This window comes from Tursiops truncatus, chromosome X (genome assembly GCF_011762595.2).
Source record: "Tursiops truncatus isolate mTurTru1 chromosome X, mTurTru1.mat.Y, whole genome shotgun sequence".
Lineage (NCBI taxonomy): Eukaryota > Metazoa > Chordata > Mammalia > Artiodactyla > Delphinidae > Tursiops > Tursiops truncatus.
This window is the reverse complement of record NC_047055.1, coordinates 4,738,764-4,882,942: the sequence shown is the minus strand read 5'-3', so window position 1 is coordinate 4,882,942 and position 144,179 is coordinate 4,738,764. Positions and strand designations below refer to the sequence as shown.

Genomic DNA, 144,179 nt, shown 5'->3' with positions numbered 1-144,179 from the left:
CAGAGAGCATGGCTGACTGACAGCCCCAGCTGCCAACCTTCTGGATCTACCACCATGTTTGCCCCAAAGCCACACTTCCCCGGGGTTGCTCCCAGCCGATGACTGAGCACTGCAGGGGTACTAGCGGTGGACCATTCCTGTGGGATGCAGGACTCCTCTAACGGTGGAGTTTGGCACAGAAACACTTCATCAGCCTGTCTGAGATCCTTCTTAGTCAATTTTGCTTCCTTCTTTCTCTCCTTTCAGAGTCCAGACCAACACTGAGGTCTGAAGGCTCTCTCTGCCTACACCTCTCTGCTCTTTCCCATCTACCTTTCATGGGCATTCCCTCAGTAGATCCTTCACACACTTAGTTCCAGCTTGGTAATTCTGCTTCTTCATGGACCTAAGCTGACACAACCACATGGTAAAGTTGAACATGGCATAGTCTATGATCCCACAATTTTACTTTCAATGGTGTGCCCTAGAATGGGTAAATGAATTGTGGTTTGTTCATACAATGGTTACATTCCAGCCCGAGCTGCTGTGTATTGACTCGTAGGCTGCGTATAGCAGAACTCTGGAGAAGAGGGCAGTCACACAGACTAGGAACAAACTACAGTTAGATGCATTGACATGGAAAATCTTGAAAATGGCAGTGAGTAAAAGAAGCAGGCAACAGAAAATTCCCTAGAGTAGGATTTCATTTAAAGTTCAAAACCAGGGAAAACTGAGCAGTATACTGGTCAGGATTTGCGACAAAAGGGATGGGCTTCGAAGGTATTATGCTGAGTGAAGTAAGTCAGATGGAGAAAGACAAATACCACACGATCTCACTCATATGTGAAATATAAAAAACAAGCAAACAAAAATAAATGAACAAAGCAAACGAAAACAAACACGTAGATACAGAGAACAGAGAAGTGGTTACCAGAGGGGAAGAGGCGGGGGGAGGGTGAAATGGGTAAAGGGGATCAACTGTAGGGCAATGGATGGAAACTAAATGTTGGTTGATGAGCACACTGTAAGGTATATAGAAGCAGAAATATAATGTTGCACACATGAAACTTGTATAATGTTATAAACTAATGGCCTCAATTAAAAATACATCTAAAATTAAAAAATACACTGGTTAGAGATGTACGCATAAGCTCAAAAAGCAAAGGAATGATAGATACAAAATTTAGGAGAAAGGTTACCCCTGGCGTGGGGATGGAGGGGCAGAGAATACAGGGGGCTTCTAAGTTACAGGCAATGTTCCATTGCATAAGGCGGGTGGTGGCACTGGAAGCCCCAGGTCATAACAATTTAAAACAACCTATTTTCTAGTCCCTTTTAAAAACCAAATCCTTTCCTAGGTTGACGGGCTAGACCTGATTTGGGGAAAGGAAGCGATAAGCAGTCACTCATGCCAACTTCCACATTTCTCTTCACACACAGTGAACACATTCTCTGGGGAGCAGAGATCACCACAACAGATGAAACAGGTGTGCTGCCTGATACTTCCCTCAAGTCCCAGTTAATCATGCAGCAAAAGGAACTCAAAATAAAGCAGGCACATGCTTTGTTATTATTAAATAGCTCTAAAGGCATTTTTTAAAGTATCATGTGTAAATGTTTCCCTTTCAGAGTTAGAGAATTTGAGGAGGTGGGTTAGTTAGGGAGATCTCTCATAAGAAATCACTGGCAGAAATGACCCCTCCCTTCATTTCCACAGACAGAGTTGTTTGCAGGCTGAAGCCCTCCTTAACCAATGGCCCTCGCTCTGGGTATGGCCAGATGCTGGACTCCCCTCCCAAGACCATTAATATCCTCCATAGCCCTGGGGTGAAGATGCTCCAGGAAGGTCTCCCACAGGGATAGGAATAACCCCCACCATTGAGTGAGAACCTTCCAGAGTGATCCTGTGAAGATGGAAGATGTAGTTTCAAGCGGTCCAAGACCTGCAACTGCTGCAGTCATTGACTGCCACTAACTTCACTGTCCTGGTAATAATATCAACACATTTCTTACAAAATTATCACATCAAAAGTTAAGAAAACAGAATGGTGTTTCATCAAATCTAACTTTCACAGCAATCTTATGCAGTTACCTATTGTCCCCATTTTGCAGATATGAAAACTGAGGCACCAGAGGGGAAGTGACATGCCCAAGGGCACCCAGCTGACGAGAGGTATAGATCTTGTAGCATTGGATCCTAGAGCTGAATCCTAGGCTCAGGCCCTCCAGCATGATACTTAATATGTCCTGTGGATTCTGTAGCTCAAACCTCTCCTACCTATCATCTCCTTTCCATTCCTACCTGCACTCGCTTCCCTAAGTCTCTCAATACTTTTTGACTTGACTACTGCAAGAGCCTTCTCAAAGCCTCCTGCCCCCTCTTTCTGGCCTATTCTGTTCATCCACAAGCTTGTACAATGACCGCCCTCTCTATGTAGCCTCCATGAATTCCTGCACACCACGCTCCTTCCTTTGAGTTCCCATGGCACTATGCTTGAACAATTTTTGAGGACTTATTTCACCAGCTTTGTACATAGCTCTCTCTCCTAAATCCGATACTTCATATACCATTAATGCAAATTCACTTGTGGCTTTTTAGCATCAGTGTTAGTTTTAGTTCCAGTGCATCTGAATCAAGGGTCATTCTTATTGACAATAATTTTAAAAAAATAAAAGAAAGAAAAGAGGAAACCAGAGAAAGGGACAGGAAAAGGGAGGTAAAGAGAAAGTCAAAAGAATTGAGAGTCTCACAATGAAGCTTGGGAGAAAGAAAAGAAGCTAAGGAAGGGTTAAACAAGGCCAAGCCAGTCAAAGCTCTGTATTATGGAGGCATGGGCAACACCTCTATCACTGTGGAGATTAGGGCAAATAGAAGTTGTCTAATGGGGGAAAGGACCCACTGGTGGGAGTCTCTACAGCCTTAGATCAACCCGGAGAGGACCTGAACGTGATTCATGACCTCAGTCCCCTTAACCGGTTTTTTCCCCATGAGGTCTAAAATTCTTCAGGAATGAAGAATTTTGTGTAAGTAAACATAATAATGGAAGCTTCAATGCATTTAATAGTGTGCAGACACTAGATGAAATGCTTGTGAACATTATCTCACAAGTCAGGCACTATCATTTTCTTCACTTAATAACAGAAGGAGCTGAAGTTTGACAGATGCAGTGCCTTGCCCAAGGTCACACAGCGCATGAAGGGAAGTTCTGGAATTCAAACCCAGAGCACTGGGACTCTGACAACCATTAGGCTCCGGTGTCTCACAGAATATACTCCAGGGCGAATGAGACTAGAGTGATAATGGGGTACACTGCAGCAGTGCCATGGTAGGGCAGGGAGAGACTGTTTCCAACTGGGTAAATCCAGGAAGACTTTGAGGAGGTGGTGGGTTTCAATGACATACACTGTCGTTAGAGACACATCTGGACTGCTGCAGCTGGCAGGGTCAACCCTGTTCATTTCCTCTAGCAGAGACCATCAGGAGCACATCTACAGTTAAAGAAATCAGGGTTATTGACTCTTTGCAATGAGGTGATCACACACCATAGGGATCTGTGTGGTGTCACAGTAAAAGGAGGACAGACAGCACTCATTGTAAGATTTCAGATTGCATTAGGTGATTTGGGGAAGTGTTCCGGAAACGGGCTCTGCTACAGATTGGATGCTGTCAGGAAACTGGGATAATTTTATGACTAGGAATAATAATATTTATCTAGAAGGTGGGAAAAACAGAATGAGGCTAAGGCTGTAATTGTTCTGTTTTGTTTTGCTTTGTTTTGAAGAACCTAGTGTCAGGACAGGAATAAAGACGCAGACGTAGAGAATGGACTTGAGGACACGGGGAGGGCGAAGGGTAAACTGGGACGAAGTGAGAGAGTGGCATGGACATATATACACTACCAAATGTAAAATAGACAGCTAGTGGGAAGCAGCCACATAGCACAGGGAGATCAGCTCAGGGTTTTGTGACCACCTAGAGGGGTGAGAAGGAGAGGGGGAGGGAGACGCAAGAGGGAGGGGATATGGAGATATCTGTATACGTATAGCTGATTCACTTTGTTATAAAGCAGAAACTAACACACCATTGTAAAGCAATTATACTCCAATACAGATGTTAAAAAAAAAAGCAGCAGTTACTCATGTTCACCAGGATAATGAGATGTTCAGTCAGTTTAGTGGTTTGGACAATGTTCTTGCTTCTGCCTGTGCTCAGACTTGATTACAAGTAGTCTTGATCTTGTCTTGATCCATCAGAGTCACAGAATGGTCTTGTATGATGTTGATGCTCTGTGAAATTATTTCTGTTCACACCAAGGTCTAGATGAGCGTGGCAGGCTAAGCTTCTGGCTGTCAGGGGCTGCTTTATTCTTTCTCAACACTTAACTTCTGCTCAGACTAGTTGGGTCTGAGGGTTTTGGGTACTTAAAGGCAAACAGATGCATTTAATGAGACAATACATTCCAGAAGGATGCCTACCATTTGTGGAATACCAGGTACCATCATAAGAATTTTGCATGCAGTAATTTATTTAATCCTTACACAATCAAGTGATATAGTGTCAAATATCTTCTCCATACTTTAAAATATTGTTGTGGTAAAAAGTACATAGCATAAAATATACCATCTTAACCATTTTTAACTTTCTGCTCTTACAAAACTGAAACCATACCTGTTGAATCTCTTTTTCCCCTCCCCCCAGCCCCTGGCAACCACCATTATATTTTTTGCTTTTTAAAGTTTGACTTTTTGCTCTTAAGCATTTTGAGTACCTTAGATAGCTCATATAATTGGAATCATGCAGTATTTGTCATTCGGTGACAGGCTTATTCACTTAGCATAATGTCTTCAAGGTTCATCCATGTTGCAGCATGTGACAGGATTTCCTTTTTTAAGGCTGAATAATATTCCACTGCATGTATATATGACATTTTCTTTATCCATTGATCCAGCAATGAATACTTGGGTTGATTCCACCTCTTGGATATTGTGAATAATGTCACAATGAACATGGGTGTACAAATATCTCTTTGAGATCCTGATTTCAAATATTTTGGACAAACACTCAAAAGTAGGATTGCTGGATCATATGGTAGTTCTATTTTTCATTTGTTGAGTGATGTCCATGTTGTTTTTCCATAGCAGCTGCACCATTTTACATTCCAACCAACACTGTACAAGAATTCCAATTTCTCCACATCCTCCTCAACACTTATTATCTCTTGTTGTTGTTTTATTCTTGATGAAAAGCCATCCTAATGGGTGTAAAGGGATACCTCATTGTGGTTTGGATTTGCGTTTCCCTGGTGATTAGTGATGTTGAGCATTTTTTCATAAACCTGTTGTCCATTTGTATATCTTCTTTGGAGAAATGTTTATTTAAGTCCTTTGCCCATTTTTAATCAGATAATATGGGGTTTTTTTGTTGTTTATAGTTCTTTATATATTCTAGACATTAATCCCTTATCAGACATATGGTTTGCAAATAGCTTCTCCCATTTTATAGGCTGCTTTTTTGCTCTGTTTATTGATTCCATTGCTGTGCAGAGTTTTTAAGTTTGATATAGCCCCATTTGTTTAATTTTGCTTTTGTTACCTGTTTTCTCAATTTTCTTCTTTTGTTGCCTGTTTGTCCCCTATTATTTTCTTCTACTAGTTTTATAGCTTCAGGTTTTATGTTTAGGTCTTTGATTCATTTTGAGTTTATTTTTGTTTATGGTGTAAGATAAGGGTCCACCTTTATTCTTTTGCATGTGGATATCCAGTTTTCTCAACATCATTTGCTAAAGAGACTATTCTTTCTCTATCATGTAGACTTGGCACTCTTGTAGAAGATCATTTGACCTTATACATGGGGATTTACTTCTGGGCTCTCTATTCTGTTCCATTTGTCTATACGTCTGCTTTAAAACAGTACCACGCTGTTCTGATTACTATGGGTTTGTAATATGTTTTGAAATTGGGAAATTTGAGGTCTGCACCTTTGTCTGTATTTCTTAAGATTGTTTTGGTTACTCAGGGTCCTTTGAGATTCCATATGAATTTTAGGATTTTTTTCCATCTCTATAAATAATGACATTGGAATTTCGATAGGGATTGCCTTAAATGTGTAGATAGCTTTGGGTAATATCAACATTAACAGTATTAAATCTTCCAATCCACGAACATGGAAATCTTTCCATTTATTTCTGGCTTCTTTAATACCTTTTATCAATGTTTTATCGTTTTTGGTGTACAAGTCTTTCCCCTCCTTTGTTAAGCTCATTCCTAAATATTTTATTTTATTTTTAATTTATTTTTTTAATTTTTCTTTTTTTTGCCACACTGCATGGCTTGTGGGATCTTAGTTCCCCGACCAGATATTGAACCTGAGCCCCGACATTAAAAGTGCAGGGTCCTGACCACTGGACCACCAGGGAATTCCCTTAAATATTTTATTATTTTTGATGCTATTATAAATGGGATTGTTTTCTTAATTTCCTTTTTGTATTGCTCATTGTTAGTGTATAAAAACATAACTGATTTTTTGTGTTAATTTTGTATACTGTGAAATTATGGAATTCCTTTACTAGTTCTAATATTGTGTGTGTGGAATCTTAAGGCTTTTCTACATATAAAATCATGTCATCTGAAGACAGATGTTTTTAACTTATTCCTTTCTGACCTGGATGCCTTTTACTTATTTTTTCTTGCCTAACTGTTCTGTCTAGGACTTCCAGTATGGTGTTGGACAGAGATGGTGAGAGTGGGCAACCTTGCCTTTATCTTGATCTTAGAGGAAAAGCTTTCAGTTTTTCACCATTGAGTATGATGTTAGCTGTGGGCATTTCATATATGCTCATTATTATGTTGAAGTAATTTTTTTCTATTCCTAGTTTGTTGAAATAAAATTTTATCATGAAAAAGTATTGAATTTTTTTCAAATGATTTTTCTACATCAATGAGATTATCATGCAATTTTTGCCCTTCATTCTGTTAATGTGGTGTATTACATTAATTGATTTTCATATGTTGAAACATTCTTGCATTCCAGGAATAATTGCCATTTGGTCATGATGTATAATCCTTTTAATGTGTTGTTGAATTCAACTTACTAGTATTTTGTTGAGAATTTTTGCATCAATATTGGTCAGGGATACTGGTCTATGGTTTTCTTTTCTTGTAGTATTTTTGTTTGATTTTTGTATTGGGGTAATGCTGACCTCATAAAATGAATTTAGTACTGTTCCCTCCACTTCATTTATTCAGAAAACTTTGAGGAGGTTTTGCATTAATTCTTCTTTAAATGTTTGTTAGAATTCACCAGTGAAGCCATCTGGCCCTCGGCTTTTCTTTGTTGGGAGGTTTTTGATTATTGATTCAATCTTCTTACAAGTTATAGGTCAATTCAGATTTTTTATTTCTTCATGATTCAGTCTTGATAGGTTACATGTTTCTAGGAATTTTTTTCATCTAGGTTATCCAATTTGTTGGGGTATAATTGTTCATCATAGTCTCATGATTTTTTTTTTTTGTTTCTGTGGCAGTGGTTGTAATGTCTCTTTCACTTCTAATTTTAGTTATTTGAGTCTTCTCTCTTTCCTTCTTAATCTAGCTAAGGGTTTGTAAATTTTCTTAATATTTTCAAAAAAGCAACTCAGTTTTGTTGATTTTTTTCTATTGTTTTTCTCTTCTCTATTTTATTTATTTCTGTTCTAATTTTTATTCTTCCTTTCCTTCTGCTAACTTTGGGTTTTGTTTGTTCTTTTTCTATTTCCTTGAGGTATAAAGTTAGGTTGTTGATTTGAGATCTTTCTACTTTTTTAATGTAGGAATTCATTGCTATAAACATCCTTCTTAGTACTGCTTTTGCTGCATCCCATAACTTTTGGCATGTTTTATTTTTGTTTTCATTTGTCTAAAAATATTTTCTAATTTCCTTTGTGATTCCTTTTTTGACCCATTGGTTGTTCCAGATTGTGTTTAATTTCTATATATTTGTGAAATTCCCAGTTTTCCTTTTGCTATTGATTTCTAGCCTCATTCCATTATGGTACTGAAGTCTCCTACTATATGGTGTTGCTGTCTATTTTTCCCCTCAACTCTGTTTATGTTTGTTTAATATATTTGGGTGCTCGGCTGTTAGATGCACATTTATTTATAATTGTTATATCTTCTTGGTTACACTTTTATCTGTGTATGATATCTTTTTTTGTCTCTTGTGACAGTTTTTAACATAAAGTCTATTTTGTCTAAGTGTAGCCAGCCCTGCTCTCTTTTGGTTACCATTTGCATGGAATATCTTTTTCCATCCTTTCACTTTCAGCCTACATGTGTCCTCAAATCTAAAGTGAGTCTCTTGTAGACAACACATAGTTGGGTCTTCTTTTTCCATTTTTATCCATTCTGCCACTCTATGTCTTTTGATTGAGGAGTATATTAGTCTGCTCAAGCTGTCATAACAAAATACCACAAAGTATGTAGCTTAAAAAACAGACATTTATTTTCTCAAAGGAGAAAATATTTTCTCCAGTTCTGGAGCTAGAAGTCTATGGCCAAGGTGCCAGCAAATTTAGTTTCTGATGAGCACCCTCGTTCCTGGCTTGTAGATGACTGTCTTTTCTCCGTGTCTTCATAAAGCCTTTCCTCTTTGCTTATATGTCAAGAGAGAGAAAGACTTCTGGTGTCTCTTCCTCTTCTTATGAGGACATCAATCCTATTGGATTAAGGTCCCATTCTTATGACCTCATTTAATCTTAATTACTTCCCTGAAGGCCCTATCTCCACATACAGTCACAACTGGGGTTAGGATATCAACATGTGAATGTGGTCAGGGGCACAATTTAATCCATAACAGGGAGTTCAGTCCATTTACATTTAAAATAATCACTGATAGTGAAGGACTTATTTTTGCCATTTTGCTAATTCTTTTTTGTATGTTTTGCAGTTATTTTGACCCTCTTTTCCTCTCTTGCTGCCTTTCTTTGTGTTTTGTTGATTTTTTATAGTGACATGGTTTGATTCCTTTTTAAAAAATGTTTAATTTACTTTTGGTTCTACTCATACTTTTTTTTGTTTTTTTCTTTTAGTTGACGCACGATACTATATAAGTTTCAGGTGTACAACATAGAGATTCACAACTTTTAAAGGTTATATTCCATTTATAGCTATTATAAAATATTGGCTATATTCCCTGTGTTGTACAATATATCCCTGTAGTTTATTTTATTATTTTTTTAAAATTTATTTATTTTATTTATTTATTTTTGGCTGTGTTGGGTCTTCGTTGCTGTGTGCGGGCTTTCACTAGAGGCAGCGAGCAGGGGCTACTCTTTGTTGTGGTGCGCAGGCTTCTCATTACAGTGGCTTCTCTTGTTGTGGAGCACGGGCTCTAGGCACACGGACTTCAGTAGTTGTGGTGCATGGGCTCAGTAGTTGTGGCTTGCAGGCTCTAGAGTGCAAGCTCAGTAGTTGTGGCGCACGGGCTTAGTTGCTCCATGGCACGTGGGATCTTCCCAGACCAGGGCTTGAACCCATGTGCCGCCCTGCACTGTCAGGTGGATTCTTACCCACTGAGCCACCAGGGAAGCCCTAGTTTTTTTTCTACATACTAGTTTGTACCTCTCTCATTTCTTTCATGTATCTCCTATAGGTATTTTTCTTTGTGGTTACCATGGAGATTACATGACACCTTATATTTATAACAATCTATTCTAAACATGACAATTTAACTTCAATTGCATACAAAACCTCTACTTTTTTACATCTCCTCACTTTGTTATTGATGTCGCAAATTACATCTTTTTGTATTTTGTAGCCATTAACATGTGTTTATCCTTATAATTATTTTTATGCTTTTATAATTTAAAGTCTATACAAGGATCAAAGGGATTAAAAGTGATTTAGGCACCATTATTATACTATTACAGGTGTTTACTTGATCAGAATGAGCTGTGTCAGCTTGGGAAAGGACTACCATGGGGAAAATGCAGTGGATTTTCTCACCCATTTTAGTGTGGCTGTTCTTGGCTTTGTGCTTGCCTGAGGGTCCTGCAATTTCTTAACTGATTTCTGGAATACCCATAAAGGCTTTTTGGATCAGATATTGTTGTTAGGTTGGCATCTCTGTATGGGAACAAGGTCTGGGGCTTTCTATTCCATCATCTTCCTCTATCGTCATGCCTTTTAAGGAATGATAAATTCGAGGCTTAGAGAGAGATTAAATGAATTGTCCAAAAATACACGGTGAGAAAGTTGCAGAACTGGATTCTGAAAGAGGGATAGTCTGAGCACCAGTCTGTGCGCTTAGCATCTGTACCCCGTTCCGCAGCTGGCAGTCAAGGAAAAGAAGAAGAATCATGCAAGCTGAGGCCATTCCGTGCAGGGGCAACAAAGGGCTATGACGCTGAGTCAAATAGGAAAAGGTCTCCTTTCCTACTGGGCGTATTGTTTACATAGGCAAACTAACAAGGAGGGTTTTTGTTTTTCTTTAACGGAATTAAACAGGTCTCCAGTTGCGAATCTAGAAAGTCTTCTTTTCATTAAAGTATATTCAATTTTATTACATGTTATTAGGTATCAGGCTGCTAAAAGGATTTATAAATTGCTGACTCATGAACTTTTTTTTTCATTGAGGTATAATTGACATAAGATTACATTAGTTTCAGGCATAAAACATGATGATTCAATATCTGTATATATAGCAAAATGATCAACACGATAACTCTAGTTAGCATCTGTCACCATGCATAGTTACAATTTTTTTCTTGTGATGAGAACTTTGAAGATCTACTCTCTTAGCAAGTTTCAAATACGTAAGACGGTATTATTAACTCTAGTTGCCATGCTGTACATTACATCCCCATGATGATAGAGATCGTTTTTGAATGGTTTACAGTAACATATATTTTATATATAAAATAGTCTTTTTTAAAGTTTGAAAAAGGGTAGTCTTTAAGGTTCTTTTTCAGATCATTTACTTGAAAGGTGCTTTCTGGCCTAGTTCCATCACTACCTCCCCATATAACCTAGAGCAAGTCACATGGCCTTAGAAGAAACACTAAAGGGAGTCCTCCAAGTTGAAACAAAGGATGCTCGCTAGAGAGCAACACAAAAGCGTACAAAAATAGAAAGCTCTCTGGTAAAAGTAAATACATAGAAAAATACAGAGAAAGGAGTCAAACCGGATGCCATAACCAAAGGACAAACAGATTTTGAGTCTTGAACCTGCCGCTCCCTAGACAGAGCTGCAGAATGAGCAGAACAGGATGAACCTCCCAGGGTTGTGGGCATTAAATAAAGTAATGTGCGCAAAAGTACCTCCTAACTGTACTTCAGTGGGTACTTCGGTTATAATTATTTTTGCCTTTTATATTATCTTCCAGATCTTGTCCACAGGCACAGAACCTTTCCCAGCTATGATAGTTACACCCACAAGTTCATTGCTTGCCCCTTGATCTTGTCGTGGGCTTGCATGCCTGTTTCTATATCATCACTCTCATCATTGTTGAAGGTAGTGTGCTATCTTAAGTGGATATGCCAAAATGCATCAAGCCATTTCTCCACTCTTGGGTGGCGTATCTATTTCTGAAGCTTTGCTATATAGATAACAATGAGCATCTTTTAATGGTTTGTATTTTTTGAACATCAACAGGAAACGTTAAACTCTAGTTTAGAGGTCTGTAAGGGCGAACGAAGTTCTTCTTCTGAGAACATAATTGGTCAAAGTCAGGCTTGCTGCCAGTGAGGCTTTCATGAGCCAGAGCCTCAGGACCCATCAAAGGTGCTTTGTGCCCCCGCAAAGTCAGGAGACAAAGACAGTGAGGGGCCCGGGCAGCGATTTTTCAACGTAGCTGTGGGAATTGCGGTGCATGTGGCTTACAGCACTCATTTAGAGACTGGAATAGATGTAAACACAACTGGCAAGGACCAAAAGCCAAAGTCTTGGTCCGCAGAGGTTACAATTCAAAACAGTCTAATTGGATGTGGGAACAAAGAGCAAAATGGCCCAGGCTGACGAGTCACCAGGCATCTAAAGATGGGATTGGTGCTGTCAGAGGCTTGGCCAGGAGGCAGGTCTGAGACAGGCCAGACTCGGAGGGGCAGTCGGAAGGAAAGGAGGCCAGAGCTAAGCACCGTTCAAGGGCAGGCAAGGCTCAGGGAGCAGAGGCGGTGCAGCGCAGCAAGAGGAATCCAAACCCAACACAGAGTGTAAGGCCTTTTCTAAGCTGCCTCGTTAGGAAAGACCAGGGGGAGTGGAGGGAAGCGGCCTCTCCTGGGAACGGCAAGAAACTCAGATGGCGAGTGGTTTCAGGAACAGAAAGTGGGCCCAGAGGACAAGGTTTCGGACAATTGAATAAGCCCAGGGAGGGTCCATGCTCAGCCTGGCTCCCTCCACTCTGCCACCTGGAACAGATAACAGGGGCAGAAGCAATCACAGGTCAACCTGATGGTTTATCTCACTGCATAAAACTCTTCAAAGCATCCCCTTTGCTCTTACTATAGATAAAGTCTGACTCCACCCTGTGGCTTAAAATGCGCTGTCTTCCCCCCGCCCCCACCCCGGACCCAGTGTGCCGGTTCAGAGTCTTTGAACAAGTCATGCCCTCTCTCGCTTTCAAGCTTTCTTACATCTGCTCCTTCAGCCTCCAACACTCTCTCTTCCCACCTTCCTCACCTGGCTGATTCCTACTCATCATTCAGCTCGAACTGAAATGTCACTTTCTCCCGGCAGTGTAGACTTAGGCACTCCTCGGCATCTGCGCATATTCCACGGTGACGCTCGTCAAACTCTTTGGTAACTGGTACCTTCCTGTCTCTCCCATAATCCGTGAGCTCAAATGGGGCAGGCACTACGTCTGTCTTGCTCACCACTGACTGCTGGAACAGAATAGGTACTTGATAAATGTTTTGAAAAAAATAATAAATAAAGGAAAGCAAATTGATCGATTCCTTTTAGTCTAGTTACCGCTTACTGAGCTCGTGGTCTGTAGCAAGTTTTGTTCTAAGAGTGGTGAGCAATACGGGCATGGTCCCTGTCCCCATATGTGAGTCCATTACCTGTCTAGTGGGGAAACAGAGAATTCTGTTATAGGGACTTCCCTGGTGATCCAGTCGTTTGGACGTGGCGCTTTCACTGCCAAGGGCCCGGGCTCAATCCCTGGTCGGGGAACTAAGATCCTGCAAGCTGCGAGGGGAGGCCAAAAACAAAAGTTAAACAAATCAAAAAGAATTCTGGTATAAGTGCTCCAGAAGTGATGCAGAGTGCTTGGGGAAGCGAGGGTGCGAGTTGAAGAGAAAGACAGGAGAAGACTCCATGGAAAGGAAAGGACTGCAACTTAGCCTTGGAAGTCCAATAATCCTTTAGCAGACAAAAAGGGGGAGGAAGGATGTTTCTGGCAGACCGAGCAGCTAGAGCAAAGTCGTGGAACCGCAAGTAATGGAAGATGCTCAGGGGACAGCAAGCAGGCTGGGTGACCACTGTCAGAGATACCCATTTTGCTTTCAGGTGAGGATAGAAAGCAGGCAGCAGTCAGATCACAGAGGACCATCTTTTCCAAGCTAAAGAAAATGGACTTCATCTCCCAGTCAATGGGGAGATATAAGAAGAGCTATACTTTGGTTGATGGACAGATTGCCTTGGGACAATAGCCTGCATGGTTGGGAATCTTTGGTCTGTAGGCAGCAAGGATGGGAGAAAATGTTCTTAGGGAAACCTTATGGTTTGTAGTCTGAACTTGTGTAACTGTTTATGAAACTACAGAGGACGTAGAAAGGATGTTGGCTGCATCCTGGAATACTCACATGAGAGGGGCTGGTTTGGAGTCAAGTCTATGATCCACATTTCCCTGGTACAGGCCAACCACACAGAAGGGCTAGAGTACAGGCACAGGTGAGAGGTAGTGAATGGGTGCAGTGGAAAGGGCAGAGGGCAGGAAGACAGGTTAGGGTTCCAACTCCAGCTCTGCTGTGCAACAGTGGGCAACTCCCTTCTCCCCTCTAGGCTTCTGTTTTTCCTGCTAAGTCCTTTTCAATCTAATGTCATATGGTTTGATGGGCAGCTTGGATACACAGTTGAGTCATGGGGGATGACCCACTGCAAGGTAGCTGCTAGCCTTTGTGCAAATATGAAAAAAGTCATACCTTTCACTAGACATTTTACTTACATAAGTTGGAAAACTACTCTAAGAAATATATAATGCTCGCTACCTACTAAAGGAAGGGCATCCCCTAGGGTGGTGCAGTATAAAATCTACACAAATGTTCAGCAACCCGGGATCCACGTGGTGCTCATGTCAGAAATCAGGGGCTGGCTATGGAGAACAGTACGGAGGTTCCTTAAAAAACTACGAATAGACCTACCATATGATCCAGCAATCCCACTCCTGGGCATATATATATACCATAATTTGAAAAGATACATGCACCCTAATGTTCATAGCAGCACTATTTACAATAGCCAGGACATGGAAGCAACCTAAATGTCCATCGACAGATGAATAGATAAAGAAGATGTGGTATATATATATATATAATGGAATATTACTCAGCCATAAAAAAACAAAATAATGCCATTTGCAGCAACATGGATGGACCCAGAGATTCTCATACTAAGTGAAGTAAGTCAGAAAAAGAATGACAAATATTATATGATATCACTTATATGTAGAATCTAAAAAAAAAGATACAAAAGAACTTTAATACAAAACAGAAATAGACCCACAGATATAGAAAACAAACCTGTGGTCACCAAAGGGAAAGGGAGGGAGGGATAAATTAGGAGTTTGGGATTAACAGATACACACTACTATATGTAAAACAGATAACGAAAAAGGACCTACTGTATAGCACAGGGAACTCTACTCAATATATTGTAATAACCTACAAGGGAAAAGAGTCAACAAAGAATACACACACACACACACACACACACACATATATATATATATATATATATATATATAAAATATATTATATATAACTGAACCATTTGCTGTACACCTGAAGCTAACACAACATTGTAAATCAACTAGACTTCAATTTTAAAAAAAAGAATTTGGTTTAAAAAAAAAAAAGAAAAGAAATCAGGGGCTGGGAAGGCCATCAGTCTGGCCCAGTGAGGCATATCTTACTGGTCCAGGACCAATAAGGAAGAATGTGGCTTTTAGGATAAGCAAAGTAGATTAGAAGAGCCTACCATTAAGCCAGAACCCGAAGAAGTCCCATCAACAGAGTGAGGGTGGCAGTCCCACAGCTATCTCTTCTTCATGGGCCAAGCGAGACCCTCCAAAATGACACAGCCAGAGGCTACAGTTGGCTATGGGATTGGGCTGGGGAACGGAGGAATGTGGATTAGTTGAATGGCCCAATTGCTGTACGTGATAGAAAAGGGATACATTTCTGTCATTGGCCCTTTGTGGATGACAACAAATACTTGACCAGGTCCTCTCAGGCAAGACTTTCTCAAGTTCATTTCAAAGATGCCCTAGACACCTCAGATGCCCAGACAGAGCGAGAAACAGTGGACTTGGCCCAGAAGTCTCCTGAATATTTTAAAGAACTGGTGTTTCTTCCTCTACAAATGAAACCTCCACAGCACATGATGGGTACATTTATCTAGGACTGACTTATTTACCAGCAACTGAAAGTTGAAATTAGCTGGTCCCTAAAGGCAACTTTGTCCTTCCCTGCCTGATGCTTTAATAAATCATCCCAATCAAGGAGGTCGGGAGGCACTGGGGGAAGGTACCACATTTGCTTTCCATATTCTCACATTCTGCCTGAGCAAGCGTTTTCCATTTAGGGCCTGTGATGATCCCCTTGAGACCATCTGTGTGATCGTGTGATTTCTAGTTTCTGGGGGCCTGACCATGTGTTTGCCTTGGCCAACTACAACAGGAAACTTTCTTTCGCTTTTTGGGGTTTCAAAATTTAAAGTCCTGGGAATGTTTTAGAAGCAGGCCCCTGACCAGGACGATGTTTCTACTGCAGCAGAGCATAACAGGGATGATTCTCAAGAGCATAATCCTTCCCCTTCCCCAGACACACTTTTGAAGAGAGCAAAAGAGACCTGACTTGAATGTCCATATTTCTGTCCGTTCCCTGGCTGCTGTGAGAAATGTGAGTGTGCGCGAAACACTCTCCTCTGGTGTTGGCAATCCAGGAGCCCCAGAAGATGCCATTTTTTCTGCCAAATAAATAGTAAACCCAGGAGCTGCTAGGAGAAAGAAAGACTTAGCGTGGTCTGGCCCTGAGGATGAGCACAGCCACAGCTTGTGTTCCAGCGATGGTTCAGTGATGGTGATGGTGATGGTGGTGGAGATGGTGATAGAGGCGGGGATGGTGATAGAGGTGGGGATGGTGATAGAGGCGGGGATGGTGATGGTGATGAGGATGGTGATGGAGGTGGGGATGGTGATGGTGGTGGGGATGGTGATGGTGGTGGAGATGGTGATAGAGGCGGGGATGGTGATGGTGGTGGAGATGGTGATAGAGGCGGGGATGGTGATGGTGGTGGGGATGGTGATAGAGGCGGGGATGGTGATGGTGGTGGAGATGGTGATAGAGGCGGGGATGGTGATAGAGGTGGGGATGGTGATGGAGGTGGGGATGGTGATGGTGGTGAGGATGGTGATGGAGGTGGGGATGGTGATGGTGGTGGAGATGGTGATAGAGGCGGGGATGGTGATGGTGGCGGGGATGGTGATAGAGGTGGGGATGGTGACGGTGGTGGGGATGGTGACGGTGGTGGGGATGGTGACGGTGGTGGGGATGGCCATGCTAAGGCCAGAGGGGCCTTTCTCCTGGGCTGAGAAGGTGGGGGAGGACCTATAAACCGTGAGCCTTAGCGATCCATCTGGAAATATAGGCAATGTGTAATCTGGTCTGGGGCTCCCAAAGCCAGGAGTTCAAGACCTCTTGTAACTAGCTTGCTCGGCAATGGAAGAGAGCACTGGAAATCACAGGTACCTCCCGAGACTTTTAAAAGCCAACAAGACATGAAAGCAAAAGGTCCTTGGCCTTTCTTGGTTCCTCTTCTTAGGTCGGCATTGCAATAGCTGAATTGCAATTTCCTTATTAGGTATTTATATTTTCTTCTATTTGTATGTTTTGAATCTTTTTTTTCCTTAACAAATGAGTACCCCCATTGCCAGGATGTGGGAACGAGGCAGCTCATTAACTGTTATGATCTTAGAGGGCATTCTTCTAAATATTTCAAAACAAATCACTAAATCTTTTGTTATGCCTTCACTAAAAATTTCACAAATCAAATCACCACTCATGTCATTTGATAGCTATTTTCCCTCTTTACCCCAACCAGGAAGCCATAAGGAAGCTTGAAATTTCACTATTTGCTTCCAGGGTTGCAAGAAATTAAAAAGTGAGACTGTTATTCCACATTTTGTACTTTTTTCAAAAAAGATTAATTCTTCATGATGTTCTTGATGGAAATGAAGAGAATAAAATTAACGTTAGCATTTTGTCACGAAGTTAAGAAATTGAAGGAAAATGTCAGAGCGCCCATATTCTAGCTGGAGCCCAAAGGAGAGGAGACAGAGACAGAGACAGGCGGAGAGGTGAGTCCTGGAACCTCAGAGCCTCAGTTGTTTCAGATGTAAAATGAGGATGTTAACCTAGGTAGGTAGTGGTGTGATTAAAGCTGATGTATGGCGCTGCACCCAGAGGCAGCCTGATCCGTGCCACTTGCTCTGAAGGAGCTGTTTGAGGCAACAAATGGGACATCACTGTCTAGCCATTTTCTGTGGGCCTGCCATGCACTACATGCTGAACTGGGTATCCATTATCAAGCCCTCTCAAGTCCTTTATGGAACCAGCTGAGAAATAAACAAAAACTTCACATTAACTCTATGAAGGAGGTGCTATGACTGCTCCCATTTTATAGATAAGGAAACTAAGGTTGAGGCAGGTCAACTAATTTGCCCAAGATCACACAGTAACTAGAAAAATTTGTGATTCTAACCCAGGACTGTGGATGTCAGACTCCATGTTCTTTCCTATAATCCACTTTCCCCAGAATTTGTATGCCTGAAATTTTTCAGTGGCATCATTGAATCATAGAGATATCACAACTGGAAGGGATCTCAAGACATGATCTAATCCATCCACCTCTTTTCACAAATGAGAACACTGACGTTCTAAATTGGGTAAGTGGTTTGACCTAGGTCACACAGAAGATGACTGGGAACAAGAATCAGAGTATGCAAGCCCAGGAGGGGCCCTCCCTAGGAAACCACGCCCCCTCCAGGCCACACTGCTCAGAAGAGTGTGACCTAGGTTCCTGCCCCCTGGCCCAGGGCTGGTCCTCCTCTAGAAGGGGTGCTTGACCTGTGAACTAGAAACCTGGATTGGACCAAAGTTACACTGTTAGTTTCAGCAGCTTCTAAGTAGAATTTAGAACTTCCCCCAATTAATGAATGTAGGTAATAAGCCACAGTAGAATCAGCAGTCAGTACTTGTCACATGTTACCAAGAGCAATTACAGATCTTTGCAAATCACTTTAGAGTTGTTGAAGATATCTCCAAATGTCACTTATACTCACGACTCTAAAATTACAGTCGTTGTTCAAAAATCCTTGATGGAGAAGTGCATATGCTACTGTATCACACATTTGTTTGCTAAAACACTTTATATTTCAGTATTATTGGCTCCCTTTCTAATCTCATGTGTTTTACACATTTAAAGACCTTTCTGAAACGGGCCTATAGGCTTCAACAGACCACCGAGGGGCCCAGGGCACAACCAGGTTAAGACCTCCTGCCCCACAATCAATGGCACTCTTAGTCCTGGCAAGGCTAACCTCCAAGGGTGAACAGTTCAGCACAAACTCGAGCTATTCTGCAACAGCTGGCCACGCATGGGCTGGGCTTAAGGAAAGAGCAGCAGCCATGCTGGAGGAACTGGAATTGTGCCATCAGTCAACACCAAAACTCAGCTGCAAGTTCAGTCCCTTCTTAGTAACCCCACAGGAGGTTTGCTACATGATCTCCTGGGCTGCGGTGTCACTGGCCTGTATAGACTGAATTCTCCCCTTCAGTGGGCAAGACACGATTCTTCATTCTAGCAAGAAATGATTGTCCCTGGACTTGTGCAAAGAGCATGACCTCAAAATAACTTTTCAATGGAAACAACCTAAATGTCCATCAACAGAGGAACGGATAAAGAAGATGTGGTGCATATATACAATGGAATACTACTCAGCCATAAAAAAGAATGAAATAATGCCATTTGCAGCAACATGGATGGACCTAGAGATTATCATACAAGGTCAAGTAAGTCAGAAACAGAATGACGAATATCATATGATATCACTTATGTGTGGATAAAATATGACACAAAAGAACTTATTTATGAAACAAAAACAGACTCACAGACATAGAGAACAGACTGGTGGTTTCCAAGGGGTAGGGGTGGGTGGGGGAGGGATGCAGAGGCAAACTATTACATATAGGAAGGATAAACAACAAGGTCCTACTGTATAGCACAGGGAACTATATTCAATATCCTGTGATAAACCATAATGGAAAAGAATATAGATATATTTATATTTATTTATATATAACTGAATCACTTTGCTGTACAGCAGAAATCAACACAACATTGTAAATCAACTATACATCAATAAAATATATTTTAAAAAATAACTTGTCAAATACACATTAGTCTATGCCCTATAAAACCTTCCCACCAAGGCTGGACATTGGGCGTGGGTGGGAGGAACACACCTAACTCTGGATACTTGAAGGATGTTTCTCACTTGCACCATCACCGTGTCCCTTACTGCCACCTCCCTTCCCGTTTCCTGAGTCTGTGCATACTGAAACTGGGAGGGAACGGGGGACATTGCCCTGGGGAGAACTTAAAAGTGTGAAAAATCTCCCCTCATCTTCCAATGTTTATTTTTAATCCAAGAACTAATGCTTTGTTCGTGCAGTCGATTAACACGTGGATTCCTATTGTACCAGGATTTGTACTTATATACATTATTTCCTCATCTGGACAGAAAACACTCTAATTTTCATGAGAGAAATTCCCACAGAGTGAGGATGTAGCAACTGTCCCTGTAAAGGAGTGGCCATGTGTAAAGTACTGGAACAGCACTTCACAGTTTACACAGCACTTCACAAACATCACCCCAATTAATCGGCACGACTGTCTGGCAGGTGGTACTATCTCCACTTTAGATAGACCAGGAGATAAGGTCACATGCCTTGCCCACGGTCACACGGGCAGGCAGAAGCAGAACTAGCACTTGGACTTGGCTCTCTTACCAAGGCTCTCCACAGTGCCCAACAGCTTCAGTTTATTTGCACCCCTAAGACGGTGCTGACGACACCCCTAAGACAGCCACACTAGGCCTGTCTCACCAATGGATGGCATTCTCTTCCAAATCCTCAGATGCGTGTCTAGTGACATGCCCAGAGAGAGACCTGGAAGTCAGTCCTTCCCGCGATTGGATTTCAGCTTTACCCCTTTCTCGTCTCCCAAACTGAACACAGATGAAGGATCCCAACGAGCCAATGAAGACTGAGGGATGAGGAGCGATCTTGCCCCAGCTACAAATCCTTTTGAAAGTCAGAGAGCTGACTTTTCCTCCTCGGACACAACTCCGCCAACCAGCAACAGAGTGTGTGTTCCCATTCCAAGATTTCTGAGACACACAGTCACTGGGACCTCAGAGGGGCGAAGTCAACTGGATAGGAATTTCTCACTTGGAAGCAGAGGAAATGAGCAACAGAGGAATCAAGGGACAGATCATTTAAAGGTCCCTGTCAAACTTTCTCTCTGGATGTAACTGTGGTTCCCACGGCAGTCTGATGGGAAATGTCCAGAATACACCTGTAAATACTCAACTGCTGGGGCAATTATTGGAGTGAGCTGACCATCTGTCATTTGGGGAAACAACTGCCTAATTGCCTCCTTAACTGAGTATTTGCAGATGTGTTCAATACATGCAAAAGAGAAGGCCACTCAGAGTCACGACCAAGGGCTTCATTATCACATTAACAGATCCTTCTTTGACAGCAAAGAGGAGACCTGCAAGTCAGCAGCTTTCCCCCAGATCAGCCATCCTAGTGGGACAGGGAGGAACAGGATGAGAGAGACAAAGAGAGCATGCCAGGTTCTCCTTCAAGGGCCTGAACCAGGCTTCTGGGGTGGCCAGCCTCAACCAGGCACACTTTCTGCAAGAGAAGTGCCCCAAAGGCATCGGCTTGGGAGGGAGAAGGGACGGTAGCTGGCTCCCCATGTCCTCAGACCTGGGCATGAGACAATAATACCGGTCCAACATATGTAAAGTTCGGTCAGATCCCCCAGAGCAACCCCGTGCTCATGACCAATGCATCACACTGATTGAAACATGGCTGTGGCTCTGAATTGCTAGATCTACCCACAGAACTGCCTGGGAGCACATGATACCTGAAAATGGTGGCAAAGCCCAAGAGTTGGCTCAGACTATCTTTTATGATCACTGACGGAATTGCAGAAGGGCTTCACCTGCCCGTGTGTCTCTCAGGACCATGATCATACTTACCTGTTGGTCAGACAGCTGCTGATTGTCCCACCTGACAAATCAGAGCATCGAGAAATGCCAGAGCTGGGAGGACCGTTGGTAAGCACGTAGGGCCACCCTCATTTATTTTGCAGATGAGAAAGTAGAGGTAGGGAGAGAAGAGGCTTGTTTGAGGTTACACAGAAAGTTAGGGGCAGGACTGAGACTAGAACCCAGGTCTCCTGGGGCAGGAGCTGGGGCACCACCTGCTCACCGATTGCTGTCTAATATTAGACGGATATGTGTGATGTATCCTCGACAGAGCCAAGACATGTCATTTCCGCCCTCCTCCCCTTTCCAAACGTGTCCTGAGGAGCGCTCAGCTGCACCTCAATTACGATTAATATTTGGCAGATGGAATTTCCTGTACCTGTGTTGTCCCAAAGATTTCCTAGAGTTAATGGCACTGGAGATATGCATAAATTAATGATGAGTATAGATGGCAGGATCTTGTGGCAGGCAAAGCCATAAAAATCTAGAACGAGTCCCTAGGTGTAGATATAAAAACTCCTCTGGGAACATCTCTGCAGGAAGAGTGTTTCTATGACACTGAGTTAAAATCTAAATTACATTATCTGGAGCTCTACAAGTGTGGACTAATAAATAACATAAAATGAAACAGCACTTTATGAGGAAGGCTCATTCTATATTTCAAGCATTTTCTCACTCTTCAATTCGTTATTTAATACGGACACTTTAGACACAAAATTTCTAGAGTTTATTCAATATTTTTTATGTGTTTACAAGGTCATTAGAGAATTTATTTGCTCTTTCCCTTACAGATTGGAAGGTGGGCAGTGATATATGAGGTTTCACATTTTATTTATTCACCAAACTGTTCCAGATGTGATCCCATCATTTATCCACTGACACATCAAACCTGCTGGGTGCCCTGCACACTGACCTCCTCCCTACGTTTGCTTTCATGCTCTTAAAGTTATAGCACAGCTCACTTCGATGAGAAGACAAGAGAATTGCTATTTTGGGAGAGTTGGTGGCGGGAGGGAGGCGATCGAACTTCAGTAATAAAAAATTTAATTGCTCGCCTACAATTTGAAAACGATATCCAGGTGGAAAACTGACCCAGTCCCTTTCCCCCCAAATCATTGCTTCCCACTTGCCCTCCAACCAGGGCTGCAGGCCTCAGATTTGGAATGTGCAGGATCTGAATAAGCGGAATTGAGCAGGTACTAAATCATCTCCCCCTTCTCCTAGTGATTTGTCACTGTAATAAGCATTCTGAGGGTGACAGACCTTTTATTAATATACACTGTTAAGCAGGAAGGAGGCTGCAATGTATTCCTGGTGCTCTTTAGGGAAAATAATTACCCCATGCAGACATTTTTTTAAAATATCGATTTAACAGAAAGAGCTATATTTAAACCCAAGTGCTTATTTAGTGCAAAATACGAAACGTTGTTATGTTTGGATTGGAGATACATACCGTAGTCCACAAGATGCAATCCACACTTTCCCAGACACCTCCCTATATATTGTTTGATGAGGGCAAAGGGAGGAAGGGAGGTTCTCACTGCAGGAGCCCCTGTATAATGCCAGTTTTACTATATACTATATATACTATATACTATAGTATATATATATATAAGTACTGGTACGACCATCTAATATTTGAAGAGCGTTTCATAATTTGCCAAACAGTATCATATGCATCATCCCATGTGATCCCCACAATAGCCTTGTGAGGGCTTCAGGGCTGATGTTATTAGTTCCATTTTCCAGCGGAGAAGACTGAAGCTCAGAGAGACTGACACGAGGATGAAAAAAATATACATGGAAATAGAAACAGTGCTGTAGCTCAGGTCTCCAAATTTAGCAAAAAAAAAAAAAAAAAAAAAAAACAGAAAAAAGAAAAAAGCATATTACATGGGACATACTTATACTACAAAATTATTCATTGTTTATTTGAAATTCAAATTTAATTGGATACCGCGTATTTCATCTGACAACACTAAGTGGAGTGGACCGCCCAAAGAAGTCCCAACCTCTTCTCGCTCCCATGGCTTTGTTAAGAAAGCATGGGTGATTCACCCACAGTCCCACAGTGAGTAAATGGCAGAGTTGGGAATTCAGGTCATTTCTGTGACTTCTCAGCTGAGTAATTTGAAATTCTCCCTTGCTTCCCCACCTCCACCCGGGACCAGAGGCAGGAGAGCTGGCACACGCTGTGACATGCTCAGCCTACCTAAGTGGAAAACAGTTCTCTTGGGTCTTTGAGGTCCCCATGCACAGGCGGCTGCCATGATCCAAAGACGACCTTGGTGTGGTACCCTCCACACTTCACCCGGTAGGGCGTCTTCTGGGTGCAACCCAGCCCAACAACCAGTGTACCCAAATAGATGGTTCTTTTATATGTAGAGCTGCTTCATAAAGCAGAAACTAACACACCATTGCCAAGCAATTATACTCCAATAAAGATGTTAAACAACAACAAAAATTAAGTGGGCCCAAGAAAATACGTTCAGTCTCATGAACAAATACAGAAACGTACATCAAGGCAATGCAATACCATTTTCTGCACTGAGCAAAACACAAGGCTATGTTATGCCCGGTGCTGGTGCAGCTGAGAGGACACAGCCCTCTCATACAGTTAAAGTGTGAATGGATGCCATCTTTCTAGGGATCAATTTGGCACTATCTGTGTCAATTTAAAACTCACATACCCTCTGGCCCAGCAATTTCACACTACAGGAAATTAACTTGCCCACGCAGAGGCTTACATGGTCCAGCTCTATCCATTGGCCATAGACCGGACTAGACATATTCAACATGACCTTCATCCCGCGAACAAGAGCACCCACCGTTAGCACCAAGCATGGTGCCAAGTTCTCCATGTAAGTTTATTTCATGTAAGCCCACAAAGTCAACGCCAGTATGAATCCCGTTATACATAGGTGGAAACTGACACTTGAAGAGATTCAGAAGAACTCACTTTAGATGACATAACAATTAAGTGGAGGACCAGGGATTGGAACCTAAATCCGTTTTACACTAAAGTCTGCTCCTTACCCCTTTCCACACTGAAGTTCAGGGAGAAAGCAAGGAGGGAGCCATGGCGATAGACTCCCGTGAGAAGAGGAAATAGCTATTCCTCTCCCCGGTTAGATTGTGGTATTTTCTGCTATGGTTCAGCTGCTCAAACTTCTGGAACAAGTCATTAACAGGTAGGGGAAGTCTGCACAGAATCCAGGGTCCCCAGTGACCCTCCTGGGGTAGAGAGTACAAACGAATGAATGCATCAATAGATTTCTGCTTCACCAAAGGAATCCATTTCTTTGCTTTCAGTCCAAAAGTATAACAATCTTTTTTTTTTTTGTAGTCAAGTCATTTCATCAAAAGCAAATGACAGCTTGATGGTATAAATGGTAAATTTCGAGGTGTCAGCCTGAGGAGACAGTGAAGACATTTGGAAGGGCTGACACTCCTGTGAAGCTATCAGGGAAAAAATTATTTTGAAAAATGTTCTGGTGACATGATTAACCCTAAAGGTAAGAGAGATGTAACCTTGTTTTGTTCTTTTATGAAGTAAAAGATGAATGGCTTTAACCAGCAAGCATTGAAACATTTCAACTCTCCTCTCAAGCAAAAAGAAAAAGAGAAAAAAAAAATGGTGATTGAGTACTTACAGTATGCAAGGAAGACACTGAGGCAGGCTTATGCCCTAAGAGACTGTCGTAGTCCTGTCCTGACACATGTCCTAAACCACAAATCAAAGCAATATGGTTGAGCGCAAAGGGCTTTAGTCTAGTATTCATATTAGAGATGGACTGGTCAGGTCTTGAGCAAGTGGTTTAGCTCCTCCAGACCTCAATTTCCTAATCTATAGCACGGGAATACTCATGCCTGTCTGATATCTCACAGGGCCATTACCATTAAAAGTAGAATTAACACAAGGGAAAGAGTGTTGACAAAAGTAAAAACATAATACGGCTGCCTGGTGGTGTAGTCACAAGACTGGAACTGGAGAAGTATGTCTCAGTCCTGGGTGGGTGGCCTCATGACCTTAGAAAGTCACTTCATCGCTTCCAGGACTTCCTAGGTGGGGGGAGAACAGAAGGGCCTAGTTTGTCTACTATTCAGTTGCAAACACATAAGATGTGATATGGGCTTGGTAAAAATAACGACTTCAGCCTTGAACTACTATGTCTTCAGAAAAAATTTCCAGAGAACTAAAATGCCATGGGTTGCAGAGGATGTCATTTGTAAGTAGTGGGTGGCTCATGTCCCAGGATCCATTGGGCTGCCTTGAAGGCTGGAGTGTCATGTGTTAACTGGTCCTCCTAGAATGGTCCCCTCCTACTGAGGTGTCCACAGAGAGCCTCTTTGGATGACCATTGTTATAATTTCCTTTTCATGTGTTGTAATTGGGGTATAATTGATATATAATAAATTGCATTTATTTAAACTCTACTCTTATTTTTGAATATATAAAAATGCTTTAAATGTTGCAATGCTTTTATATTTTATCTGCTTCACCTGTTAAGTCACCTTTCTATGTACATTTCTTCATCATAGATTTATATTTCTTCTTATGTAGCCTGCCCAGGAAGACTGTTCTTTGTGGCTGTCGACTTTGTATTTAGCTTTTCATTAGTTTTCATTTTGGGTAAACTAGAAGCATTTTTGCACACATTTTTACTTTATCAGTTTACAGTCATCTCTATAATAACATTTGTGATCTAGTTCTAATCATTTAATATCCACATCATTTCATCTACCATCAAAATATGTAACCATCGTTCAGGCACACACTGAATTTCCCCCATCTAGTAGGTCTTCTTCAGGAAATAATTTAAGTAATAAACCACTAGTGTACTCACTGAAGAATATAAGAATTTAGCTATGGCAGTTTAATATTTTTGTTCTATGAATAACATAGTATTTCTGAGTGCACCCCAGAGCTGTCTGCAGGGAGGTTGCCAAAGCCTATGTCCATCTCAGGGCTGATGCGAGAATTACACGCAGCCATGACACGTAATTCTGGACAGTTGTGCCCTGGACAGTGCTGTCCACATGTGAGGAATCATTTTTATGTAAGCCGCTCATACTGTCAGCCAGAGGAATCAGACTTTCAGAAGGCCAAACATGACAGCATCCAGGAAGACACCACCGTGCTGTTAAATTCAGAGTGGTGTACACCCCTCTCAGATCACAGGTGCTGAGTTCTGCAAAGGTTTCTCTTGTACAGGGCCAGGGCCCTTTTCTTTTTAACATATTTATTGGAGTATAATTGCTTTACAATGGTGTGTGAGTTTCTGCTTTACAACAAAGTAAATCAGCTATACATACATATATATCCCCATATCTCCTGCCTCTTGTGTCTCCCTCCCACCCTCCCTATCCCACCCCTCTAGGTGGTCACAAAGCACCGAGCTGATCTCGCTGTGCTATGTGGCTGCTTCCCACTAGCTATCTATTTTACGTTTGGTAGTGCATATATGTCCATGCCACTCTCTCACTTAGTCCCAGCTTACCCTTCCCCCTCCCCATGTCCTCAAGTCCATTCTCTAGTAGGTCTGTGTCTTTATGCCCATCCTGCCCCTAGGTTCTTCATGACCATTTTTTTTTTAGATTCCATATATGTGTTAGCATAAGGTATTTGTTTTTCTCTTTCTGACTTACTTCACGCTGTATGAGACTCTAGGTCCATCCACCTCACTACAAATAACTCATTTTCATTTCTTCTTATGGCTCAGTAATATTCCATTGTATATATGTGCCAAATCTTCTTTATCCATTCATCTGTCGATGGACACTTAGGTTGTTTCCATGTCCTGGCTATTGTAAATAGAGCTTCAATGAACATAGTGGTACACAACTCGATTTGAATTATGGTTTTCTCAGGGTATATGCTCAGTCGTGGGATTGCTGGGTCGTATGGTAGTTCTATTTTCAGTTTTTTAAGGAACCTCCATACCGTTCTCCATAGAGGCTGTATCAACTTACATTCCCACCAACAGTGCAAGAGGGTTCCCTTTTCTCCACACCCTCTCCAGCATTTATTGTTTGTAGATATTTCGATGATGGCCCTTCTGACCAGTGTGAGATGATACCTCATTGTAGTTCTGATTTGCATTTCTCTAATTATTAGTGATGTTGAGCATCCTTTCATGTGTTTGTTGGCAGTCTGTATATCTTCTCTGGAGAAATGTCTATTTAGGTCTTCTGCCCATTTTTGGATTGGGCTGTTCGTTTTTTTGATATTGAGCTGCATGAGCTGCTTGTAAATTTTGGAGATTAATCCTTTGTCAGTTGCTCCATTTACAAATATTTTCTCCCATTCTGAGGGTTGCCTTTTCATCTTGCTTATGGTTTCCTCGGCTGTGCAAAAGTTTTGAAGTTTCATTAGGTCCCATTTGTTTAGTTTTGTTTTTATTTCCATTTCTCCAGGAGGTGGGTCAAAGAGGATCTTGCTGTGATTTATGTCAAAGAGTGTTCTGCCTATGTTTTCCTCTAAGAGTTTGATAGTGTCTGGCCTTATATTTAGGTCTTTAATCCATTTTGAGTTTATTTTTGTGTATGGTGTTAGGTTAGGGAGTGTTCTAATTTCATTCTTTTACATGTAGCTGTCCAGTTTTCACAGGACCACTTATTGAAGAGGCTGTCTTTTCTCCATTGTATATTCTTGCCTCCTTTATCAAAGATAAGGTGACCATATGTGCGTGGGTTTATCTCTGGGCTTTCTATCCTGTTCCAATGATCTATATTTCTGGTTTTGTGCCAGTACCATACTGTCTTGATTACTGTAGCTTTGTAGTATAGTCTGAAGTCCAGGAGCCTGATTCCTCCAGCTCTGTTTTTCTTTCTCAAGATTGTTTTGGCTATTCAGGGTCTTTTGTATCTAGTTCTAGTTCTGTGAAAAATGCCATTGGTAGTTTGATAGGGATTGCATTGAATTTGTACATTGCTTTGGGGAGTAGAGTCATTTTCACAATGTTGATTCTTCCAATCCAAGAACACGGTATATCTCTCCATCTATTTGTATCATCTTTAATTTCTTTCATCAGTGTCTTACAGTTTTCTGCATACAGGTCTTTTGTCTCCTTAGGTAGGTTTATTCCTAGGTATTTTTTCTTTTTGCTGCAATGGTAAATGGGAGTGTTTTCTTGATTTCACTTTCAGATTTTTCATCATTAGTATATAGGAATGCCAGAGATTTCTGTGCATTAATTTTGTATCCTGCCACTTTACCAAATTCACTGATTAGCTCTAGTAGTTTCTGGTGGCATCTTTAGGATTCTCTGTGTATAGTATCATGTCACCTGCAAACAGTGACAGCTTTACTTCTTCTTTTCCGATTTGGATTTCTTTTGTTTCTTTTTCTTCTCTGATTGCTGTGGCTAAAACTTCCAAAACTATGTTGAATAAGAGTGGTGAGAGTGGGCAACCTTGTATCTTTCCTGATCTTAGTGGAAACGCTTTCAGTTTTTCACCATTGAGGACAATGTTGGCTGTGGGTTTGTCATATATGGCCCTTATTATGTTGAGGAAAGTTCCCTCTATGCCTACTTTCTGGAGGGTTTTTATCATAAATAGGTGTTACATTTTGTTGAAAGCTTTCTCTGCATCTATTGAGATGATCATATGGTTTTTCTCCTTCAATTTGTTAATATGGTTTATCACGTTGATTGATTTGCGTATATTGAATAATCCTTGCATTCCTGGGATAAACCCCACTTGATCATGGTGTATGATCCCTTTAATGTGCTGTTGATTCTGTTTGCTAGTATTTTGTTGAGGATTTTTGCACCTATGTTCATCAGTGATAATGGCCTGTAGTTTTCTTTCTTTGTGACGTCTTTGTCTGGTTTTGGTATCAGGGTAATGGTGGCCTTGTAGAATGAGTTTGGGAGTGTTCCTCCCTCTGCTATATTTTGGAAGAGTTTGAGAAGGATAGGTGTTAGCTCTTCTCTAAATGTTTGATAGAATTTGCCAGTGAAACCATCTGGTTCTGGGCTTTTGTTTGTTGGAAGATTTTTAATCACAGTGTCAATTTCAGTGCTTGTGATTGGTCTGTTCATATTTTCTATTTCTTCCTCATTCAATCTCAGAAGGTTGTGCATTTCTAAGAATTTGTCCATTTCTTCCAGGTTGGCCATTTTATTGGCATATAGTTACTTGTAGTAATCTCTCATGAGCCTTTGTATTTCTGCAGTGTCAGTTGTTACTTCTCCGTTTTCATTTCTAATTCTATTGATTTGAGTCTTCTCCCTTTTTTTCTTGATGAGTCTGGCTAATGGTTTATCAATTTTGTTTATCTTCTCAAAGAACCAGCTTTTAGTTTTATTGATTCGTTGCTATTATTTCCTTAATTTCTTTTTCATTTTTTTCTGATCTGATCTTTATGATTTCTTCCCTTCTGCTAACTTTGGGGATTTTTTGTTCTTCTTTCTCTAATTGCTTTAGGTGTAAGGTGAGGTTGTTTATTTGAGATGTTTCTTGTTTCTTGAGGTAGGATTGTATTGCTATAAACTTCCCTCTTAGAAGTGCTTTTGCTGCATCCCATAGGTTTTGGGTCGTCTTGTTTTCATTGTCATTTGTTTCTAGGTATTTTTTGATTTCTTCAGTGATCTCTTGGTTATTAAGCAGTGTATTGTTTAGCCTCCATGTGTTTGTATTTTTTACAGATTTTTTTCTGTAATTGATATCTAGTCTCATAGCGTTGTGGTCGGAAAAGATACTTGATACAATTTCAATTTCCTTAAATTTACCAAGGCTTGATTTGCGACCCAACATATGATCTATCCTGGAGAATGTTCCATGAGCACTTGAGAAGAAGGTGTATTCTGCTGTTTTTGGATGGAATGTCCTATAAATATCAATTAAGGCCATCTTGTTTAATGTATCCTTTAAAGCTTGTGTTTCCTTATTTATTTTCACCTTGGATGTCCACTGGTGAAAGTGGGGTGTTAAAGTCCCCTACTATGATTGTGTTACTGTCGATTTCCCCTTTTATGGCTGTTAGCATTTGCCTTATATATTGAGGTGCTCCTATGTTGGGTGCATAAATATTTACAAGTGTAATATCTTCTTCTTGGATTGATCCCTGGATCATTATGTAGTGTCCTTCTTTGTCTCTTCTAATAGTCTTTATTTTAAAGTCTATTTTGCCTGATATGAGAATTGCTACTCCAGCTTTCTTTTGATTTCCATTTGCATGGAATATCTTTTTCTATCCCCTCCCTTTCAGTCTGTATGTGTCCCTAGGTCTGAAGTGGGTCTCTTGTAGACAGCATATATATGGGTATTGTTTTTGTATCCATTCAGCCAGTCTATGTCTTTTGGTTGGAGCGTTTAATACATTTACATTAAGGTAATTATCGATGTGTGTGTTCTTATTACCATTTTCTTAATTGTTTTGGGTTTGTTATTGTAGGTCTTTTCCTCCTCTTGTGTTTCCTGCCTAGAGAAGTTCCTTTAGCATTTGTTGTAAAAGCTGGTTTGGTGGTGCTGAAATCTCTTAGCTTTTGCTTGTCTGTAAAGGTTTTTATTTCTCCGTTGAATCTGAATGAGATCCTTGCTGGGTAGAGTAATCTTCGTTGTAGGTTTTTCCCTTTCATCACTTTAAATATGTAGGGCCAGGGCCTTTTGATGTGTTTCATGACTCAGCAAGCCAGATGAATATGACCCAGCCCCCATTGCCCTGTAGCCACTTGTGGTACAGACCCACCTCACTTGAAGCGGGTGAATGCAACTGAATGGCTCAAGAGCAAACTGAATCAGACAGTGGCTAAGTTGATGGTCTCTTTTTGTCCAGTGATGAAACACATGCTTGGCAACTGACACTCTGGAATACAGGAAGAGCGATTCTCTAAGGAAAAAGCCTAGGGCCTGGGAAAACGTGGATATGAAGGACTGACTCAACATAGTCAAAGACTAGAATGCCCCTTGTAATGCCAGGAAGTCTCCTACCTTCTAGAATTCTCCTCATTGTCAGCTTCATGGTCAGAGGACAGGCTATTGAAACATTCAGGTGAGAGGTAATGGTGGCCCTGACTCGAGCAGCCAGCTGTAGGGACAGATGGGAGAGGAGCAATGTGAGGACAAGTCCTCGGTTGCCTGTTTGCATTGTCCAATTTCCAATAGATCAGAGCATGGAATATTTTTCTTTAACTATGACAAAACCCGGCTTGAACTTGAGGCAGCGGGGATTTATAATCCTCATTTATCCTACATAATGTGAATATTCATACATTTCACTGCAGAAACATCACTTGTTTGACTACAGGCTCCTGCCCTAGTATCAGGTAATATACAATATAGTGCAATGTGTTATCTTTCTAAAATTTGAAATGTTCAACTCTCTGAACAACCACACATGGCTCCTAGGTAAGGGATGGTGGACGTGTGTAGCACAGTGGTTCAAAAGGTGGGCTCTGAAGCCAGACTTCCAGTTTCTAATCCAAGCCATACCACCTAATAGCTGTGTGACGTAGGGTAAGTTACGTTACCCTTCTAAGCACTGACAAAAATAATTGGATTGTTGTGAAAATTAAGTGAGCAAACAAACATCCAGTGCTAGAAGTTGCTTGATGCTATGAAGAATGACCTGGGGGCAAGTGACATAAACCAGGAAGCCGGACTCCTACACCCTAAGAGCTCCCAGCCATTATAAAACAGGTGAGCGCTACAGGGTCTGGGGACCCTGGATTCTGGAAGGGAGCAAAGGGAAGTGTTTACTGGTAAAACTAAGCATCAACTGCCATCGCTTGAGGTTACAATGTTTGAGACCTGACACGTTCTTTTGGATCTAGACTTGACTCTGCTATCGCTTTATGCTTTGACCTTGAGAAAGCCCCTTGCCCTCCCTCCTCTGGATCTTTGAAAAGAAAGGAACACACCGCAGAAGAGCAACTCCAATCGTAGATTTGAAAACCTCTCGCTTGCTAATTCCTGGGGGCTAAGGCAACACAATCCTTGTTTTCATAACCCAGAGCTACGTCCAGGGCCAGATCAGAGCAGCAGATGGACAGACCCAACTCCTAGATGTTTGTAATTGATCAGGACACACTATAATGAAGTAATTTTCTTGTCTTCATTCTCCATGTCAGCAGTGATCTGTCTGCCACGCAGGAAGAGTGACAGAGTAATCTGAGCCGCAGCTGAAAGTCTGCTTTTTCTCCACAGTTATTTAGCCTGCCATGAGCTGGGGCAGGTGGCGGGAAAGAGTCCAGACAAGCAGGAGAATTTGGCTGTCCTCAAAATACCATACAGGAACTTTAAAAATTGAACTGATTTATTTTTGTAATGTTTTCAATAATGTGTAAATTAAGGTAGAGTTTAAATCCGGGCTAAAGGAGAAATTTTATTTTATTTATTTTTTTTCTTAAAAAAAATTGTATTTATTTATTTATTTATTTATTTTTGGCTGTGTTGGGTCTTCACTGCTGCTCACGGGCTTTCCCTAGTTGCGGCGAGTGGGGGCTGCTCTTCATTGCGGTGCACGGGCTCCTCATTGCGGTGGCTTCTCTTGTTGCAGAGCACGGGTTCTAGGTACACGGGCTTCAGTAGCTGTGGCTCACAGGCTCAGTAGTTGTGGCTCACAGGCTTACTTGCTCCGCGGCATGTGGGATCTTCCCGGACCAGGGCTCGAACCCATGTCTCCTGCATTGGCAGGCAGATTCTTAGCCACTGTGCCACCAGGGAAGTCCAAGGAGAAATTTTATGTGTTAGCAACCATGAAAGGGCCACAGAAAAATCTAATTGTATGATAATATTCTCTCTGATGTACCAAGGATTGCGCTTTGCATAAATAATGGATTCCGGGGAAGAATATGTAACACACGTTACTTTTCAGGATCCAAGAATGCTAAAAATTACCTGGAGATCTGAAGATGCCACTGGGGTTTACAAATATCTGGGTAGAGGCAAAGGGATCGCCACTATAGACCTGATTTACCAGCTCTGCAAGCTCAAGGCTCTGCCACGGCAGCTTGACACAAGCCTCAATCTTGTCAATTGAGGCATGGACATCCCAGACCCATAATCTGCCTCAAACCAGACTCTGGACGAGGAAACAAACCACATTTCCAGTGGGAACCTATGTGGAAGATGATGCCTCCACCACCATAAAACCTGCGTTAAAGGCCAAGTTGTGTGAATCCAAGTACCTAAGACCCTAGAATGCCCTTCATATACTCACTCTCTAAGCCAGTGGCTCATTTTTTCCCTAAGGTTTTATTATCTTGCACTTTTTTGACCTCCGAGAATTTGACAATAGCTAGGATTGAGACAAAACAAAACATGACAACAGCAAGACCTGTCACAGATAATATTGAAACAAAGAGTTAGAAAATAAAAAGGATCACAGACTTGCACATTGTAGTCCATTTGTTGGCACACCCATCCCCCACCAGCCCTCCTGAAACCCAGACACCCTAAGTTGGTCATTGAAATAAATTCCATTTGTTATTGGTCTGATTTGAGGTAGGCATGACAAACATCCCTGGGGGCATTGTGCTTCTGATTTGCAAAATCTTCAGCACGGCATCTGTTGGTTCCTATGGGAACCTTCTAATAGGATCTGTCCAGCTTATCAAAAGGCAAGGAGAACTTGACATGTGCATTACTAAAAGCCTTCTCTAGAAGTTGCCATCCTGGCTAGTTCTGAAGAGGTCTAGAAGTTTTTTCACACTTGAGTGAAAACCCTTGGTAGAGCATAAAGCACTGCATGATATACGGATGTCATGTGGAAGCTCTGACATTGCACAGGTTACCACTGTTGTAATTATCCATCACAGTATTTCAGTTACAGTATGTGAAGAAGAGTAAACATCACTCAAGGACTTTACCTCTTCTTCTGGGGAAGGACTTAATGCTTGTTCAGTTGTGTGCAGGATAGTTGCATCATGGAAGGCAGAATTACCACCTTGTCATTATCTTCATTTGGAGATTAAGTATGATTTACAAAGATGTGGATGGATGCCAAGTTCACAAGGGGTGGACTTGGGATGGCTAATTTTAAGTGTCAACTTGACTGGGCAATGGGGGGCCCAGATATCTGGTTAAATGTTATTTCTGGGTGTGTCCAGATGTATCACAAACTTGGAGATGCGTGTTAGATGCAGGATGGGCCAGGACATGAAGAAATCCGAGAGAAGGTGCTGACCATTGATGGAGCAGTCAGAGAAATGGGGTCCCAACAGTGGGAGGGGGACACCTGGAGCTCAGGGTCTGGATACAGTAGGAGGGGCTGTACCCTGTGTAGGGCCAGTGGCAAGTTAACAACGGTATGGATAGGAAAAACTAGATCTCAAACACACTGGTGAGGCAGGCTTGGTAAGGTGAAGGCTGAATGGGTAAGCCCTCGCCAAGGAGTCCATACCTGGAGCCCTAGACCCACAGCAGCACTGGTAGATCCAGACCAGCTGAGGCCCCGGCGTCACGGCTGGTGGCTCATATATATGCACAAAGATTCTAGTCACACTCACAGTCAGCCCATCAGATGCTAGAAGATAATTATTAATGGTAATGCAAGCCTGGCACAAATTCAGAACTTGTGCTTTACAAAGCATTTCGCCACAATGAATCTATTTTTCTCTTCATAGAAAATCTTAAAACAGGGAAGAGAGGAGACCTTCAAGATACACACAAAACCAGATGTCACAAAAAAAGAAAACTACAGGCCAATATCACTGATGAACATACATGCAAAAATCCTCAACAAAATACTAGCAAACAGAATCCAACAGCACATTAAAAGGATCATACACCATGATCAAGTTGGGCTTATCCCAGGAATGCAAGGATTCTTTAATATATGCAAATCAATCAATGTGATACACCATATTAACAAACTGAAGGAGAAAAACCATATGATCATCTCAATAGATTCAGGGAAAGCTTTTGACAAAATTCAACACCCATTTATGATAAAAACTCTCCAGAAAGTGGGCATAGAGAGAAACTACCTCAACATAATAAAGGCCATATATGACAAACCCACAGCCAACATCGTCCTCAATGGTGAAAAACTGAAAGCATTTCCACTAAGATCAGGAAAGATACAAGGTTGCCCACTCTCACCACTCTTATTCAACATAGTTTTGGAAGTTTTAGCCACAGCAATCAGAGAAGAAAAAGAAATAAAAGGAATCCAAATCAGAAAAGAAGAAGTAAAGCTGTCACTGTGTGCAGATGACATGATACTATACATAGAGAATCCTAAGGATGCTACCAGAAAACTACTAGAGCTAATCAATGAATTTGGTAAAGTAGCAGGATGCAAAATCAATGCACAGAAATCTCTGGCATTCCTATACAGTAATGATGAAAAATCTGAAAGAGAAATTAAGGAAACACTCCCATTTACCATTGCAACAAAAAGAATAAAATACCTAGGAATAAACCTACCTAAGGAGACAAAAGACCTGTACGCAGAAAACTATAAGACACCGATAAAAGAAATTAAAGATGATACAAACAGATGGAGAGATAGACCATGTTCTTGGATTGGAAGAATCAACACTGTGAAAATGACTCTACTACCCAAAGCAATGCACAAATTCAATGCAATCCCTATCAAACTACCACTGGCATTTTTCACAGAACTAGAACAAAAAATTTCACAATTTGTATGGAAACACAAAAGACCCCGAATAGCCAAAGCAATCTTGAAAACGAAAAACGGAGCTGGAGGAATCAGGCTCCCTGACTTCAGACTATACTACAAAGCTACAGTAATCAAGACGTATGGTACTGGCACAAAAACAGAAATATAGATCATTGGAACAGGATAGAAAGCCCAGAGGTAAACCCATGCACATATGGTCACCTTATCTTTGATAAAGGAGGCAAGAATATACAATGGAGAAAAGACAGCCTGTTCAATAAGTGGTGCTGGGGAAACTGTACAGCTACATGTAAAAGAATGAAATTAGAACCCTTCCTAACACCATACACAAAAATAAACTCAAAATGGATTAAAGACCTAAATGTAAGGCCAGATATTATAAAACTCTTAGAGAAAAACATAGGCAGAACACTCTTTGACATAAATCACAGCAAGATCCTTTTTGACCCACCTCCTAGAGAAATGGAAGTAAAAACAAAACTAAACAAATGGGACCTAATGAAACTTCAAAGCTTTTGCACAGCAAAGGAAACCATAAACAAGACCAAAAGACAACTCTCAGAATGGTAGAAAATATTTGCAAACGAAGCACCTGACAAAGGATTAATCTCCAAAATATACAAGCAGCTCATGCAGCTCAATATCAAAAAAACAAACAACCCAATCCAAAAATGGGCAGAAGACCTAAATAGACATTTCTCCAAAGAAGATATACAGACTGACAACAAACACATGAAAGGATGCTCAACATCACTAATAATTAGAGAAATGCAAGTCAAAACTACAATGAGGTATCACCTCACACCAGTCAGAATGGCCATCATCAAAAATCTACAAACAATAAATGATGGAGAGGGTGTGGAGAAAAGGGAACCCTCTTGCACTGTTGGTGGTAATGTAAATTGATACAGCCTCTATGGAGAACGGTATGGAGGTTCCTTAAAAAACTAAAAATAGAACTACCATATGACCCAGCAATCCCACAACTGGGCATATACCCTGAGAAAACCATAATTCAAATCGAGTCATGTACCACAGTGTTCATTGCAGCTCTATTTACAATAGCCAGGACATGGAAGCAACCTAAGTATCTATCAACAGATGAATGGATAAAGAAGATTTGGCACATATATACAATGGAATGTTACTGAGCCATTAAAAGAAATGAAATTGATTTATTTGTAATGAGGTGGATGGACCTAGAGTCTGTCATATAGAGTGAAGTCAGAAAGAGAAAAACAAATACCATATGCTAACACATATATATGGATTCTAAAAAGAAAAATAAATCATTCTGAAGAACGTAGGGGCAGGACAGGAATAAAGATGCAGATGTAGAAAATGGACTTGAGGACACAAGGAGGGGGAAGGGTAAGCTGGGACGGAGTGAGAGAGTAGCCTTGACATATATACACTATGAAATATAAAATAGTTAGTGGCAAGCAGCTATCTAGCACAGGGAGATCAGCTCTGTGCTTTGTGACCAACTAGAGGGGTGGGTTAGGGAGGGTGGGAGGGAGGCGCAAGAGGGAGGGGATATGGGGATATATGCATATTTATAGCTGGTCCACCTTGTTGTACAATAGAAACTAACACAGTATTGTGAAGCAATTATACTCCAATAAAGATGTTAAAAATAAATAAATAAAACTCTGCTCTTTATCAACATGTTAAAAAAACCCAAAAAACAGGTAAGGCATTTTGCACAGAGAAGATTTTTTTACCTAATGTTACCCAACCAGCCAAGGACAGAGGAAAGTGGCCCAACCCCTGGTCTCAGATACTTCCACCAAAGTCATTCCCTTTGTAAGGAGAGACTGGCACAAAATCAGCCAGGTTTATCACTGGCAAACAGTTCATTTCCACAGCGCCTCCAGATCAGGGCTGCTTAGAACCCTGCCCCTCATTTTCCAATAAGTCTGCGATTTAAAGACTGGATTCTGATGAGAAGTATCTGGAGTCTGATAAAGGCTAATTACAGTTAAAGATATGAAAATTGGGAAGAAGATTGGTCTACTACTGCCTGGGCAGAATAATCAAGAAATTAGCAGAAAGTGATGGTGGCCATAAAGAGGCACTAGGGGATAACTGAAGCATTAAAATTAAAGATAGGCTGGCAAGTGGTCTGTCCCTTGAGGATGCAGGCCATCTTCTTTGCCATCAGGCCTTAATACAACTGAAGAGCTTTTCAACAAGGCAAGAGGGGCTCTGTAGAGGCGTCGTCTCATAAGCTACCTCTGGGGCTAGAGCTGACAGACACTGGCTAGTGGGTAGGCTTTTCTGCATGACATGTGGGGACCCTGGCTAGGCCCCCCACTTTTAGGGTTGCTCCGTCAAAGTAGATCAAGTCCAGAGAAGGTCAGTCAGAGAAAGGAAGGGTCTGAACTCACAGCATGGGAAAGGCTTTCAGGATGGAAAGGGTTTCAGCTAGTGAGGCAACGGTTCCAAATGGGCACCGTCAGTGTGTTCACTCATTTTAGTGAGGACATCACAAGGAGAAGAGATTATATGTAGTCACTGGGCTCTCAGAGAAAGAGCTCAAACTACACGTAAAGCATCTTGAACCAAGCGTCATTGAACTCCTTTCCCATGCCACACAACGGACATACACTTATATGGTCTCCTTTAATCCTCAGGACAATCCCATCAAGTTGGTGCCATTATCCTTTTAAAATCAGTAGAACTGAGACTTGGGGAGCTAAAGGGACTTGCCAAGCGTCAAGTGAGGGGAGACAGAATCTTGACTTCAGTTCTGTCCTCTACCATAGCCAATGCTCTTTCCATTATATCACACAGATCTTAATTTCACAGAAGAGACACTCAACATTTAGAGAAGTTCAACGATGGAATCCATGCTTCATGAGGTAGTGAATTCTCTATCATTTGAGGCATTCAAACAGAAGCTGGATGAAAACTGCCAGGTATTGAGACATTAGGTGCAAGTTAGACCCCATAGCCTCCAACGTCCCTACCAACACTGAGCTGTTCGGACCTGACCACCTCGAAAGCACGTATGAAGTGGGTGGGACACACGTTGTAAAGAAATCACTGACTGATCCTCGCTAACTGGAAAGAGGACAGATCAATGACTCACAAATCATTCTAAATCCTTCTTTTAGCCTCCTAATCCACAGGCTATTTACTTCCCACTTCACAAAGTTAACTAATTTTGACGGCAGCCTTCTGTGTTCTTGCCCTTTAAGACAAGGTAGAAGAATGTCCATAGAGGAAAAGAGGGTCAGATGGTCCAACGTGGATACCCAGCTTAGCACTGAAAACAGCTGCAAAAAGTCCAGGGGACAAAAGTGAGATGGCCCACCTTGACATGGGACCTATCAGTATTTTCACCAATTGACCATTTCCCAGAAAGCACAGCGTCTTACTATAGCTAATAAATCTTAATCTTCACCCTCCAGCTTCATAATAGGATTATGAAGCGTATTAAGAATAATGCCCTTTCCTCTAAATCATCTCCACCTCACCTTCCCGTCATCCTCCCAGGGAATCGGGCCCCAACATTTCCATCTGATCTCTGGCCAACTTGAACTCTGTGAGCTCTGAGCGTGCTTGCTGGCTGAGTTTAATGCGAATTCCGACACAATTTTATGGGGTAGTGTGATGAAAGAAACCACTCTTAAATAATTAGCCTTGGAAATACAAGTGCATGTGGAGGTAGAAGCAATGTTTTGGGGTCTTTAAAAATTTTTATTTTATTTTATTTTTTATGCTAATCAACTTCTTATTTTAAAACAATTTTAGGTTTACAGAAGCACAAATATAGTGTAAAGATAGAAGGTAGTACGTATACCCCACACCCAATTTCCCCTATTATTAACATTTTACATTAGTAAGGTACAGTCTCATTTGCTTTAAAATTCTGCTTCTTACCAGTTCTCTTTGTCCTCTTCTTCTCTAACTCTCATTAGATGTATATTGGAATTTTTACTCTATCTTAAATGTTTCTTAACCATTCTTTCTTATTTTCTATCTCTTTTGATACCTCTCCTTCCATGTAATTTATAAAACTTTTATTTTATATTGGAGTATAGTTGATTTACAATGTAGTGTTAGTTTCTGCTGTACAGCAAAGTGATTCAGTTTTACATATACATATATCTATTGTTTTTCAGATTCTTTTCCCATATAGGTTATTACAGAGTATTGAGTAGAGTTCCCTGTGCTATACAGTAGGTCCTTATTAGTTATCTATTTTATATATAGTAGTGTATATATGTTAATCCCCAAATCCCAATTTATCCCTCCCCTGACCCTTCCTCTTTGATAACCTCCTTCTCTAGAAGGATTTTAGGCAGCCTAAATACAATATTTGCATGGCAATACAATGAAACCAAAATTGTTTAAACAAGAGTTAAAAATAGAAGGTCCAAATATTAATAAGGAATTGAGGGGAGGAAAAATGATTACGTGGGAAGATCTGTGTCAGAGGTTGCAAACTCTACAGGGACCAGGCAAGTAGCATAAATGTGCAAATCAGGACAGATTTAAGACAATTGAGAGATGTCTTAAATGTATATATGTTCTATATCTAGATATATTCATCCCAAAAGCCATGTGGTTATTTTTAAATACAAAGCTAGCTGAATGTTATTCATCTACAGGTAACATTTGGGCCCCAGTTTGTGACTCCTGACCTAGATGAAGAGAAACTGTTCAAAATGAGCAACAAATTGACTCTGAGGTTCCTGGAAGATAAGGCAAAGACGGAGAGGTGATGGCCTAGAGGACCTTCAGCAGCTCACAAAAGCAAGTACACTAGTCTGTTAAGAAAGACAACCTGTTTCTCATTTCAGAACTTTAAGAAAAATTGTTTCCTAGGTCTTCGCTTAAGGGAACGCGCACCACATAACGGATGGTATATTTAATAGGACTTTTACCCAAGAAATGTACTGATATTGCACATATGGTATCTATTATGTGGACCCTCAGGAAAATCCAAATGTATAATGTTAAGCTATAGTTCTGTAAAGGTAATTCCGCTGGGGGACAGAGTGATAGAGACCAGGTCTGTAGCTTCCTGGAGCTCTGGTATGATATAGGGATACAGCTTTGAAATTTTGGAGGAATTCCCTAAAACTAGCACTCTTGAATATCAATGGCTTCCTCTGGGTTTTTGACAGGAACTGTAATGCGGATAATTCAGACTACAGGTCCTGAGAGATGGCTGGAAAGAAGGGGAGGTGCTTTTCAATGTTGCCAGAAAGAGGATCCATCTGCAACTCAGCATGGCGGTAGCCAGTGGATCACATGCAAGCTGGGCTTGTGCTCATCTCAAGGGGCAGGTTGATTCACACATTTGGCATGGCTTCTCTCTTTCCCCAGGCAGCCTTTAGAAGGGGCCAGGATCACATCCATTCCTGTGGCTTTAAATACCAACTCCATGCACATGGTTTCCAAATTGATGTCTCCAGTCTAGACCTCTTCCCTGAGCTGCAAACTTGGATAGTCAACTGCTCTCTTTACATCTCCCCTTGGATGTCTCATAAACACCATCATGAACATCTCATAAACATCTTTGTATGGACCAAGCTAAACTTGATTTTCTTTCTTTCTCCAAATGTATTCCTATCCCAGTCTTGTCCACCTCAGTAAATGGCGTCAACATCTCCCCAACTGCTCCAGCCGGAAACCTGGGAGTCATTACCTTTGATTCCCATTTCTTGAGATCACACTAGGGCATAGAAGAGCAGAGCCTGGGCCCTTAAGTCCAATGCCTGGGTTTGAACCCCAAGGCCACTTTTAAGCAGTGGTGTAACCTTGGGCATCTCATTTAAAATCACTATGGTTCCGTTTTCTCATTGCCAAAATGAGAAAAATAATCACACCCATTTTATAGAGTTTTAGGAGGATTAAGTGAGATAGAGCATGGCAAGCTCTTGGGATAATAGCTGGTACTTAGTAACATGTTCAACAAATGGTCGCTGTTATTAACCACTGTCTTGCCTTGTATTCTCTCTAACAGCAGTCTTATTCCTCTGTAAAATATAGATAATACAACCTATCTTACAGGATTATTTGGATGATTAAATAAGATGAAGCACAGACAGCACCTGAGTGGCAGACCCTCAATAAATACTAGCTCTTTTTTTTTTTGGCCACACCCCACGCGGCATGCGGAATCTTAGTTCCCCAACCAAGGATTGAACCTGCACCCCCTGCAGTGGAAGCATGGAGTCTAACCACTGGATCACCAGGGAAGTCCCAATAGTAGCTTTTTTTAGTGACAATTATTATTTTTGCGGAAGCATCAAGGAGTAGTAGAAAGAATTCATTCATTCATTTATTCATCCATTATTCAACAAATATCTTTCAAGCATCTACTAAATGTCAGGCATTTTGATAGATGCTTCGAATAGAGTGATGACCAAAATGAAGGTCCTGCCCGCATGGGAGTTTACTTTTCAGTGAGGGTTTGGGCAGACGATAAATGTGGTAAATAAATCATGACACAGTATGTTAGTTGGTGAAAAGTGCTACTGGGAAGAATAATTCAGAGAGGGAAAATAAAGGGACAGGGGAGGAGTTTAATTTTAAACAGGATGGGCAGAGAAGTCCTCCCTAAGAAGGTAACATTTGAGTAAAACCATGAAGGAGGGAAAGAGAAACCTGAAGAAAGAGGATTCTAGGCAGAGGAAAAAGCACTTGCTAAGGCCCTGAGTCAGGGACAGGGCCAGCTTATTTGAGGATTCGCAGAAGTGGAGAGAGTGGCGGACAGTGGTAGCAGATGATGTCAGAAAGACAGCAAGGGACCAGAGCATGGAAGGCCTTATAGATCCCCGTAAGGATTTTAACTGACTCTGAGTGAGATGGGGAGCTAGTGGAAAGTTTCAGCGATAGAAGAAACAGGATATATTTTCAAAGTTTCTTTCTGCCTGCTCTACTGAGACCAATTGGAAGGGGACTGGGATAAGAACAGAAGCAGGGGGTCCAGTCAGGAGGCTATTGCAATAAGGCAAGCCAGAGGCGATAGCAGCTTGGAACAGAGTGGTATCAATGAAGGTGGTGAGAAGTGTTCAGATTCTGGATATATTTTGAAAGTAGAGCTCATAGGGTTTGCTGACTAGCTATGAGGTATATTGAAAGAAAAGGAGTCAAGGATGATTTCAAGTTTTGGAGTCATAAATGACTGGTTTTAAATCCCAGCTCCACGACTTATCTGCTGTGTTTGAATCTAGGTGGCAAATTACAATCACTGGAGCAGGGCCCACAGGCACTTAAAGCCCTCAGAGGTGAAACTTCTTTGGTTCCAAGGGATGGGGAACTAAGTGAGAGATCAATAACAAAGATGTCTGGAAAACCCTCAAACTCTTGGAAATAAAATAACATGGTTTTAAATAATCCAGTCAAAGAGGAAGTCTCAGTTAAGTAGAAATATATATTTAACTGAATGAAAATATAACATATCAAAATCTGTGGGATGCTGCTAAAAGAATGCACAGAGAAAAATTTATAGCACTAACCACTTATTATAGAAAAGAAGAAAGTTCTCAAATCAATAATCTAAGTTTCCACTTTAAGATACAAAAACAAAAATCAAACGAAAGAAAGGACATAGTAAAGTCAAGAACAGAAATCAATGAAATTGAAAACTAACAGAGAAAATGAACAAAACCCAAAGTTTACTGAAAAGGTCAATAAAATTGATAACACCCAATAAGATGTACAAAGAAAAAGAGAGAAGACATATCAGTATCAGGAATAAAATTATGGCTATCCCTACAGACCTGTAAACAATGAAAGTAAAATTAAAGAATTGTGTGCGGGCTTCCCTGGTGGCGCAGTGGTTGAGAGTCCGCCTGCCGATGCAGGGGACGCGGGTTCGTGCCCCGGTCCGGGAAGATCCCACATGCCGCGGAGCGGCTGGGCCCGTGAGCCACGGCCGCTGACCCTGCGCGTCCGGAGCCTGTGCTCCGCAATGGGAGAGGCCACAACAGTGAGAGGCCCGTGAACCGAAAAAAAAAAAAAAAAAAAAAAAAAAAAGAATCGTATGAACAACTCTATTTACATATATTCAACAACTCAGATGAAATGGACTGATTCCTTGAAAATCACAATCTACCAAAACTCATCAAATGTGAAATACATGATCAAAATAGCCCTATATCTATGAAAGAAATTGAATCTGTATTTTAAAAATTTCCCCCAAAGAAATCAGTACTCCTAGAAGGATTCATTGGTGAATTCTACCAAATACTTATCGAAGATATAAAACCCATTTTATATAATCTTTTCCCAAAATTAGAAGAGAAGGGAATACTTCCCAACTCATTTTATGAGGCTAAAAGTAATTATAAGAAAAGTACAGACCAATATTCTTCATGAATGCAAAGTTTCTCAACAAAATATTAGCAAATCAAATTCAGCAATAGGTAAAACTAATAATGCTGCAACCAAGTGGGATTTATCCTGGAATTGCAAGGTTGGTTCAATATTCAATAATCACTAGATAAAATCCACAATATTAACAACCTAAAGAAGAAAACCACATGATTCTTTCAGTAGGTGCAAAAGAACCACTTGACAAAATCCAATATACATTTGTGATAAAATCTTCCCCAACTGATAAAGGGCACCTACAAAAACACTTACAGTTAACATCACACAGTGACGGAAGACTGAATGCTTTCCTCTTAAGATTGGGAATAAGGCAAGAATGTGTGCTTTCACCACTCCTATCCAACATCATACTGAAAGCCTTAGTGCAGTAAAGAAAGAAAAGGAACTATAAGGCATTCAGATTGAAAAAGAAGGTTTAAAATTGTCCCTATTTGCAGATGACATGATTGCTTAATGTAGAAAATTCCAAGGGATCTACCAAAAAAAATTCCTAGAACTAGTGAGTTTGTCAAAGGCACAGGATACAAGGTCAACAAACAAAAATGTGCCATATTTCTACATATTAGCAGTGAACATCTAGGAACCCAAATTTTTAAAGCATATTTATAATAGCTTAAAAATGAAGTATTTAGGTATAAATCTGACAAAACATGTACAGGATAATATGCTGAAAATTATAAAACACTGATAGAAAAAATCAAAGACAAAATAGATGGAGAGACAAACTGTATTCACGGATTGGAAGACTTTGCACACTAACAATGTCAATTCTCCCAAAATTATTTTACAGATTTAATGCAATTCCAATAAATATCTCAGCAGGACTTTTTGTAGATATAGACAAGCTGATTCTAGAATTTACATGAAAAGGAAACAGAACTAGAATAGCCGGAACAATTTTGAAAGGATAAAGTTGGAGGATTCAACTAACCCTTCTACGACTTACTATACAGCTACAGTAATAATCAAGACAGTGTGGTACTGGCAGAGGGATAGACACATAGATCAAAGGACCTGAAGAGAGTCCAGCAAATGACCCTCACAAATGTGTTCAACTGATTTTTGACAGAGGAAAGAGAGTCTTTTCAACAAATGGTATTGGAAAATTTGGACATGTATAGGCAAGCAAAACAAAACGAACAACCTTCCCCCACCCCACCCAAAGTCTAAAAATCTCTTTCTCCCTAACCCAAACTTTATAAAAAATTAAATGGAGCACCAATCTAAATGTAAAACGTAATACTATAAGACGTTTAGAAGAAAACATAGGGAAAAAAATTCTGTAATCTGAAGTTAGGCAATGAGTTCTTGGGCATGACACCATAAAGGAAAAATTGATGAATTGGACTTCATCAAAAATCAAAGCTTTTGCTATGCAAAAGACACTGTAGGAAAATGAAAAGACAGTCTAAAGACTGGAGAAAATAATTTTCAAATCACATACCTGATAAAGGACTTATACTGAGAACATAGGAAGAAACTCAACAATAAGAAAACAAGCAGTTCGATTAGAAAATGGGTAAAAGATCTGAAGAGGCATTTTACCAAAGAGGATATATGGATGACAAATATGCACGTGGAAAGATGTTCAGCATCACTAGACACCAGAGAAATGCATATTAAAACCACAACGAGATATCACTACACACCTACCAGGATATCTAAAATAGAAAATACTGACAAATGAAGTATGGCAAGCATGCTGAGCGACTGGAACTCTTCCACATTGTTGGAGGGAATTCAAAATGGTACAGCCACTCCGGGAAACAGTTTGGCAGCTTTGAAAAATAAAGTCAAATATGTACTAACCATATGACCCACCTATAGCACTCTTGGGCATTTTTCCAAGAGAAATTAAAACTTAAGTCCATACAAAAACCTGTATTTCAATTCTTAAAGCAGCTTTATTTATAATAGTCGCAAATTGGAACCAATCCAAATGTCCCTCAGCAGGTGAAAAGCTAAATAAATTATGGTACATCCATACAGTGGAATACTACTCAGCAACAGAAAGGAATCAACTGCTGATATAAGTGCCAACTTGGATGAACCTTAAAGGCATTGTGGATGAATCTTAAAGGTATCATCCATTTATATGACATTCTCCACAAGGTAAAACATTAATGGTGGAGAACAGTATATGGGGGTGTCAAGTTCTTGACTCTATTCTGTTACATTGATCTATATGCCTATACTTACTGCTAGACTATGAGCCCCTCAAAGGTGACAACCATATTACACTCACCTTTGAACCTGCAACACCTTGCACTTAGTAGGCACTTCTTAAAGGTTGCTGGATGGAAGAAGGCTGACTTCCAAATTCACATATGGAGACACAGGTGGGCAGATCCAGAAAAAGAAGCCAGGTCATGGCCCTATATACCCACACCGCACGTCTTCTCCAAGATTAAGCGCTATCTCAGCTCCTCACATTATAAATTGCTGTGCACAACAGCCAGGCTCAAGGATAATTCCATCACAGAAGTGGCCTGGCCCTGAGCAATTCTGAATCTTGACAAGCTGAGCTCTTACTGAGATGGCTGAGGGGACTTTCATTGGTTCATCTGCCTCCTTAGACTGGGAAATTTGTGGTAAATTGGCAAGGCACCCTCAGCCATATTGCAAACATTTTTTGTCAAGAGCTGCCAGTGGCAGTTTTCAGATGGGCATTCTATCATCTCAGATTTTGTTGCCTGCAGGCCAAATCTTCAGCATAGTTTTATAGACGGCACAGAGTGTCAATTTTGTGAATCTTGGCAAGTCATGTGTTGTTTTTTTCTTGGCTTAGAAAGTCGGTCCGCTTTATGTTTTTGTAGATCCGAGGCCAGAATTCTGCTGTTGTCCATTTGCTCATGTTTACAACATTGGTAGCTGATGGTTACACATATATATCACGTCACCATTTGTGGAGATCGTGGCAGTCAGATTATGGCCACATTATGCTATATCAGGTAATCAAACTTCGTTTGACCATCCAAAACAATTATATGCCTCATAAATTAAACTAGGCTCTGGTTCTAGTCTTCTCTGTTGTAAACACATTCACACATTCTTAAGGCAAATCACCCAAAATAAATGAATTCACCAAAACAAATCGTTTTGCAAATTAATGTTACAAATTCATTATTTACTCACTCAAATATCTAATCCTGCAAACCACTGTCTCCATGCAAGCACCCAGCAAGGTTCCTGCTCTCTGTTGCAGATATTGCCCATGGAAAACCCATACTTCCACAGCCAGTCTATTGTCAGAGGCTCATGTGTGTCTAAGGCTTGGTGGTGTCTGTCTGCCCGTGCATCCAGGCTGGTTAGGTCACTGCTCTGAAGAGTGTTATGCGTGCCCTATGATGAGTCGTGAATTGAAAGAAATGGAGACTACAGAAGTTCCCACGTTGTCCACTTAGTCTAGATCACTTGCTCTTGCTTTGCCATTATCTTTAGCTCAGTGGTTCTCAACCCTGGCTACACAGTTGAATCGACCGGGGAGCTTTTTAAACATACCTATGGCCAGAATCCTCACCAACAGTTAATTCTGAATCTGTGGAGGTGAGACCCAGCCATCCATATGGTACAAACTCTCCAGGTGTTTCTAGTGTGCAGTCATGGTTGAGAAGTAGTCCTCTGGGTCAACACAGTTACAGACCCTCCTGCTTAGTCATCGTGGCCCCTGCTGCAACTCCAATTTCATTGGTATCTTCAGATTCTAGAAGGACTTGGTGAAACGGATTTACATTCAGAGAGGGGCTTGGACTTCCAGAGGAATCTCTATTGGTAGAACTGCTACAGGAGAGGAGGAAAGACATTTGCGGTTAAATGGCAGCCCCCAGGCTCTCCTTGAGTTCAGTTCTCCAAGCCGTGTGTCCCTCTTATGCACAGCTCTTTCACTCCAGGTATCTGGGGAGTTCTCGACTATGGTATAGGCTCACCATGCCTGCTGGTAAGAGTGGCAAGGGGATGGAAGCGCTCCTCCAAGCTACATACTCAAAATGGCATCCTCGGGGAGTTTCACAAAACAAGTCCAGCAACCCTCCAGGCTGAAAAGGGAGCTGATATTTTCTCTTAGTCTCTTTAAATAACCTCAGCTTACAGAGCTTAGAAGTATGTAAAACATTAGCTATAATAATAGCTAACACACGCTTCCGGGAGATGGCGGAAGAGTAAGACGCGGAGATCACCTTCCTCCCCAGAGATACACCAGAAATACATCTACACAGGGAACAACTCCTACAGAACACCTACTGAACGCTGGCAGAAGACCTCACACCTCCCGAAAGGCAAGAAACCCCCCACGTACCTGGTGCGCGAGGAGAGGGGATTGAGAGCGCTGCTTTCAGGAGCTCCAGAGACGGGCGCAAGCTGCTGCTATCATCACGGACCCCAGAGACGGGCATGAGACGCCAAGGCTGCTGCTGCCGCCACCAAGAAGCCTGTGTGTGAGCACAGGTCACTGTCCACACCCGCCTTCTGGGGAGCCTGTGCAGCCCGCCACTGCCAGGGTCCCGGGATCCAGGGTCCCGGGATCCAGGGACAACTTCCCCGGGAGAACGCACAGCGCGCCTCAGGCTGCTGCAACGTCACACCGGCCTCTGCCGCCGCAGGCCCGCCCCGCACGCAGTGCCCCTCCCTCCCCGCCGGCCTGAGTGCGCCAGAACCCCCGAATCAGCGGCTCCTTTAACCCCGTCCTGTCTGAGCACAAAACAGACACCCTCCAGCGACCTACACGCAGAGGCAGGGCCAGATCCAAAGCTGAGCCCCTGGGAGCTGTGAGAACAAAGAAGAGAAAGGGGAATCTCTCCCAGCAGCCTCAGGAGCAGCGGATTAAATCTCCACAATCAACTTGATGTACCTGCATCTGTGGAATACATGAGTAGACAACGAATCATCTCAAATTGAGGAGGTGGACTTTGAGAGCAAGATTTATGATTTTTTCCCCTTTTCCTCTTTTTGTGAGTGTGTACGTGTATGCTTCTGTGTGAGATTTTGTCTGTATAGCTTTGCTTGAACATTTGTCCGAGGGCTCTATCTGTCTATATTTATTGTTTTTTTTCTCTTAATAATTATTTTTTTATTTTAATAACTTTTTATCTTATTTTATTTTACTTTATCATCTTTCTTTTTTTCCTTCCTTCCCTCCTTCCTTCCTTCCTTCCTTCCTCCCTCCTCCCTCCCCCCTTTCTTTCTTTCTTTCTTTCTTCTTCAACTAATTCTTTCTTTCTACTTTTTCTCCCTTTTATTCTGAGCCGAGTGGATGAAAGGCTCTTGGTACTGCAGCCAGGAGTCACTGCTGTGCCTCTGAGGTGGGAGAGCCAACTTCAGGACACTGGTCCACAAGAGACCTCCCAGCTCCACATAATATCAAATGGCGAAAATCTCCCAGAGATCTCCAACTCAACACCAGCACCCAGCTTCACTCAACGACCAGCAAACTACAGTGCTGGACACCCTGTGCCAAACAACTAGCAAGACAGGAACACAACCCCACCCATTAGCAGAGAGGCTGCCTAAAATCATAATAAGTCCACAGACCCCCAAAACACACCACCAGACGTGAACCTGCCCACCAGAAAGACAAGACCCAGCCTCATCCACCAGAACACAGGCATGAGTCCCCTCTACCAGGAAGCCTACACAACCCACTGAACCAACCTTAGCCACTGGGGACAGACACCAAAAACAACGGGAACTACGAACCTGCAGGCTGCAAAAAGGAGACCCCAAACACAGTAAGATAAGCAAAATGAGAAGACAGAAAAACACACAGCAGATGAAGGAGCAAGATAAAAACCCACCAGACCTAACAAATGAAGAGGAAATGGGCAGTCTACCTGAAAAAGAATTCAGAATAATGATAGTAAAGATGATCCAAAATCTTGGAAGTAGAATAGAAAAAATACAAGAAACATTTAACAAGGACCTAGAAGAACTAAAGAACAAACAAACAACGATGAACAACACAATAAATGAAATTAAAAATACCCTGTAAGGGATCAATAGCAAAATCTATGGGATGCAGCAAAAGCAGTTCTAAGAGGGAAGTTTATAGCAATACAATCCTACCTTAAGAAACAGGAAACATCTCGAATGAACAACCTAACCTTGCACCTAAAGCAATTAGAGAAAGAAGAACAAAAAAACCCCCAAAGTTAGCAGAAGGAAAGAAATCATAAAAATCAGATCAGAAATAAATGAAAAAGAAATGAAGGAAATGACAGCAAAGATCAATAAAACTAAAAGCTGGTTCTTTGAGAAGATAAACAAAATTGATAAACCATTAGTCAGACTCATCAAGGAAAAAAGGGAGAAGACTCAAATCAATAGAATTAGAAATGAGAAAGGAGAAGTAACAACTGACACTGCAGAAATACAAAAGATCATGAGAGATGACTACAAGCAACTCTATGCCAATAAAATGGACAACCTGGAAGAAATGGACAAATTCTTAGAAATGCACAACCGGCCAAGACTGAATCAGGAAAAAATAGAAAATATGAACAGACCCAGCACTGAAATTGAAACTGTGATTAAAAATCTTCCAACAAACAAAAGCCCAGGACCAGATTGCTTCACAGACGAATTCTATCAAACATTTAGAGAAGAGCTAACACCTATCCTTCTCAAACTCTTCCAAAATATAGCAGAGGGAGGAACACTCCCAAACTCATTCTATGAGGCCACCATCACCCTGATACCAAAACCAGACAAGGATATCCCAAAGAAAGAAAACTACAGGCCAATAACACTGATGAACATAAATGCAAAAATCCTCAACAAAATACTAGCAAACAGAATCCAACAGCACATTAAACGGATCATACACCATGATCAAGTGGGGTTTATTCCAGGAATGCAAGGATTCTTCAATATATGCAAATCAATCCATGTGATACACCATATTAACAAATTGAAGGAGAAAAACCATATGATCATCTCAATAGATGCAGAGAAAGCTTTCGACAAAATGCAACACCCATTTATGATAAAAACCCTGCAGAAAGTAGGCATAGAGGGAACTTTCCCCAACATAATAAAGGCCATATATGACAAACCCACAGCCAACATCATCCTCAATGGTGAAAAACTGAAAGCATTTCCACTAAGATTAGGAACAAGGCAAGGTTGCCCACTGTCACCACTCTTATTCAACATAGTTTTGGAAGTTTTAGCCACAGCAGTCAGACAAGAAAAGGAAATAAAAGGAATTCAAATCGGAAAAGCAGAAGTAAAGCTGTCACTGTTTGCAGATGACATGATACTATACGTAGAGAATCCTAAAGATGCTACCAGAAAACTACTAGAGCTAATCAATGAATTTGGTAAAGGAGCAGGATACAAAATTAATGCACAGAAATCTCTGGCATTCCTATACAATAATGATGAAAAAATCTGAAATTGAAATCAAGAAAACACTCCCATTTACCATTGCAACAAAAAGAATAAAATACCTAGGAATAAACCTACCTAAGGAGACAAAAGACCTGTATGCAGAAAATTATAAGACACTGATGAAAGAAGTTAAAGATGATACAAATAGATGGAGAGATTTACCATGTTCTTGGATTGGAAGAATCAACATTGTGAAAATGACTATACTACCCAAAGCAATCTACAGATTCCATGCAATCCCTATCAAACTACCACTGGCATTTTTCACAGAACTAGAACAAAAATTTTCACAATTTGTATGGAAACATAAAAGACCCTGAATAGCCAAAACAATCTTGAGAACGAAAAACGGAGCTGGAGGAATAAGGCTCCCTGACTTCAGACTATACTACAAAGCTACAGTAATCAAGACAGTATGGTACTGGCACAAAAACAGAAAGATAGATCAATGGAACAGGATAGAAAGCCCAGAGATAAACCCACGCACATATGGTCACCTTATCTTTGATAAAGGAGGCAGGAATGTACAGTGGAGAAAGGACAGCCTCTTCAATAAGTGGTGCTGGGAAAACTGGACAGGTACATGTAAAAGTATGAGATTAGATCATTCCCTAACACCATACACAAAAACAAACTCAAAATGGATTAAAGACCTAAATGTAAGGCCAGAAACTATCAAACTCTTAGAGGAAAACATAGGCAGGACACTCTATGACATAAATCACAGCAAGATGCTTTTTGACCCATCTCCTAGAGAAATGGAAATAAAAACAAAACTAAAGGGGACCTAATGAAACTTCAAAGCTTTTGCACAGCAAAGATAACCATAAACAAGACCAAAAGACAACTCTCAGTTGGGAGAAAATATTTACAAATGAAGCAACTGACAAAGGATTAATCTCTAAAATTTACAAGCAGCTCATGCAGGTCAATAACAAAAAAACAAACAACCCAGTCCAAAAATGGGCAGAAGACCTAAACAGATATTTCTCCAAAGAAGAAATACAGACTGACAACAAACACATGAAAGAATGCTCAACATCACTAATCATTAGAGAAATGAAAATCAGAACTACAATGAGATATCCTCTCACACCAGTCAGAATGACCATCATCAAAAAATCTAGAAACAGTAAATGCTGGAGAGGGTGTGGAGAAAAGGGAACCCTCTTGCACTGTTGGTGGGAATGTAAATTGATACAGCCACTGTGGAGAACAGTATGGAGGTTCCTTAAAAAACTACAAATAGAACTACCATATGATCCAGCAATCCCACTACTGGGCATATACCCTGAGAAAACCATAATTCAAAAAGAGTCATGTACCAAAATGTTCATTGCAGCTCTATTTACAATAGCCTGGAGATGGAAACAACCTAAATGTCCATCATCGGATGAATGGATAAAGAAGATGTGGCACATATATACAATGGAATATTACTCAGCCATAAAAAGAAATGAAATTGAGCTATTTGTAATGAGGTGGATAGACCTAGAGTCTGTCATACAGAGTGAAGTACGTCAGAAAGAGAGAGACAAATACCGTATGCTAACACATATATATGGAATTTAAGGGAAAAAATGTCATGAAAAACCTAGGGGTAAGATGGGAATAAAGACACAGACCTACTAGAGCATGGACTTGAGGACATGGGGAGGGGGAAGGGTAAGCTGTGACAAAGTGAGAGAGCGGCATGGACATATATACACTACCAAACGTAAAATAGATAGCTAGTGGGAAGCAGCCGCATAGCACAGGGAGATCAGTTCCGTGCTTTGTGACCACCTAGAGGGGTGGGATAGGGAGGGTGGGAGGGAGGGAGACGCAGGAGGGAAGAGATATGGGAACATGTATATATATAACTGATTCATTTTGTTGTAAAGCAGAAACTTACACACCATTGTAAAGCAATTATACTCCAATAAAGAAAAAAAATAATAGCTAACACATATTGCCAGGTATTAAATGCTCTATGTGTATTAATTCAATACAACAGTAGGTACTATTGCTATCCCCAGATGGAGAAACTGAGGTACACAGGAGTTAAGTAACTTGCTCCAAGTCATTAAACTAGCAAGTGGCCAAGCCAAAATTCAAATGCAGGCAATTTGTCCTCAGATCATACAGGCTTAGTCACTTTGCTCCCCCTGCTCAGAAATCCTTGCTCTCACCTCCCCTATGTTTGACCCCTGTTTGGATTTGTCCTTCAACTTCTGTTCCTGTCTTAGCCCCGAAGCTGTTGCCCTGTTTTAGACTTCTTTTCTGCTTTGACATTGACCCTCTCCTTATAGTACAGCCCATCGGATTCTTACCCTTCAGCTCCATCCACCAGGACCACACATCACACCCATTCCCAGTGCCTCACCTTGGCCCTGCGGGTCTGACTTCTTGGGACTGCTCCCTGCTCAGCCTCCCCACTGAGGATCGGATACTTAGTGAAAAGCAACTAGTTCTCGCCGAGCCTCCTCTTTTCTGGGTTAAGTATCCTCAGATACTTCAATCTTCTTTGTTAGCTCATGACCTCATGCACCCTGGATCCCCTGTTTCAGACATGCTCCATCCAGTATATCCCTAACCCTCCCAGAGTGTCATGTTCACTGACCCCAGCACTGGGTGAATGTGACCAGGGTGCTGTGCTTCTCCCCCTACACTGGGCTCATAAGACCACTGTGACATCCCTATCACCACGCTTGCCACATTGTACATGGCTTGGCCCTTAGGAGCCATCTAAGAAATATTTGCTGAATGACTAACTGATATTTTAATTTTCTGTTTGTGTCTCTCTCCCCTACTAAACTCTAAGTGCCTTGAGCTATCTTGCCTTATTTATATTTGCATAAATTATTCCATGCATATTATAGTTAGTCAATAAATATTGAGTGAAAAAATTATTTCTAGGAGTTTTATTAATAATAACTACCACCGGGCTTCCCTGGTGGCACAGCGGTTGAGAATCTGCCTGCCAATGCAGGGGACATGGGTTCGAGCCCTGGTCTGGGAGGATCCCACGTGCCGCGGAGCAACTAGGCCCGTGAGCCACAAATACTGAGCCTGCACGTCTGGCACCTGTGCTCCACAACAAGAGAGGCCACGATAGTGAGAGACCCGTGCACCACGATGAAGAGTGGCCCCCACTTGCCGCAACTAGAGAAAGCCCTCACACAGAAACGAAGACCCAACACAGCCATAAATAAATAAATAAATAAAATTAAAAATAATAATAATAATAACTACCACCAACACCATGACTTTACTATGATTTTTTCCACCCCTTTTTGGGCAACTTCTTATTGAGATAAAATTCACTTGACTTACTAAGTGAAAGAAGCCAACTGAAAAGGCTACATACAGTATGGTTTCAACTATATAACATTCTGGAAAGGCAAAACAGTGGAGACAGTGAAAGGATCCGTTATTGTCAGGAATTGGAGGAGAGGGAGGGATGAATCGGCAGAGCACAGGTTTTTAGGGTGGTAAAACCATTCTGTATGATACGTCAGTGGTGGTACATGTCATTACACATTTGTTGAAACCCATAGAATGTACAACCCCAGGAGTGAACCCTCCTGTAAGCTATAGACTCTGAGTGATTATGATGTGTCAATGTAGGTTCATCAGTTGTAACAAATATACCACTCTGGTGCAGGATGGTGATACTGGAGGAGGTTGTGTGTGTTGGGAGGTGGGGGGTAGGGAGTATATGGTAAATCTCTGTACCTCAATTGCTCAATTTTGCCATGAACCTAAAATTTAAATTAAAAATATAGTCTATAAGATTCATGTAACATTCACCATTTAAAAATGCACAGTTCAATTTTTTTGTATGTTCACAATGTTGTACAACCATCACCACAATCTAATTCCAGGCCATTCCCATTACCCCTCTTCAAGAAACCCCTTACCTGTTCCCAGTCATTTCTTACCCCCCTTCCCTACACCTCCATCCCCTGGCAACCACTGATCTACCTTCTGTCTCTATGGATTTGCTTATTGTGGATATTTAATGGAAATGGAAATGATACAATATGTGGACTTCTGTGACTGGCTCCTATCACTTTGTATAATATCTTCTAGGTTCATCCATGTTGTAGCTGTGTCAGTACTTAACGCTTTTTATGGCTGAATAATATTCCACTGTGAACATTTGAGTAGTCGGGCTCTTATGAATAATGCTAATATGAATATTTGCATACAAGTTTTGTGTAGACACATGTTTTAATTTCTCTTGGATATATACCTAGGTGTGGAATTGCTGGGTCATATGGTAACCCTATGTTTAACTTTTTGGGGAACTGCCAAACTGATTTCCACAGCAGCTGCACAATTTTACATTGCCATCCGTGGTGTATGCGGGTTCCAGTTTCTACACATCAATGCTTGCACTTTCCTTTTTAAAAAAAAATTATAGGCTTCCTAGTAAGTGTTAAGTGGTATCTCATTGTGGGTTTGATTTGTATTTCCCTAACGATGTTGAGCATCTTTTCATGTATTTCTCGGTCATTTGTATATCTTCTTTGAAGAAGACGCATATGCCCATTTATTAATTTTATTTGTCTTTTTATTACTGAATTCTACTTTGGATACAAATCACGTATAAACATACGGTTGGCAAATATTTTCTTCCATTCTGTGGGTTATCTTTTCATTTTCTTCATAGTGTATTTCGATACACAAAAGTTTTGGTTTTGATGAAGCTTAACTATTTTTTATTTGGTTGCTTCTGCTTTTGGTGTCATAACTAAGAAATCATTGGCTAGGCAAGGTCACACTTATGTCTATATCTTCTTCTTACAGTTATATAGACTTAGCTTTTACACTTACGTCTTTGATCAATTTTGAGTTAATACCGGCATATGGTGTGAAGTACAGGTACACATTCATTCTTTTCCCAACTGGATATCCAATTGTCCCACTTGTTTAAAAGACTATTTTTCACCATTGCATTTTCTTGCCACCCTTCTCAAATATCAATTGACCATAAATGTACGGGTTTATTTCTGGACTCTCAATTCCCTTCTATTGACTTTTATGTCTATCTTTATGCTACTACCACACTGCCTTGATTACTGACACTTTGTAGTAAGTTTTGAAATCAGTAACTGTGAGTCTTCCAACTTTGTTCTTCTCTTACATATCGTTTTGGCTATTGAAGTTCCCTTACATTTCCATACTAATTTTAGGGTCAGCGTGTCCACTGCTGCAATAGATGCAAGTTTAATAGGGATTACATTGAATCTGTACATCAATATGGGGAGTATTGCCATTTTAACCATATTAAGTCTTCCAATCCATCAGCATGAGCTGTCTTTCCATTTATTTAGGTCTTCTTAAATTTCTTTCAACAATGTTTTCTTGGATATAGAATTCTTGGTTGAAAGATTTTCTTCTTTCTGCACCTTGAATATTTCATCCCACTATCTTCTGGCCACCATATATAGTTTCTGATGAGAAATCAGCTATGAATTTTATCAAGGCTCCCTTGTATGTGATGAGTCACTTCTCTCTTGCTGCTTTCAAGATTTTATCTTTGTCTTTCAGCAATTTGATTATGAAGTGTCCAGGTGTGTATCTCTTTAAGTTTATCCTACTCAGAATTTATTGAGTTTCTTGGATGTACAGATTAATGTTTTTCCAAAAATTGGACAATTTTTCAGTCATTATTTCTTTAGATGTTCTTTTTGCTCCTCTGTCTCTCTCCTCTCCTTCTGGGACTCCCATTATGCAGATGTTGGTAGACTTGATGGTGTCCCACAGGTCTCTGAGGCCTTGTTCATTTTTCTTCATTCATTTTTCTTCCTTTTCCTAAAACTGGATGATCTAAAATTTTGGAGCTTTATACAGCCCTTATAGACATCTCACCCCCCAGCGTTTCCTCCAAACCTTTTTGGTTAGTCTAGTGTTTGCCCCAATTGTTATCCATTGCCTCAAGCAGCAGAGACTAAAACATTTGCCTGTAAATATTTTTGACATATGCCCCAGGGTAGCAACTTCAGCACTGGGTGACTTCTAAGTCAGGTGAAATAAAGAGAAAGCTTTTGACTAGGTCGTCCAGGGAACCACCAGACAGATGAAATAACAATTCTTTGCTTGAAATCTCTTCTGCTCCCTCCAGAATCAGGAACATGGGCTGTGAATTTCAAGGTTACCTCTGCAGTGGGTAGTGGTGGATGGGACTAGGGTAAATGAACACACCATAAAGCTTGCTGTTCTTACTGAGATTCAGTTGTGTATTGTTAAAATAAGTGTCCTCCTGGGTTGATGAAAACATTGTTTAACTTCCAGATTTCCAAAGTTGATTCTGATAGTCTTTGCCATTTTTTCATTCTTTTTCTGGAGGGAGGGGCATAATTTTAGATTTCCTTATTCTGGCATTTTGCTGAAGTCACCTTTCATACTATTTTTGAACGTTTTCTATGTTACAAGCCCAGAAATTTCTATTTTTATAAAGATCTCATTTCTTCCTTATAAAAACCTTTTAATATGGGTATTATTCTCCTTTAATAGATGAGGAAAGTATGGTGAAAATGTTCTAAAACTGAGTTATAGAGATGGCTGTACAACACAGTAAATTTACTAAAAGTCATTGAATTGTACACTTAAAAAACACATGAGGAAACAGGATCAGAGAATTTAAGAAACTTACTCAAGATCACACTTAGAAGTCACAGAACCACAATCTGGGTCCATACCTGTCTAATTTAAAAGAATATTTTCTTTCCACTATGTCCCGTGGCCTCCATGGAGAAGTCAAGGTGAAAGCTTGCTAAATTAGAATCAAGGAAATTTAGGAGCATTGTTACTAGTTGAGGATGAAAGTAGGCAGCATAGATGCTCACTTTCTCACAGGGAATAAATATTCCCAAATGTTTGGCTCAAGCTGTTATCAGTAGTAACATCAAATGGGGAAAGTATACTTAAGACAAAGCTGACACCAGCTGTGAGCTGCCCCATGCAATTGCTACATAGTCGTTCCCCTGGTTTGCCAAGGGCAGTGATGTTGTCTGTAAAACTGACCTCTGGCTCCCTGCAATTGTCCTCGAGGTCAGGCCTAGTATCTCTGGCTGCCTAGAGAGTACTTCCTCAGAGAGTCCTTCCTGATCCTTGGGTCAGAACAAACCCCTTACTTATAGGCTGTTGAGGGTCTGGAACTTACACTTGGAGCACTCGTCATCACTGCAATTTTACATTTATTAGTATGACTACTGATTATCTATTTCCCCCACAAAAATGCAAGACCCTTGAGGGTAGGGACCTTGACTCTCATTTCACCTCTGTGCCAGTGCTTGATACACAGAAGGGGCTTAGCAAATATTTGTGAATGAATGAGTGCAGGAATGAATGAACAGGAAACTCAGCTTCCTTTTTTGATACAGGCTGGTCTTGTATCTCCACTTAAGAGGCTAAAAGGTTAAAAATACAGAGCTTTGGTAAGAATAAATCAGATGAAATATAGTACAAATGGACACAGAAGAAGACAGTCAAATCATCCTGCCAAGAGTGGATCTGCGTCTTTATTCCCATCCTGCCCCTAGGTTCTTCATGACCATTTTTTTTTAGATTCCATATATATGTGTTAGCATATGGTATTTGTTTTTCTCTTTCTGACTTAACTTCACTCTGTATGACAGACTCTAGGTCCATCCACCTCACTACAGATAACTCGATTTCGTTTCTTTTCATGGCTGAGTAATATTCCATTGTATATATGTGCCACATCTTCTTTATCCATTCATCCGATGATGGACACTTAGGTTGCTTCCATGTCCTGGCTATTGTAAATAGAGCTGCAGTGAACATTGTGGTACATGACTCTGTTTCAATTATGGTTTTCTCAGGGTATATGCCCAGTAGTGGGATTGCTGGGTAGTATGGTAGTTCTATTTTTAGTTTTTTAAAGAACATCCATACTGTTCTCCATAGAGAATGGACTTGAGGACACGGGGAGGGGGAAGGGTAAGCTGGGACAAAGTAAGAGAGTGGTAGTGTATATATGGACATATATACATTACCAAATGTAAAATAGATAGCTAGTGGGAAGCAGTAGCATAGCACAGGGAGATCAGCTCGGTGCTTTGTGACCACCTAGAGGGATGGGATAGGGAGGGTGGGAGGGAGGGAGACGCAAGAGGGAAGAGATATGGGAACATATGTATATGTATAACTGATTCACTTTGTTATAAAGCAGAAACTAACACACCATTGTAAAGCAATTATACTCCAATAAAAATGTTTAAAAAAAAAGCGTGGATCTAGGTTTTGTTTGGCATAAAGCTTATACAATTTGAAGGGAACCTCTTTAAGAAGAATTCTCCCTGGATTCAGAATTGCTAGGATTCCCTCCCACTCACAGACACAGGCACAAGCCAGCAAGCACTTTCACCCAGGCAAGAGCAGTTGGAAGCTTCTGCTAAGAAGCCCATGCAGGGCCCTTAGCGGAACCCCACCCAGAGCCATGATCCCTGGCTATGGGCGCAGAGAGGGAGCATGTGATCTCCAGCAGCTGTGGAAAGGGTCAGTATGCTGCCATTCCCTTCACAGGTTCCCAGGCACCTGGCAGTGCCACCTTCTCATCAACTTTACTGGGTTCCAGCAACCCTAGGTGGCCTATTGTGTTCGTCCCAAATTGTAGAGTGCTCAGAAGAGGCTTCTGGTTGCCAGCTCTCTACAGGCATAGAGAAAAGGAAATAAGCCTTCCTTTTGGGGAGAGAGAGAAAGAGAAAGAGAGAGAGAGAGAGATGGGTTTAAAAGGCATGCTGTAAAGACTAAGGGGCGTCCTGAGAACAGGAAGTGGACCAGAGACATCACCTCTGGACATGATGACACGTAACAGATATTCAGGAAATACGTGTGGCCTCAAGGTGGTGAGGGCCTAGCAAACGGAGCTGCCCTCTGGCTTTGTTCCAATCCCAACCCTCGATCCTAGCAGGAGGCTGCAGAATTACTTGCGGTTTGCTTAGCAAGCACCAAAGCTTCCTTCCATCTCAGACCAAAGCTGCATCCCTCCGGTTTAACAGAGCCACAGATACAAAATCCTCCTGATACTACTTATATAGGACCCTTTGCAGCAATTGTGTCATCAATCCAAAGGACGTGCCTCCCTCTGGGAACAGCAAGGCCAGAGACAAAGAAATGGCCACTGAACATCATGAATCCCCCTGTGACAGGGCAGCCCAGGGAAAGGGATGGAGTTTAGCACATTTGTATAAAAATAAAAATGGATGATATCTGCTCTGCGGCAGTCTGAATTTCAGCTGCCCTGGCATCTAAAAAATGGCTTGCTGGTCTTCTTCAATGTCCACTACTTCAGAGCACAGGGTGTTTGTCAAGACTTCCGAGTGGAAATATAAACCTAAACGGATAAACTTCTAAAAGGATCCCCACACCTTTAGCCAACAGCAAGGCAGCCAGACCTCCCAATTTCGGCAACACAGGGCTTGCCTGTGGCCCCCGTTATCATCTACAGAAAGGAAAAAGAAGCACCAGGGCACTGGACAGGGGAGGAGTGGGGCATCCAATGTTCACACCTGGAACTTGCTCCTCATTTGCCATTTCTCCATTTATGTTACAAACATTTGCTGTACCCAAAGTGGCAAGTGACTTTGTGATCTCCTTGTGGGCAGAGATCATGTAAAGGACCGCAAACACAGCATGGAAGAAGATGTGGCCTTGGACTTCAAAGAGATCACAGGGTAGCAGGAAGAGACACATATAACCCAATGAAATCTCATTATGATCAGTGTGGAGACAGGCAAGGTGCTACGCCAACACTTAGAGAAAGCATTTAGTGTCAAGAGAGGATGGGTGAAGTGGTATCTGGGATGAGATCAGAGAAAGGAGTAACACTATCCCAGATGAAGGGGAAAGGGTTTTGCAGGCAAAGGGAAGTACATGGTCAAAGGTCCGGAGATGAGTAGCAACAGGACATGTTTGGGGGACCTAACGAATCTTAGTCTGGTTAGAGAGCCAAGTCTAGTCTGACTGATGGGGAAGAAGCAGGAGACGAGGCTGGAGAAACAGGCAGGAGCCTGATCATGAAACCATGTTAAAAGTTTGAATTATTATTGCAGTAATGGAAAGCTATTGAAAGGGTTCAATCAAGAAGGTAGCTGGTTGGATTTTCATTCTAGAAAGATCCCTCTGGTTTCCAGAAAGAGTAGAGGATGGATTAAAGGAGGAAATACTCTACCCACATGGGAAGATTGTTGAAATAGTCCAAGTAAGAGATGATGGGGGCCTGAACTGAAGTAGAGATAGTGGGGAATGGAGGAAAAGCAGACAGACTCAAGAGGGATTTTAGGAGCTATATTCAGCAAGACATGTAGGGCGAAGGAAAAGAAACAGGGCTGGGTATCTCCATTCCACAGGGCTGAAGTGAGACGATGGGAGAAGTGTTTAGAAGGAAAAGCAAGTTCAGATATTGGTCAAGAGATTTCTACTACCAAGAGGTCCAAGGAGGTGAAGGCTAGCAGCGGGACTCAAGGGAACAGACCATTGTTGGAGCCAGGGAAGCCACGGTCTGGCTAACCATTGTGGAGCGGAACCTAGCTGCCAGGAACTTGAGGGTGTCATGAACTGTGTCCTCAAGGAATAGCTAGCTCCTGTAGCCTGAGCAATAGGACCCAGAATCATACCATGCTGTTCCGTGTTGATGGTTCCAATCAAGATAATCTCAAGCCAGAGCCCAAGGTTGATGTGCCTAAAGTAGATTCAGCTAGAGGAGACAAAGGCAAGGCAAGACTTCTTCACTGTGTGAGTAAGCGAAGAGCTGTTATTTGTCGATAGCCGATGGCAAGGTTCAATTGCACAAAACCATGAATTGGAAGGTTTCTCCGTAGTTCGCAAATTATCGCGGCTCTCCACCAGTTAATATCAGCCACTCCAGTGCCATATTCTGCTCTCAATTCTTTGAACGGTTTTAAAATTACATTTTCTGCCTCTTCACAGTTTTTTTCTGAGATTCTCTACTGAAGAAGAAATAAGGTTGTGGTAGAGAATAGGGGCCGTGTGCAAAAATGGAAATCTACATGTCAGTGTGTCATCAAAATCGGTGGTCAGGAAGGAAAAGAGGCAAAAGAAAGCCAGGGCATGCCATGGCAAAGGATATGGGCTCTTGAGAGCCCCTGATTCATGGATCTGAGATTGGTTTTGGTTCCAGCGTTTAATGCCGGAACTTCAGAGATGTCCTGAGACTATGAGGCCTCTCGGTGCCAGAAAGGGCCACATGCCACACACGGTGGATGCCCTCCTGAAACAATCTTCCCATCCAAACGCCTCTTTGCAAATCCCAACTCAAATGAAAAAGTAAGAGCTGTCAACTCTGATATATTAGGAAGACAATTCAAACAGTTGCTATTTGTATTTCATTTTTTTTTATTTTTTTATTTTTTTCTATATTATTCCTTCTTCTAGGTCAAACAACATCTGTTGTATAAAAATGAAAATAAACTGTTTCACACTGTCAAGTTTACAACTTCCATTTTTATTGTGCTGCAGCAATGTCATGCAGTTATTTTATTTCCCCTCCGAAGAAGTCATTATAGTGAATGGTGTCAATATCCCATGGATTAAGGGGTCCCCAAGCAGATTGTGACACATTGTTGAGGCTTCAATAATCTTGGGCTCTGGTGTGATAAACCATAATAGTGCCAAATGAGAAGTTCCCTAATTATGCCAAGGGATACCTCCAGAAAGTTCCCTCTCACCATGTTTGTGTTTCTCCCTGTCTTAGAATCTCTGGTATATAAGAAATGTGAAAGGGAGGGGATATCTGTACGTGTGTGGCTGATTCACTTTTTGTGCAGTGGAGGCTAACACAGCATTGTAAGGCAACCATACTCCAATAGAAAAAAAAAAGAGAGAGAGAGAGAAAAGAGATGTGGGCGAAGACATTCCTGCAGCTTGGTCCTCATGATGAGGAAGGGATGCTATTAAAAGAAACAAATGAGCAAGTTTTTGACTAATGAGCAGGTTACTCTAGCTAAAAATGACCAAGGAATCAACCCTTCTGGCCTCCTTTCAGTTTGACACACATGCTGTTTGCTCCTTCTGCCTGGAAAGCTCTTCCCCCTTCCTTACCTAGCTAACGCCTATATATCCTTCAGACAGCACAGCTGCCACTGCCATCCTTACTCCCCTCCCCCACAGAATAGATCAAATCCCCCTATTATATATTCTCCCCACGCCATGTACCTTTTTGCTTTACCACTTACCACAGTTGCAACTTTATTTATATGTGTGCAATTGTGGAGCTGGAAGTTCAGAGTGCGGGGACCATGTCTGATTTGCTCATTCCTAGAACTTAGCATGGTATGGGGAATATAATGGACATTCAATAATTATTCGATGAATCGTCAAAGCTCTCTGTTCCTGTATTGGTCAAAACAGGTAGCACTAGCTGCTGTGACATACAACCCCTGGATCTCAGTTGTTTAACACAATAAAGATGTATTCCTCATTCACATCAAGATCTAATGTGGATTGGGCAGTTCTCATTGGTGGTGCTTTTCCACATGATGATCCAGGGATCCAGGTTACTTCCACCTAGTGATGCCGCAGTCTTCAACAGAGAACTTCCACTGTCTCTAAAGAGGGAGAAGAGAGAACATGGACAGCGTGCAGGAGATTTTATGGCCAGGCTTAGAAATGGCACACTGTCACTTCTGCCCACATTCTATTGGCCAGAACCTGGTCACGTGCCCCAACGTAACCACAAAGGTGGCTGGGAAACGTAGTCCTCCTGTGTGGCCAGGAGAGAAAGCAGGTTTGGTGAGTAGCCAGTCCATCTTTGCCACACTCTCTGCTGTAACTTACCATCTTCTACAACCATGGGCACTGTATTAGAGTTCTCTGGAGAAACAGAACCAATAGAATATATATATATATATATATATATATATATATATATATATATATATATACACATATATACACACACACACACACACACACACACACACACATATATATGTGCATATATATATACATATATATAAGTGTATATATATGTATATATATATGTATAAATTAACCATCATAGGTACCAACAAGAAATCCAATCAAACAAATAAACCCCCAAACATTCTGCCCACTTCCTCTCCCACCCTCATCCCCTATCTTAGCATTCCTGATCTCAGCTAGCAGTTGGGGGTTTTAAATTGCTGGTGTCTTGATTAAATCTTGTCTAAGAATCAAGTACCTACCCAGAATATTGCAGAACACTAATCACCCAGGTCAGATTCCCTGATCAAAACCTTTCATTAGGTCCTCATCACCTAACACCGGCTTACAAGCTTTTCTATGATTTAAATCTTAATGCCTTTCAAGGAGCAAGCAGCCAGTTTGTTTAAGGTAACTCGCCACGTCTTAAATATTCATGTGAAATTTTGGTATTCTGCTCCAAAATACACCCATGGATGTTTAAATTTAAACTATTTCCCTTGAAATTTCTAAATACAATTATGGTTCCAAGAAGATGCCCTGCATTTATCCAATGACTTAAGATGCTGCAAAGGACTGAGCAGTAAATCCCTGTAAGCCCTGAATAACCAAGTGGCAAACTGACTCTGCTAGAAAGAGCCCAGCAGAGATGGCCCTGCCTCCCTGCTGCTAGGGTTGATGGAGCAAAGTCCCACAGACTGGGTGGCTTAAACAAGAGACATTTATCTTCTCTCAGTTCTGGAGGCTGGAAGTCCAGGATCAGGGTGGTGGCAGGTTTGGTTTCTTCTGAGGCCTCTCTCCTTGACCTTGCTTTATCTTAATTACCTTTTTAGAGGCTCTATTTCCAAATAGTCACAATTTGAACTACTGGGGTTAGAATTTCAACATAGGAGTTTGGGGGTTGGTCACAGTTCAGCCCTTACCAGACCCCAAGGTTAATCCAAAGAGCAGGGACAGCCATTGCACTGCCAAAAGAAGAAAAATTCCCTCCAGAATTTATTGCAAGAAACAAACGGTCCCTCCCTCCACATACACACACAGCCATCCGCCCACGTTTGGGCACGTTTAAGTTCCTAGCATTTTGATTCAGGGAATCTTTGCATCTGCCTACACAGGCTGTGGAGTTCTGTGCTTTGTGGCACTGTTTTGTAGTTGGTTTTGCCACGGCCACTGCATATCTCAAGCAATAAAAGGGATGTGAATTGCCATCGTTCGCCTTCGCTCTGTCTTTCACATCGCCCTGATTTGTTTGTCAAGCTTTTGAGGAAAATCGCAGTTATACACACACTTTCTGTGCCGATACCTGCCACTCCCCTATTTTTTTTTCTGATAAATATGCCTTTCCCTAGAATTCTATTCACATGCCAGGCTGTGATCGATTTGGGTGCCTGTCTCGCCTCTGTTCTGCGACAGCCCTGCCTGTGTGAGAGGCCTTGCCCCTTTGGAGAGATGCGCTCAGAACTCAGGCTCCATGCTCCTCCCCCAGCCAGCGTTCAGCAGCTGTGGGGCAGAAATGGGTTTGGGGGACGGCAGTGTGACAATGGCACAGGTATCTGGGAGGACCTGGAGCTCTGGTCTCGGCTGCGTGACGGCTTCAGGGAAATGAAGTGCAAGCTAGTTGGAGAATATTTCTCCGTTGGACATTATGAAATCCCAGAGGTGGGAGCTCGTGGACAGTGCTGGTCTGCTCCCCTCTCCTCCCCTCCCCCAGCTTCCAGAAAGAAGAAAGAAAAAGCTGCAGCTCAGTATTTGATATTTAGAATTAATTAGAGCCCCAAATCCCAGACCAGCCAGCAGGTTTCTTAATGAGGCCCATGTATTCATCTTCTTCAGCCTACTTCTCCAATCCATGGCCAAGTCACACAGGGATCATTACGGTGCCTCGAGGTGCCCCGTGGTTTTCAAAGCGCTACTTCATGCTGCTGCCTCATCTGGCCCACACAATCGCCCTGGTAGGTGGTCAACACAGGAGTCATTCTCCCCACTTCCTAGACGAGTTTTCAGGGAGGCTGAGTCACTTTCCCAAGGTCACACAGCTAATAAGCGGTAGACACCGGATTTGAACTCAGCTGGTCTAACACCAGGGTCCACACAGTTAACCACTGCTATTCTGCCGCCTCCCCAGGAAGAGACTTGTCAGGGAGCCAAGCCTGACTCCCAGGTGACAGAGCTCCTCAGCTAGGGTTGCAGGAGAAAAGGCAGGAGGCCCAGCTGAATTTGAATTTCAGCTGAACAAAGAATGAATTTTGAGTATACGTATGTCCCATAGTTACGCTTATGTCAACTATTGTATGGTTTATATTTGAGCATCCTAAAAATTTATTTAATGCTTATCTGAAATGCAAATTTAACTGGATATCTGGTTTTGCATTTGCAAGATCAGCCGACAGCATCCTTGGCACCACCCTCACCAAGCTGGCCGGCCCGCTGGCCTTCTGATTAGCTCTGCTCTGGTCCTCCCGTGCTTGTCTAATGTCACCCTTCCCCAGTGATCCTGCCTTCTCCTTCCTCCTGAATTCACCTGTCCAACCCGTCATCAGGCCCCAGAGAGTCAGCAGCTGCTTTGGTTCTCCCATCCAGTCCTTCCTGTCCACGCCCCTGACCACCGCCCTGATCCTAGCTGAAATAACAGCCTAGCCCCACGCACCCAGATCGTGACCGAAGCTCTAGCCACCCCGCTCGACAGACAATTGCCTGACGTTTTCTGGGCCAGAGCAGCGCGCTCTCCTGTTCGAACTGCTCTGAAGACTCCCTAAGCTCCTCCGGGTGGCTTCCGAAGCTCTCTGGATCGAGGTTCGATGTGATGCTGTCACTGCTCCCGGCCCCCCACCATGTTGAGTGTGGACCCCAAGCCTGAGTCACACAGAGGACCCCAGCTTCTCACAATACTTACGCTTGTGTCTGCCTCTCCACTGACCTTGAATCCCACTTCCTTGACATCCCCAAGTCCAGCCTCCAGGAAATCTCACACCGTCTCCACTAACAGCCACAAGTGATGTTGCCTCCGGCTCAACCTTCACACCATTTCCTAACCCTTCCTGTATGCACTATATTATGTTGCGTTCTTGTTATTTCGGCACATGTCTCAGCTCCTCTGTCCACCATCTTACACATCCCTAGGGGACAAGAGTTATTTCGTGTGATTTGCTTCCCCTCTACCTGGCCTTGCCCAGTTTCTGGCACCTGCTATATGTTCCACAGAAAGAGGTGGATATAAGTGAATGGCTTGACCCCCCAGACATTCTCCACTCTATGATACCTACTCTAGGTTTGCCAAGACTGGGCCAAACCACGGGGGTAGAGTGATGACTAAGATCTGGTCCTCAAGGCACACCATGAAAGCAGAGCAACCTGTAAGTAGAGGGAAACTGGGTTACTCTGAGGCCAACCTCAGCCCAGTGTCTCTGCAAAGAGATCACATACCCAACTCCGGAACACTTTGAGGGGTAAGGCAGGACTTTCCTCAATGACCCTGGAGAAGGCTGGAAAGTGTAGGGGGGAGCAAGGAGAAGAATTCATACCACAGCATATGCAACACGATATCCCAAGTCCTCTTTCCACCTTTCCACCCCAAACTCACTCTCTGTGGTCACTACTCGCCCCGCTTCTCTCTCCCCTTTCTCCTTAAACTCCAGTAGTGGCTCTCGGTCAGCCTCGATGGTGCTCCCATATCCTCATTCCTCCATTCTCTTAGGACTTTGTTTCATTTTTAAGGACTGCTTCACTCTTTCTCATATTGAGACATTGAGTCCTTCTCTCAGTTTCCATGGCTGCATGGCCAGACACTACCTGCACAACTGAGTTTCTCACGAGATCAAAATTTTAAAAGTGATTCATTTGTTGCCACCATAAATTGATGAGATACCCTGTGAGGGTCTTCAGGAGGTGAGAAGTCCTAGAAAGAAGAAAAGAAGGAGAGAGTTTGAAGGAAGGTCTGAAAAGGATGTCAACTACTCCTTCATCTTTGATGACACTTTCTCTTCCGAGGCCCCCTTGCAAATGGCAGTAAGTGGTGTCGAAGGTGGCCTCTTAGATGTCTCCCAGTGGTCCCACCTCCTGGTATTCATGCCCTTGGATAATATCCTCATCCTAAATTTGGGCTGCACTCAGTGACTCACTTCTAACAGAACAGAGTATGGCAGAAGTGATGGCGTGTCATTTCTGAGATTAGATCATTGAAAGACTCCAGCTTCCATCTTGGTTTCTTTTTCTCACGTACTCATACTCTCTCACTCTCTCTTGGATCGCTCATCCTGGGGGAGGCAGCTGCCCTGCCAGGACACAGCCATTCAGAGAGGGCCATGTGAGTGAGGGTCCCCCCACCTGAGATGGTCCCCCCACCTGAGATGACTGTAGCCATCACGACGGCAACTTCTTACAAGACTTCGAGCTAGAGGCCCCCAGCTAAGCTTCACCCTGATTTCTGACCCACACAAACCATGAGATAACAATTGTTCATTGTGTTAAACCAGTAAGTTTTGGGATGATTTTGTTCTGCCACCATAGATACGTAATACACAGCTGGCGCCCCTGCATGCTTCCCTGTGACTCAAGAGAGAAGTGATGCCGCCGGCTTCAGGATTCCGGCCAGCAGGCAGGGCACCCACCCGACTCCACACCCAAATGTCATTTTACAATGCTGCAGTCAGCATAATCGAGCTGGTGGTCCCCAGAGACGGTCGAGGGGAGTTTATAACTGTTAGAAATCCTGCTTCATGAATCCCAGACCCGTATGCAAATGGGAAGCTCAACCTTTGATAAGCCATTTGATTTCCCTTTTAGGCAATGAAGTGAAAGTGCACGATTTTACACTAAGATTAAATTGCTAAAATGTTTCACTCTGGTCCCCAGTTAGTTGGAATTAAACGTAGAAACAGAACAGGAAGTGTCACTCGCTCTCTGGCAGCATCTTGAGGCTGAGTTGAAGGGAGAGGGAGGGAGGGAAGAGGCAAGTGAGAGCAGAAGGCGGGCCCCCACGCCTGCAGCCCCTCACAGCTCAGGATGCCAGGCGAAAGGTTGCACATGCTTCCCGGGAGGAGGAAGGGACGGAGGGCGCCTCTCTTGAGGCCCACAGACACCGAGGACGACATGGGTGGCTTTCAAAGGGCCTGGAAACACCTGACGTGCAGCAAGAACTCGAATGTATGAAAAAGTGCGTATGTGTGCGAGTGTATGGGTGACGATGGTGTACAGGTATGTGTGTGGGTGGGAGAGAGAATGGGTGAGGGTGTGTGTGTGTGTTGTTTATAGGTACCCGCGTGCACGCGAGAAAATGGATGATGGAGTATATGAACTCGGGTGCGTGTGAGTGTACGGCTGATGATGGTGTATGCGTGCACGTGCATGTGTGAGACAGAACGGGTGAGGAGAGTGCCCACTGGGTACCTGTACGTGTGAACAGTGTGTGGGAACCCATGTATGCGTGAGAGAACGGATGAGGGAGTGTATACGTAACTACGTATCTGAGAGTGTGTGTGTGCGCGCACGTGTGTGAAAGAGAGAGAGGGAAGGAGAGAGAGAGAGAATGGGTGAGAGGTGCATATGTGCCTATGTGTGTCTGCGTGTGGGTGTCTGTAAGTGTATGAGTGAGGGCTCTCTACATGCATGCCTGTGTGGGTAAGGCGTGTATATCTGTGCGTGAACGTGTGTGCATGGAAGATTCGGTGAGGAACTGGATGTGGGCAGGCATTGGTGCCAACACAAATGCGGGGGCGGCTACGTGTATGGGTGAGGAGGTGTACGTGTATGTGCAGGTGATGTGCGGGTGAAGGAGGGCATGTATATGTGCGTATATGTGAGTGTGTAGGTGGAGGATCGATATACAGGATGTGTGTTTGAGTATCTGAGTGACGGGGTTTGTAAGTACACACGTGATGGTTTAAGTAGTCCTCAGGGGCTGTATGGACACGTGGGTCGCTGTACGGGTGAAGGAAATATATCTGGACTTGTCTGTGAGTATGTGGGAGGGGGAGGGGTGTCTGTATTGAGTCGGCCGGTGTGAATGTGTCTGGGACGTGCATGTGTGCATGTGGGTGTGGGTGCATGGGTGGGGCAGTTGTATTATAAATAAGTGTGGATGCATCTATGCACAGCTGAGAGTGTATAGGAGTGTGGACATGTCACTGTGTGAATGAGGGAGTGGTACGCACGTGTGTGAGTGTCTGGACACGGGGAGAAGGAGTGTATATTTGTAAAGGTATGCATTATAGGAGTGTGCATGTATAGGTCTCTGTGTGGGAAGGTATGGGCAATGGGCTATATTTGAATATGTCTGTGGGAGATTGGGTGAGGGTGGTGTACATGTATATATAGTGGTTGTGTGCAGGTGTGCAAGTGTGTAGGTGATGGATATGTTTATACTTGTGACAGATATATATATATTTATACACACACACACACAAATCTGTGCATGAGAGTGTATGGGAGAGCGTGGACTATATGTATGTGTATGCGGTGGGGCGGTGGGTGGAATGTATACGTCCACGTCTGGCGGTGTCTGAGTACAGAAAGTGTGTGTGTGTGGAGGGAATGGGTGAATGGTTGTATATGTATTTCTGTTTGTGTGTAATTTTGTGGGTGAGGCGTGGGTGCATATGAACGAGTGTGCCCGAGTGTGTTTGTGAAGGGTCAGTATAGGTACCTGTGTGTATATGTGAGTTTTTGCAAGAGGCAGGTGTGTATTTGTGTGTGTGAAAGGCATGGATGAGGCCAGGATATACATGTGTTTGTGTCTCAGGGTATGGGGTAGGAGGTTTATATCTACACGTGTATATGTGTGAGTGAACAGGTGACGGTGTAGTAAGAGTATGTGCAGTGAGTGCTGTGAGGTTACAGTTGAAGCCGTCCATTTATGGGTCTGTTGAAGCATGAGAAGATGGAAATATATGTGTGCATGTGTGAGCTTGTAGGTGTGAGATGTATACACATACATGCCTGAGGGAGACATGGCAGAGATAGGGTTATATGTATGTGTGTGAGTGTGGGTGTAAATGTACACGTGTGAGAGATGTGTATATATACGTGTGTGTGCATACATGTACGGAGGAGGAGGATATAGGCATATGTGCAAGTGGGATCTATATGTATCTGTGTGTTAGTATATGGAGGAAGGTGTGTGTGTACATGTGTGTCTGTCTGTGTATGTGTGTTCCAGCTGACATGTTTATGTGTGTGTGTGTGTGTGTTAAAGTGTGTGACTGTGGAGACTGTTTGTGTACGTGTCACTGTGTGAGTGACACATATGTCAAGGGGCATTTATGTATGTGTTTCTGAAGAGCTGGGTGAGGGGTGTATATTTAAGTCTGTTTTTTTTTAGCATCTTTATTGGAGTATAATTGCTTTACAATGGTGTGTTAGTTTCTGCTGTATGACAAAGTGAATCAGCTATACGTATACATATATCCCCATATCCCCTCCCTCTTGCATCTCCCTCCCACCCTCCCTATCCCACCCCTCTAGGTGCTCACAAAGCACCGAGCTGATCTCCCTGTGCTATGCGGCTGCTTCCCACTAGCTATCAGTTTTACGTTTGGTAGTGTATATATGTCCATGCCACTCTCTCACTTTGTCCCAGCTTACCCTTCCCCCTCCCCATGTCCTCAAGTCCATTCTCTATGTCTGCGTCTTTATTCCTGTCCTGCCCCCAGGTTCTTCAGAACCTTTTTTTTTTTTTTTAGATTCCACGTATATTTAAGTCTGTGGATGTGAGCGTGTGGATTAAGGGGCACATGGTTATATCCTATGTGCAAATGTATGGATGAGGGACTTCTATACATAACTGTGAATGTGTGCAAGTGGATGGGTGGGATATATGTACGTATGCATGTATGCATCTATGTTTACACATATATCTACACACCTGTGCGTGTGTATTTATGGGTAGGGGTAGAAGTAAGTGTGTGAATAGTGAGTTTATGGTGGAGACAGCATCTATATGTGTATGTTTGAGTAATACGTGAAGGGGCGTATATGCCTGAGTATACTGTGGTGATAGGTGAGAGGACTTCTTTGTACCTGTGCATGTGTCTGTGTCTGCGTGGATGTGTAGGACAACTGTATCTGTGTGCACGAACGTGTTTGAATGTATGGATGAGGGATTATGTATGTGTGTGTTTAGAAGTGTCTGGCCTAAGTGGAGTGTGTATATTTGTGCATATACAAGTGATGGGTTTTAATTTCGTGTGTGAGGGTGCAGGGGTGAAGGGTGTACGTATGAGTGTGATTTTCACGCATCTATGTGTGGGCATATGGGTGAGGGGGTGTACATGTCCGTGTGAGTGTGTGTTTGTGTGGACTGTATATGTGTGTGTGTACTGACAACTGAGATGTATACAGATGTGTGTTTGTGAGAGTAGAGTTGAATGGGCCGTATATTTAAGTGTGTGTTTTTATATCAGGGCACTGTATTTGTATGTACATGTGAGAGAGTCTATGGGTGACAGGGTGTTTATGTACATTTAGTGTGTGTGTGAGTACATATTTGTGTGAGTTGTACGTTTACCTGTATGTGACTATATACTTCAGCGAGTTGTAGATGTACCTCTGTGTGTGAGCGCCGGAGGTGTGAGAGGCGTTTATGCACCCTCGTGTGTTTGTGTTGTGTGGGTGTGTGTCCAGTCTCTTCATGGCATGCCTTGTATGGTGTGGAGTTTCAGACCGCAGCTTCAAGTTAGACCAACGTGGGTCTCACTCCTGGCTCCTTTACTTCATAGCTTTGTGACCTTAAGCAAGTTACTTGACCTTCCTGTGCTTCTGTTTCCTCATCTGTAAAATGAGGGTCACAATCATAATTACCTCATAGTGTTGTGATAAGGATTTTTTTTTAGGAGGTCTTTATTTTTGGCTGCATTGGGTGTTCGTTGCTGCACACCCGCTTTTCTCTAGTTGCGGCGAGCGGGGGCTACTCTTCATTGCGGTGCGCGGGCTTCTCATTGTGGTGGCTTCTCTTGTTGCGGAGCACGGGCTCTAGGCACGTGGGCTTCAGTAGTTGTGGTGCACGGGCTCAGTAGTTGTGGCTCGCGGGATCTAGAACACAGGCTCAGTAGTTGTGGCGCACGGGCTTTGTTGCTCCACGGCATGTGGGATCTTCCTGGACCAGGGCTCAAACCCGTGTTCCCTGCATTGGCAGGTGGATTCCTAACCACTGCGCCCCCAGGGAAGTCCCGTGATAAGGATTTTAAAAGATCATGTATAACACTATCTTTGTGAAAATGCTCAGCTCAGTGCCTGGTTCTTAATGAACTCATTCAATAAATGTCACTTGTTACATAGATATTGTTATGATTTTAATTATTAGCAGCAGATTCTCAGAGGAGCCCGTTGAGCTAATGGGAGTTGTATGCATAGACCCCTGCTGGACATGGGGGGCGTGCAGAGGAAGCTCTGAGGAGAGGTGTGTGCCCTCGTGGTCCCTCCCTCCAAGGACACTGGCCTACAATTGCCTCAAGTCTGAGTAGTGGCCCAAATGACCACCTCAGGCTCACATGGCTTCTGGTAGAACTTCCCTCCAGCAAGTCCAAGAATCAAGGCTGTCTCTGGACACCACCAATCCACAGAGAAGCACGCCACTGAGCCAGACGCCAACACTGGTCTGGGACTGTGGGATAGTGGAGGTACACTGGACCTTCACCATCTGAAACTGGGAGTTGGCTCTTTTCATTAACTCCTTTGTTGGAGCTAATACACACTCCATTTCAGGCACTAATGCATGGGAGCATTTAGGTACCTAATACCATATGTTGTAGACCAGTGCTTGTTGCAAGGGGTCTGCGGTCACTCATTCTACGGACACTTTGCGAGCACCTACCTTGCGCCAAGTACCGTGCAAGGCACCAGAGAAAAGAAGTGAATAGAAGAGGCCTCACCCCCCAAGGAACCCTCAGCCTTCATTGGTGATTCTCTCTCCTGACTGCTGCCCTCTCCACGGCTCTCTAAGAACCTCATTGCCAGCCCAGGCCTCTCACAAAAGTCCCTTCTCCATGCAGGATGGGTAGAAGTCTACATGGAAACCAAAGGTCACAGTTGGCCTTTAAAGATGGACACATGACAAAAAGGTCCTACTGTATAGCACAGGAAGCCCTATTCAACATCCTGTGATAAACCGTAATGGAAAAGAATATGAAAACGAATGTACATATATGTCTAACTGAATCACTTTGCGGTACAGCAGAAATTAACACAACACTGTAAATCAACTATACTGCAATTAAAAAAAAAAAGATGGAAGCATGAGGGGAACAAAGCATGGCCCAGTGGGTAGGCGCTCTGTTACCCCACAGCCCCATCCAGGGAGGCAATACAGCAACAAGGGGGTGCTGGACAGCTCACCGGGGGACGAGTGTTCACAGCATGTTGTAAAGACTGCCTTGTCAGAAAGGCTGAAAACCACCACATTAGTGACACGAGGGCCGAGTGGTTCTCAGGTTCTGCAAAGCTCACAAATCCTTGGGCAGTTTGTTAGGTGTGTAGGGCCCCAAGCCCCGCCTCCTGAGATTCTGAGTCAGTAGCCTGACAAGGGACCCAGGGATCTGTGTCTTTCTACCCTCAGGTGATCCTTAGGCAGGTAGATCCAGAAAGAAACACCAGTAGGGAATCACAGAGAACTGGAGTGAAAGGACCCACAGAAGTCATGGCTCCACAGATCAGGAAACCAGGCCTACCGAAGGGAGGTGGCTTGCACAAGGCCACACGGCTACCAGGTGACAGACCACATGCAAAGGCCGCTCTCCTGCCCACCCTACAGCAATACTGCTCAAATAGGGGAGACCGGAGGACAAAGTGCAATGACATGGGGGTCTTTCCAATGCCCCCCCAACCCATCTTGGCCCTTGAGACTTGCTACCATAGAGAGCATCGGTTAGCAGGTGTTATTTAGATCCTGGGAGCGCACTGGGGAAGAAACAGTTTATTGGAAACCAGGCTTGACATCATATTGCATCCCTGTTGGGGTTACTGTATTCAATAGCTAAGGCAAAGGGCAACACGGAAACATGGGCCCTGCGTCGGGGGGAATCCTAGCTGGGAGTCCAAAATATTGCGCCCGGGTATACCCTTTCCAAGGTCAGGGTTACAGAGCGAGCCCTGCAGCCGGGCTGAGGGGGCGGAAGGTCTGTTGGCGAGAAATAAATGGGCTCATGAAGGAGTCTGGCTTGAGAGAAACTGGGTGTAGCCAATGGCATTTCGTAGGAGAGACCCTTCAAAGACACATAAAAGGGCCAAGTGCTATTTTTAATTCAGCCCTCACACCATCTACCGGCCTCTCCCATTACCCTCCATGTCGCCATTCATCCCGGACGCCGAACACTGTCAGATGCTTTTTAAAAACCTAAGCACACTGTAGCCCCCGAGTTTCCTTTATCTGCCACGACAGCGATGTCTTCAAAGAACTTCTGCAGGTTATTTTAAAATGACCTCCTCTAGCTGGGAGCTTAGTTTCCCAGAGAGTTTTCGCTACGGGAGGATGAGGGGGCCTGATCGGGCAGCCCTGCTGGGGTAACACGGCGAGCCCTGGCCGAGGCCTGCCTGCGGGCCCCAGTATTAGGGCCGGTGGCCGGGGGAGGCTCTGCCCCCACTGGGAGCTCATCTCAACTCCTCAGCTCTTAGTGTTCTCGCCTCCACAGCGCCTGGCAGTGGGAAGGATAGAGCTACCCTCACCCCTACTCCACCAGCGCATTCCTCGAGGCACCTCTAGACACACAGAGGCCCCTGGTGAGGCAGCAGCTGCCACAGTTTGCTCAGTAAAGAGCCCAGCTGGGCCACAATCCCATACTCTGCTTACTCCGCGCTCATTCCCCTGGCTGGGCCCTGAGGCAGGGGGCTAATCAGACATTACGCAACTCGGGAGTAGAAAGTGGATGGTGGCGCACTGGAAGTCGCCTGTATGGCTCAGTGAAGACTGGGCCCGTGGAAGGACGGCATCTCCAGGACAGTCAGCCTTGCCATCGGCTTTACTGGCTGGAGCACAGAACTGTTGACACTGCTGGGATTTTCCCATGATGCATTCTGCTCCACATGGAGATTGGTTGACACCTGATTTCCAAAGCTCTCTGGCCTTCACTGCCCAGCTCCATCCTTTGGGGTCTCATAGCTCTTTCCCTGAGTCTTTCTACAGCCTGTGCCCTCTAAGCCCCCTACATTACTACCGCTCTCTGTTCCTCTGTCAGGATATAGCTCTGGAAGGCAGGGCCCTGTTGCCCCCTGCATGCACCTTGCCCAAGCTCCTGCAAACTGCGGGTGTCCAGAAATGTGTGCATCCGTGTCGTTGCCCCCAAATCGGATGCTTGGAGCCCACTCTACTGTGGGCCAGGATGTGTTCACTCTGTCGGTGGCCACACACCATCCCATGACCAGGGACCAGTCCTAGAGGAACAGAGCAGGACATCACATCTGTAGGGCGCCACCTGTCCCAGGAACACGCATAGAATCTCAATCCTCACAGCAGCCCTGGGACTTATTCCCAGATTACAGCTGAAAAAAATCAAGGCTTGTGAAGATTCATTATTTGCCCACAGAGGTGGTAAACTGGCAGAGCTGGACTGGAACCCAGAGTCTAATGAAGACTAAGCGAGCCTGTGCAGGTACAGGGTTTGCTGGGCACCGGGCAGGGGTCCATGGAGGCTGGCAACCATCACTCCTCTCAATTCCTCATCACTGAGGAACTGCCCCGCTCTGGGCCTCAGTCTCTATACCCATAAACTAAAGGGGGTTAGATCACTATAGTCTCCCTCTCTGAAACACTGGGTGCTGGCGGGTGTAGAGAAAGAAGAAAGCAACAAGGGAAGGGGGTGGAAGGCCTCTAAACCACGAGGTTTTCCCTTCCCCACTCAGCAGCAATTTTTTAACTTGGTTCGTGGACAGGCTTCAAGAGACCTACAGATCCCTGAAACGGTCCACACAATGCCGTGTGCCTACGCCTGGGTGGAATTTTGTGGAGAAAGCAGCTCTAGCTTTAATTTGAGTCCAGGACCCCAAAGAGGGTAGTAGAGGACACAGTCAATCCCTCAGGAAGGTACCCTCTCCCCATTGGCCTTTCATTCCCCAGCTCAAGTTTCCTTATCGCTGTGCAGGTCTATCCTGACTTGAAGGAGCTGGACTCAAGAATTTGGGGCGCCACTTACGTAAGGATGAAGCCAATCGATAGATGACCTTGGAATCAGATAACCTGGGATTCAATGGCAGCCCTGCCACTTGCTGGCTGTGTGACCTCAGCCCAGTTACTTCCCCTCGCTGAGCCTCAGTGCCCACACCTGTGTAGTGGACATAATACCAAGAGAACTGTCATGAAAGTTCTATGAGGAAAAGCATTACTACCTGGCATGTGGTAGGCATTGGGTAAACACTATTTTCCTTTCCCTTCTTCTGAGTCTAATTATGAAGGAAAGTTCTAATTATTCTTCAGAATTGGCACTCTCAACTCTGAAATGGTTATTACTGCCCTTGTTATTAGCTAATCTTTATAGAGTGGTTACTGTATGCCAGGCACCGTCCCAAATGATGCACATACATTTACTCCTTCAGTCGTCACAACGACCCACCAGGGAGGTGCTATTTTTATCTCCATTCTATAAATGAATCAATGGAGGTACGCACTGAGGTGTTGAATACCTTCCCCAAGGGCACCCATGTTGTAAGGGGGCACAGGTAAACCTCTCACCCAAAATGATTCCAATGCAGACATGTGTTGGTTGTCAATAAGTGTTCATGAGCCTTGGCTTTCCTACGGCTTCTGGAAAAAGCCTGAGCTTATCCCACACCCCAGGGCCCTGGACTCTGGCGAGGACCTTCAGGTTCACGGCTGGACTATTGATACCAGCCCGCTCCCACCCCAGGCTGGACTCATGTTCAGGAAGTCAGACTCATATCAATCCTGCCATTACAATCTGTGGTTCAGTCATTCACTCCTCCATAGGTAAATCCATGGCATTATTCACTCATTGAATATTTCTTTCCCTTTCGTTATTGTGTACGCTTTTCTGCATCTTGCTGGCCTTATTCAGCAATCCCTTCCAGAAATCCCGCCACGGCAACCAGCGGAGTTCTGGCTCAGTGTTTTTCGTGGCTGCGGTCGTATCCATCAGCCACCTTGATCTTTCAGACACACCGAAGTACTGGCAGTTCCCTGAATACCCCAGACTGTGTCCCGTCCCTGCGCCTTTGCCACTCTTGCTGCCTGAGCCTAGAGGGTCCACTTTTCTGTCCACCTAGAGGATATCTCCTCATCTGTCAAGACTCAGCTCATGGTAAGCCTTTCCTGGCCATCAAGTGACCTGGAAGTACGAACCTTGCTCTCCTTCTGCTTCCAGCCTTCAAGGTTCCCTGGACAGATTGTTATCTGAGAACATCTACACTGTTCATGAAGTCATGTGCTGATGTCTGTCTCCCCCGACTAGACTCTAAATTCCAGGAAACGTGACTGGTCTGTTTTGCACACTGCTGGCACCCTGGAGGTCCCAAATATTTGTTGACATGATGAATGAATGAGTGAATGAATGAATGAGGATGATGAGAGCCTGAACCAAAGGACTGGCAGCAGAGGGGAGCAGTGTGAGTGGACTTCAGAGCTATTATGAGGTAGACTGACCAGACTTGGCAATTGACTTGAATGTTTCTTATTTCCACAAGAACATAAGTGACATGGAAGATTGTGTCTGTCTCGTTCACAGTTTCGCCCTCATTGCCTAGATTGAACAGTGCCTGCTATGTAGTTGTGCTCCGTAAATATTTATAAAATAAATGAATTCCACTGGATCCAGGGATCCTTGTTGGGCCTTGTCCCTGACCCGGAGGCAGGTGCTCTCCAGCAACGCAAGTCTCTGACTCTGCTGGATCGCAAAGACTTCTGCCCTCTGCTTGCCCACCTGAGCTACGATCGCAAGGTGCATGATAATTCCTCCTCGGAACCTTCCTGTGCTCTGCTCCTCAGTGGGTCCCAGATGTCTCCAGCCCAGGTCCAGCGCCAAGGAGTGGCTGTGTGTGCATGCAACCATGTGCACGCATGCAGCTGCATGTGTGCAGATGGCTTGTATGCATGTGATGTGGGATCCCCAGCAGGGAGGCTCAAGGTATTTCCCTCACACAGAAAACGAGGAGGCAGAGCTCATGGGTTCTCCTGGGAGCACCAGAGGAAACCAATGTTCCTGTGCTGCTGGGGCGGGGATGGGCAGAGCTGCCTCGTTCTCCTGTCACCACCAGGCCCGAATCTGGGCTGGGGGGGAAACCTTTAGCCCAAAGCAAACTCGGGAAGTAGACCTAACGGGGGGATATTCACCCTGGGGGGCCTTAGGAACTCTGAAGTCTGAGAGCAGGTATAGAAGAAAAGAAGCACAATTTATAAGCCAAGCCCTAGGAGAGCTTCAGGAAGAGAACAGCACACCCCTCCCCGTACTCATAGCTCCATCCACAGGAGGGTCCGCAGAGGCTGAACACTGCTCGTGTGGTTGGATGAATAGGGTAGGGAAGAGCGATCCTTTTGGGGATCCGTGGCCACTCTCACCTACAGCCCCTCTCATAAATCAAGGTTAGAGGCCCAAGGAGCTCATCATCCTAGGACAAAGCAATAGCAGGAACAAAGGCACTGACGCTGAAGAAATCTCCACAGGCTACAGTGGAGAGCTCAGTTTATCCGGAGATACGTGCAGGGCAGGTTTGAGAAACTAGGCTCAACCATGAGGTGGGGCTTCATTCTGATGCGAGGGGGAGAGTGGTCTATGAGTTCAGGCAGGGCTGTGGCATGACCAGCTTTGGGTCTGTAAACAGGCACTCCGGTGGCCATGTGGAGAACAGACCGGATGAAGGCAAGATTCAGGCACAGAGGGACAAAGAAGGGAGACCATGATGGTTAAGGACATGGGGAAAAGTGGACAGATGGTGACTGAGGAGATGCTTAGGAGACACACTTAGCAGAGCGGGGGCAATACTGAGAGGTGGAGAGCAGGTCAGGACGCCAAGGAGATGATGGTGAATTGCGGAAGATGGGTTTGATTTGACTGTGGGAGGCAAGAGTCCAGTCAGAGGCGACTCAAGCTTTACAAAGAGCCAGGAACAGAAATGGTGAATGGAAGAGCCGCAGGGTGGCGTGTGTGTGGTTGGAGGGGCTCGGGGGCAACAGGAGGTCTCAGCAGCCAGGTGAGTGCACGTGCCCAGCAGGCAGTTGGGAGGAGAGGTCGGTTCTGGAGAGAGCACCATGACCTTGACTGCATGAGATGACTCAACCCTCAACCAGGCCAGAACGATGTCACTGACTCGGAACGGAGGCTCAGACAGATTGGGCGACCTTGGCCTTCAACTTGGCACGAGGCATGTGCCAGCCTCACGGGGATGAGTTCTCATGACGTAAGATCCACCTCTCACATATATGGCTTGAAGGAGGTGCATTTAACTTGGGTTTGGAACATAAAATGTTTACACAACCATTTATTCCATTAGTACATTCACTTCCCACTTCAGAACTAAATGTCTCTACTAATTAAATACATTTATTTTAACTGCAGAAGCATTTATTTCCAAAATAAGGACATGTTAATTATCTGCAGAGTGAAATTAACCCCAGGATGCTAATCTATACATTCATCCGCCCGGATATATATTACCCATGGGTGCTTGGTTGCACTGCCCACCGTTCCACAGCGGTGCTCAACACACTCCTGAACACAGGTCCTCATGCCACCTGGATCCACATCCTTCTTGCTATCCTTTCACAGAGAATTGCATGGTGGTGCGGAATGTGGAATTTTAATATTACCGTGCTCATTCGAAACCTAAGAAGACTAGAGAGTCAAGATTTGCAAACATGTGCCAATGTAATTCAAGGGCATTTTTGCTGGGAGAGAAGGTAACTATCTCCAATTACCCTGAGGAGTTTTTTGCTCGTGTTTTATGAGAACTGACACCTTAATTCTCTTGTCACTGACACTTCCTAGACACGGGTACATATCTGTAATTCTCATGATAAGCCATTAGTATTAATTAAGCCACATCAGTAGCATAATTTAGCTAGTCAGTCAACATCTTCTGAGAGCTCACAGCGGGGGCAGCCCCCACTCACAGCATTGGAGAGTTCGTAAGGGAAGAAATGCAGCATGGGAAAGAGAGTTTTCTAGAAAGATAGGCATTCTTGCCTTCTCGGCCACTGGGAAGTCACCTGCAGAAACCTCAGGGAGTGAGGTCCTCTTTTACAACACGACATGTTTTCCTCATCTGCACAACAGAAGCAGCAATGCCTTGCAGCTGCCCAGCACCAAACGGGAGGAGCTTCAGAGGAAGTGGAAGGCAGGGGGCTTCAGCAGGGATTTGGCAACTCCGTGGGACAAATTCTGGCCTTTGGTCCACCAAGTCTGGTCAGTCAGAAGTAAAAAGGTGAGAGTGCGCTCATAGTGAAAAGGATCCCCTCCTTCCTCCTTCTCTCCATTCCTCCCTCCTTCTGTCTCTCTCTCCCTTCCTTCCATCCTTTCTTCCTTCAAGAATATTTACTGAGCATTTACTATGTGCCAGGCACTGTGCTAAACAGTGGAGGGACATCAGGGAGCAGATAAAAGTCCCTGCTCTTAAGGAACTGAGCTCCGAGTGAGGGGAGATATTTATAAATAAATGAACAAACTATCAAACAATCTGGTGGGTGGTAAGACACATTATAAAGAAATATAGAGGAGGATAAGGGGACAGATGTGATGAGAGCAGATGCTATTTTAGCATCAGGTAGTTCCCTAGTTCCCCTGCATCACAGAGGCATACCAGTCCAGTGTGAGGGTTCCCTGCAAGTCCAATGAAGTGGTCCTATATATCACAGACCTACCCTGGCTCCATGGACGGGTAGGTATTCATTGACTACCAGAGATCATCAAAATCTTTTTGCATCCCACTCCCAGTCTCACCTGGGATGATCAAAATACTGCCCAGTGCAGGGACTCCATGGGTTGGGCCCATGTGTCTTAATTGAAGTGTGGAGACTTCTCAGGTAATTGCTGCGTGTCCATTAGACTGGACGCTCCCGAGGGGGCAGTGGAAGTCAGCAGGAAGGAGGATACGCCCGCTCTTGGATACCCAGACTCAGGATGTGTGCGTGTAATGTTAGTAATGATTGGAATAAATTCTAACCTTTCTAAAGTGCTAGCTGGGTGCTGTTGGAACTACAGAAAAACAGAGGCCGTTACCGTCTATCTTCCCCCGGGGATCTCCCGGCTCCTGATGAGCAGTAGGACAAATAATAAGATGTTTCAACTTCCACGAATGACACATCGGTTGGGCTCAAGGTGAGTAAAAGAGGCTCAAACTGAATGAACCTTGAGCTTTTAGAGAGCGATCTAGAAGATGGCATTGTCTAACATCAGGAACATGCAAGGCTATATTAAAGAGTTCCAAATTAAGGATTTAAGCCCCAAATCCTGTGAGCTGATACGCATCCTCGATTGTGGCGTGTGGAAGAAATCTGGCAAAATACGGATGTGCGTGGGCCATTTTACACATACTTTTTTAAACACACTAAAGTAGATTCATGTGTTGTACCCTAAATTCAAGGTGCTTGAATGTCGCTTTGCTTGTCAGACAGTGGTTCTGAGGACTAGACTCAAGGGGTTGTATTATCAAATACCTCTAATACACGAGGACAGAGGAAAGATGGACTTCAGATGCCTATGGATGTCTACAGCTTGACATCGTTGTAGGGTATCGTTACTGAGGCTCCTGTCTTCTCAGCGGCAATGGAAAATGTTAACTGAAGATGTAATTATCTGGAAGACTTAAGTGTAAGTACATGACAATTATACTGTACCAATCCGTTCCTTTGTTTTTGCCCATCTCTTCCCACAAGAATGAGCACTCCACGATTGTTTTGTGTACTGCTGTATCCCCTGTGCTTGAATAAAGTCTGGCCCAGAGCAGATACTCAACAAATGTTTGTTGCGTGAATGAATGACATAACTGTTTGCAGCAGGTCTCTGGGAGAAAGCAAGCTTCAGTCCCTGAAGGTACTAGGCTGCCTGGAGAGGTTTGTTTGTTTTCTTACTACACACTTTTGAGAGTCCTCTATGTATTCTGGATAGAAAGCCTTTGTCAGATATGTGCTCTGCAAATATTTTCTGTGCCTTGTCTTCTCGTTCTTTTAACAGTGTCTTTGGAAGAGCTGAAACTTTTCATTCTGACAAAGTCCACCTTGTCAGTTGGCTCTTCTACGGCTTGTGCTTTTGGTGTCATATATAAATTTTTTTGCCTAAGCTAAAGTCACAACGATTTTCTCCTATGTTTTCCTCTGGAAGTTTCACAGTTTTAGGTTTGACTTTTAGGTCTGTCATTCATTTCAAGTTAATTCCTGATGATGGTGAGGTAGCGGTAAAGGTTCAAGTTTTTTGCGTTTGAATATCCACTTGTTCCAACAAATGCAGCAGTATCTGTAATAACACACTGTTGGAAACAACGTAAATGTTCCTCAGTAGGGGACCAGTTAAATAAACTCCAGCACGTCCATCCAGTGGAAATCCATGGCACCATTAGAAACAATGAAACAGCTCTATATACACAGTTAAAAGTAAAATTCATCTGCATTTCTATTTCTATGAACTGTTCGTTCACATCCTTTCATTCAATAAATATTCATTGAGTTCCTATTGTGTGCCAAGCACAGTTCTAGGCACTGAGGACACGGCAGTGACATCTAGTGGGAGGAAACAGACAACAAACAAAGACTTAGCAACACAGTCTGATGACGATAAGAACCATGGAGAGAAATAAAGCAGGGTAAGAAAGGTAGGCAGTGTGGGGTGGGAGGATTTCTGTTGTAAATATGGTGGACATGGAAGGCTTTATCAGATCATGTAGGCTTGCACTTTACTGTAAGGAATTTGACTGAGATGGGGAGCGACTGGGGGGTTTTAGCAGAAGGACAAGTTTATCTTGTTGATTTTCAGGCACTCTTTATATATTAATGAGATTACTTGTTCATCAGCCATATATTTTCGAATTTAGTATTCCCATTGGTCATTTATGTTTCAGCTTTGCTTACATTTTTCCATGTAAAACTTGTTAATATTTACTTAGGCAAATTTGTCAATCTTTTGCATAATGGATAGTTTTTGCTAGCCTACCCAACATTAATTTTTGCTTCATCCAGTAATAGGCCACAATTTTCATTTGGGATCCACCCCTCCCCACCCTTGCAGTATGCATGGCTTAGAAGCCTGAAGCCTGCTGGAAATAATCAGACCTGGACATGCCAATCATGGCATTCCCTAGCACCTGCTTTCCCCACAACAGAGACTGGAATGAGACAGGCATCAGACCTCAGCTGCTGCCAGGGTTCAGCTGTTGCCTTTGGTTGCATGTCCTCCTCTGAACCGGAGATCCAACTCTACAGCAGGCTGCCTAAATTACCCTGCACCCAGCTGCTTGCAGGGGGCCTGGGGGACTGAGATCCTGCCTTTCCCTACTCTATACCTCCTTCATATATGAACAGTAGAGATAGGCAACTTCATGATCTAATATCTACATTATCTAGAGCCAAATCAGAGGGAGAAGGAACAAGTCAGCAGTACCCAAGAAGTTCTCAAGCCCTCATGTTGAACTTGACATACATGTGTGTACATGTATATATGTCTTTCCTTTAACTATTCTACTCACTCCCACCATTTTCCCACCCAGTGTATAATAACAATAGCTACTGCATAGAGTTATTATGAGGTATTGAGTTATATCTAAACCACCGAGGGCCTGCAACAAGTGCTTAAAAGCTATTGAGCTATTGAGCTATTATTTTATTATTATTATTATTATTATTATTACCTTCCTAGGCTGAGCTTACAGTGTCTCCTCTTCCAAGACCATCTTAGGCTGAGGTTTCTGGTTCTCTCTATTACGTCATTTTAATTCGGGCAGTGATTTAGTGTCTTACATGACCTTTGAAGCACCTGATCAGTGTCTGATGTTAACCTAACAGAACTGTTTTTCCTCCGAGTGCGTGAAAATGCATTCCATTTCTACGGTTCTGTAAGGACCTAGATGTTGCCTTTCGATTCTGTCTTGCTGGTGCCAGTTGGCACTTAGCCAATCTGATTTTTTTCCCCAGTGTCTTTGTACTTTTGGTTTTGCTTTTCGGCAGAGACCTCTTTTTTCATATTACTTTTTTGCCGTGTCTAGTTTTTCCTAAAACATTAAATAGTAAAGGTACTGTTTATTTAAATTGATTTTATGTATCAAAAGTTGCACTGAACCTGTATGTTAATGTAGGGTGATTTGACATATTTGTATTATTGAGTCATTCTATCCAATACCAAGATGTGTCTTTCCATATGTTACAATCTTCTGCTATGTCCCTCAGTTTTCCTCATATAAATATTGCATATTTCTTATTAAGTTTATGCTTGTTTTTTTAATATCCCTTTTTGGACGATTTTAAATGTGGCCTTTTTCTCCCTTTGTTCTATATCAGGGATAGGCAAACTATGGCCTGCAGGCTAAATCCAGCCACTGGCTGATTTTGCAAATAAAGTTTTATAATAAAGTTTAAATAGCCATACCCATTCACTTGCATGTTGTCTGCGGCTGCTTTTGCACTACAGTGGCAGAACTGAGTAGTCAAAACAGAGACCAGGGCTTCCCTGGTGGCGCAGTGGTTGAGAGTCCGCCTGCCGATGCAGGGGACACGGGTTCGTGCCCCGGTCCGGGAAGATCCCACATGCTGCGGAGCGGCTGGGCCCGTGAGCCATGGCCGCTGAGCCTGTGCATCCGGAGCCTGTGCTCTGCAACGGGAGAGGCCACGACAGTGAGAGGCCCGTGTACCATAAAAAAAAAAAAAAAAAAAAAAAAAACAGAGACCATATGGCCTGCAAAGCCAAAAATACTTACTATATGGCCTTTTACAGAAGAAAGTTTGCTGACCTCTGCTCTATATTTTCAATCTGGTTGTTGTTTGAATAAAGGAAAACTATTAATATTTGTACATTAATTTTATACCCAGCTATGTTACTAAGTGCTCTTACTTTTTAATAGCTTTGCAGTGTTTTTCTTAGGTCTTCCAGGTATAACATCTGCAAATATTTAATAATTCTATTTGCTAGTATTTTATTTAGAATTTTTACTTCTATATTCACATGAGAAACTGGCTTTAATTTTCTTTTTTGTTTATCAATCTGGGTTCACTCAGAAAAACAGAGCCACTTAAGTATCCTAGAAGTACTACTTCAGAAATCCGGGCTTGTTTTAATTTGGAATTCTTTGAATTATTTAGATTACATGAATTATTATTGCAGTAATACTGCAAGGGAGTAAGGGTAGACTCCAAATGAAAATTAGGGCCTATTACTGGATGAAGCAAAAACTAATTCTGGGTAGGCCAACAACTATCCATTATACAAAACATTGATGAATTTGACTAAAGATTAATTTGAATTATTTGAATTAATATAGAAATCTGGGCTGATTTAAATTTGGGGAAAGCTAGTAGTGCAGGTCAGCAGTAGAAGTTGCGGTTGGAAGGTCCAGGAAGCAGGCACTGAAGATCCAAGTCTGAAGCATGGAAGTGAGGGCTCCTCGAATTCTTACTTGGAAGCTGTTGAAATTCTCGAGAACCTCTGAGAAAGCTTCCACCCTGCAGCAACGAAGTGGTGGTTCTCAAGCTATCAGTAAGTAGCCATCATGAATCTCTCATTTGTCCCTATGTCTGATTGCACTATATCCAGAGACAAATGATCTCTGCTTCCCTTCGGTCTCCTAAATCTCATGAGAGTCTCACTTGGCCGAGTCTACCCCAGAACACCTCCAGGGCAGGTGATTCTGAGAAATGTAGTCCCTTTTTTCTCCAAGGGGTGAGGGTGAGGCCAAGTTGGCAACAGACAATCTAGCATCTTTTCTGGTATCAGTGCTTCCTCGGTACTCTAAACATACAATCCGTTTTTGTGATTATTCCAAGGGCCCTTGAAAAGAAGACATATTCTCTAATTTCAGAATATAGAACCAATCTACCTTATGGATTAGGTATTAATAAGGAAGATTTAAAACCTGAGTTTAATGATATACCTTATTAATTTGGTGAAGTCCTCTACAATTACTTATTTGTCATGGAATAATGGAGCTAAATTTAAAACTCCTACCCTGCATGTGTTTCTAATTCTCTTTGTATTCCTCTACATTTTGTTTTATAAGTTTTGATGACATGTTACTTAATGCATAGATATTCACTGCTCTTAGACTTTCATTATGTATTGTACTCTGCCCTTCTTTGTCTCATTTTTCCTTGAATTCAACCTTGTCTCATACTTGTCTAATAGTAATTTTCAGATGTCTACTTTCCTTTTATTTTCATGTCTTATATGTCTTTGCCTAGTTTTTGCTTTTGATTTTTCTGAGTCATTCCATTTAGATAAGTATCATATAGTTAGTATTTAATTGGGTTTTGCTTTGTCAATTCAATATGAGAATCACTTTTTCTGTGTATTAATATGGTAGATATGTTTATTATAAGTGTTACAACGTTTAAAACTTCTGCTTTGTTTAGTATGGTGTTTCCTTCTGTTACTTTCAAAGGTGTATAGTCTCTTTTTAATTCCAATGAAAGTCTTTGTAAGAATAATTTTATATATTGTATGCAATTCTCTATTTATTTAGCTAGTATCTATTTACTCTTCAGTAACAGTAATAAACTAAATGAATATACCCTTACTTCTAACTTCCCCTCCCCTCCATCTCAATTTTGTAGGGTATGCTGTTCATCTTAGTTCTTCTAGTTCTTTTATTGGTTAACTTTATACATTTCAATATATTTATACCTTTTAAACTTTGCCACTCTTAAAAATATTTTTTGACCTCTACTATGAAAAATAAGAAAGCCAACTTATATGCACAATCTCACATTCTCTCCCCTTATACTCCCTAACTTTTGTTGGTTATTTTAGTATTTCTCCATTATCATGTTTGGCTACATTTATGTTTTGTCTTTAATGGTAATTTCCATAATTGTTTTCACCTTTAACCACAGTTTTACATTTGTTTTTGCCACAGGCTTCCCCCTTCATTTTTCTTTTGGTTTAAGTTCATCTTCTAGTAGTTTCTTCAAAAAAGTGTCCATGAGAACGATACGCTTGAGTTCTTGCACATTTGGAAACATGTGCCTGTTGCCAGTATAACTGAAAGGCAACTTAGCTATAGGTAAAAGTTATTGGGTCACATTGTCTTTTGCTGAAGAGTTTGTAAGCATTCCTTCGCTGTCTTCTAATGTTCAATAGGGATAAGTCTGAAGCCAACTTGTATTTTTTTATTTTCTTATTATAGGTAATTCAATCATTTTTACCTGGGTGCCCGTAGGATTTTTTTTCCTTTATTTTTAATTCAGGCAATTTTACTACACTATGGTTCTGTACTAATCTTTTTTTTTTCCCTTAAGACATACTGTGTCCTGTCACTTTTTTTTCAATTTATTTATTTATTCTTGGCTGCATTAGGTCCTCGTTGCTGCTTGTGGGCTTTCTTTAGTGGCGGTGAGCGGGGACTACTCTTTGCTGCGGTACGCGGGCCTCTCATTGCAGTGGCTTCTCTTTGTTGCGGAGCACAGGCTCTAGGCACGTGGGCTTCAGTAGTTGTGGCACACGGGCTTGGTAGTTGTGGCTCACAGGCTCTAGAGCACAGGCTCAGGAGTTGTGGCGCACGGGCTTAGTTGCTCCGAGGCACGTGGGATCCTCCCAGACCAGGGATCGAACCAGTGTCCCCTGCATTGGCAGGCAGATTCTTAACCACTGTGCCACCAGGGAAGTCCCTCCTGTCACTCTTTAGATGCAAATCTTCTTTAATATCAGGAAAGATTTAAAAATTACATCTTTGAAAATTTTCCAATTTTTAAACTTTTTTCTTCAAGAAGAAACCATTTATGCTTATGTTGCTTTTCCTTTGCCTGTCTTCCATATCTACAATTCTCCTCTAAGCACTTTTAAAATTTTCCATTTCATTTTGCTCAATTGTCTCAAGGCTGCCATCCACATCTGTTGTCATCAGTGTTCACTACTACGTTAGCTAACAGTATGATGACACTATGTCATCAGTTACTACTATTCGCAAGGTAGCCATAATTTCTGTTTTGATTTTAGTTTTCTTTTCCACTTTGTGACCTAGACACAGCCAGCTCAATTTTAATCTCCTTCTGCTGCCTTTCTTGATTCGTTACACCTCTGCATTGACCTTTTAATTCACAAAAGACTTTTTATTAAGTTATTTGAGTTCTTAGACAAATATTTATTCATGACGTGCATCAGCTCCACATCAAAATGCTCATACTATGTAGGCTTAGTTTGCCTTTTTGTCCACCATGTTGTGATATTTTTGTACCAATCTCCTGGTTCCTTTTTCATTATTAGTCACCCTTGAGTGAGCAGAAATCTCCTTAGACCAGATATTTGAAAGGAATAGCGCGGAGGAGGGGCCCGGGCAATGTCTGGGTTAGCAGGAAATCCCGATTCCCAGTAAAGTCCTTTACGACTCATGGTCTTGTGGGAGAAGATGGGGGGGCCTGGGTTTTGTGGATGTGTTTTGTGTGTGACAGACAGCAAGTGACGAAGTGGTGGTTTAACTTTTCTTTGTTTTTAGCTCACCAAAAAAAAAATGGCTGCCATTAAGCTGCTTAGCCCTCGCCAAGTTTTCCTCCACACGCTGCACATATACAAAGATGGACTGTGAGTTTTCTCACTCATTCCTACCTTCTCTGCCAAGAAGGTTCAGGAGGCTCCTGCAGCCAAACATGCACCCAGATCTTACTGTTCCAAGTAAAGGGCTGTTGCCTTTGCCCTCAGAGTAGACTACCTACTTTGGAGAATTTTCTGCTCTGCCAGCTCTCCCCCAGATCTGGAAATGCATTTATCCTCTGTTGGCATCCACACCACTTCAATCCGATGTTCACAGCACGTGACATCCCATCTTATTTTTGCGGTTCATGATTACAGATGTTTTCATTCCAACAAAAATAGAGTTTTCATTTTTTTTTTTTCCAATTTGGCTTCAGAGACAAGCAAAGACCTTTTTACTCCAATATCTTAAATTAATGTCTGGAAGGAATCTAGACTGCTCAACTTATATCTGCTGCGCTATATGTCAATGGTCCCCAACCTTTTGGGCACCAGGGACTGGTGTTGTGGGAGACAATTTTTCCACGGACGGCAGGGTTTTGGGGGGTGGGTATGGTTCAGGCGGTAACGCGAGCTACGGGGATGGATAGGGAGAGGCGGATGAAGCTTCGCTCGCTCGCCGCTCGCCCGCTGCTCACCTGCTGCTGTGCGGCCCGCTTCCTAACAGGCCACGGATGGGTACCGGTCCACGGCCCAGGGTTTGGGGACCCCTGCTGTATGTGGTGTGGCAGAGACTGTTCATCAGAATCTATTTCCTCTTCTTAAATACACAAGAAGGCGACATTTCACAGCATCTCTTGCAATTATATGTGGCCATGTAATTGAGATTTAGCCAATGGAATTTAAGCAGAAGCAACGTATGCCAATTGTAAGCTTTACCTATTAAAACCCCCCAACATCTACCCTCCTATGCCCTCCTCCTTCTGTCTAAGTTGGAGATAACCCAGGTGACACTGAAAACCATATGCTAAAGAAAGCAGAGCTTCCTTCAGCCTGGGCCCCTTCATGGCTATGTGGAACAGAGCTCCCTGCCGATCTGGGAGCATCCTGGATTATTACACGAGCAAGAAATAAACTTCTACTGTGCTCAGCCATTAGATGTGTGAGTTTATTTATCACTGCAGCCTAGCCTAACCAAAATATTACAGTCAGGAAGGCAAGACAATGGGGAAGCCTATTCAGTGTGTACTTATCCCTAGGGACGAGTTATAAAAATTATAAGGACCAGATACCAATGCCGGTTGACTCATCATAGACCAGAATAAGCAGTGATATGATGCCAGAAGGAGGCGTCACGGCTATAACAAGGGATTGACAATTGCCATGGTCAGAAAAGTAAGAACAAAGTAGCCATCCACTGGAATCCTTGTATTATGGAAGATTGGGGTCTACTTGTATATAAAATACAGGAAGGAAATGAGACAGGGCAATCAAGGTGAATCACAGATATAACTATCTGCCTATAGGAGAACTGAAAAAAAAACCACTTCCCTTACCTATTTCACACTGAAGGGGGTCTTCCAGCTGTTAAACTATACCTAAATAAGAGTGCATAATGCAGACCTTCTGGGAACCAGACATGAGTTGGACCAGGTAGTTGATGGGTAGGAAGGAAGAGATCCAGCCCACAGAGCAGCCCTTCCGGCCATTGCCATCCAGCCAGCTCATGTCCTCAGAAAAACGGAATAACGAGGCATCGTTTTCAAGCTTCCCGTTCCCCCAAAGTGGGTTTGAGTTCCAGACTTTCTCCCAGGCCCTGTTTCTGCTTCTTTTCATATAACCTCCAGTCCGTGAGTATCTACCAGCCACTAAGCGTCATACTGATAAGAAGAAAAATGACCTTTTACCAATGCCTGATGGGAATGAAGACATGGTCTCCCTCTCAAGGAGCTCGTGGTCTCCCTTAGGCAGTGCCCTTACTCCCCAGGCCAGACGGACCGGGGAAAAGCAGCAGTCTTCCGTACTTTGATTGGGAAGCTAATGAAGATTCAGCAAATCGGTCCTTATTTGCATGGACCGCCTTCCAAGGCTCTGCAGTTGATTTTGTATTTATGATTTTGAATTATTTTTCTCAAAGAGGTCCCCCAAATTATATAAGCTTCAGGCCCTATAAAACCTGGATCTGCTCCCTGGAAGCCAAAGAACAGGATCAGAAATAACTTCCAGGCTCACCGGGTGCTGGAGCAGTCACGGTTAGATATTTGAATAAAAATGCAGAGAATCTGCAGGACCTTCAGGCTGAAACCAAGCCTTTTCTGCTGAGAGCGTGACTGCCAGAAAACAGAAAGGCCGTCTCCATCTGCTGGCAGCAGGCAGAACTGCAGCACATCGCCCTGACCGCAGACAGCGGGCTTTGTTTCCCTTTAAGTGAATAAATAAAACCAATCAAGCGACATCACATGGAGTTCAGAACACAGAAGGAATCAAGACCACTCCCTCCACAACAAAACCATCGCTTCCATTTTGAGTAACCCCTTTCCAACCCCTGTTCACAGCACTCAGTTTTACACGGATAGAATGCTGTCTAGACAGTCCTGCTTTGGAGAAGGCATTTTTTCCCCCACTGATCATAAGCATTTACCTGCTTCTAAATTGTATTCACAGTCCACTGTTTTAATTGCTGCAGCAGTGATGGGCCCTGAGTGATTCTGGCAGCACTATGCAGGTAACTCCCATAGACCATTTTTACAAATAATGCTGCCGTGGCCACTTGTGAGTAGAGAACTCTGTCCTTCCCCGGAATGATTTCAAGGGAACTGTGACCAAATGCGACTCGATAGCCTGGCTGAGGGGAAGCAGGATTTCAAAGGACAGGGTGGCCTGGTCTAGACTCAGAGCTTAGCACATGCGTCGTGGGTGAAAAAATGAAGAAGGGGATGAGTGAGCCTGTCTGTCAGCGAATGCCACGCAAAGCAACCCCAAGGGGGTTGTTCCAATTTGCACAATCCTTGGACCATTCTTACCAAACTCTCATCAACACTGACAACCATCATTCAGAGAAGTCCGACCAGGACTGTCAGGTGTTCCCTAAAGGAGGGGTGTGTGTGTGTGTGTGTGTGTGTGTGTGTGTGTGTGTGTGGTCGTGTACAAAGTGCACAATTTACATACTCAGTCAAATGGAGAAGCTAGTGAATTATTTATAGCAATTTCACTTCACATATCGAAAGGGCATTCTACATTAATCAATTACAAATCATGATAAATGGCTTTCTAAAAATTATACACACGGAATGCAGAAATCGCCAAGCCCTTTTCCCGGGCACACCAGCCGCCAGCGCACAGGCCTCCCTGGCCACAGCTGGCTGGCTGAGTGATCAGGAAACAGGCGGCAGGAGGCACCGAACAAGCAGCAGGCGTGCAGTCAGGGGACCTGGCTTTTCTTCCTATTGCTACCATGGCTTTGCTCTGTGACCCTGGGCAAGTCACATCCCCTCTCTCTGTTCCCTGACTTCTGAACTTAAGCGGTAAGACTGCTTGCTTTCTGAGGTTCTTCTAAAACTAGAGTTCTATTAATTTATTGGATCAGATAGCATCGTGGACCTTGCTGAGATCACTAGGCATGAGAAGGCCCAGGGGCATCCCCTTCCTGGACCAGCCACTCCAAGCTGAGAACTTAAGAATGGGCCCGTGCTATTATCCAATTTATACAGGAGAGAGGACGGTACAGGCCACGTGATAGCCTGTTGCCCACCCGGGAACTAGGGCGCAGTTCCAGTAACCATTGTCCAGGAAGGCGACTCGCAGAGGGCAGGCCCAGCTGAAGAGGATTTGGGCTCCACTGCACGCCCACGAGAGAGCGTGTGCCTTCCTATCAGGCGGTGGGGCGGGAAGTGTAAGGCCAGCAAGGACCACACCTCAGCCCACCTCGGTGAGCCTGGGATGGGGTTACCAAGCTCCAAAAATACAACTCAGCCCCTGGAGAGCTCCGGAGACAGGAGGCAGGACGTTTGGCCCCAGGCCACTCACATTCTAGCGAAGAGATGGGCCCACAGCACAGTTTCGAATGTCCGAAAGGACTTGCCGAGTTCTTCAAGAGAGTTCCAAAAAATACAGGGTGAAATTAATTTAGACAGGGTGGGGAGGCGCCAGGAATGGCTTCCTGAGGAAATGTCACTCGTGACCCTGTAGACAAGTTAGATTCTGATGGAAAGCAGTGAGAAGGGCAAGGGAGCGGTCCCATCAGAAAGCACCACCACTCCCATCCTCAGCAGGTCTCTGGCTGGGCTGCCCGGAGTCCGGAGTAGCTGGGAAAGGAACAGAGAAGAACGGGTCCCGTCGGAGGCTTGGCGTGACGACAAGGCCAGCTGCTGACCATGGCTTCCTGCATCCGTGGCTTTCCCTTCCCCGGTGTCAACCCAGACTCTGAAGGCCGTCCCGGGATTGTGCCCACATGGGTGTGCGTTGGGATATGGTCATCCAGGGGCTCTGTCTGGTTCTGTTTGCTTGAAGAAGACATCAGTGAAGTTGCGAGGTCTCTCGCGAGGGGCAGAGCCAGGGTGGTCCCTGAAGAGGAGGACGTCCCTCCGCCCTGGCTGTGCCCGCCACATGGCAGCTCTCCGCCCGGTGCCCCTGCTGCCAGGCCCGATGCTGCCCATATGGTCAGCTCAGATGCACGACGCGCCTCGATTTTTATTATTTGAGCGATATAATCATTATTGCTCTCGTTACCCCAAATCATATAAACACCCGTTTAAGAGAAATGCAGGGATCGTTTTTCTCTTTTCGCTGATGAGGTCATCTTTCCGGTTGGCTCTTCCGGTGGGGTGGCGGGATCGGGGAGCAGCCTGCCTCATCACACTCTCTCCTGGGCCTGCTTTTCAGCCCCACGCCCCACAAACCCCATCCCTGCAGGCTGGGAAAAGGGCCCACGGAGGCCTCTGATGACTGAGCAAAGCCGGAGGTTCGCGGTCTGATACTCTGGAACGCCCCCAACCAGGAGTCCTGATTTGTTTAGGCCAGTGGGCGACCTAGCGATCTATCTACAACAGGAACAGCGAAAGGGATTCATCTCACTCTCTGGTTCTGAGTCACTGGGAGTATCTGCGTGCAGTGCTGTGCTGAGAAGGGCTCTGAGGCAGCATCTGAACCCTGTATGAATACGCCTTCCCTGGAGAGCTGAAGTTTCAAGACCCAAGGAGGGGTGAGGGAAGGATTGTTAACGGCCATCAGAGATGAAACATCTACTGTGTGCCAGGAGCTGCAACCACGCTCCTTCACATCCCACTGTGCACTCTGTACATGACCACACGCACCTCCTTTAGGGAGCACCTGACATCTTAGGGCACTCCATTGGGCCCATTCCTGGACTTACTTTTTTTTTCATTGAAGTCTAGTTGATATACAATGTGTTAATTACTGCTGTACAGCAAAGTGATTCCGTTTATATATATATATATATATATATATATATATATATACACACATTCTTTTCTTTAATATTCTTTTCCATCATGGCTTATCATAGGATACTGAGTACAGTTCCCTGTGCTATACAGAGGACCTTGCTGTTCACCCACTCTCTATATAAAAGCTTACGTCTGCTGACCCCAGCCTCCCACTCCGTCCCTCCTCCCTCCCCCTCCCCCCTGGCAACCGCCAGCCTGTTCTCTGGACTTGGTTTTTGAGAGTAGGCGCCACCTTCCATTCCTCGGAAGCCCCAGGGCCGAGGGGCCAGCTCAGGCTCTCAGGAAGGAGTCCCTGGGGGTGTCTGACTCCAAGGCGCAAGGCCTCTCTCCTGTGGGGCATGGCCCAGTGTCCTCGGGGAGGGCTGGGCCTGCAGACAGGCCTCATTTCATCCGGGCCCTTCCCAGCCGTGGAGGATTCGCTCAAAGGAGCCAAGGCTGTGAGGTTTGCATCGATCGCCAGAGCTGACACACCTGCCAACCCCAAGAGCCCCTGAGCAGTGACTGGAATACCACCGAATTCTATACACTAGACCAACGAACACAGCCCTGTGCTGGTCCCTCAGGAGACGGTAGCAGCGTATGCCCTCAAAGGGGCCTCCGATTTTCAGAAACGGCAGGAACATTGGAGAGTATCTGGGCTGTATCATAGGCTGCGTAGAATTCATGTCTTGGGACTATCTTAGCAAAGTACCACAAATTCGGTGGCTTAAACAACAGAAACGTATTGTCTCGGTTCTGGATATGCCAGAAGTGTAAGATCAAGGTGTCAGCAGGGGTCATCCTGGGCTCCGCCTTCACGTTCACATGGCATTCTTCGACCGGCAAGCCTGTCTCCATTTCTGAATTCCCCTTCTTGTGAGGTCACCACCCATACTGGGTTAGAGACCCCCCTGATGATGTCATCTAAACTTGATCACAACTAAAAGGACTCTAATTCCAAATAAGGTCACTTTCTGAGATACGGGGGGGTTAGGACTCCAACATATGAATTGATGGGGACACAATACAACCTATAGCAGCAGGTGTAGTCAGAGGCCAGAGGTCAGCAATGAGCAGTGAGGTCATACAAACCCCAGTGGCTTTCTGAGAGAGAACCTGTGGCCCAAAGAGAAGGGACTTACCCACGTTCACATAGTGAGTTAGAGACAGACCTGGATGGAACTCGATCTCCGGTTTCCAGGGGCCTCCTCGAGATGTCACCTTACTCCAAAGAAGGGGCTCCTGGTGGGGTGTGCACGCGCACGTGTGTGTGTGTGTGTGTGTGGCATTTCCAGTGTTGTATTGAAGTACAAGCTTCATGCAAGTTGTGAGTCCCCACCTACCCTGTCAGGCGTCGCTTCCTAATTTTTGGCAGCCTGCCCTCGGAAACGTGTCACCCCCCCAGCTCATGGCTACTTCTGCTCGGCTGGGAGGCGGACTGGGCAATAGATATCAAGTCCAGACTACGACGTGCAGGCTGTAAGAGGGACTTCTGAATACGGCCACGTGCACCGACGCACGGACTTGGCTAGAACTACTCCAGCTGCTGGGCCGGGGGGGCGTTTGCCATTTCCTCCTTCTTGATTGGATACTGCACAGGTGGCAGCGGAGCTGAGTCTAGGACCCTAAAGGGTGAATGAGGAAGGGTCCGTGGAGGACAGTGTCCCAGCTGAGAGCCAGGGCACGGCAGAGGACCAGAGCTGCTTGTCACCCAGGACAAGGGGCTCTCGGTAGTCCCGAGGGAATAGCATGCTCTCCAGAGGCACATCCTCTTCTCTGAGGAAGTCACTGACCCCCGTGCCAAGATGCTTGTCAGTGAGCCATCTGATGAAAAGGCAAACCTTGTAAATGGTCCCCTGGCAAGACCCGCAACACACAATTCGTCTGGGGACACTTGCATTTGTCACCTTTCTGTCAACTATTATTAAAGGCATTACAATAGACCTAGAGTAACTATTGCACCATTAACAGAGATGGCTTTTACGTTGTCCTGGAATAAAGGAATCGGGAGGCCCTTCAAATGCCTGGGGTCAAGCATCTAAGTGAGTCGATGTTCCATTTTTGAAAGTATCTACCAATTTGCATGTAAGAGATTTCAGGCAATAAAGTGAATTGAAAGGGGAATGTGGCAATAATGTTTATCTTAAATTTGTCAGCCACAAAATGTGCTAGAGAACCGAGATGTCATGCTAGTACAGTGCATTTTTATAAGCTGCCCACTCTACATTGGCTTTTAAATAATACCTCTCCTAGACTCATCATTAGAAATTCCCCGCAGTCACCCTTATTTTAAGGTCTAACCAGAAAATGCAACTGACAACCAGTTCATTGGCTGGCATTCTGTTGGCATGTGTTGAGCTGTATGGCAGGTCCCACGCTGGGTACCTTAATATTTTATCTCCTATGCTCTTGTCAACAACCCAGTGAGTCAGATATTAACACCATTTTACAACTGTGGCAACTGAAGCTCAGAGAAGTAAAGTAACTTGCCCCGGCTCTCACAGCTAGTGAGAGATAGAGACAGGATTTGAACCGGTGTCTGTGCTCTTTTGCGCTACTATCTGTCCATCTGCCTCTGCATAGACCACCCTGGGGAATTACTAGGCCAGGGCTCTTTTCCTCTTTGGAGGATGAGGGACCAGTCTTCATAGCCACGTAAATTGTGAAATGTCTCTCCCATATCATCTCCTATCTAATTTCACTGACAAACCAGCCCAGCAATTCCACCCAAGGAGACAGGGAGGGAGGGAATTTTCATGAGAACGAGTCTGCATCGCCCTCCAAATGGGGGCAGGGCTAACATGCCCTGCTTGGGCATCCTGGCTCCAAGACTCATGTTCTTGTCTGGATTAACACCTTGGGGTGTTTCCTATATAGGTATGCTTCCTATGTATTTATCGAATGAATAAATAAGTGGGAGAATGGAAAAGATGAATAAATGGGCAGGCTCCTGGATTCCCCCCTAGATTCCTATCCTTGGAAGTAAGCTTCCAGGGCTCTTCCATCATTCCCAGCCCACAGCAAGCAGCACGAGTTTGCACAATAAAGAGGGAAGGACAAAGACATCCTGGAAATAAATAGAGAAAAACAAGGAAAATGCAAGCAACTTTGCATTAAGACAGGCTGACTTTTGCCTTTGAATAGAGACCACCCCCCCACAACCCCCGCCAGTTTCCCAGCAAGGCCTTTTCCCATTCCTCTCAGAGTTGGTGGTTTTCTAAATGTCTGAGTATACAAACCCTTTCTTCTGGATGTAAAAACAATCTACAGAAAAATTTCCCTCCCCTACACACAGCTAAGAAGCAACATAAGGGTTATGGAGGTGGGGTGCTGGTTGGGGCGGCAGGGGTGGGGGCTTGGTCCCTGACAGCGAGTTGGGTGCGATCTATAAATGGGATGAAAAAGTTTTAGGAATGAATCGAAGTGTGCTGAAGGAGCATCCAGAGTCCCCAGGCCCGATACCCTTCATAGAAACAGACTGGGCTGGAATCGATGCACTGTGTTGATGAATTCCACTCATTACAACTTGCATCCTGGCTCGGATGCAGATCTCGGATTCTCTTCTCTCCCTGTGGGTAGGAAACATTTCCGGAAGAAATGGAAAACATCTGGGGAAAAACGCAGCCTGGCAGTGAACCTCAGATGCCATCTACCAGATTAGCTCCTGAGATACATTTTCTTTGGGAGAACAATACGCCCTTAACGCAATTAGATCACGATACCGCAAACCAACCAAGAAGCTAAAAGGCACGGTTATCTCCCTAAGTTCTAAGTGGCTTTGTGTGCACCGGTTTAACTTTCCACCAAGGTTTTAGGAGTGTGACATCGGAGCCTATGAATTTAGATAGCTCATTGGTTGTGGGACACTAACCACACACCAGTATCAAGTATGTTTTCAGATCCCTCAAACATGAGGAGAATTCAGGTAGGGTACCACACGCTACTACCAACTGCAGACTCAGACGCGGCTCTGAATTTCTATGACGGCCTTCGCCATAACATTCAGACTTCATTAATTTGGGGAGAATTATGGTTTGGCTTTGGCTTTTTTTTAAAGGTTGTGTGTGACCAAAAAATGATGCTTTCAATTTGTAAAACCAAATATCTACGTGGGACCTGTCACGGCCAACGTGAGCTGCAGACAGTCATAGTAATGGGGTTAATTGCCATTTTAAAATAATTCACTGCCTCCAGATTGATTCTTCTGTTTTTTGTCTTTATACAACATTGCTGGGTCTGACTCTAATTATTCAATGCTAAGTTCATACTTCTGAAGCAGGAGACTGGAGTCAGAGGAAATGGTGTTTGATTTGTTGCCATGGAAACGTCTCGCTGTAGATGGACTCTAATCCCATGACAACTCTCTCTCTCTGAAGAACCATTTTTTCCTGACATAATAAAAATCTGATCAAGGTCAGATTTAATAACCATCTCAATTCCCCGACTTTCCCCTGTATTTGCTGTCAGAGAGTCATTTTTGACAAAGAGATGCTTAAAAGAACTTTTGCTGGCTTGCTCTATAAAATTATTGTTTATGCCTCTCAATGCATAAACCTGGCTCCATGTCACATTAATTTGCAGCCATACCTTTTGTGATTGCATAATTTCTGCATTAAACGAAAGTTACTTGTAATTGTTTGCACTGCGTTGGCAGATGTTAACATTTTGTGGTGCATTGTTCTTGCTAATACATACATTAGGGGTATCAATAAAGCTTATCGTTTGCCAGCAAATGGTGTTTACAGTATTAACAAATGCCACAACCATTTATCTTTCGTTCTGCACTGTAATAATTTTCTGAACTGATTATCATGCAAGTATGCAGTTCAGTGAGACAGGAGCTGCGCCTTATCAAGCTGAAATGAAATAGTACGTATTGGAGAAAGGTAAATGAAAAGCGCCTGCTGTGTGACCTTAAGCAAAGCCCTTGCTCTCCCTGGGCCCTGTTGGCCTCATCTGTACAATGAGGGCTGAGACCACATGGTCTCCAAGGACCCCTCCCGCATCTGACAGCCTCCAATCTACACCAGCCCTGCCCAGTAGGGGTTGTAGGCTCCTGGGCTCCTGCCTGGTCCCCCCTCGTGTGGATTTCACAGAGTCCTAAGCCGATAATCAACTCTTCCAGTTGCCAGGCATGTGGTACTTGGCCAATCCCAAATGCCTTTAATTTGCTTCATTGTAGCGTTATGCTCATCCTGCAAAGGCGGCGGGGGGATGGGGGGGGGGTGGGGGGGGTGGGCAGGAGTTTTTAACTCCAGTTTACAGGGGAGGAACCTGAGACTCAGAGAGGTTAAGCCACCTGCCCACCATCACACAGCTCCTATGCAGCAGAAACAGGTCGCAGATCACCACTACTCCACACTGCCAAGGGGGTTGGGTTAGCGAAATGTTGTCTAGGGGTACAGATGCACCCAACCCCTTTCATTTCAGGATTTTGAATCCCAGCTCTGTGTCTTACCACTAATGTGTCCTGGGGGCAATTATTTCACCTCTCTCTACCTCAGTTTCCTTACCTGTAAGAAGGGGAAGCTAACACGCTTCCTTCACTGAGCTGCAGAGAAAACGGAACGAGATTGTGCATGTCGAGTGCTGAGCTCGAAGCCTGGCACACAGTAGGTGCTCACTCCAGATAGAGCCAGCACCCCCCTCACTGCTGCCTTTCTGTCATCTTTTCCGTAATCTCCGGAGATCAGGGGGCTTTCTCTTCCTTTGCCAGGCTTTGGCGTACCCGTCATTCCCAGTGACGACAAATCTTACAGGAAAACACCAAACATGAATAAAATAAAGCAGATACCTCCATGCTTAATCATTCCACTCCTTGACAGTTGTTCTGTAAACAGGGTTCTGATCTCCCTTTATACATAAAGGCCCCATGATTCGTGCGACAAATGTAGCAGGTGCAAATATTTTTCTTGCCTACTTTCCTGCTTTCCTTCCACCCGTCATCAAGCTCATTCCACAGAAATCTGTGAAGGTGGCGTTCTTGAGAGTGAGAGTCACCACAAGGCCAGGTCACCTGACAGCCTGTACAGCTGGACAGGGGGCTTTTCTCCCAGAAGCTTCCACTTACTTTGCACTTCAATAAATGTCTGAATGCTCTAGCCTAGTGCCAGGCTCGGAGTGGCACAGAGGGAAGAGGACAACTTTTCATTGCTTAGGAAGACGCAGATTCGTTGCCTTGCCCCCCAGGAAGGGAAGCCCTGGCCCTGAGGACCTTCCGTTGCTTCTCACATTCATTGTCGTTTGGGGGTTGCCAAGTACCAAGGGACACAGGATGACCCGAGTCTGGCTCTGGGGCCTCCATGAACTGACCATACGACTCTCTTCCTGCAGTTTCCTATCCATCCCACTTCTCCACTATAACCATCCTCAAAAATAAACGGATTGGACTACCCTCCTCCACTGTTGGTGGCAATGTAAACTGGTGCAGCCACTATGGAAAACAGCATGGAGGTTCCTTACAAAACCAAAAATAGAGCTACCATAGGATCCAGTCACGCTACTGGGGGTATACCCGGAAAAGATGAAAACTGTAATTTGAAAAGACACACGCATCCCAGTGTTCATAGCAGCACTATTCACAATAGCCAAGACATGGAAGCAACCTAAGTGTCCATCGACAGATGGATGGATAAAGAAGAAGTATATGTACGTGTGTATACACACACACACAATGGAATACTACTAAGCCATAAAAAAGAACGAAATAATGCCATTCGTAGCAACATGGATGGACCTAGAGATGATCATATTAAGTCAAGTAAGTCAGAAAGACAAAGATAAATACCATAGGATATCACTTATATGTGGAATCGAAAAATATGATACAAATGAACTTATTTACAAAACAGAAACAGCCTCACAGACATAGAGAACAAACTTGTGGTTACCAAAGGGGGAGAGGGGAAGGAGGAATAAACTAGGAGCTTGGGATCAGCAGGTACACACGATTATATATAAGACATAAACAAGTTCCTACTGTAAAGCACAGAGAACTATATTCAGTATCTTGTAATAACCTATAATGGAAAAGAATCTGAAAAAGAATAGGTGTATATACACATATACTTATAACTGAATCGCTTTGCTGCACATCTGAAACTAACACAACATTGTAAATGAACTAGACTTCAATTTTAAAAATAAAATTTGAAAGAGAAAATGGATTGGACTAGATGGCTTCCAGTCACCCCTCCTGTGCCGCCAGCATGGACACAAGTCTGGCTGGCAGGACTCTAATTCATTGCCCTCAGAAGACTCAGGAAGAGACAAACATGGGGTCACTCTTGGCCGCTGTTCTCATAAAACTCACTTTTCTTCCTTGAAAGGAATCAGTGAAGACATATGTTAAACAAGGAGCAAAACACTGTACAGAGCTAGGGCCTGGGCTTTCGCTGTCTGAACGTCAGTGCAGAGAGTACCCGAGTAACAGGTGTGCTGGAAGGCTCGGGTAGGTGAAGGAACCAGACTTCCCGCATGCCGGTCAGCTGCCCCTCATGGATTATCCAGTCTGATTTTGTGGCAAGTGCAAGTTTACAAAACATTTTTAAAGTAGGACTACTTCCCTAATATCCTCTAAGTTGGCCATCTCTCCCTTTCCTGTGCTACGGCCGCTTCTCTCCTGGTCACTGTTACCAACCCCCTAGCTGGTTTCCCTGCCCCCCGTCACTCTCCTTCCGACTCTACTACCAGACAGACCTGGCGAAAACACAAATGTCTCAAAAATTAAATGTATACCTTATTATGTCCATGCTCTGCTTCAAGTCCTCAAGCAACTGTACTTTCATCAGAAGAAACCCTAAGGTCTTACACGGGGCCCACTAGGCCCACCTGATCCGGCCCAAGCAAGCTCTCCCAACTCAGCTCTTGTCTTCTCCCATCTGCCAAGTCCTATCCCTCTCTGGTTCACTCATCAGTTAATTCACCAATTCTCTTCCTCTACTGACCCCCAGCCCTATCCCTGGCCGAGGGGTTCACTAGCAGTCATTGAACACCCTCTCTGGTAGATTTTCTGCAAAAATGGTTGCGAATCATTTCTCTCATGCCTGTAAACACGTGCCCCTCCTCCCGACAACAGGCCGAGTCGATTTGCCCCTTTCCTTGTCCCTGGAATGGCCCTGTGGCTTGCTTTGGTCAACAGAATATGACAGAAGCAACACTATCTGACTTCCGGGGTTGGGCCTTAGGAGGCCTGAGGCGCTTCTCTCTTCACTCTTAGAGCGCGCTCAGCAACGTATAAGGACGCTCGGTCTAAGCAACTGAGAAACAAGAGAACACGTGAAGAGGCCCAGGGACCACATGAGGAGAGACACCCACTCGCCCCAGCATCCTGGCCAGCTAAATGCAGCCGCGTGTGAGGGAGCCCAGTGAAGACCTGCTAAAGACTCCCACAGCCAGCCCGCAGAGCTGTGAGAAATAACACCCCGTTGTCGTGTGAGGCCACTGAGTTGCGGGGTACTTTGTGACCCAGCGCTGGATAACTAAAACGGCATCTCTGTGCCTAGGCAATTTCCAGGCTGAAAACTGGGATACGGATCCCGTCTTTTAAAAGCATACAGTCTACTTACTCTGACCTCTCTCACACACAGGCAGCAATTAGAAGAAGAGGAGACAATGTCTAATTACGAGGCCGGATGGTGTTGAGGAGAATACCAGAATCTGGCTTCACATCCCAGTCTGGCTGTGTAACCACTGGGAATTCATCTCCCCACTCTGGGTCTATTTGCTTCCAGGGACATGAAGGGGTTGCACTCAAGCTCTGAAGGACGTGGCAGCCCTGAGTCCACCCACGTGTGAAACACTCCTGGTGGACCACCTAACGGCTGTGACATGGGGAGTGACATGGGAACAGGTCTCAGAAAGGAGTCCGAAAATAGCCTGTGACAAAATACTTCACCAGCAGGCACCCCAGCGTCAGGCACGGCCCTCGCGAGCCTCTCACGAGCAGCCTGACGTGGCTGTGACTGGGGCAGGGATGGGGCTACGGAGAACAGAAATCATTCAAATCCTACCGCTTACACCACCTCTGTGACCTTGAGAAAAGCACATCACCCCCCTGGGCCTCAGGCTCCTTGACTGTACAATGGGCATGAAAGTGACAGCCCTGCCTCCCTCGTGGGCCAGACCCAGGGGAGAGTAAAGGGCTCCATCCATCAGGTACCCAGGGAAGGTGGTGCCCCTGTTGGCTCAGCAAGGACTGAGTGGTCTGAGCAGGTCCCCCAGAGAAGGTGACACGTGGCTGAAAGGTTGGCAAGGATTCCACAAGGTCAGAAGGAAAATAAAGGCGCTTCCCTGGGTCATAAAGCTCAATTACAGCCACAGAGAGACAAAGTCTGTCCCATGCCAACCAACCTAGCCGGGGCTGCCTCTATGGCCAAGAATAATAACAGCCCTTTCCCCTTTATTTGCCCCAAGGATGAGTGCAGACTCAAGAGCAGGTTATCAGACGCCGAGTGCTGAAAAGAAAACGAACAATCGAGAGGGGCTCCCCGACCCTGAAGTGCTGTCAACGGTCTGGTGACCAAAGCCATCATTTTTATCTCGTACTGCTCCAGTTTCTACATCCCAGTCTCACTATTTTGTAAGAAAACATGTCAAATAATTTATGGCGAGAGCCAAGAACTGAAAGGAAATTGGCCACACGCACATTCGAGCCACTGCTGTGAGAAAACACAGGCAGATTGGTTTGGGCAAATATTGGGGAATGTCTCACCGTGTCCCAGCGAGCACTTGGAAAACTCCCGAAAGAGGCCCTGCTTCCAGGAGGGGTGGCGAGGGAGGGGAGGGCAAGGCTCAGGGGCAAAAGAAAGTCCTGTAACCCAAATCACCACTATGTTTCCCCATGGGCGCGCTCTCCCTCCTCTCAGGGGAAAACACATGCCAGGCCAGGAGGCGCGAGATCCTGGCTGGCTGGAGTCCTGCAAGCTGAGCGATCTTCAGCGGAGGCCTGGACCCTTCCGATTCTCAGTTCCGTCATCTGTGAGACAGCGGCGGGGGGGGGCCTCTACCCACCCCCCAAGCTCCTGTGAGAGAGAAGGCAATGTAACTTGAAGGCTGTAAAAGTACGAGACAAACGGAAGTGATTTTTATTATTAAATCAACCCTTGGAATTTACACATTCACGGCCTGCTCTCAAGGTTGAAAACGGAGCTCAAAGGTCAAGTCCAATTCATTAAAGCCTAATTAGAGGACAAATTGTCTTTCCTTTGAACATGGGCTACAGAATCCAGCAGCTTAAGCAATAAGGATGGTTTATTTGAAACTCTCTGTGCTCATTCAAAGCTGCCAGGATTTGTGGAGCCCACAGTTCAACATGGATGAGAAGGCCACACATAAACACGAGACAGAGCTTGGGGGCTGGCACTGCCTGAGGCCCGATGCCCTAGGCCAGGGCTCCCTTGGGGACGGCAGTCTCGTCTAATTGGGGAGAAGTCAAGATAGTTCTAAACGAAGGCCCTGAAGGACCCAAAGGGAGCATGTGGGCTGACAGAGACAGGAGGCAAAAAGAGGAACAGCAGACAAGCAGCAAGGCAGCAGAGGTAGGGGCCTGTGGGCCTAGGACAGAAGCCGCCTGAGTCTGCCCTGCCAGTGTCACTTGCAGCACGTGGAAGCTGGGAAGATGAGACTTGGAACCTGGCCTTCAATCGGTCCTCAGCGCAGAGCTGTCAGCAATGACTCCATGGGTTTCAATTTTCTTCTGCTGGCCCCAGTGACTCCAAAGCCTTCCTGCTTCCCTGTCTCGGCCCCAGTCTGCAACAGCATGGCTCTTTTACTCAGCGAGTCTTCCTTTCCTTCCAGAATCATCTATTGAGCACTCTGACAGCTTTTGGGGATGTCAGTTTGGGTAGGCTCAACTGTAGTCCCCAGTTAGTCAATGAAACACTAATATAGGTGCTACAGTGAAGGGGATTTGGTAGATGTGAATAAATTCCATAATGAGTGGACTTATGGGCTTCCCTGGTGGCACAGTGGTTGGGAGTCCGCCTGCCGATGCAGGGGACGCGGGTTCGTGCCCTGGTCCGGGAGGATCTCACATGCCGCGGAGCGGCTGGGCCCGTGAGCCATGGCCGCTGAGCCTGCGCGTCCGGAGCCTGTGCTCCGCAACGGGAGAGGCCCGCGTACCGCAAAAAAAAAAAAAAAAAAAAAAAGCACCTCAGTACCAGAAAAGGGTGACATAGGGGATCACAAACAAAGAACATTAAGCCGGAATGAGGAGGTGAGAGATGCTTTAGGGAAAACATGATGCACAAGTTGAAACCTGAGGGAAAGGCATTGGCCATGTGGATGGGGAGATCGAGGAGTTCCCAGAGGGAGCTCTGTGCTCAAGACAGTAGCTGGTACTGTCCATATACTTGAAAGTTGCTAAGTGAGTAGATCTTGAATGTTCTCACTGCAGAAAGAAATGGTAATGATGGGATGAGATGGTGCTGAGCTACCGGCAGTAATCATCGTGCAGTATCTAAGTGCATCAGATCAACCCACTGCACAACCTAAATTCACCCGAGGTTATATGTCAACCCTACCTCAGTAAAGCTGGAAAAAGGAGTGAGAACCACTTCCCAAACTCTGAACTAGGTCAACTGGAAAGAGCCCTGTCTGGTCCAGAGGTGACAGTATAGTTACAGGATGAAAAAGGCCCCGGGAACAGGAAGCATGTGGCTAAGGCCAAAGGAAAAGCATGTCTGATACTAATACAGGAAGCAAGGGAAAAAATGTAAGGGGGGGCTTCCCTAGTGGCACAGTGGTTGAGAATCTGCCTGCCGATGCAGGGGACACGGGTTCGAGCCCTGGTCTGGGAAGATTCCACATGCCGCGGAGCAACTGGGCCCGTGAGCCACAACTACTGAGCCTGCGCGTCTGGAGCCTGGGCTCCGCAACGGGAGAGGCCACGACAGTGAGAGGCCCGCGTACCACGATGAAGAGTGGCCCTCGCTCACCGCAACTAGAGAAAGCCCTCGCACAGAAACGGAGACCCAACACAGCCAAAATAAATAAATAAATAAAAGTTAAAAACGTTTTTAAAAAACGTAAGGGAAAAAGGTCTGGCTGCCTTAAGTTTAAGAGGACAAACCACAGTACTGAAAAAAAAACCTGGCTCAGAAAGATCTAATAACACTCGTGGAACCTGTTTAATAGTGCTCGACACTGCTCTGCAGAGCAAAATTGGCGAGCTATTGATCCCTTGAGGAAATGACTAAGTCCCCCAAGCAGCTCTCCCCAGGAAGATTTCTCTGAAAAAGAGGGAAACCAACCAGTTTTGTTCGTGGTGGTCAATCCCACTGATCGGAGTGACATTTAGCTGTTGACTTTTCAGAGTCTGAAATCACACTCAGCGAAAGAAAATAGCTCCGACAAAAACTACTGATGTCATAGTGGCGCTCCACGCTGTGATTCCTTTTGTTTTCCTTCCAAAATCTCCAAGGTAGGCACCCTGTCCTCACCCGCTTTACCACGCCTCATACCAGGCACTAGGGCTTTAAGGACAAAGCATTCAAGGAACATTCCCCTGAGACCTGAAGGAACAAAAGTGGAGGAAACACTGGGAGAAAAATCTGTGTGGGGACCCAAGGATGTCGGTTCTACTGCAGGGGGGATGGTTCCCAGATGGGGTGGCTGTTGGCTATGCACACAACCATCAGAGGAGGGAGGGATGCTCCAGGCAGAAGAGCTCACGGGAGGGAAGACTTAGAGCTTGGCCATTTCTTGAACTAGGAGTGTGTCCTACTGGCTGGAGTGCCGGGTGAGAGGGAGGCCAGCATCGGACCATTCAAGGCCCATCCGTGCCACGTTAAAGAGGTTGGAGTTGATCGTGTAACCACTGCTTCTCAGCTCTGTACGTGGGTCTCACTTGGGGACTTCTAGAAAAATGACTCAAGACCCCTGAGCCAGGATCAAGGCCAAGGGTGGCAAAGCCAGGCTGGCGACATTGAAGAACCACTGCAGCTTCTTTGATGGTGGACGCCACGTCCGCCAGGCCTTGAGGGCTATTAGAGCCTTCGTAGGCATTTCAGCTCCAAGCATTTTCCATTCAAACCTTTAGATGTGATGACTGATATTAAATTAAAAAAATTTTTTTTTACCTCCCTTCTTCAGAAAGCCCGAAGAGTATTTCACGTGAGACTGCCCTGACACGACAGGGACGCGCCACCGTAATTCATCTCAGTCACAGACAAGCCTGACCCTCAATGTCACGAGCTTCTCGTTTTTAATTTTCCTACTCGTGCTTGAGAGGACACAGGACAGAGCCCTGCTCTGTGACCTCTCTTGGCACCGGCCTCGGCGTGCAAGGAACTGGCTTTGCTTGCTGCTCCCAGGAGCTGTGGGCAAAAGAGGCGAAGGCGTGCGGGCTTTCCCGAAGCCGTCCCAGGGGAGGGGCTGCACCGGCCTTGGACTTCATCTGAGCCGCTGGCTCTCTGGAGGCTCCAGCCTGCCGGCCCGCACTGCAGAATTGGACTTGTCAGCCTCCATAATCACGTGAACCAGTTCCTTGTAATAAATATCCTTATATAGACACACACATCCTATTGGTTCTTTGTCTCTGGAGAACCCTGGCTGATACGCAAGGCTACGCTCACATGGTGGCAGTGGGAACACGGGGGAAGCCAAAACCCCACCTCTGCCCTGCACTCAAGAGGGGCTCTTCGGGGACCTCCCCAGCGGTCCAGGGGTTAAGACTCAGCGCTCCCACTGTAGGGAACTAAGATCCCGCAGGCCGCGCAGCACGGCCAAAAAGATGAAAAAAGAAAAAAAGAAAAGATAGGCTCTTCCCACTGCCTGCCAGAGCGGGGTATTAGAAGGCCAAATGGACAGCCAGGACTCCCATGCCCTCTGGCCAGGAATCAGCCCGGCCCCCTGTGCCAGGTGGAGGGTGGTAGGTAATGAACTCCGTCCTTCTTCTCCTGACCAGAGGTGGATCGGTGGAGACCCAGTGGGGAGCATGAACTTGCACCCTCACCCAGTAGTAACAAGAACCCCTACCCAGCTCTGGGTGTCAACAAAGGCCCAGTGGTAAACTGAGCATTCCACCCTCACCTAGCAGTAACGAAGTGGTACCTCTGTCCCCAGTTACGCTGGAATTCGATTGAGTAGGCCTGTTGTGGGTAATAGTATTGGTGACAACTCCAAAACTACTTTTAGTGTATTGAGCAAATGAGTACATACACTGATATTGCTGGAAACCAAAGTTCTCACTCTGGAAGAAAAGAGATACAAATATGGAATTGAGGAAAAAGAGATAGAACCTTAGATTAGAATTCAAGGCATCAGGATCAAGTTGCAACTTAAAATAAGACGCTGGGGTGGGGGGCACATATACACCTGTGTACTTCCCATCCGTGTCCACTGAAAGTAGCTAGACCTACGGCCATCCTACTAGCAGTGAGCTCACCTAGGCCCCAGACACAGGTTTAGATTCCCCACTCAAAGGCATCAGAGCTGCTTGGACAAATGGCAGATTCCAGGCTGGGGCAGGATAGGGTATTCCTGTTGACACGGCTGCCCAACTGCAGTCAGAAGCCTGCTGGCAGTCTCTACGGTGACACACTGGAGCTGAAGGACCCTGGGCCAGAAGGGCAAAGGAGAAGCAGCCACTGGGGTTCTCCTGAGCCTGCATGTGGCTGGGAGGAACCCAAGAAGCTGGACTTCCTGGGCATCCTGGCCACCCTCTCTTGGTGTTCTGTTCTCTTGAAGACTTCGGGCTGCCTCAGCTGTACCGCAAGAAACCAAGGGAAGGGGTTTGTGTCCTCGCCTGAGCTGGACATTTGGCAGGAGTTGGACATAGTTTGGGGGCATCCAAAACCAGGGCATTCCCCAGAAGGACCTTTGGTTACCCTCCTGTCTTTCCTGAGAGTGTCTCTTTCTGGAACCCTTGTTTTCTTCCTGGGAGGCTCAGATGACTCTTCCAACAGGAAAGGATGGTCAACAACAAGTTTGTGTGAGGCCTCATGTAATTTGATATTTTTGTTATTGATTTTGGTTCCTGGCCACTTTCACATTGGGAACTGGTTCTCACTCCTTTATACAGTGGGAGCCTGGGGAGGGGAAATCAGTCTGGAGTCAAGCTGTCTCGGCGTCTTGTATGACAGATGTGCCGAGAGGAGGGGACCAGGATGTGGGCTCTAACCTGAAGAATGGCTGGGCTTCTCAGCTACACAGTCCTTCCTTCGGCACCTACTTTTTAGTGAGCACCTATTTGATGCCAGCTCAAAAAATACTGAGCAGCTATTTTGTGCTGGGAACTGGAGGCCAAAGAGAAGGAAAATGTGCCCTGGCTCCGTCTGCTCCAGCTGTCACGACAAAATACCATAGACCATTTTCTCACAGTTCTGGAAGCTGGAAGTCCAAGATGAGAGTACCAGCACAGTCCAGTTCTGATGAGTGCCCCCTTCCTGGCTTGTAGACGGCACCATCGCACAGTGTGCTCATGTTTCCTGTCCTCAGTGTGTGTATGCGGAAACAGAGAGCAAGCTCTCTGGTGTCTCTCCTTATAAGGGCACTAATCCCATCATGAGGGCCCCAGGACATCACCTAAACCTAATTCCCTCCCCAATGCCCTGTCTCCACATACCAGCACATTAGGGGTGGGGCTTCAACATATGCATTTGCGACTCTGGCTAATGGTTTATCGATTTTGTTTATCTTCTCAAAGAACCAGCTTTTAGTTTTATTGATCTTTGCTATCGTTTCCTTCATTTCTTTTTCATTTATTTCTGATCTGATCTTTACGATTTCTTTCCTTCTGCTAACTTTGGGGTTTTTTTGTTCTTCTTTCTCTAATTGCTTTAGGTGCAAGGTTAGGTTGTTTATTCAAGATGTTTCCTGTTTCTTAAGGTGGGCTTGTATTGCTATAAACTTCCCTCTTAGAACTGCTTTTGCTGCATCCCATAGGTTTTGGGTCATCGTGTAAAAGTATGAGATTAGATCACTCCCTAACACCATACACAAAAATAAACTCAAAATGGATTAAAGACCTAAATGTAAGGCCAGAAACTATCAAACTCTTAGAGGAAAACATAGGCAGAACACTCTATGACATAAATCACAGCAAGACCCTTTTTGACCCACCTCCTAGAAAAATGGAAATAAAAACAAAAATAAACAAATGGGACCTAATGAAACTTCAAAGCTTTTGCACAGCAAAGGAAACCATAAACAAGACCAAAAGACATCCCTCAGAATGGGAGAAAATATTTGCAAATGAAGCAACTGACAAAGGATTAATCTCCAAAATTTACAAGCAGCTCATGCAGCTCAATAACAAAAAACACAAACAACCCAATCCAAAAATGGGCAGAAGACCTAAATAGACATTTCTCCAAAGAAGATATACAGACTGCCAACAAACACATGAAAGAATGCTCAACATCATTAATCATTAGAGAAATGCAAATCAGAACTACAATGAGATATCATCTCACACCAGTCAGAATGGCCATCATCAAAATATCTAGAAACAATAAATGCTGGAGAGGGTGTGGAGAAAAGGGAACCCTCTTGCACTGCTGGTGGGAATGTGAATTCGTACAGCCACTATGGAGAAGAGTATGGAGGTTCCTTAAAAAACTACAAATAGAACTACCATATGACCCAGCAATCCCACTACTGGGCATATACCCTGAGAAAACCATAATTCAAAAAGAGTCATGTACCAACGTGTTCATTGCAGCTCTATTTACAATAGCCCGGAGATGGAAACAACCTAAGTGCCCATCATCGGATGAATGGATAAAGAAGATGTGGCACATATATACAATGGAATATTACTCAGCCATAAAAAGAAATGAAATTGAGCTATTTGTAATGAGGTGGATAGACCTAGAGTCTGTCATACAGAGTGAAGTACGTCAGAAAGAGAAAGACAAATACCGTATGCTAACACATATATATGGAATTTAAGGGAAAAAATGTCATGACGAACCTAGGGGTAAGACAGGAATAAAGACACAGACCTACTAGAGAACGGACTTTAGGATATGGGGAGGGGGAAGGGTGAGCTGTGACAAAGCGATAGAGGCATGGACATATATACACTACCAAACGTAAGGTAGATAGCTAGTGGGAAGCAGCCGCATAGCACAGGGAGATCAGCTCAGTGCTTTGTGACTGCCGGGAGGGGTGGGATAGGGAGGGTGGGAGGGAGGGAGACGCAAGAGGGAAGAGATATTGGAACATATGTATATGTATAACTGATTCACTTTGTTATAAAGCAGAAACTAACACACCATTGTAAAGCAATTATACCCCAATAAAGATGTTAAAAAATAAAATAATAAATGCAAAAAAAAAATAATTAAAAAAATACTTATTTGCGGGGGGGGGGGGGCACAAACCTTCAGTCTGTAACATGCCCTGTGCTCAAGGAATTCATTGTGTTTGGCCACAGATAGATAACTCAATCAACAAGTGCAACATGGCGTGGAACATTCTGTAAGAAAGGCAAGGTCAAAATGCACCATTACACCAAGGGACCACTTTTCACCTCCTGATGGGCAGAAATCCCAGAAAAGACAGACGTTAAGCAAATAACACCACCAAGACAGGCATAATTACAAGCCATGAGAAATGCTATCAGGTGGAGCCAGGATGCTCTTCCAGAAGGAATAGCTCTGGGGCCAGAAAGTAAAACTGAATTGAGTTGGGACGTGTTGAGTTAGAGGAGCCTGTGAGGGCGAACCTGCGCTTTGTATTACAGAAGGGATTTTGATTAGGAATCAAATCCGAAAATAAGGAGGCTTGTTCCCGTGCCTCCCAACCCCCTCCTCACTGGCAACGTAAGTAACAGAACCAAGAGTTGCAAAGGATACAAAATGCCCTTGGGCAACTGTGAATCAATATGATGAATTTTATGACTAATGAATCAGGGCTATTCTTAGACCCACAGATCCTCTGACAGAAATACAGACGGATGGAGTTCCAAGGGTCTCAGAGATTACCTACTAAAACCCCCTCATTTTATGGCTGAGAAATCCTCAGCCCAGAGAGCAAATCTGTTCAATTTCCTACGGCTGCTTTCTGAGATGTCACACACTCGGCTTTTCCTCAGCTACTGTGTGACCTTGAGGAGGTCCCTAAAGTCCCCTCTGCTTTAGTTTCCTCAGTAGTCAGCTAGGAATGGTGACAACTACTCCCTAGGCATGCTGTGCCACTTCTGCAGACCCTTCTGGTGGCACCAGGATCTGTGTCCTCTTGCTGAAGTCACCCCTCAAAAGTTCAGCCAGCCTGATGAATAGCCCCGCAGGAAGAAGGTGACGGGGCCCTTTGCTTGCCTGGAGGCAGTTTTAGTACTAGGGCTTCCTGCACAGAGATCTGGGCTGTGGGGGAAATGCCCAAACAGCCACACCCATACGGTGTGGATTACAAGTCTAATCGATGACAACAATAGTAATAGCTATCCTATACTGAGCATCTGCCATGCCCCACACGGTGTGAGGGACTTGACTCATGATGGCTAACCATCAAACCAGCCTTGCAGAATACACAGAATCATCCCTATTTCACAGAAGAATCTGAAGCGAATGAGAAACAAAACAAATATTCCAACAAATATGAGTGTGTATCCTTCATATACAGAAAGCTCTCATAAATCAATAAGAAAAAACTCAGCACAAAAGACACAAAAGACAGAACTAGACACTTACAACATACACATCATACATGTTCAATAAAATTAAAATGCCTAACAAAACTGATAATCAGAGAAATGTAAAATGAAAATGAGATACCAATTTTTCTTTTTTGCCTATCACGTTGGCAAAGATTTTAAGCACGAGGATACACACAATTGGCAAAGGGGCAGGGATATGTATATTGAAAGAAACATCTCAAATAAACAACCTAACCTGACACCTAAAGCAATTAGAGAAAGAAGAACAGAAAAACCCCAAAGCTAGCAGAAGGAAAGAAATCATAAAGATCAGATCAGAAATAAATGAAAAAGAAATGAAGGAAACGATAGCAAAGATCAATAAAACTAACTGGTAAGACTTTTCTGAATGGCAATTTGCCAAATGACATAAAAAGCCTTAAAAATCTATATTGTTTGACTCAATATTTCTACTTATAAGAATTTATCCTATGGGGGTAATTAGAAAAATGCACCCATTTATGCATTCATGTGTACACCTGTGTGTGCATAGAACAATACTGAAGGAACACAGAAAAATATGCTAACAAAGGGACCTCAGGGAGGTAGGGTTACTGGTGATTTAAATTTTTTCTTACTTTTCTGTGTTTTCCAAACTTTATTCAGTAACTTTGTAATCAGAAAATACATATATTTTACCAAAGGGCAGCTGTAAGTTATTCTAAATAAGTTCCTATCTCCTGGCCTGGCAATTGTCCAACACAGAGCGGGAACAGTTGTAGTCTGTCAATCCTTGAGGAATTTCTCTTGTAAGACTAGAAATGACACGTGAAGAGTAGAAAAGGCAAAATTCAATCCCAATTTTCCAAAAAGAAGAGGTGGCCAATTCCATACATCACAGTGCAGTTTAGTGAGTTTATAACTTTTGCACCCACAATTCTAATGAACTCCATCGTGTTAGCTGGAGGGGGACCTTGAGCTTGTCTAGTTTGACAATTTCCAACAGACCTTCGGAGGCAGACATTGATGGCTTGTAGATGAAACAGAGCTCATGAAACTGGGAGGGAAAGAAACTATATTGAAGAGTATAAGGACACATGGTCATTTGAAAGGAAGAGATGCTAAACTGGAACTCTGAAGAACAGGCTTAATCAAGTTAGTGCAAAGTTCTGCACGTAGGTCCGAAAAGTCCATGTTTTTAGGGGAAGACCTGAATTAATGGCATGCGTGAAGATGACAGGCCAAACGGAAGGGACGCATCCTCACTCCCTGCCCAAGTGTCCCTGCCCGTTCCCGCCTCCATACATCTGCTTCTGGCACGTGACTGCCTGGCAGGACTCCCCGCCCTGCCCTCCTCTCCACCAGGCTCGCCCTCTTTCCCTGAGCCCCGTCCCCCCACTGCAGACATTCATCCTGTGGCCCCTTTAGGCCAGTAACCAAGGATACCAGGCAGCATGCGTTCTCTCAGGGAGGCTGGAAATCCCTCACATTTGTATCCTGCACCCCAACATGGTCCCTGCTCAATAGATGTCTGGCAGGGAGAGCACAGATGTGGCGATGCGGCCACGGAGATCTGGGAAGGTCATTAAGTCGAATAATATTCCAGAAGGGTGTGTGTGCTGTTCTGTTCCCTATTATCCTGCTGGCTTGTACCTTTCAGGTCCTTGACAATTTATGGTACAGCAAAAATCCCATTAGAACAGGCTACGAGAAGGTGTTCAACTTACGTCACTGTACTGGAATCTGGACTGTTGAAGGCAATTCAAAATGAGAGAGCCACCGGCCAGGACGTTGGCGGTTCCCATTCGAGTGTAATTTGCCTTGTAATGTCATTAACGGGAACCAAATCTCCCTGGTCCTGAAGTTGCCTATGGAATCAAGTGATAAATGTGGAAATTGTAACTAGATTTTGTAAAAGCTAAATATAGCTCTTTGAGTGTATAATTAGAGCCTGTGTTAGGTGGCTGAGGATGGGTGATGGATGGGAATTTGGCCCCCCCGACTCGGGGACCTGGGGCAGCACGGTTATATATGTAGCCCAACGCAGGTGACTGTCAGATGGCGTAGCTTGTGATGCTCAACGCTGGCTGGATATTTGTATTTTGTGTATAAACATGACGGCCTCTCTTCCGTTACTCTGAGGAATCTTTGATAATTCACATGTGAAATTGGAGGCATCTTATTCATTCCGTTATTTATTATTCTCTGTAAAATGAGTTAGGAATTTGTCCCCGTGAATAATGTTAGCCATAATAGTTAATTTACTCCTATTCATTGGCAGTAATAAAAATGTACAAAGGGAGGCAGAAACATTATTTCTTGCTTGAAGTGCAATTTCATGTGGTGAGAAAAACATGTTAATATGCTGCAAAGTGCTACAGGAATTTAGTTCTCAAAGGAATGGCGGTATTAAATGTATTCTGACAAGAAGGAGCCTCGGAAGGGAAACATTTATCTTCATAAAGTCATTAAATTTACTGCAATCTGCTCACTCCATTAAAGGCGAAGCTGGGGAGCTGAGTCTGTCACAGGAGAGGCCCCTGCATTTCTGAAAAGAGGAGGGATGGGGCTCTTTCCCCTAAGAAGAAGTTTCCCCCCCAAAACTCGTGAGCTCGAACCAAGACACACACACGGGTACTCTGTTACCTCTTCCCAAACTAAATAAATGGGGTACTGACAAGGTTCTTCCTCTCCCCATGGTCAGATGATTCTGTATGGGACTAAGGAATGACAGATTTTTTTTTTTTTTTTTTTTTTTTTTTTGCGGTACGTGGGCCTCTCACTGCTGTGGCCTCTCCCGTTGCGGAGCACAGGTTCCGGACGCAGGCTCAGTGGCCATGGCTCACGGGCCCAGCCGCTCCACGGCATGTGGGATCCTCCCGGACCGGGGCACGAACCCGCGTCCCCTGCATCGGCAGGTGGACTCTCAACCACTGCGCCACCAGGGAAGCCCAGGAATGACAGATTTTACAAGCCCTCCTGGTCCATAATTTCAGGAGACTCTTGGCTCTAGGGGATGGGGAGGGGGGTTTCCCATCGTGCTGAGATGGACCGCAGGCGGCTCACACAGGCCTGGGTCTGCACTACGGCGTGAGCTGTTCTGCAGAGCGGTTTTTCTCTATGTGTGTTTCTCAGCTGAGGTACCCTGATCCATTCAAAAACGTCATGAATCCGCATTCTTGAAAAATCACAGACGGAGAGCGGGCTCTGGTTCCTTGGAGTCGTGTGTTTCTCTTGTATTTCAATAAGTCCATGTCCGTAATGAACTAAAACCACCACGAAATGCAAACAGATTTCAGAACCAAAGCCGTGCTGCCCACTTGGACACACGGTAGGGAGTGAAAACAAACTGAACAGCTTTCAGTACATCGGGAGAACGTGTCCCACTCACCTAATGCCTGGTCTTTCTAACGTTTCACAAATAGCTGCTGTTCTAAGGATGAGGACAAACATCCTATCTGCCTTCAAGTCGTGAGAAAGAAGATGACTTCAGGTGCGGTTCAGAAGAGGATGAGGGTGCAGAGCACAAGGTAAAGACAGGAAATGAAGAAGAAGGGCTGTGGTTAGTGATTTTAAAGTCCCAGGGCAAGTTTATCGCGAGAAGAAAATGGCTTTGACTGAACCAAGAGAGCTAAGGCATCCTCCACACCACATCACGAGCCATGGCTCGGGCTGTCCCAATATAAATCCAGAAGAGTCAAGCCATTTATTTGATGACATGAAAACAAGGTCATTGAAGGGAATTAACTATAAGCTCCAAGAGGTTGGAGACAATATTGGTCACTATGATAGTCTCAGCACCTCACTCATAGGAGGTGCTCTATAAATATTTGTTCAGGGGGCTTCCCTGGTGGCACAGTGGTTGGGAGTCCGCCTGCCGACGCAGGGGACGCGGGTTCGTGCCCCAGTCCGGGAGGATCCCGCGTGCCGCAGAGCGGCTGGGCCCGTGAGCCATGGCCGCTGAGCCTGCGCGTCCGGAGCCTGTGCTCTGCGGCAGGAGAGGCCACGGCAGTGAGAGGCCCGCGTACCGCAAAAAAAAAAAAAAAATTTGTTCAGGAAAGGGATGGATGCATGCTTGCATTGCTCAGTTGTGCTCTGGGGGGTGGCAGGGCTAGATGGATACATTCCTAATCCCATACTCCAAGTGATATTGGCCAGTCCAAAGGACAACTGCATTTTATTAGAAGGATGGATTCTGAAATGTTTGGCCCCGTTCTCAGTGCTGGGTTTACCATAGCAAACAAGACAGCATGTTCTCTGCCTTCCCAGAGAGGCAGTCTCTTCCCTCTGCCAACGGTCTAGAGGGGGAGACTGCCATTAAACAATTAAGAATGCAATTAATGACATGGCTACACTGGTGCTAAGCGCTACAAAGGAGAAGCACACAGCTTCCAGGAGACCAAACAACAGCCGAAACTAACCTCATCTCAAAGGAGGGTCACAGAGACTTCCTGGACAAAGTGACATTTGAGTAACACTTCTAAGGATCAATGAGAGTTAACTAGGTAAAAAGAGCAGAAGGGGGTATTCAGGGCAAAAGGATCACGTGCAAAGGCAGGCCCAGAAGCAGAAAGGAATAGACATCTTCTGAGGGATCCAAAGGCAGCCCGTGTGACTGGACGGCAGACGCTAAGGAGGGAAGTGGCCCACAATGAGGCTGTAAGAGGCAAAAGGGACCGCGGAGGTGGTGGTAAGGATTTGGGGATTTAGCCTAAGAATCATAGAAAGACACTGAAAGCTTTTAAGCAAAGAGAAAGAGACCTGATAAGATTTGCATGATTAAGAAGTCTCTTGAGCCACTAAATGGAGAGCAGATTAAAAGTGATTAACAGTGGAATACTACTGAGCCATGGCCTCTTCATGGTTTCATCGCTAGGTTTCCCAGCCTTAGCCAGCATGGCTCGGTTAATGGAGTTCTCAGAACAAGACACCGGTGACGCGCCCAAGTGCTTGTCTACACCTCACACGGTCTGTTCACTGATTCTTTGAAAGACCTTTGAAACATTCAAGTGCATAGAGGCCTTTTAGACTATCTGCCCTCTGTAACAGATCTGGCTAACTGCCTGCCCATCTGAAGGGCCACAGAGGAGAAAGCAGAAGAGGTTTCAAAAACCGGACTGTGCAAAGCTCAATGTTTAACAGCCCAGTGACTCCACGAGACAATTTATCAAGAGAGAACAAGTTGAACAATCTTTGCCTGAACAGAATGATAGCCGGATGGCCCTTCATCGAGGTACTTTTCCCAGAAAACAAGATCACTTGCTTTTAATGCTACTTTAGTCCACATTTCTTGTCGAGTCAAGAACAGAATCTGACCTGACCCTGAGCATACATTATACAGAACATCAAATTCCTACACACATTGTGTGTCTAAGTAAAGGAGATTCATTTAATCAACAGATATTTGACATGGAAATGTAAAATTAAATGTTCAAAAGAGTCGCTCATCATGTCTGAACAACAGGGCCATCATCCTGCAGACCCTTCATGTGTTACGACATCACCCATTGCTCCCCACGCACTACTCCACGCCAGGTTCCATGCCCCAACGCTGCGAGCCCCAGCTTGGCTGCCTTTTGGACTACCTTCTCTGGCTTTCTGGATTTGCTTTCCCACTTGGCTCTCAATTCTGAATGCTTTCATTACCTCAGTGCTCCTCCATGAGTTCAAAAGCAAGGCTTCCCCACAATCTGCAGCTTCTTAGAGCTCTTCCAGGTGGACCACACCCAAGAATGAAATCTCAGTAGCCCCACCGGTAGTCCTTGAACCCAGCACTACTTTAACTAGTAGCAGGCAGAGACATACATATGCATAAACGTGAAACTGCTCCCACACACATACCCCTCCCAGTCACCTTTCTTACCAGTCACACGTGCGGGAGGCTACTGACATCACTCAGATTAATGCTTCCCGGGACGGCAGAGCTCGTGGCACTATGATCTCAGCAACCCAGATGAGCTAGACCCACAGTGACCGCATATCCTGGGAGAAGGCTTAGGATGTGAAGAGTCAACGGCTCAGGGCAGGACAGCTGAAGATCTCGCTACTGCTGATGGCTGATGGCGGGGCCAGAAGAGAGAGGAGAGCCTTCTCTGAAGGAGTTCCTGGGCCAGTGGCAATGCTATGACAGGGTGTGGCGGACAAACTCTAAGGTAACCCCCAATGATTCCACCGCCCGGCGTTCATGTCTTTGCCTACTCTGCTGCCTCTGAGTGTGGGTAGTAGGTATGACTTGCTTCTGAGCTACAGAATACGGCAAAGGTGACTGTATGTCACTCCCACAATTATCTTGTTACGCAAGACACCACCTCACCAGACTGGAGGAGGCTTCTCCTTGATAAAGGAAGCAGCCGTGTTGAAGAAGCCACATGGCAAGGAACTTCAGGTGGCCTCTGGTCTACAGCCAGCGAAAAGCTCAGGCTCTCAGCCGTACAGCCACGAGGAAATGAATTCTGCCCACATCCTGATGCTTGGAACAGATTCTTCCCCACTCAAGCCACCAGAAGAACTCTCAGCCTTGACCTTCATTTCATCCTTGTGAGACCCTGATCAGAGGCTCCAACTAAGCTGTGCCCAGACTCCTGATCCACAGAAACTGGGAGATAATAAACGTGTATCGGCTTAAGTGGTTCAGTTTGTGGTCGTCTGTTACACAGTAATACAAAACCCGTACACAGGAGTTATGGGAAACAAGGATTACAGAATCAGTCAGGCCAGGCAGACCTCGGGCTGTGTGGGAGGGAGGAATGGGTTAGGCAGTAGCTGGAAACATCCCAAACATCAAAGCCAATCAAACACCTCAGTCTGCAATCCTAAGTCCTCCCTGTCTTGACCCCTGCTTCCAAGTTTTTGTTCAAATATGCACACATCTGTACCCTCCGTCCTGTCCATTCAACCCGGAAAGCCTAAGCACCTCTGCTGTGCCAGGCCCTGTCTTAGATCCAGCTGGAAGGAGGCAGGACAAAGTCAAGGTCACTGGCCTCTAGGGGTTCTCAGCAAGAATTTGAATCCCAAAGGGAACTGATTGATGCAGATGCTTGTTTGAAATATGATTTCCTGGGCTCCACCCACAGAGGTTCAGTTGGTAGATCTCAGGCAGGGCCTAGGCATTCACATATATATATATATATATATATATATATATATATATATACACACATATTTGCGGTAGGCGGGCCTCTCACAGTCGCGGCCCCTTCCGCTGCGGAGCACAGGCTCCGGACGCGCAGGCTCGGCGGCCATGGCTCACGGGCCCAGCCACTCCGCGGCATGTGGGATCTTCTCGGACCGGGGCACGAACCCGCGTCCCCTGCATCGGCAGGCGGACTCTCAACCAGGGAAGCCACAGGGAAGCCCCATATTTTTTTTTTAAATGTCTCAAGTGATTCTTATGCAGGTAGTCCAAGGACCACACTCTTAAGATTAAACACCAACCTGCAGGGCCAGTGTTAGGTTTTCAAGAGAGCAATGACAAGATATGGCTTGCATTTTAAGAGGATCACCCTGGGCTGCTGCATGGAGAATAAACTGATTAGGAGCAGGGATAGAAGCAGGGGGCCAGCAGGGGCTGTGGTCCAAGAGAGATGATAGTGGCTTGACCAGGGTAGGAACAATGGGATGAGAGAAAAATAGATGGATACAGGTTACATTACGGAGGTGGAGCCAACAGAACTTAGTGATGATTTGAATGTGAGACAGAGAGGGAAGTGTTGAGGATGCCACCATTACTCAGATCATCACGTTTGTGATTATTCAAGTGACATGCCCATTGTAATTGTGGTCACTCCACAGTATAATACTCATGAAAGGGAAGAAACAGGTCAATACAAACGCAATCATTTTCCCATCAAAATAATTTGAGTAACCAATTGGAACACACTGATTTCCTTAATTTAATAGGTGAGTCCGTCATCATGAATGAATCAATGGTTTAAATATCATTCCCCAGACAAAACAGCAGAAGTACCTGCTCATTAATGAAACATAACTCTTTCAGAGAAGTCAGCTTTGGGCTTCCCTGGTGGCGCAGTGGTTAAGAATCCGCCTGCCAAGGCAGGGGACACGGGTTCGAGCCCTGGTCTGGGAAGATCCCACATGCCACGGAGCAACTAAGCCCATGCGCCACAACTACTGAAGACCTTGCACGTAGAGCCTGTGCTCCCCAACAAGAGAAGCCACCGCAATGAGAAGCCCGCTCACCGCAACTAGAGAAAGCCTGCGTGCAGCAACAAAGACCCAACACAGCCAAAAATAAATAAATAAAATAAAAAAAAAGAGAAGTCAACTTTATTCAAATTGTTTCAAACTGTTCACAAAATGTTTCAAGGAGAAATCATAAAATTCTAAGGACTGAAAAACTAGATAAGGACCCTTCTTTTTTCTAGACCAGGAAACAAGTACAGAAGAGAGTTATGTAAATATACGATTGCCAGAGAAACCTTTCCTGAGTGGGGCAGAATGATTTGGAGAAAGAGGATTAATTCTTGTTGGGTGCTGGTTTAATTTTTTACTTTGTGTTTAAATTTTTTTTTATTTCACTTTATCTTAACAATGACCCCATAGAGATCATTATCATCTCCATTCTACGCTCAGGATTTGATAACAGTGGCAGAATGTCAAACAACTATTTAATAAATGAAAACTTTCACCTCACCTCTTCCATCGAAATAAACTCCAATGAATTAAAGAGTTAAGTTTTAAAAGAAAGTTATCAAACAGTCCATCAAAACATAGGTAAATATTTACCAGCTCATGGTATGGGGAAAGGTTTTCTAAACATGAAAGGAAAAGAAACGTAAAACAAAAACACTGATAAGTTTGACTCCAGATATGTATTTAAAAATCTCTGTATAAAAATATCACAAGCAAAATTTAAGACACAAGTAAGAGTGGAAAATTATCTGTACCTACTATAACACAGATATAATGCCTTTCCACAGTGCGGTGGCTGCCTTGGTGTCAGACTATTTCAATTTGAATCCTGGCTCTGCCTTTTACTAGCTGTGTGACCTGCAGCAAGTTATTAAACTTCTCTGTTCCTATTTTCCTCATGTGTATGATGGGGATGATAAGGGTACTTACTTATTCATGAGCCCTAAAAACGCTCATGCCCTTTGACCTACTAATGTGACTTCTAGGAACCTAGTCCAAGGAACTTATTATATAAACAAATAAAAATGTGAGAAAAGGGGCTTCCCACGCACAATATTAACTAAATTTTTTCACTCCCCCAAGGAGCCTTCTAGAAGAGGCAAAGCCTGGGACCAGGCTGGGACTAGGGGTGACGTCAGTGAGGGATCTAGTGTCTCCTTGAATTGTATGCCCTGGGTGTTTGCTTACTGTACCCTAGTCCCTGCCTTGGAGCACGAGGCTAACATCTATCCCTAACAAAAAAAGTCTTACGACTTCAAGTTAGAAAGAGCATCGATAGAAGAGAGTTTTTAATTTCTTCAAATCTTGGTCCATGAAACAGGTCAGGCTTTGAAAGCATTCATTCAACAATTCGACAGGCCCTTGGGATTTCCCTGGTGGTCCAGTGGTTAAGACTCCGTGCTTACACTGCAGGCGGCTTGGGTTCAATCCCTGGTTGGGGAACTCAGATCCCACATGCTGCGTGGTACGCCAAAAAATTAAAAACAAACAAACAAACAACAAAAAAAGCAATTTGACAGGCCCTGTATGATGTTCTAGGGACCCAGAGATTGGCAGGATGGGGAGGGGTGGGCGTGTACAGGGTAATTAACAATGTGTTCACAGGGCCATATATTTTTTTTAAATTTGCAAAAGTAAGATGTTTTCATCACAGTTGGTTAAGCCTACCGTGCCTTTCCACTCTGACTTGCCCCTCAATCCCATTTCCCCTTGTGTCCAGTGGCATCAGAATGGCCTCAAGCATTTTGGGGAACGGGCTAGGGGAAGCTGACTTGGGATAGATCAATTTTGAGTTTGGTGGGGTATATTTATGGGGTTTGCAGTTACTTCCATGATTAGTTAAATTATCCCTAAGCATCTTGCTGTAGGAATGACTTCCGGGACGCTCCTACCATCCACTAGGCTGACTCACCTGGGGTCATGACATAAAGGTCCAGAAGCCATATTGCTTGTGCACACATCCTATAGCAGCTGGTACCGAAAGTGGGCAGATAGTGGAAGACAAACAGGGCTTGAGTGTACCGAGTCAGAAGCTTAGTCTTTGGAAAAGTCTTTCAAATTTTAAATAGAGATTTAAAATGAGAGAGAGAGAGAGAGACAGAAAGAGGTTTTCTTAAATTTGACAACAACAGAAACAATTGGTAATTAGACGAATTACCCACTAAAAGTTGAGAAGCTGGGAGGAAAAAAAAGGTTTCTAAACGATCAACAATATAAAACAAATTTCAACCAAAAGTGATAGAGGAAAGAAAAATGATCTTCCAACTCTCTCCACAGAAAATCCTATAAAATTGTCATATGCAGAAGTGATTGAAGAATATGTCAGGCAGCTGCTTAGTGAAAATATTGTGCTATTTTTCTGGATTTTATGATGTCTCCGGTATTTGGCAGCCTTCCAAATTTGTGATTTCTGTGATTTATTTTCCCTAAGTAAATATTGACTTTTGTACCTAATTTTGAATTTGTGATTGGGGTTGCTTTTCTTAAGGAGGGTCACACAAATTCGGTAAGCTTCAGGGCCCCCAAATCTGGATGTGCTTCTGGTAGGAGATGAAAGATCGCAGAGATTTGTAGATGTATTCATGATTTGTGTAGGTACTCTACAAAACAGTTTTAACAATAAAAAATGAGTTATGTGCTAAATTTCTACCTTGTCTCAGTTACCCACACCTGGGGAAAGGCCTGCTCGATGAGCCAGCCAAGCAGATTGGGCCACATAGGACCTACGCCTGAAGACCCCGCACCAAGGAGGAAATCATTTCCACGGGGAGCAACAAATGGCCCATCATTCAGAGCATTGTTTTTCAATTACATACAGAAAGAATTTCACCACCACCTCCCACTTCCTCTTGCATATGGATTCAAAGCAAAAATATTTATTGAGCGTGCAAGACTCCAGGTCACCTGGGGATCAAGCCAGGCGAGAGGGTCCAGGAGAGTCAGCATAACTTTGTGGTAGGAATACAAGAGAGGAGGTGAAGTCTGGAGAGCTCTGCTAAATTTTGGAAAATCAGGCGGGCAAAGGCCTAAGGGGAGGAGGTTCTCCCCTCAGCAAGGGTTAAGGCTTCCAGCCAGGAGGCAGAAGGAAGAGGGCCCAGGAAAACCAAGTTCAGTCTTCACTCTTCATCAGGCCCCGCTCATTAACAGCCCAGCGGATCTGTAGAGATTGCGGGAACGTGGGCAATTTGGCCTCAGAGTTGAAGGGCAGGGAGCACGGCAGGCCTGGAAGAGTGGTGTGATAACCAAGACAGTCCCTGGAAGGGGGTGGAGCCTGGACTATCCCCGGCTACCTGTGCCCCAGCTCATCCCAGACTGGCCCTTTACAGGAAGGCTGCAGCACGACATCCCTCCAGATAGCACAGGCTTTGGCGGCAGACAGGCCTGAGCCTCAGCCTAACCCCTCCAGCCTTGTGACCCAGGACAAATGATTTCATCTCTCTATGCTTGAGTTTTTTCATCTCTACACAGGGGCTGGTGCCCACCTCAGAGGGTTCTTACAAGGAGATTTTTAACTAATACTAGCTGTAACTAACATTTACTCCATGGATACTTCATGCTTATTGCAGCTAATCAACCAGAACAACCCTCTTAGGAAGTTTTCCTCACTTCCCCATTTTACAGATGAGAAAACTCAGGCACAGAGAGGTTGAGTAATTTGCTCAAGAACACACAGCTACTAAGTAGCAGAGCCAGGGTTTGCGATGCAAGCAGTTCAACCCCAGAGTCTGTATGCCAAATCACTCTCCCTCCTGCCTCTCACTATCAATACTTGCAACTGGCTTTTCAACAACAGAAAAAACATGGAAGGCTAAACTATAGGCACCAAAAAGAATGTAAATGCTATCAACCTTCCCGGTGGGGATGTGAAATGGTACCCCATCTATGGAGAGAAATGTGGCAATATGTAGCAAAAATATGTGTATGTTTACCTTCTGACCCGACAATACCAGTCCTAGGAATCTATCCCATGGATACTGGCAAAAATATGAAAATGCATATACACAAAGCTATTTGATGCAGAACAATTTGTAAAAGCAAAGACTGGTATCAGCCCAAATGTTCCTCGATAGGGGATTGGTTGAACAAACAGTGGTGCGTCCACATAACGGAGTTACCCAGCTGGTAAACAAATGAGAAGATATTATAAAGTGATTTCCAGGATCTATTTTTAAGTGGGGAAAAAAAAGCAAGGTGTAGAAAAATGTGCATATCATGCTATCTTTTTTCCAAGAAAGGAAGGATGCCAAGATATACGTATATGGAGAATTTCTTGGTGGTCTGGTGGCTAGGACTCGGCGCCACTGCTGAGGGCCTGGATTCAATCCCTGGTCGGGGAACTAAGGTCCACAAGCCACCCGGTGCGGCCAAAAAAAAAAAAAAAAAAGATATATGAACATTCTCAGGTTAAAACATTAAAAAATGGAAGGATGAGCCCTAAGAAATTTTGAAATGGTTGCTTCTAAAGTGAGGAGGAAACAGGATGAAAGGGGCAGGGATAGAATCTAGATTTATTTGAATGTACCTTGGCTTACAGATTTGACTTCAGAATCATGTAACCATATTATGTAATCATAAAAGAACATTAAGGGCTTCCCTGGTGGTGCAGTGGTTGAGAGTCCGCCTGCCGATGCAGGGGACACGGGTTCGTGCCCCGGTCCGGGAAGATCCCACATGCCGCGGAGCGGCTGGGCCCGTGAGCCATGGCTGCTGAGCCTGTGCGTCCGGAGCCTGTGCTCCGCAACAGGAGAGGCTGCAACAGTGAGAGACCCGCATACCGCAAAAAAAAAAAAAACCCCAAAACAAAACAAAACAAAACAAAAAAGAATATTAACAACACTATAAAACAGAAACTCCCGAAGTGAAAGCAAAATGAAATAGATGAATCTAATTGTGTGTGTAGCTGGTGGCAGAGAGAAACTATTCCCAGTGACTTTTAAACACAGTCATCTGATAGTATATCCCTAGTGAGATTTGCTTTAAGTATACGAACTACAAAAAAATGTGCAAATTATTTATAGTAATCATATTGGGTGGTAGCATTAGTATTGTTATTCTGAGACAGTTTTGTTTGTATGATGAGATAAATTGAATAAGTAATTGTGTGATATTTTAATTCTATTATCCCCCGTGGCCTTGAATACTGGGATTCTTAGTGTAGGAATAGAGATGTGGATGTAAGATAGAAGATGTTCCATACATGCCCTGTAGTCCTGAATTTGAATGGGAAGCATCAGTATGAACTCATGATATATTTTACTTTAAATAATACACTTCGTAGCTCTTCTGCTGAAAAGCTCTAGAAACAATGACGAACCCAGTAGCAATGAGCAACCTTAAAATGCAGACTGTAGTCCTGAAATATCATTTATCCCTAAAAGAAACAGGGCTTCTCGGAGAAATGGCTGATTCTAGGTCTGTAGCCGAAATGTACAAGATGAGCCTGGAGCACCCTGTCTTACCGGAGAACAAGGAAACGATCAAAGGCTCTCGGGGTCAGGGCAAAAGAACTCAGGGAGCCAACTTGAAGAGGCTTCCATTGGCCAAAGATGGGACAATTTGAATATCAAAAAAATAATGACCGTCATGGATTGGCAAATTTATGGTTAGCAAAGGGGAAAGGTGGGTGGGGGGAAGGATAAATTAGGAGTTTGGGATTAACAGATACACATTACTATATATAAAATAGACAACCAACAAGGACCTACTGTAGGTCCTTGTATAGCACAGGGAACTCTACTCAATATTCTGTAATAACCTACATGGGAAAAGAATCTGAAAAAAATGGATATATGTATATGTACAATTGAATCACTTTGCTGTACACCTGAAACAAACACAACATTGCAAATCAACTATACTCCAATATAAAATAAAAAAAAATAATAACTGCCAATGGATTGAACACATCAAATATATTTAAACTCATGATTTCATTATAAAAAAATCTACTTTGTCACTTTAGTGCAATGAAAGAGAGCCAACTTATTCTTTTGGAAATTAATAATTAAAGGGAAAGAATCAAGTATTAATCCTGCATTTCTCTATGGACTAAACCACTGGGCAACCAAATAGTAGATGAGGGAAATTTCTCTTGTTTTGGAGCTCTATGTAAGATAGATAACCAACAAGGACCTACTGTATAGCACAGGGAATTCTCCTCAATATTCTGTGATAACTTATATGAAAAGAATCTAAAAAAGAATATATGTTTATGTACAACTGAATCACTTTGCTGTACACATGAAACTAACACAACATTGTAAATTGACTATACGCCAATAAAATTCTTTTTAAAAAGAAGTATTGTAGCTAATAAATGAAAAAGTCATTAGAGTTAGAGTATCAACGTTGCACAATCGGTAATGAAGTAATGGATCTAGGCATCGAACAATAATGATTGCTAGCATCACCAAAAAAAAGGAGGCACCTAGACAGGATGTAGGGTGACCAACGTCATCTATGACGCATCATTCTTGCTGGCCCCAAGTTAAGTTTGCATCAGATGAAGCCTCGAGATACAACAACCAATTCACAAGAAACACTAAGGACAGAGGAACGTCTTAAGGTAAGCCGTGGAGATTCAATCAGCCAGATCCAGACTGTGAGACTCTATAGGAAAACTTCTTCAGCAAATAAATTATGAGGGGGAAAAAAAGATAGAGAGCGTTCCTACAATTTTAAAAAGTTCTGAAAGACATACTAACCTTAACCAATTGTAATATATGGGCTTTATTTGTATCCTGATTCAAACAAACTGTAGTGTGTGTGTGCGCACGTGCACACACGTGTATAATAGGAAATCTGAACACTGATCACTGCACTATTTATATTTGATAATGGTATTTTGGTTGTGTTATAAAAATATTTCATGTCTTTTAGAGATACGTACTGAAATATTTATGGATTACTTGATTTATGAAGTCTGGGATTTGCTTTAAAATAATACAGGAGATATGAAGTAGATGGGGCCAGAGATGCAACAAAACTGGCCCTGAGTTGATAATTATTGAAGTTGGGTAATGGGTATATGGTGGTCTATCAAGCTATTCTATTTTGTATATTTTTAATTTTCCATATTTTTAAACTCAAGGTCAAGCTGTTGGAAGTTTAGTGGTAGAGAGAGGAGGGAAGGTGGAGGTCCTCTCAGGACTGAACCCTCCTGTAAGCAAGGGAGCTGCCATCATTGGGAAAATCTGCCTCCTGGGACCTCCTTCTATTTGGTGCTCAGGGGCACGTGACCCCTGCCTGGCTAGACCTTCAATGCCCTTCCGCCACTCTGACTCCCATCTCCAGTGATCTAAAGCTTCTCAGCAGAAGCCCTTATTCCTGAAACAAGGAAGATAAACTTTCTAAAAGAGCCTCTCCACTCAGAAGACTAATCTGAAACACAGCTTAGTGGTGCTGGGAGTTTTTAATTATTGTGGCTGTCAGTTGATGTAAATATTTTAATGAATGGTTTTATTATGCTTCTGTCTTGAGGCCTCAGGCACAAAGTCCACTTCTAAAAATCAGATGTTCTTGCAACCATATTTCTTTAGCATTTTAATAGTTTGCAGAGAACATCCCTATCGTGGTCATTTGTTATAGTTCATACTGAGAGATGACAGCAGGGGTAGTTTTGTGGAAAGAACCTTGAACCAGGTCTCAGAAGTCCTCAGTTTAAAGTCCTGGATATCAGTGTTGTGACTTACTGGCTGATGAGCTGGGGCAAGCATCTTAACCAATGTGAGGCTCTTTCGTCATCTGAAACATGGAGATGAGAAGCCTGGCTGAAACTGGTGTTTGGAGAATCTAACTGAATAATATGTGAACGTATTTTCTAAACAGTAAAGTGCCAGATACATAAAAGATAGATGCTCATTTATACAAGTGAAAAAAATGCACAGTAATGTGAAAACCCACATTACTAGTTGTTGAATTCAAGACATACTGAACCTTCCTCTTCTTAGGCAGAACTCTCTACCCTTAATTCTTAGAGCCTGCTTGTCTGCCGGGTCTGTGAGCAACACACACCCGTACACCACACACCACATAACCACATAGACACAGGTGATGCCGAAATTTGGCCTCTGTACACGAGTACCAAATTGAATCTCAGAGACAGAGTTTTGGGTGAAGTAGAAAAGAATAGCTTTATTGCTTTGCCAGGCAAAGGGGACCACAGCAGGCTAATGCCCTCAAAACTGTGTGTCCCAACCCAGGGGGCGTTGTGAGGAGTTTTATAGTCAAGGGGCAGGGTTATCAGGGTGTGTGCAGGACCCATATTCTTTTCAATCTAGAGATCTTCTGGTGTCAGGTGGTCTCTTGATCTGTGGTTCTCAAGGTTATTGAACTGTGACCTTCTCTCTGGAACATCTTCCATTTGTTGGGGGTTTTAGTTCTTTAAAGAGCTCAAAGATATTGTTATGTGTATCCCTTGAGGGGGAACCAGGACCCTGCCCCCAGGCTGCGCTATTGTTTCTGGACCGCTCCTCCCCTGTCTCTGCAGCCCCTCCCTTCCCTGATTAGCAACTGCTTGAACCTGCCCTTTGGAACTCAGGGGACACAGAAAGGCTTTTGTGCCCAGGAGCCCACAGGGTCCTGCTCAGTTTCACAGGGGCTGCCATGAAGGACCCTCAGTACATACTTACTACACTAGAATGAACTGGAATGCTCTCCTGGCTCTCTCCCCATCCAAACTGCATTAAGCCTCCAGTTCCAGGGCTCTCTGAAGGCTGCTGCATCCCACCGTCCAGACAGATCCCACAAGCCAGCACACAGCCCCTTCCTCGCACCCATGGGCATCTGCAGTGGCATCTGACAGCAGGCTCTTTCATCCTGGATGGTGATTTGGAATTACCCAGATTTCCAATCCACTTCGTTTTACTGACTGGAAATTTCTCCTTTTATTACAATTTGACTTTGGTATGAATCACAGATACGAGGTTCTTCTCTTCATTTTTAGAGAGATTGGTTATTACATGAGGAATGCTGCTACTTTCGAGGGTTCTTACTCTTGTTCCAGAAAGGAAAGGTGTCTAGGAAACAAGACCTGTACACGAGTCACAGCCATAGTCATGAGCAGATGGGCTTGTAAGTAAAATCGGACTGGGCCCAGCTTGGGCAAACAACTGGCACAGGAAGCGCCAAAGTGTGGGGCTTCCCTGGTGGCGCAGTGGTTGAGAATCCACCTGCCAGTGCAGGGGACACGGGTTCGAGCCCTGGTCCGGGAAGATCCCACATGCCACGGAGCAACTAGGCCCGTGTGCCACAACTACTGAGCCTGCGCTCTAGAGCCTGCGAGCCACAACTACTGAAGCCCGCGTGCGTAGAGCCCGTGCTCCGCAACAAGAGAAGCCACCGCAATGAGAAGCCCGCGCACTGCAATGAAGAGTAGCCCCCGCTCGCCGCAACTAGAGAAAGCCCATGCGCAGCAACGAAGACCCAACGCAGCCAAAAATAAATAAATAAATAAATTTATTAAAAAAAAGTGCCAAAGTGTGGCAGAAGTCCTATAACTGGTAGAACCCGGCAAGTTCAAGGAAGTTGGAAGCAACAGGTCCAACAGAGTCTAAGGTTTCTGTTTACCCTTTGAGAGAGGAGTGGGCGAAGACATCCAGATATCCTGGCTAGCTTTTTGTAAGTTGCTTAGACTAAGTATGTGTTTTGACTACTGCCTCTGAGCTTCACCCTAGTCACTTTCAAAGCTGATGTTGACCACCTCTGGCCTGGCTTAGAGCTCCAAGACACCTCAAAAATAAAATGACGCAGAAAGGCATGAAACAAAGGGCAAAGATATACCTACAAATGCAAAGTAAACAGGATTGGCGCTATTACTATCAAAGTGAGTTCAATGCGGCAGAATTAAGCAGAAGAGAGATTTTAAATAAATAAAATATATGATCCACCAAAAAGTAATAATAGTTATGACCCCAAACACACCAAACAATCCAGCGTCAAAACTCATGAAGCAAAAATTCTAGAATGGGTGGAGATGAAGCCAGAGAGGTAGACTGGACCCACATGGTAGAGAGCTCTGAATACTTCTGAAGGAATCTGTATCCTGTAGCGGATGGGAAAGGAAACAACCTCTCTGCTCCTTGGCTACATCTTGTATGTTCCTGTTTGTGTCAAGCTGTGTCTGTAACCAAGCTGCGCCTTACCTCCAGTATCAGCTACAGAGGACACCCAGCACCCGCTACTCTAGAATGAATGGGAACGATCTCCACAACCCTTTTCTCCACCCAAACTATGCTCATTCTGGAAGACACAGATCAGGGCCCACCTCCTGGATGAAGTCTTCTTCCCACCCCAAGTCCTCCATGGCCACTTCGTCCCACCTCTGAGATGAACAGTAGAACATGATGAACAGTAGAACTCTTTGGGAAATTAATCACACTCTGCCTTGTGACTTATCTTCTTTTGTATTATCTATTTGAACTGGTTCTTGAAGCTTGCCTTGTCATTTCACAACTTTTCACAAGTTCATGTTCACCTCCCCAATTTGGCAATACACCTCAGAGGTCTGACCCGCTCTGCTATTTCTATGCACAGAGGAGTGTCACGCAGAGTGCTTTTGGAGGGAGAGGACTCTGGGGCAGTGAGTGGATGGGCCTGAGAGTCAAGAGACTTCCTCTGATAGGAACCTGCTATAATCATCCAGGACAGTAGTAAGGAGATGGTATTTGCTTGTGCTATAAGGGGCATGGGAAGGGATTCAATGGGAGTGAACTTTCAGGAAAAATCAGCAGGGCTGAATGGGCTAAGAAGAATAAGACTCAAGGATATCTCCCACTGAGCTGGTCACGATCTCCAAGGTTCCAAGCATGATGCTGACACCCGTGACCCAGATCAGCTAAGCCCTTCACACCAAGAAGGCACATATGTGAGACTTAGGCTCTGAGCCATTTTCTTAGTTGGTTGAGGGCCAAACGATCCAGTGGCTCTGACGGAACTAGGTATGGCACAAAGACAAAGGAAGAGGAGCCCACCAGAGGCCACCCTCCGCCAAACCTTCTGCCTGCGGTCCTGACACTTCCAGCTCCCCACCCTGCAGATCACCCAAGCCCTTTGCAAACCAGAAGGTAAAGATGCCAGTTGGGTGGGGGAGGGGGGCGGTGCACAGGACACCCTTGGGCTTCCAATACCAGAGATAAGATGTAAGCCGACCCTGGCTGGAGGCCACCAGCTCGAGATGCTAGACCAAAGGGGCTCCCCAGAAAGCACAACTTCCCCCACTCCCCACGTGCCCCTAGCAACAGGCATACGGGTCACCGACACAACCCCCACCCTGCAGTGCCTCTGAGAGCTGGCCTGGGTGCCCCCAGGCAAAAGGAATGGTTCCTCCCAGACCATTGGTTCGGACGTCTCTGGGAAAGGCAGCAATGAAAGACGGAAACCCACAGGGACCTGGGAGCCAGAGAAAGCTGAGAGAGTAGCTTTGTGACCTTGCGCAAATCATTTCCCATCTCTGGGCTCGAGTATCCCTCTCTGTAAAATGGCAATAAAATGGTAATACTACTCACCCAACAGGTGTTGCCAGGGCGCCCGGCACAAGGAGGCACTCAAAAAGTAAAAATAATTATCGCTGTCACTCTGCATCGTGGTAAAGCCAGTCGAGGTGAAGTCTAGAAAGGGACGCAATCTGTGAGACTCTGGAGGATTGAAACGGGACTGCTGGGAGTCTTCCCCTCCCCCAACACACCGGCATACACATCCGCGCATGCTCACACGGGCCGCCCAAGGGCTGGCCTGAGGCCTGAGCAAAGCCCCGCCCGACGGTGCCTCTTGCACTGGTGAAGCTCCTAATTGCGGAAAACATCCCCACAGGAGACCCAGCGGAGGTTAACTCCCCTTCCTGCCGGCGGGGCCTGGAGCAAGCATCTTATTTGCATACTGATTCCCATCAGTTGGAGAAGTGTGGGATTTTGAACCTTGTGGGTGTGCCAGGGTATCCCTTGCCAGGTAGAAAAAATTTCAACGTGCAGCCGAATTTCAATCTTCCAGCCAATGCGATCTGCTTCCTCCCTGGAGCTACAACCAGAGAAGTGGCTTGAACTCTGCTTGGAGCTTGCTAGCACCACAGGAAATTCTCTTGCAGAGATTCAAAGAGTCAGTGACCCAAGCACCTTCCAGTGCTTTCCAGATTCTAAGGCACTTTCACAACTATGATCACACTTAGTCTTCTGAATAACCCTGTGAGGTAGGTATGAATAAACCCATTTTACAGAGCAGGAGACTGGGCTTAGACACGTAAAGTGCTTCATCTGAGCTTGCGCGCTGTCTCTCTCTCTCTCACACACACACACACGCACACGCACACAACCCTAGTGGTTTCCAAGCTCAAATTCAAACACAAGTCTGGACTCCACACTCCTACCCCACTCCACTACCTCTTTTTACTTCCTTCTTTCTTCTTTACTACCCAGCCAACTGTCTCCACCATCCCCTAAGGAGTTTTATGGCCGGACTGCAGCCAAGCCCTCAGGCCAGAAAGATGAAGATTCCTGCAAGTAGTGACCCGGCAGCTTCTGCTTTTAACAGTTTAATTTCAAAGGAAATGGACCTCACTTAACTAAATTTCCTTTTCTATTTTTTTCTAGCTATTAAAGAACTTGCATATCTAATAAATATTTAATAGGAATTCCCCTCCAGCTGCATTCAGGCCTCTCAGCATCTCATTACCGTGTCTTAGAATAGTATCCTCATTGTCACTTGCTTAATTATGCTAAGAAAGAGTTGAATTGTGTAGCTGTTGGGATCAGAAAGCGATTAAATTCACTTGGCAAGACATTGGATATCTCATTATTATCCTCATTTAGCACTTCTAATGGAGTTATTTTTTTCCCCAATACTGACTTGGGAAAGGCTTGCTTGGTGGAGCTAAGTATTTCCTTAAGCCTTGCACAACTTTGCAGTGTGCCAGAAAAGATCAGAAGTTACTTCACACATCATTTGAACTCCCAAGAACACCAACCGCCCGACGAGCAACAACACAGGAGCCTGGAGAAAGGGGTGGGGCAGGTGGGCTTTTCAGATCAGCCAGTGCCCTCTGATGTTTGAATTCCTTCTGCAACCTCATCCTGGAGGGCTAGTCCAGGCCCTGCTTGGACTCCTCCAATGTCAGGAAACTGACTTCTCCCTAAGGCAGCCTGTTAGCTCTTTGGACCCCTCAGTAAGTCCTTTGTTGCTTTCAGTTCCTGGTCCTCTCCCTGCCCTCTAGATCTTCCCTGCTTTTTTGGATAACAGAGAACTCTTACCTCTCTCTTAGAAGATCCTTTGGCGAGTTGGAGATTCTGAAACTCAGCAGGACCCTGTGGGGTCCTCCTGGATGCAAAAGCCTTTATGTGCCCCCCGTTTCTGGCGTGTAGGAAAAAGGCTGCAGCCTCCTAGACCTTCCCTGAGTTCCAAAGGGCAGGTTCCAACAGTTGCTAATCAGGGAAGGGAGGGGATGCAGAAACAAATGGGGAGAAGCCAAGAAGCAATAGTGCAGCGACTAAAACAGGGCCCTGGTTCCTCCGCAAGGGTTATATCAATACGTAACAATACCTTTGAGTTCTTCTGCAGGAACTAAGGCCCCCAGCCAGGTGGAGGATGGTAACTTCCAGCTGAGCGCCCCGCCCTGTTACCTCACCACCAGCAGTCAAGTTTGCCAGGCTCTCTGCTCTAGGCCCAGCACCTACTCTCGTGGGCAGGCACTAGAGAAGAAAAGAAGGGAGGGAGGAGAAATTGTTGTTGAACACAGAGACACTGATGCTAGTGACAGAAGCATCGTGTGAGTAACGACAGGAGCAGCAGCTAGGATTTTATTGAACGTGGACTCTGCACCCATTCTGTGCTAGGAGTGGGCCATGGATTACTTAGTCCTCACGACCCCATTCTACAGAGGAAGCAACGGAGGCACAGAGAGGTTAAGTAACTTCTCCAACGTCACACATTAAGTAGCAGATGGAGGATGTAAAGCCATAGAATAAATACACTGTTATTCAGGCCTCTGAGTATGGAAACAAGATTTGGATTCAATCCCCCGAGAGTCCTCTGACCAGTCAAGAAAGAGCACAGCATTTCCCTCCTGAACCCTCTCTGTGCTCGTTCCCATCTGAGCACCTCTTTCTCGTCTTAGGGCCGTGACCCCTCCTCATGCTGGTGCTTCTGAATGTGCTGACCACTGAACCCAGAGATGCTGCTCGTCCATTGCTCACCCCAGCGGCCCCTCACTGAGCTGCCGCCCTACCCTGCCCCTCCCCCAGACCGCCTCTCAGCTCCTTCTGAAACAGGAGGGAAGGGGGCAGGGCACAACCTTTAAAAGAAGGACATAGCCGTAGGGCATGACAAAACTGGGTCGAACCCACTAGGTCCAAGATGGCGGAAGATTTGACTTCCAGGGGACCTTGAGCCTCATTATAGGCTCATTGTAATACATTAGCTGCTAAATGACACACCCACCAGCGCCTGTGATAGTGCTGAGGCCGACCATAAAAGGTCAAAAAGTGGGAGGTGGCCCAACTCCTGGAAATCCCCACCCCTTCCCTGAAATAATTGGAATACTACTTCTACTCATTAGCCTATGAAATTACCCAGCCCATAAAAACTAACCACACCATACTTCGGTGCCTCTAACGTTCTGAGATGGCGCACGGATCTATGGAGTGTGTTTCTCTCTAAATAAATCCACTTCTTCCCTATCACTTTGTCTCTCACTGAATTCTTTCTGCCATGAGACATCAAGAACCTGAGCTTCATTAAGTCCCGAGAGCAGGTGTGTGATCTCAGTTAAAAGACCGTGGGTTCAAGTCCCAGTCTGAGATACACGGCTTCACTTCCAGGCTCTTGCGCCCTGGCACATGTGCCTGCAGGACCAGGGTTTGGCCAAAGAGAACTGGCTCCTGGAAGAGTGATGTAAAAGGAGGTCCCAACTCTCCCCAGCGTCCCTGGGCCTTATTCTTTGGAAAAACTCGCTTCTTCTCCACACGAATGAAATAGACACAAGGGTGGCAAGTACCCCTTCACAAGCCTGAGCGAACCGGATTCTGTTGCCGTCTCTTCCGTGGGAGACCCCATCTAAGAGAAGGTGCACATCCCAGGGAGGAGGGATGGGTGGCCAGGAGGCTGAGTTAGAAAGCGTGTAACCCTCTGATTTCCAAAGGGAGGCTACTTTTTGGATAAGGAGGATCACCTTGACAACTGAAATAGGCAGCCCCAGTTCTGCCACCAAGTTGGAGCAAGCTGCCCTCTGTGGGCCCTTCCAGCTTTAAGATAGGATGGGTTCAAGCCCATTTATTAGGTGCTTTGTCTTCCAAGAACATCCTTGAGTCCCTGTGGAGAAGGGGTGAGCCGGGTTCCAGGGAAGAGTGATGGAAGAGGTAGAGGCAGCCTTCGGGATGCAACACTTCAGCCTTCCTGGAACCTCCTTTTTGCCCTGTTGCTGGCTGTTTGCAAGCCCAGTCCCAAGTCCTGGGAGGCACTGACACCATGCCGCAGGCCAGAGGGAGGGAGGCCTCACCTCAACCACAGGCTGCTTTCTGGCAACTTCCAGGCTGGCTGACCCAGTCATTGGCCAGCCACCTGGGCTCTGAGACTAGAGCTCCTTTAGTTGTCCTCTGCCCAGACCTGGGAGGAGACAGAACTTTCCAAAAACATACAGAACCGTTGTTAGTATTCGCCACTCAGGGTTATTGCCTGTCCTCAAACAGAGTATGAAAGGTGGTGTGGTGATGTTTGAAAAGAAAAGGTGTGACTCAGAGGAACACAGAGAGTGACTTCCCTGGTGGTCCAGTGTTACGACTCTGCACTTCCAAGGCAGGGGGCGCAGGGTTTTTTTCTTTTTATTAATTTATTTTATTTTATTTATTTTTGGCTGCATTGGGTCTTCGTTGCTGCGCCTGGGCTTTCTCTAGTTGCAGCGAGAGGGGGCTCCTCTTGGTTGTGGAGCACAGGCCCTAGGCGCACGGGCTTCAGTAGTTGTGGCACACGGGCTCAGTAGTTGTGGCTTGCAGGCTCTAGAGCGCAGGCTCAGTAGTTGTGGCGCACGGGTTTTGTTGCTCCGCAGCATGTGGGATCTTCCTGGACCAGGGGTCAAACCCATGTCCCCTGCACTGGCAGGCAGATTCTTAACCATTGTACCACGAGGGAATCCCAGGGGCGTGGGTTTGATCCCGGTTGGGAAACTAAGATCCCACATGCCACACCACATGCACAGCCAAAAAATATATATATATTTTTAAATATATATATACAAAAGGAACACAGAGAGTGTCACTGGGATTGACCTGCCAGCTGACAGACCAAAGGCCAAACAAGCTGGCACTCACTTGGGTGAATATACGGGGCCTGGTCCACATCTCTAAGCTTATATGCTGATATTACCATGATCTCAGGGTTGATTGGCTGGGGCGTGCTCACCCACACCCCGAAAGCTGTCAAGATCCTAGGGAAGGAAATTAAAAGACTCCTACTGGATGACACTAAGAGCTAAAAGTGCCGAGGAGCCTAGACCGTCTCATCCATGGGTCCCGGGGAAGCCAACTTGTCATGAGAAAGTCACTTGAGGAACATGGAGGCACAGCTGTGGGTCCTTGGTACGTGCGCCATCTCTCAGGGGCTGGAGGCCTCCCTGCGAACGCGGGGAAATTGAACCAGGCAGTCTTGGATGTCCCATTCAGCCCTTCAAATGCAAAAGCTAACCATAAGTCGCTCTCAGGTTTAGAAACCACATCACAAGAGAGCCCTCCCTCTTCCTCTAAGCTTGGACCTTCTTAGCAATGCAGCCATCGCCGCTTGGCGGCCAAGGCTTCGCAAGCAGGCTTCATTCAACAGTGTCTGCTTTCTGTCCCCAGCTCTTCCTCCTAGGCCTCCCCATCTTCCGTGTAGTAACACCAACATACAAACAGCCCTCAGTACTAAAGTCCCTCTGAGAACTGCCTTAGACTCTGCTGCTGCTTTCAAGAAAAGGGAACATGTTATGAGATGTTCCTACCTGAACAGTCTTGTTATCCAATGCCCCAGACCTCTTCAAACAGCACAAGTGGTAAGCACAGAGTTCTAATAGATCCTAACGTTGAACACAGTGACTTCGTTTACAAGACCCTTTCCCACAGTCTCACCCATCCGAACCTTGCGCTAATAGAGGACTGCAGGGTGGCAGCCTGGAGCTGGGAGAGCACAGCACAGGGAGTCAGGCATGCACTTCAGCGCTCACGCTGGCCTTGATGAGGTGGATGACCTTGGACCCATCCTTTCATCTCTCTGCACCTCAGTGTCTCTATCTGCAACATGCTGAGAACAGACTTGGTATGAAAAACGCAAGAGAACAAGGAAGGAATTTAACTGACAGACAATGAAGAAGGTGCTCACGATGTACCACACACTGTCCCAGACCTTTTACAGGTATGACCTCATTGACTCTGCATTACGATCCTTTGAGGTTGATACTATGTTATTCCCTTGTTACAGAAGAGGAACCTAGGGCACAGAGAGGTGAAGTAAATCGCCCGAGGTCACCCAGTTGGTGAGCAGTGGAGCTGGGATTTGAACTCAGCTCATAGGTCCAGAACCCACGATGCTATGCTGAGGAACAGAGGCTGTTTGCACTCTCTGTGGTTTACAGATTGCTCATAGCTTTGGACTCCACCTCCAGTCTTCCTTTCACCTGGAAGGATCTGAACACCCTCAAGGCCTCACTCAGACCAGAGATTAGTACTCCAGGAGACTGGGTGAAACTCCTGTGATGTCTCACCAGAGACTGGCTTCTGAGGTCCAGGGCACGGATTTTACTTGCAGCCGTAGCATTTATCATGGATTTTGAATCAACAGCAACTCCAGCAACTGGAAACTTGGGCCAATATTCGTGGAGATGACATTTGACTGAGGCCGGTCTTCTTCCAGGAGGCCGGTGCAGGCCCCCGTCAGGCACGAGCCTTTTCCTCCTCCGAATGTGAGGTCACAATTCGAAGGTGTCACTTGGCTTTCGGATAATAAATGTCTGTCTTGGGAGATTAACAGACTTCATTTCCTTTTCTCTCGTTTTATGCAGCCTGCTTGGATCACATGTAGTTTTAATAGCAAGAAAAGGAGTGGGAAACACCTTTTGAAAGCAATACAGAGCTCTGTCGGGCCTCTGCAAGACACTTTCCAGAATCTTTTCCTCCTCCATCTCCCCCTTCGGAGAACAGGACTATAAAAGGCAGAGTGCCTCCTGTCAGAATCTGCAGCCTGGCAAATAATTCTCCTGAGCGCACACCAAGTAACCAGCTCAGAGCACGTGTCTGCCCCCGAAGCTTTAGAATATATTTCACAGCCTTCTCAGAATCCTCACATCTAAATACATTCAGGTAATAAAACAACTGCTATAAAACTACAATGACATAGTTAAACAAAAATGCCTGATGATTTTATTCTTCTTTTATCCTTCATCTCTGGGAAGGAGAAACACCGTGCAGACACTTGAACGAGAGAGCCCTGCCTTGAGAACAAACGATTTTAATCCACAATGTCTTCATCACGAAGGTTGTCTTTCTAAGATCACTCTGGCCAGGACAGGAAAACCTGCAACCTAAAAAATAACTCCCATGTCAGGTTGTTTTTCAAGTCTGAAAGGAATCCACACGTAATCAGAAATTTTCTGCGATAAAGGGCAGGGAAACTGCTGGGAAAGGAGGAAATGATTACGAACAGCCCCATCAGGCGCTCTTTAAGAAGAGGCAGGGCAGGCTCCAATTCAATCAGGGAAATAAGGGATGGAAGAAAATCAGTATTCAGTGAGTTTCCACAGATCTGAGGGCACAATGCTAGATGCTTTCCTACGCACTGCCTACTTTAAGCTGCAGAAAACTCCTGTGAAAGAAGTATTATCCCCATTCACTCAACAGATGAGGAAACCAAGGCTCAGAGGAGAAGTGGCTTATGGATGGCCACGTGACCAGGGAGTGGCAGAGCTGGGTTCAAACATCACGACGCCTCTGCTCTCTCCGAGGAGACTATTGGAAATACAGCTTATCCTTCTGACTTGCAGGACACCTAGGGTTTCATGGGGTCTGAGTCCCACTGGCACAGAACTGCCTATTTATCTAACACCTTCACTTAATGATCGAGAAGATGCTTGCCTGGGTCCCCTGTACTCTGATGCAGTGCCTATTCTTGGTAAGTATCCTTGGAGTTTCAGCTATTCAGTTACATGCTTCATTGTTCTGGTATTTTCCAGAAGCCACAGAATAGATCCTTGGCCACATGCATTGCTCAGGAATCTTCTGGTTGCAATTGACAGCCCTGCCCCAACCAACCCAAGGGTCATTAGGGAAACACTCTTACAAGAAGACCTTGCCATGAAAAAGTAGCATGAGTCCTACTCTTCAGCTATTTTATTCAATTTCAGTCCATTTTTCCATAACCACAGAGACCATATATGGCCCCACTGTATATGGCCTCCACTTCTTTTCCTGTCACTAGCAACAGAATAGGTGTCCATGTTTGTCTTACTTGTCTTAAAATCAACTTAATTCTCATTGCCATCTCATCTCAAGTTCTTAGAACTTTCTATTCCTTCCCTCATTATCAGAAATGGCAAACCAGTGGTCCACTGGCTGACTCTGGTCTGTGGACATGCCTCGTGTGGTGTGTGGTGTTTTTAAAAATCCGAATTACTTGCCAGCACTTAGAATTTAGGAGATTTTTAGGCGAATACGCAAGTGTCCAGCTTCTTATGAAAACTTGGGAGACCTGGCCACGCTTGGCCTGCAGCCCCTCCTGGCAACAGTGGCCAGAGCCGAGTCACTTTTGCTGTGTGACAAGGTCACATATTTGTCTTCCACCTTAAAACATTTTGGGGAGGACCAGTTAGGTATAAGTTACAAACGTAATTCTTTAAAAAGAAATGACTGCAAAACCTCTGATGGCTTCACAATACCTCTGGGATAAAGTCCAAAGTCTCAGCATAACATTCCAGACCCTTCACGATCTAACTCCAAATACACATGCAGAGCACCGCCCACCACACCTACCACGTGTGCTCTGCAGCACCGCACCCGGCCACTCCTCATTCCCCAGGCACACACCACTGTGATTTCCTCCCTCTGTCTCAGCGCATGCTCCCTCTGCCTATATAATGCCCTGCGCCTGGCCGGCCAACCCCTATGACCCTTGTACAGCCCTGATGCAATGCCACCTCCCCTCCACCGCCTTTCTGAAACTGAGCGAGGCCCTGTGGGGCTCCCTGTCCCCCGTTTCTTGTAGGCAAGACTCCAGCCTCCATGACCTTCCCTGAGTTCCAAAGGGTGGACTTGAACAGCTGCTCATCAAGGGAAGAGCGGCCAGTAAACTAAGAGGCAAGATTAAAGGGACCAGAGAAGCTCATCAAGATTAGGAGACTGGCCACCAGAGGAGAGATAAAGGGAGTGCAGGCCCTGGGCACACCTCGATCCTTATCAGCGACCCCACCCTTGAGCCATTGCTATAAAATTCTTCATCAAATCCGGCCCGAGTTGGGACACATAGTTTTTCGAGGAAGGAGCCCTCTGTGGCCCCCTTTGCCTGGCAAAGCAATAAAGCTATCCTTTTCTACTTCACCCAGAACTCTGTCACTGAGATTTGATTTGGCACCGGGGCACAGAGAAACTGAGCTTTCAGCATCACTTCCAGTCTGATGCCGGCCCAGGGCCACCTGACCTGTACAGCGCCTTAGTGAAAATTTTTAAAATGTGCCTTTTCCTCAAGACATGTTTTTGATGACTACAGTATGGATGGTTTCTACTTAAATTCAGCACCCTTGTGCAGTTCACGACCTGCACAGCCGTACTTTGCGGTCTGCTCCAGCCAGAGCAGAATCAGCCACTCTCCCATGTTCCCACACTGGTGCTTCACACCTCCACCACGGAGGGCCTGTGTCTGTCATCCCCACAGACAGGTCACACATTCTCAGGGGACGGGGACCACATCTTGAGGATTTCAGTACTCCCAGAACGCACGGAAGGTAGTCCATAACGGGCATTGAAGCAGTTTCTCAACTATTTACTTATGAATAATTGGCAGCTGGACGGAGTAGGTGGAAAACAGCAAGATCAGACCGACAGTCCAAAGGCGGAACTAGAGGGGAGTTCAGCAGACACCAGCTCCCAGGCAAAGGGGCCCACCTGGTTTAGGACTGTCAGGAACAATATTCGATTGGAGATCTACAACGCGATGAAAAGAAAAAATCAAGAAGACTGAACTAAAATGTGCTGTGTTACTCCACTCTCAAAAGGGAGTTTTCTTCGTATTTTCCTGACTCCTAACAATAAAATCACTTCAGCCTGACAACCCTCTTACTTAAATAAAAACATGATTAAACGAGATGGCATTTGGTGAGCTGTAAACCAAGCAAATATTTGACATAACCTGGAGAGGAGGGGAAGAGGAAGGAGGCGAGGGAAGGCTGCTTCCGGGGGAACACGCAGGCCCATTTTACGGCAGCCACGCCTCCAAGTAGGTCCTGCTGGCTGGTCAAAGGGATGAATGAAGAGAATGTCAAGCGGGTATAAAGCAAGAGACGGGGAAAGACACAGAAGGCGGCACAGTCGAGGCAGTAAGCTCTGCTCAGCAGAGACAACAGCAGGCCGGGAAGCGCTCTGTGAGCAGACACCACCACTGACCACAGAGGACCTGGCCTGACAGGGCCTTTCTCTGCAGCCCGAATCTATGGGCTGGTTGCATCCCCCAGGGCAATACCTCCAGGACTTC

General features: G+C 44.5%; 1 long non-coding RNA gene across 2 annotated transcripts; it reads right to left on the bottom strand.

Moving 5' to 3' along the window:
- Positions 1–63,255: 63,255 nt before the first annotated feature.
- Positions 63,256–135,917, bottom strand: LOC109550581 (uncharacterized). 2 transcript variants are annotated; one of them, XR_002177122.3, is made up of 3 exons: positions 135,731–135,917; positions 133,997–134,098; positions 63,256–64,433 (listed from the first exon to the last, which is right to left on the bottom strand). It is a non-coding gene; the product is annotated as an uncharacterized lncRNA (long non-coding RNA). The 2 variants fall into 2 exon arrangements; XR_012329124.1 differs by lacking the exon at positions 63,256–64,433 and adding an exon at positions 116,064–116,209.
- Positions 135,918–144,179: the final 8,262 nt, after the last annotated feature.